The sequence below is a fragment of the Lissotriton helveticus genome, chromosome 4_1, assembly GCF_964261635.1.
Source record: "Lissotriton helveticus chromosome 4_1, aLisHel1.1, whole genome shotgun sequence".
In the NCBI taxonomy this organism is placed as follows: domain Eukaryota; kingdom Metazoa; phylum Chordata; class Amphibia; order Caudata; family Salamandridae; genus Lissotriton; species Lissotriton helveticus.
In genome coordinates, this window is record NC_136063.1 from 1496985762 (window position 1) to 1497129940 (window position 144179).

Consider the following 144179-nt stretch of genomic DNA (forward strand, 5'->3'; position numbering starts at 1 on the left):
ATTATGTGCTGCCAATCCAGTTGGAGCAGTAACAACACACGACAGTGTTGACTGAGTTCTTTGCTGTAAATATGTAGTAGTTCCTTTAATTAGGAAACTTTTACCAGTTCCAGCTTCTCCACTTACATATAATCGAATAGGTTGAAATGACATACATGAGTAATCTTTTCTCTCATGACGAAAGCCATGCTCAATGTGCTCTGTCACTTCATCATATATCTGTCTTTGCTCAACATTAAATTGCATCTTTAATTCTTCTAAGTTGATTGCTTCCTCTTGACCTTTCTGCATTGCTCTTTCCACCTCATCCATGGTGGTGGCTGCTTCATTTTGGATAATTGGTTGTCCCAGTGGATCTTGACTTAATGAAGCAGAACTTTGACTATCTTGTGAACTATCTTTAGCAATCTCCGCTGCAATTGTCGCTTCTTGCTCTATTTCATCATTCAACATTTGTAGATAATTACTAAAAACAGGACATTCAATACTACTTTTAGAAGCGTTGAATGAATCTTCATAACTATCAAACTCCCCAAGTAGTTCCTCTTCTCTACGCCATGGTTTAAAGAGTTGCAAAAGAGCACAATAGTAAAATTCTCTTTTGTCAGGTGTTTGGCAACTCAGTTTCCGATGATTAATCAAGTGTCCTTTTCTTTGTTTCAACAGACATCCTTCTTGTCCAATTACAGCGTATACACCTTTATCAATGTTCTCTGTAACATTCCTTTTAAAAGTGTAGTTTTGAAGTATTTCATACAGACAAATGTTTTCTAGAAGAGTACTTCTATTTGGATAGTATGTATCCAACATTTTTGTTTTCAGAATGTCTGTACTGTTTGGTTCTTTCTGGGCTAAATATTCAATTTCTTGCACAGGTTTTAGAACACGGTTTCGTGTTTCTGCAAGACCCAAACTCACCCAGAGAATAGTCCTTGATTTAGCATAAAGACTTGCTGATGATAATCGGTCACAACATTCATATGCTCCAATTTCTCGATGAGACAACATCTTCAAACTGTACGTATACAATTTCTTGCTTAGGCTCTTTTCATGAGAAATGTCTTCCCACATCTCCTTCAGTTCCATCTTTTCAGATTTTGTGATGTAAGACGTTACATATCAAGCCACAGCAATAGAGTTGTCTGCAACATATTGTATGTCCATGTTAGCATTCCACATGGACAAAATGACTGGGTTATAGTCATTTATATATTTGGATTCTTCACCTCTTCTTAAATTGTACGTATTTTTAGGTGACCTTCTTCTGATGTTATGTCGCAAAGATGACATCAAATTGTTGACTCTTCCTTTTGAAAGTACCGGTCGTGCAAATCCAAAACGACATTTGGTGTAGAATTTACTCTTTGACTTGAATTTTCGCCGACAATATTTTCCACAACGATGACTTTGAAAGCGTAACACTTTTCCTCTTAAGTCCTTATCAGTTGTACTGTTAGGTATGTCACAAGTGGCATACTGTTCAATAAAAGACAGTACAGTCTCATCCGAGTCTCTTCCAAATTTAGGAGCATCCTTGATCCATAACAGCATATGAATATGAGGAGCACCTCTTGCTTGGTATTCTTTTTTCCAAAAGAAATCCAGTACTTCACCAAGAGGCGGATTTTTCTTGTTTGTAAGAAAAGACATCATAGCTTCAAATCTATGATTAAAATATCTTCAAACATTAACCGGATCTAACAAACACAGTTCTCCGGGTGTCTTGTAGTTTATATTTTCTATGTTTGCATTCGCCTCCTGAAGAAATTCAAGTAAATCTTCCCAAGCATACTCTGCACAGCTTAGAGTTAAAAACCATGTTGGTGCTCCTAAGTTTCTAAGCATGCACTTCAAATCTCCATGACGACGGTACCAATACTCATTAGTACCACGCTGACAAGCCATTAAATTAATTAGATGTGAATCCAAAACACTATCTTTCTGTTGCACTTTATTCATAAATTCCTTTGCTGAAATATTATGCAGATGAACTCCACTTTTTAAAATATGGTTTACTGCATAAGAGAGACCAGATAAGTCACTCTCAAACAGAAGATGAAACAAATATGGAATGCATTGGCGAAACCTCGGATCTTCTGCATATCATCTTGTTGTCCGGTATTCAGATGCAGGAATCTGCATAGGTCGATCATCATATCGTGTACCTTCACCTGTAGGGAATAACTGTGGGAAACAACGACCTTCCAAACTTTCTTCCCACACACTAATAGGATTTCCTTTTGCCTTTTTCATCTGAAATAATTCAATAGCATTCCCTATTGATTCTTTGGAATGCAGTGGATGAACACTGTAATGTTCATAAATTTCTTCACTTCTGGATAGGTCAACTTTTTCAATTTGTCCAATAGACAAATCACTCTCCTCTTCTTCACTTACATCTTCTTCTTCTACGTATACATCTTTATAGTACTTATTGTTTTGAACTAAATACAACGTTGCCTTTTTGACTTTTCTAACATCCACTAAATCTTGCCAGATTTTCTTACTCTTTGTAGGTGCACCATTAACTAGAATAACTAGAGGTTCCTCTTCTACATTTTCAACACCAATTGTTTCCATATTTTTTTTAAATCAAGTGGCAAATATACAACTCTACCCTTTAATCCTCTTTGTAAATCTGAAGGATTTAATTTACCAGTCTTAGGCTCCATACGAACAATAGCCTGAAAAGGATGTACACATTGGATCAGAATAGTCTCATAAGTATTTAAATCCATCAATTCTGATGGAATATTTATCAACTCTAAAATATTATGAACAGCTCTAGCAGGCATTTTATTTTCATTTAATTTATTATAACAATATTTACAAATACGTTGCTCAAAACCCAAATCAAAACAGTTTTCCACCAACAAATAAGTTGCAAAATCTTTCCATTGACCATTACTTTCATCTTCACTTTTTAAATATAAATCAACTAACCTAGTTTGACTTTTGTAATGAATGCGTCGACAACAGACACAAGAAAAATTTGGTTTCTCACCTGCAATTACCTTAAACTTTATTATTTCCTGTTCAAAATTTTCAATATTAACATGTCCAACATTTTCTAATACATTTCCTTCTATAATTATATCAGTTTCTGCATTATCTTCCTCTGGACCGAAATAACTTACCTCAATTTCTGCACAAATCTTCTTAACATCTAATTCACATCCATGCAAAAGAGCACTATTTAACTGTTTAAGTTTAAGTGCTGGACTTTTTGCATAATACAACTTTCTCACTAATTTTCTCATTTTAGTATGATGCACTGCTAACATCCTGAAGTGATGAAACACACTCTGGCATATTTTTTTAGAAAGACAAGCCAGAGAATGACCTTGCAGACCTATTTTTTCTCGCACTCTGCAATGATCTAATTCTTGCAACATAACAATTTTTTTTCTAAGACTTTCTTTAGTGTACTTACGTAAGAAATTGCGAAATAAATCAATTGAATCCTGTCGTACACTACAAATGCTACTACAATTCCAACTGTAAACAGGAACATTAGGACGTCCCCCTGAAGCTTCTCCAGCCATCACCTCTTCTGCATTTCTAACCACAATTTTCTCTTTCTCAATTACACATCCCTCCTTCACCTCATATCCTCGACCGCTGGTGTCAACTGCATGCAACAAATCGTTACTTTGAAAGTAACTCTCTTCATTAAAAAATGGTTCAGAAGTAGAAGTATGCATCCACTTCCCAGAAAACACTTCACAAAAATTACTCCTATTTATGTGTCTCTTCCATTTACTTTTAGCTTTTAAAACTCGTATTGCCTTATTTAGCGTATTTATTCTATTAAGTACTAAAATAAATAATTTTCTTTTTGTCTCAAACGCGCGCTCAACAATACCCTCTATATATTGTTTCTTCTTAAGAAAAGCAGATCTTCTTTTAGAAACTTTCTCCTTTTGTAATAAATTCGAAACTACTCTGTTGTAAAACATACGCTTCCTGATTTGGCTAAATTGATTCATCCGAGTTTTACTGTACAGATTTTCCTGTCTGCTGATTCCAGAAACATTTTTATCTTTGGTTCCATGTCTCCTTCTCGATACTGGAATACTTTTTTCCTTGTGCACTTCAATACTAACATTTTTCCTTCCACATATTGCTCTCAAAAACTTTTTGGTTTGCTTACCAGGAGCACTCTTCTTTTTATCCGTCCTATGTTCTTTTGATACTTCTTCAATTCCTTTCTTCTTCAAATTGTAAGTCCGTTTATAGAGCTTTCTTTTTTCAGTTCTGGTCGGCATCTTAATTTAAGATTTTGATGAAATTCTCAATCTGTAAAACACAAACATAACAAATATTATAGTTGACTACTAGCATATAACATACAAATTTAAACCACAGATTCATTTTCTAAGTAGAATAAAGAAAATAACAGAAAGTCTCTGAACAGAGTAGGAAATCCTGTAGTAAATGTTGGTTCTTAATTTTATCACACTCCATATCTGTTTTAACATTATAGACAGTTTTTAATTCTAATTTTTAAAGCATACAAACAATACACTTTTTTCAAGAACTATGGGTCATCGTAGATGTTTTAATCTTTTTTACTACAATCTCTTTTACACTTCATGAGAACATGTCTTATCATTCTCATAAAGCACATCATCGACGAATAGGACAAGAAAACTGTCTTCAAGAATGCTTTACTATCAAAAAAAAATGTATTCATTGAAAAGTTCATAATCTAGTAGAACTTCCAGCATTATATCATCAGGAACTTCTTCAAGTCCAAAGTCCTCATCTCCTTCTACCATCTCTAAGTAAGCTGAGTCAAAAGACATGTCCATAAAATCATTATTTTCATCTATTTCCTCTTCAAATACTGCATCTAAAATTTCCTCCATCACTTCGTTAATGATTTCAAAATGAATTTGTTTCTCTTCTGAGGAATTCTCCATAACTAAACTCAGTTTATTCTTCTGTATCCTTTTAAAAACATTTAGAGACTAAATTATATCTTTTTTCATAAATGTATAACTTAAAAGTATATATTTTAAGATACCACGTTCCGCTTGTTTTGAAAAGAAATTGACAATATAACCCTAAACATTAACACTGATCTTTTTTTCCCATTAAATAATTACTGTTCTTAAAAGACATTTTACGGTAAAATTTCTTTTTAGATTTTCTAGATATCACAAATATTGATTAACTGTAGAATTAATTTTTAGAGACCCATTTTTTCAGTTCACCAGTACAAAGAGCTATGTAAACTATATGCACTCTGAAGAGAAGGCTCACACTATACAAACCATAGCATTCACTTAACAGATTACTACTTTCCACAGAGACAGTTCCTTTTATGTTTCAACAGCATACTCACCATGTAAATCTCATAGCATATATAAAATGTCATACTAAGCATGAAGAACAACCTCATATTAAACCTCTGCATGAATATGTAAAACAATACCTATACATAGTATAATCACAGATATGCAGGAAAGATACCCATCACACCTAGAACCATATCATAATACCTCTCTGTAAATAAAGGAGAAAGACTGCCAAACATAATGCAACAAGATTTAAAAAATCATGAGCACTTCACAAGATTTAAGTAATGGAAACATGAAAGAATTATACCCCAATGATCCGTAAATCTGAACTCCATCAAAAACAACACATGCACCAAGCCCATTAAAAGATAATTTCAACTATCACTGGAGAATATCTCAAAATACATATCTAGTATAAGCAGATACAACCCATGTGAATAATTCAAAATAAAATCATATTTCAAAATGAAATTTTACAAACATTTAAAAAAATCTTCTTCATTATTTTCATGTGCACCCAAAAAAATTGCCTATGCAAAAATACCAACTCACCTGAAAAAAAGAATATAATTCCTCAAATTGTGTAATTCAGAAGGCAGGTTGTTGCTTTTCAGCACCAAACACTGTAAAAAAGAAAATAATAAAATGTAATTAACTTATTACAGACTTATTTCTTACACAACATAGAGCCATTATAGCAAAGAACAAGCATAACAGATAAATTCCCCAAGATTCTCTATCATTACAATAAGATACAAAATGTCTCATTTATGAAACCATTGCGCCACAGATATGTAACTTTTTCCCATGTTAAAACTGTTGCACCAGCGACACAAGGCCTTCATAACTAAAAGCCCATGTGACGGAGAACAAGTGCATAGACAGAAAATACAGGGCCAACCTTGGGCATATGCAAGCAGTACACCTGCACAGGACCACCAAACCCCAGGAGCCACCATATTAATATATATCCTTAATATAATAATCCTCTAAGGATGCATACATATTTGTGTAGCGGCCCATGGCAGGAATTTGGCGTGCTCTGGCTCTGTTCCACTTCCAAACTCCTTGATCCACCCCCCCCCCCTCTTCAGTGGGCTGCACGCTCCGCCCCACCCAAACCCCCTGTTACAGAGCCCCCTACCTACGCTCCCTGCCCAGGGCTGCCATGACCCTATAGCCGCCCCTGGAAAATGTATAAGACACAGCAACAGTAAAAATCAAAGAATAGGCAACATGCAGAAAAATTGCACAGTAGATAAAGAAACATATTTTTAAGATAACCCCATTGAAAAACATGTAGTAATTTTTTTAATCTGCCATGCATCTGGCCCTCCAGGACCGCTTTGGAAAGTCCTGCTTTAAACCTTTACATTTAATTTTCACCACACACACGTTTTGTAAAAACCCATGTAACGGACAACAACTGCATACACAGAAAATGCAGAGCTGGCCTTAGGCATATGCAAGCTGTACACCTGCACTGGAACACCAAACCCCAGGTACCACCATGCCAATATATATCCTTAATATAATAATCCTCTGACAATAGATACATGTTTCTGTGATGGCCCATGCCAGGAATTACGCGTCCTCTGGCTCTGTTCCACTTCCAAACACCCTGACCCCCCCCTCTTCACTGGGCTGCGCACTCCGCCCCGCCCGGACCCCCTGTTACAGGGCCCCCTACCTACGCTCCCTGCCCACGGCCACCATGAGCCTAGATCCGCCCCTTGAAAATGTATAAGACACAGCAATTGTAAAACTCAAACAATAAGCAACATGCTGAAAAACTGCACAGTAGATAATGAAACATATTTTTTAGATAACTCAATTGAAAAACATGTAGTAATTTTTTTAATCTGCCATGCATCTGGCCCTCCACGACCGCTTTGGAAACTCCTGTTTTAAACCTTTACATTTCATTTTTAAACCATACGCACATTTTTTTTCAAAGCTGCATATTAAACGCCTAAACATGTATTTAGTCGTCCACATGCAGGCACTTTCAATTACATGACTTATTTAAGGGGAATCCCTGTAATGTTGCATATCTTTCCAAAAATACACCAGTGCCTATTATTATAACGATTTTTTTTCATTCTTCATCAGTGATATTATTTTTTACATATAATAAAAATCACTATGACTTTTTAAACGACAAAGCTTACGCTGTAAAAATCACTCTGCATTTGCTTCCCTTTAAGAATGTAGTTTATCTACCCCACGCATTTGAACCTTGATGTTTCCATCTGGCAGCGAATTCCGGCCTTGAATCACAAGACATGAACAACAGCCTTATTGTCACAAAAAAAAGTTAGCGTAGCATCTGTTCGCGAACATATCTTTCACTTAGCTAATATTCACAGACAACACCATTCCTTATAAAAGAGTGGCCTTCCTTTACAATTTGCTGAGGTGACTCCCTTAATTTTAAACGCATCCTCCACTTCAAGACAGGCTATTTTTTTTATAACTACTAAGCAATGGTTAAGTGACCGGACTGCCAAAAATTATATCAAGTCATTCTACTACTCTTCACTCCATGCTCTGCGACCTATTTCTGTTGACTTGCTGTTGAACTGACAGTGCTGCGACGTTTGTGTTCCCATCTCGTTTATTTCAAAATGGATGTCCCTCCTGTCTTCGCAAACAAGCCGGAACACTTAGAACTATTTCGCCAGAAGATGCTTGACTACTACGGCATCTTAGCACTCTCGACTCTGAATACTTCATATCGATTATCATTTCGATATTCCTATTTCACCTGTGTGCAGCATGTATTTCATTGCCTGAGCTGTGATTTCATGTGGGCCCTGGACTTATGTCTCTGCAACTTGGTACCTTCTGAAGTGAATTACAATCATCTCATGAATCCGTTAATTGATCATGAACAGTTTTGTTGCAACGGAGGGATTATGTCCTTTGCAGCGATACAAGGAGTTCTGGGTCATTGGGATATATTCGCAGCGGCGCAAGATTTCCTGACAGACAGCTACATTGAAAACCCACCGAGCTGTCCTCTGATGGTACTAGAGGCTCCGGTAATAACAGATCATGAATGCTGCTTTCCTCTTTTCAATTGGATGGCTGACATGTTTTCGGATCATAACAGTGACTTCTTGTTAGAAGCAGTTGCTGCCTACTTCGCCTACACAATCATAGGATGACTGTTATGCAAGCCATTGACGTCCACATTTCGTTTTGCCTCCCTATCTTTTTCACGTTTTCTTGGATATTTTCTTTACATGAACAGACCTATTGGCTTTACTAACAGTGGACATTATGATTTCCTACTGGTTAAATTTTGATCTTTTATGTGGACTACATTTTTTTTCTTCAGCTACTCGATTTTGAACTTTATTTTTTATTAAAGTCTAATCTCAACAATTCTATTGTATATCTTATCTTATGTTATTTCAAACGTACTCGAAGCAAAACTCGCTAATATATGCTACATGTGCCCTAATTAATGTGTAAATATAGAATGAGTTTTTTATAACTGTAAACGCCATTTCGCATTTGAACTGCTTATTTCCGCCTCACACACCTCTGCTCCTTTAATTTTCCATAAACTAAAACATTTTTTAATACATAAGAGAAAAATATGTTCTATCAATAATATTTCCATTGTTTTTCGTACTGTACTTCAAATGCAATACTGCAACCTTCAAAAGATATCTCAATACAGTAGTTCTTCTCAACACTGATTTGCGTACGATCCAACACATTACATACATGCACCTCTCGCCATTTTGTCGGTTTTGGCGCGTTATTTTCCCTTACACAAAAGCATAACAGAAACGTGATAGTCCTTCGCATGCAGACAGCTGATGGATAAAGACATATTGTCTAACCACTAGCATTTTCATGTATCGTTCCTAAACTGAAAGGCCATAGACCTTCTTCCATTTATTAAAATATAATGAGCCTTATTTATGAAGGCCTTGCGCCGCCGGTGCGTCACTTTTTCCCATGTTAAAAGTGACGCACCGGCGCCGCAAGGCCTTCATAAATCTGCCCCAATATACTTCCTCATAAGAGTGTATAATTAATTTTGCTAAACCATATTCATTTTTCATCAACTATACCGTTTGTATTTTATGTACTAGTGGCTATACCGATTACTTTGTTTTTTGCAATGTCTGTACTCGTATTAGATAAGAAACTTGCCTTGAAAACAGTGCATTTCTGAATAAACATTTCAAATATACACGTTCCCTCTTTTAATCCATAATCTCAACTAAAATGATTGTATATTGAAACAGTATTCATGTGTTCCACGTAACTTCAGCTGTACAAACTTAATATTTTCTTTTGTCGACCTGATTTACTCATACTAGAACCCGCAGGCCTATAACAGCCCGTGAACCCTTTCTTAGTAGGTCGCGCACCATGCAGACAGTTGTACCTCTGTAAAAAAATAATTTATTACTCTTACCAAGCACCGCCGCAGTTCCGCTTCACTCAATGTTAATCACTGCTCCCATGCTTCTACAGACCAGACGCTATGTCGTATTTCACTCCTTATCACGCTTTAATCTCCACAATAACAAACACTTCTCCGCCAGCCACCAGAGAACACAGTGCAGATGCAGAGGCACTAAGTAGTGAAATACAACATACCCTCTGCTCCATGAAAGCAACCGAGCGGTAATTGTGAAAGAAAACATTCACTAGCGCTTCAAAAAAGCATTTCAATTATAAAAATATTTTTTTTGAAAACGTTCCATCTACTTTGATGAGACTATCTGTGTGTGCCTCCACAGCAAAGTTCCTCAGCCCGGACTGAAGGCAGACACAGACAGACACACACACAATAAGATAACACAGGGCAACGGAGACGGAAAACAGAAGGGAGATGAAGATGCAGTCAAACAGCAGGAGTGTGAGAGATATTTTTATACTCCGTTTGGTACCTCAATTTACGAACACATTTACTGCACAAATCTGTGTACAACCTCATGGTCAGAACTTTTCATTTTATTTTACTCGACCACCTCCCCCTCTCACCCCACCAGTGCAAGCCTCGGCCACAAACTACAATGTAATTTTGTCGTCTGTCAGAAAGTTTAAGAATTCATTAAGCATTACCACTTTTTCAAAACGGTATCACATGTAATGTACCAACTTTTCATTTTATTTTACTCGACCACCTGCCCTTCTCACCCTACGCCCACCCTCGCAGGCCGCGGCCACAAACCGCACTATAATTTTGTGGTCTGACAGAAACTTTAAGAATTCATTAAGCATTACCACTTTTTCAAGACGGTATCACATGTAATGTACCAACTTTTCATTTTATTTTACTCGACCACCTGCCCTTCTCACCCTACGCCCACCATCGCAGGCCGCGGCCACAAACCGCACTATAATTTTGTTGTCTAACAGAAACTTTAAGAATTCATTAAGCATTACCACTTTTTCAAGACGGTATCACATGTAATGTACCAACTTTTCATTTTATTTCACTCAACCACCTGCCCCTCTCACCCTACACCCACCAATGCAGGCCGCGTCCAGAACCCGCACTCTAATTTTGTCGTGTGACAGAAAGTTTACGAATTCATTAACCATTAGCATTTTTTAACGACGATATCACATATAATTTACCATTTCTCTCTCTATCTGCATTATCTGTCTCTCTGCTAATATCATTTTTTCACTTCATAAACAACTTCTCTCATTATATATAAAAGCTTCAAAATCACACAAATAATTACTCTTTATATTAAACATATTTTATACTTCATATTTCATATTTAATTTAAAAATAGTTTTAGAAATACAATACATTATGACAGCCAAAAATGAGTTTAGTTTCAGACTATGAGGAAAATCAATCATTGTTTGTGAGTAAACCATATTTTACGGTACATGACAAAACAAACAGTTACAGACTTACCTTTACCAATGCTTTGTACGATGTACAACAGTGACAGTCACAAAATAGATATTTGTTTGACGGAAGTCTCAATTATGCTGCTATCACTGCAACCAAAATTCAATGGCACAGATATCCAGTCAATACAGACTCATATATGTCTCTTCAGCCAATCATATTTCCTCCCGCAAAAATTTTTATTCAAATTTACATTGCGCTTGGTTGTCCCTCACAATATTTTCAATGTCACATAAAAGTCACCCATCACCCACTGCCTTCTCTGGCTGTTTCCATGGTAACACCTCATTCTGCACCTGGCTGAAGGTACAGGTCAAAAGTTCATATCTCAACGTTCTACAGCAAACTAACAGCACTGTTTTCCCTCCAGAAACACCTGCCTATCCAGATCTCTGTTATATGTCTGTTTTTTTCATATCCAATATTACTTTTTCTTTTACATAACTTTAACATGCAACGTAGTCTTCAATCTTCACGTATTAGAATCAACCAATCATCTTTTGTTTTTCAACCACACCAAGCCTCATCCATTTTTTTCATCCTGACTTTCAGCTTCTAACTTCCATTCCACTTCCAGAACCCATCGGAGTACGAGTGCATCTGCCTTGAAAATGAAGGTTTGGCTTTTAGGACACAGCTATATTCACTGGAGTGGAAAATATGCAGCAAGCAGACAAATTTCCAACCTTGATTTACCAAATGTGCAGATAACGTGGATTGGTGAAAACTTTTATGCATCTCCCAGAACCACACCTTATAATTGTGCACTGTGGTGGGAACGATCTAGGCACATTGACTGGGGTAGGTCTGGAAATGCTTCTAAAAGACACCTTTCGACAATTGATGACACTTTTTCCTCGAACTGCCTTGTTATATTCCAATATATGCCAAAGACAGAAATGGAATTGGTCCAATCGACATTGTGCACAAATTGAGAAAGCAAGGAGACATGTAAATAAATCTGTTTCTGCTTTCCTCAGAGATTATAGCATGGGTTCTATTTACCACAACAACTTGCGTTACCACATGCAAGACATCTATAGGACAGATGGTGTTCATTTCACGGATGAGGGAAACAGAATCTTCCTCTGCAACATCAGACTCTGCATCGGTACTTACTTATAAATGCAGAAAAAACTCAATTAACACAAGGGCTCTTTTCAGAGCCACCTTATATCAAAGCACTCAAACTTCTGATTTATCTCCATTTTCACACTCTTCTAAATGGGTGTGCGCACCCGAGTGCGCGCACCCCGCAACTTTTAAAAAAAATATATATATATTTTCGCGTTTAAGGGCCTTACTGCACACCCTGAGAAAACCTACGCAGCAAAACAATCTCTACCTTCTCCCCTTTCCATGTTCCAACGCTTTGAAATGACAATATATTTACTCGCAGTGACAAAATGGCGGTCAACACTTCCTGATTTCCTTCGAATCGAACGTTAACAGACGTCACGCAGCAAAAAAAAATTCCACTCGCGCGCAGCCGCTTGAGTGCGCGCACCCGTCCGCACTTCGTTGTCCCTCACAATGTTTTCAATGTCACATAAAAGTCACCCATCACCCACTGCCTTCTCTGGCTGTTTCCATGGTAACACCTCATTCTGCACCTGGCTGAAGGCACAGGTCAAAAGTTCATATCTCAACGTTCTACAGCAAACTAACAGCACTGTTTTCCCTCCAGAAACACCTGCCTATCCACAGCTCTGTTACATGTCATTTTTTTCACACCCAATACTACTTTTTCTTTTACATAACATTAACATGCAACGTAGTCTTCAATCTTCACGAATTAGAATCAACCAATCATCTTTTGTTTTTCAACCACACCAAGCCTCATCCATTTTTTTATCCTGACTTTCAGCTTCTAACTGCCATTCCACTTCCAGAACCCATCGGAGTACGAGTGCATCTGCCTTGAAAATGAAGGTTTGGCTTTTAGGACACAGCTATATTCACTGGAGTGGAAAATATGCAGCAAGCAGACGAATTTCCAACCTTGATTTACCAAATGTGCAGATAACGTGGATTGGGCAAAGAGGATTAAGATGTCACCAATTAATACCATTGGTGAAAACTTTTATGCATCTCCCAGAACCAGACCTTATAATTGTGCACTGTGGTGGGAACGATCTAGGCACATTGACTGGGGTAGGTCTGGAAATGCTTCTAAAAGACACCTTTCGACAATTGATGACACTTTTTCCTCGAACTGCCTTGGTATATTCCAATATATGCCAAAGACAGAAATGGAATTGGTCCAATCAACATTGTGCACAAATTGAGAAAGCAAGGAGACATGTAAATAAATCTGTTTCTGCTTTCCTCAGAGATTATAGCATGGGTTCTATTTACCACAACAACTTGCGTTACCACATGCAAGACATCTATAGGACAGATGGTGTTCATTTCACGGATGAGGGAAACAGAATCTTCCTCTGCAACATCAGACTCTGCATCGGTACTTACTTATAAATGCAGAAAAAACTCAATTAACACAAGGGCTCTTTTCAGAGCCACCTTATATCAAAGCACTCAAACTTCTGATTTATCTCCATTTTCACACTCTTGTAAATGGGTGTGCGCGCCCGAGTGCGCGCACCACGCAACTTAAAAAAATATATATATATATTTTCGCGTTTAAGGGCCTTACTGCACACCCTGAGAAAACCTACGCAGCAAAACAATCTCTACCTTCTCCCCTTTCCATGTTCCAACGCTTTGAAATGACAATATATTTACTCGCAGTGACAAAATGGCGGTCAACACTTCCTGATTTCCTTCGAATCGAACGTTAACAGACGTCACGCAGCAAAAAAAAAATCCGCTCGCGCGCAGCCGCTTGAGTGCGCGCACCCGTCCGCGCCTATAGATATATTATTGACTTTAACTTTAATTTTCTCAGCAACTACTGAACGGATTTACACCATTCCAAAAAAAGCATAATCTGCGAGCCGGACTCTACAGTTTTGCCAAATTTCTTATAAATCCATTCAGCCGTTCGACCTGTAGCCGTGTCTAAACGTCCTATGGAAAATAACATGGAGAAAACACGTTTTGGGACCCCCCTTTTATCTCAGCCCCCACTTCACCAATCCCCCCCAAACATTCAGGGAAGGAGCGCAGCGGACCGAGCCATCTTCTTTGAGAAATTCGCAAAGATTCATCCACCAGGGCCAAAATTAATCCAAATAGAATGTTGAGGATTTCCTATGGAAACTAGGTCCTAACTATAACTACCTACTGGCGACCGCCAGTAGGTAATATATATATATACCGCCAGTAGGTAATATATATCTTTGCGAATTTCTCAAAGAAGATGGCTCGGTCCGCTGCGCTCCTTCCCTTAAAGTTTGGGGGGGATTTGTGAAGTGGGGGCTGAGATAAAAGGGGGGTCCCAAAACTTGTTTTCTCCATGTTATTTTCCATAGGACGTTTAGACACGGCTACAGGTCGAACGGCTGAATGGATTTATAAGAAATTTGGCAAAACTGTAGAGTCCGGCTCGCAGATTACGCTTTTTTTGGAATGGTGTAAATCCGTTCAGTAGTTGCTGAGAAAATTAAAGTTAAAGTCAATTATATATCTATAGGCGCGGACGGGTGCGCGCACTCAAGCGGCTGCGCGCGAGCGGAATTTTTTTTTTGCTGCGTGACATCTGTTAATGTTCGATTCTAAGGAAATCAGGAAGTGTTGACCGCCATTTTGTCACTGCGAGTAAATATATTGTCATTTCAAAGCGTTGGAACATGGAAAGGGGAGAAGGTAGAGATTGTTTTGCTTCGTAGGTTTTCTCAGGGTGTGCAGTAAGGCCCTTAAACGCGAAAATATATATATATATTTTTTAAAAGTTGCGGGGTGCTTTGATATAAGGTGGCTCTGAAAAGAGCCCTTGTGTTAATTGAGTTTTTTCTGAGGTGTTACCATGGAAACAGCCAGAGAAGGCAGTGGGTGATGGGTGACTTTTATGTGACATTGAAAATATTGTGAGGGACAACGAAGTGCGGACAGGTGCGCGCACTCAAGCGGCTGCGCGCGAGCGGAATTTTTTTTTTGCTGCGTGACGTCTGTTAACGTTCGATTCGAAGGAAATCAGGAAGTTTTGACCGCCATTTTGTCACTGCGAGTAAATATATTTTCATTTCAAAGCGTTGGAACATGGAAAGGGGAGAAGGTAGAGATTGTTTTGCTGCGTAGGTTTTCTCAGGGTGTGCAGTAAGGCCCTTAAACGCAAAAATATACATATATATTTTTTTTAAGTTGCGGGGTGCGCGCACTCGGGCGCGCACACCCATTTAGAAGAGTGTGAAAATGGAGATAAATCAGAAGTTTGAGTGCTTTGATATAAGGTGGCACTGAAAAGAGCCCTTGTGTTAATTGAGTTTTTTCTGCATTTATAAGTAAGTACCGATGCAGAGTCTGATGTTGCAGAGGAAGATTCTGTTTCCCTCATCCGTGAAATGAACACCATCTGTCCTATAGATGTCTTGCATGTGGTAACGCAAGTTGTTGTGGTAAATAGAACCCATGCTATAATCTCTGAGGAAAGCAGAAACAGATTTATTTACATGTCTCCTTGCTTTCTCAATTTGTGCACAATGTTGATTGGACCCATTCCATTTCTGTCTTTGGCATATATTGGAATATACCAAGGCAGTTCGAGGAAAAAGTGTCATCAATTGTCGAAAGGTGTCTTTTAGAAGCATTTCCAGACCTACCCCAGTCAATGTGCCTAGATCGTTCCCACCACAGTGCACAATTATAAGGTGTGGTTCTGGGAGATGCATAAAAGTTTTCACCAATGGTATTAATTGGTGACATCTTAATCCTCTTTGCCCAATCCACGTTATCTGCACATTTGGTAAATCAAGGTTGGAAATTCGTCTGCTTGCTGCATATTTTCCACTCCAGTGAATATAGCTGTGTCCTAAAAGCCAAACCTTCATTTTCAAGGCAGATGCACTCGTACTCCGATGGGTTCTGGAAGTGGAATGGAAATTAGAATCTGAAAGTCAGGATAAAAAAATGGATGAGGCTTGGTGTGGTTGAAAAACAAAAGATGATTGGTTGATTCTAATATGTGAAGATTGAAGACTACGTTGCATGTTAATGTTATGTAAAAGAAAAAGTAATATTGGATATGAAAAAAATGACATATAACAGAGATCTGGATAGGCAGGTGTTTCTGGAGGGAAAACAGTGCTGTTAGTTTGCTGTAGAATGTTGAGATATGAACTTTTGACCTGTGCCTTCAGCCAGGTGCAGAATGAGGTGTTACCATGGAAACAGCCAGAGAAGGCAGTGGGTGATGGGTGACTTTTATGTGACATTGAAAATATTGTGAGGGACAACCAAGCGCAATGTAAATTTGAATAAAAAATTTTGCGGGAGGAAATATGATTGGCTGAAGAGACATATATGAGTCTGTATTGACTGGATATCTGTGCCATTGAATTTTGGTTGCAGTGATAGCAGCATAATTGAGACTTCCGTCAAACGAATATCTATTTTGTGACTGTCACTGTTGTACATCGTGCAAAGCATTGGTAAAGGTAAGTCTGTAACTGTTTGTTTTGTCATGTACCGTAAAATATGGTTTACTCACAAACAATGATTGATTTTCCTCATAGTCTGAAACTAAACTCATTTTTGGCTGTCATAATGTGTTGTATTTCTAAAACTATTTTTAAATTAAATATGAAATATGAAGTATAAAATATGTTTAATATAAAGAGTAATTATTTGTGTGATTTTGAAGCTTTTATATATAATGAGAGAAGTTTTTTATGAAGTGAAAAAATGATATTAGCAGAGAGACAGATAATGCAGATAGAGAGAGAAATGGTAAATTACATGTGATATTGTCGTTAAAAAATGCTAATGGTTAATGAATTCATAATCTTTCTGTCACACGACAAAATTAGAGTGCGGGTTCTGGACGCGGCCTGCATTGGTGGGTGTAGGGTGAGAGGGGCAGGTGGTTGAGTGAAATAAAATGAAAAGTTGGTACATTACATGTGATACCGTCTTGAAAAAGTGGTAATGCTTAATGAATTCTTAAAGTTTCTGTTAGATGACAAAATTATAGTGCGGTTTGTGGCCGCGGCCTGCGATGGTGGGCGTAGGGTGACAAGGGCAGGTGGTCGAGTAAAATAAAATGAAAAGTTGGTACATTACATGTGATACCGTCTTGAAAAAGTGGTAATGCTTAATTAATTCTTAAAGTTTCTGTCAGACGACAAAATTATAGTGCGGTTTGTGGCCGCGGCCTGCGATGGTGGGCGTAGGGTGAGAAGGGCAGGTGGTCGAGTAAAATAAAATGAAAAGTTGGTACATTACATGTGATACCGTTTTGAAAAAGTGGTAATGCTTAATGAATTCTTAAACTTTCTGACAGACGACAAAATTACATTGTAGTTTGTGGCCGAGGCTTGCACTGGTGGGGTGAGAGGGGGAGGTGGTCGAGTAAAGTAAAATGAAAAGTTCTGACCATGAGGTTGTACACAGATTTGTGCAGTAAATGTGTTCGTAAATTGAGATACCAAACGGAGTATAAAAATATCTCTCACACTCAAGTCAAGTCAAGTCAAGTCAGAATTTATATAACGCACTACATACCCATAGGGTCTCAAGGCGCTTGAGGGAGGGGGGGAGGTTTACTTATCGAATATCCATGTTTTAAGTTGTTTTCTGAAGGCTAGGTGGTTTTGAGTAAGGCGGAGGTGGATGGGAAGGGAATTCCAGGTCTTAGCCGCTAAGTAGGAGAAGGATCTTCCTCCCATGGTGGCTTTGTGGATGCGCGGAACAGCGGCGAGGGCTTGGTTGGACGAACGCAGCTGGCGGGTGGGGGTGTAAAAGGAAAGGCGCGTGTTGAGACAATCAGGTCCAAGTTCGTATAGGGCTTTGTGTGCGTGGGTGAGGAGAGGGAACGTTATTCTCTTGTTGACAGGGAGCCAGTGAAGGTCTTTCAGGTGAGCGGAAATGTGGTCTGTGCGGGGGATGTCTAGTATGAGTCTGGCTGAAGCATTTTGGATGCGTTGGAGTTTTTTCTGTAGTTTCGCGGTGGAACCAGCGTAAAGGGTGTTTCCGTAGTCCAGGCGGCTTGTAACCAGTGCGTGGGTGACCGTTTTTCTTGTTTCGGTGGGGATCCAGTGAAATGTTTTTTTGAGCATGCGTAGGATGTTGAAGCATGAAGATGAGACGGCGTTGACTTGTCTGGTCATCGAGAGTGTGGAGTCCAGGATGATGCCCAGGTTCCGTGCGTGGTCCGTCGGTATGGGGGCTTTTCCTAGGGCCGTTGGCCACCAAGAGTCGTCCCAGGCGGAAGGGGATGAGCCTAAGATGAGGACTTCCGTTTTGTCCGAGTTCAGTTTCAGACGGCTGTGCTTCATCCACTCGGCTACTTCTTTCATCCCTTCGTGTAGGTTGGTTTTGGCGGTGGTTGGGTCTTTGGTGAGTGAGAGGATCAGCTGAGTGTCATCAGCGTAGGAGATGATGTTGAGGTTGTGTTGACGTGCGATGGTTGCGAGGGGCCTCATGTAGACGTTGAAGAGGGTGGGGCTGAGTGATGATCCTTGCGGGACGCCGCAGATGACTTCGGTGGCCTCTGACTTAAAAGGGGGGAGGCGGACTCTCTGAGTTCTTCCAGCGAGGAACGAAATGATCCAGTCCAGTGCTTTTCCTTGAATTCCGATGTTTCTGAGGCGTTGTATCAGGGTGCTATGGCAGACTGTGTCGAAGGCTGCAGAGAGGTCAAGGAGGATAAGGGCGACTGTGTCTCCGTTGTCTAGTAGTGTTCGAATGTCGTCTGTTGCTGCGATGAGGGCGGTTTCGGTGCTGTGTATGGCTCGGAAGCCAGACTGTGAGGAGTCGCGTGATTTGTTAGTTTCGAGGAAGGTGGCGAGCTGATTGTTAATGGCTTTCTCAATGACTTTGGCAGGGAATGGGAGGAGCGAGATGGGGCGGTAGTTTTTGAGTTTGGTGGGGTCAGCTGTGGGTTTCTTCAGAAGGGCGCTGAGTTCGGCGTGTTTCCAGCTATCTGGGAATGTGGTGGAGTTAAGGGAGTAGTTGATGACATCTCGGAGATGGGGTGCGATAATGGAGTCTGCTTTGTTGAAGATGTGATGGGGACATGGGTCTGTAGGGGATCCTGAGTGGATGGAGTTCATCAGGCGAATGGTCTCTTCTGTGGTGATTGGGTTCCGTTCGAGAAGGATATTCGGAGGAGGTAACCGTTCGGAGGTGAGTGGGGTGGATTGGTTTACAGGTGTGTTGTCAAAGCTGTTATGGATGTCGGCGATTTTGTCATGAAAGAATGAGGCAAGGGAGTCGCAGAGGACTTGTGAGGGGGTGATGTCGTTAGAGTTGGCGGTGGGGTTGGTGAATTCTTTGATGATGTTGAAAAGTTCCTTGCTGTTGTGGGCGTTGTTGTCTAGTCGGTCTTTGAGTGCTGTTTTCTTGGCTGTCCGGATTAATTGGTGGTGTTTGCGGGTGGCGTTTTTGAAGGCGGCTTGGGTGATAGTGTTTGGGTCTGTTTTCCAAGTTTTCTCAAGGGAACGACAGAGCTTCTTGGATTTCTTAAGGTCATCGTTGAACCAGGGGGCGTTCTTGCTACCTTGCTTGGTTTGATGTTTTTTCAAGGGTGCTAATTTGTCGGCGGTTTGGGTTAACCATTGTGTGAGGTTGATGGCGGCTTGGTTAGGGTTCGCTGAATAGGCAGGGGTTTTTTGAAGAAGCGAAGTTGAGATCTGGTCGATGGTGATTTTGTTCCAGTTTCTTCGCAGAGTTGGTTGAGGGTGGTTGTGGGTCGAGGTCTTATTGTAAATAAAGTGGATGCAGCTGTGGTCCGTCCAGTGGGGGGGTGTGGTATGAGTGAAGTAGATATGCTTGCTGGAAGTGAAGATATGGTCGAGTGTGTGTCCTGCATAGTGTGTGGGGGTGTTAACAAGTTGTTTGAGTCCGAGATTGGTGAGATTGTCCAGAAGGGTGGTGGTGTTGCTGTCGTTGCTCTTTTCCAGATGGAAATTGAGGTCTCCCAGTAGAATGTATTCTTCTGAAGGGAGGGCGTGTGGGGTGATAAAGTCAGTGATGTCTTCGCTGAATTTTGTACGGTGTCCTGGTGGCCTGTAGAGGAGGGTGCCCCTAAGTGTTGTCTTGGGGTCGGTGTGGATCTGGAAGTGAAGGTGTTCGGCGATAGCGAGGTTGTCATCTGAGCTCGTTGAGATGCGGATGGTGTTCTTGTGGACGATGGCGATGCCTCCTCCTGTTTGGATGGGGCGGTCCTTACGGATGATCTTGTAGCCGTCCGGGATGGCTATGGTGATGTCTGGAGCTGAAGAGGCATTCATCCAGGTTTCTGTTAGGAAGGCGATGTCCGGAGAAATGGTGTCGAGTAGATTCCAAAGATCGATGGCGTGTTTGTGAACCGAGCGGGTGTTGAGAAGGATGCATTTTAGGTGGTTGGTGTTGGTTCTCTGTTTAGTGTTTGTGGATTTGGTTTGGGACTTGACGCAGGTAAATTTGCAGGAGTGGCTGGTGAAGGGTCCATGGGTGTGTCCTGGTGCCGCTTGGGCGCAGTTAGTGAGTCGGCCGGGGTTGAGTGCAAAGAGGGAGGAGGCGTCGTATGTAATGCGGGGAGGATGGGTGATGCGGGGACCAGGGGGTCTGGCTCTGGGCGCGGTCCAGGCGCGGACGGGCGTAGACGGGCTTACCTTTGGCGCACCTTCGGCGCGGCCGCAGCGCGTGGACGCTGCGCGTTGGGACATCTGTCTTAAATGGATAGTGGAGGGGGCGGAGCGTGGGAGGGGCAGCTGGGAGGCGGGAGTGAGGTGGAGGGAGGGCTCGGGTCAACAAGCAAAATGGCAGCAACAACAACAAACAAGGAGCAATGGGGCGCTATGAGGGAGCGGATTCAAGCGCGGAGTCAAAGCGCTATGCTAATAGTAAACACAATCTAAGGTAATGCACAGCCAAGTACAAGCGCGGAGTTAAAAGCGCTATGCTAATAGTAAATACAATATGAGGTGATGCACAGCCAAGTACACACAGACACAGCGCTATGAAAATTAATGCACAATAATGCACAGAGGTGCGCGCTAGCGGTTCAAAATGCAGAAGCAGAGAACAGAGCTACGATACCAGAAGTATCGGGTGAGGAGGGTGCGAGGGGAGCGACCACTCGTGTTGAAGGCAAGATGGTCACAGCTCTCCGTGAGGGTGAGGACGGCCTGTAGCTCTCGTGGGTGGGAGGGGCAGCTGGGAGGCGGGAGTGAGGTGGAGGGAGGGCTCGGGTCAACAAGCAAAATGGCAGCAACAACAACAAACAAGGAGCAATGGGGCGCTATGAGGGAGCGGATTCAAGCGCGGAGTCAAAGCGCTATGCTAATAGTAAACACAATCTAAGGTAATGCACAGCCAAGTACAAGCGCGGAGTCAAAAGCGCTATGCTAATAGTAAATACAATATGAGGTGATGCACAGCCAAGTACACACAGACACAGCGCTATGAAAATTAATGCACAATAATGCACAGAGGTGCGCGCTAGCGGTTCGAAATGCAGAAGCAGAGAACAGCGCTACGATACCAGAAGTATCGGGTGAGGAGGGTGCGAGGGGAGCGACCACTCGTGTAGAAGGCAAGATGGTCACAGCTCTCCGTGAGGGTGAGGACGGCCTGTAGCTCTCGTGGGTGGGAGGGGCAGCTGGGAGGCGGGAGTGAGGTGGAGGGAGGGCTCGGGTCAACAAGCAAAATGGCAGCAACAACAACAAACAAGGAGCAATGGGGCGCTATGAGGGAGCGGATTCAAGCGCGGAGTCAAAGCGCTATGCTAATAGTAAACACAATCTAAGGTAATGCACAGCCAAGTACAAGCGCGGAGTCAAAAGCGCTATGCTAATAGTAAATACAATATGAGGTGATGCACAGCCAAGTACACACAGACACAGCGCTATGAAAATTAATGCACAATAATGCACAGAGGTGCGCGCTAGCGGTTCGAAATGCAGAAGCAGAGAACAGCGCTACGATACCAGAAGTATCGGGTGAGGAGGGTGCGAGGGGAGCGACCACTCGTGTTGAAGGCAAGATGGTCACAGCTCTCCGTGAGGGTGAGGATGGCCTGTAGCTCTCGTGGGTGGGAGGGGCAGCTGGGAGGCGGGAGTGAGGTGGAGGGAGGGCTCGGGTCAACAAGCAAAATGGCAGCAGCAACAACAAACAAGGAGCAATGGGGCGCTATGAGGGAGCGGATTCAAGCGCGGAGTCAAAGCGCTATGCTAATAGTAAACACAATCTAAGGTAATGCACAGCCAAGTACAAGCGCGGAGTCAAAAGCGCTATGCTAATAGTAAATACAATATGAGGTGATGCACAGCCAAATACACACAGACACAGCGCTATGAAAATTAATGCACAATAATGCACAGAGGTGCGCGCTAGCGGTTCGAAATGCAGAAGCAGAGAACAGCGCTACGATACCAGAAGTATCGGGTGAGGAGGGTGCGAGGGGAGCGACCACTCGTGTTGAAGGCAAGATGGTCACAGCTCTCCGTGAGGGTGAGGATGGCCTGTAGCTCTCGTGGGTGGGAGGGGCAGCTGGGAGGCGGGAGTGAGGTGGAGGGAGGGCTCGGGTCAACAAGCAAAATGGCAGCAACAACAACAAACAAGGAGCAATGGGGCGCTATGAGGGAGCGGATTAAAGCGCGGAGTCAAAGCGCTATGCTAATAGTAAACACAATCTAAGGTAATGCACAGCCAAGTACAAGCGCGGAGTCAAAAGCGCTATGCTAATAGTAAATACAATATGAGGTGATGCACAGCCAAGTACACACAGACACAGCGCTATGAAAATTAATGCACAATAATGCACAGAGGTGCGCGCTAGCGGTTCGAAATGCATAAGCAGAGAACAGCGCTACGATACCAGAAGTATCGGGTGAGGAGGGTGCGAGGGGAGCGACCACTCGTGTTGAAAGCAAGATGGTCACAGCTCTCCGTGAGGGTGAGGACGGCCTGTAGCTCTCGTGGGTGGGAGGGGCAGCTGGGAGGCGGGAGTGAGGTGGAGGGAGGGCTCGGGTCAACAAGCAAAATGGCAGCAACAACAACAAACAAGGAGCAATGGGGCGCTATGAGGGAGCGGATTCAAGCGCGGAGTCAAAGCGCTATGCTAATAGTAAACACAATCTAAGGTAATGCACAGCCAAGTACAAGCGCGGAGTCAAAAGCGCTATGCTAATAGTAAATACAATATGAGGTGATGCACAGCCAAGTACACACAGACACAGCGCTATGAAAATTAATGCACAATAATGCACAGAGGTGCGCGCTAGCGGTTCGAAATGCAGAAGCAGAGAACAGCGCTACGATACCAGAAGTATCGGGTGAGGAGGGTGCGAGGGGAGCAACCACTCGTGTTGAAGGCAAGATGGTCACAGCTCTCCGTGAGGGTGAGGACGGCCTGTAGCTCTCGTGGGTGGGAGGGGCAGCTGGGAGGCGGGAGTGAGGTGGAGGGAGGGCTCGGGTCAACAAGCAAAATGGCAGCAACAACAACAAACAAGGAGCAATGGGGCGCTATGAGGGAGCGGATTCAAGTGCGGAGTCAAAGCGCTATGCTAATAGTAAACACAATCTAAGGTAATGCACAGCCAAGTACAAGCGCGGAGTCAAAAGCGCTATGCTAATAGTAAATACAATATGAGGTGATGCACAGCCAAGTACACACAGACACAGAGCTATGAAAATTAATGCACAATAATGCACAGAGGTGCGCGCTAGCGGTTCGAAATGCAGAAGCAGAGAACAGCGCTACGATACCAGAAGTATCGGGTGAGGAGGGTGCGAGGGGAGTGACCACTCGTGTTGAAGGCAAGATGGTCACAGCTCTCCGTGAGGGTGAGGACAGCCTGTAGCTCTCGTGGGTGGGAGGGGCAGCTGGGAGGCGGGAGTGAGGTGGAGGGAGGGCTCGGGTCAACAAGCAAAATGGCAGCAACAACAGCAAACAAGGAGCAATGGGTCGCTATGAGGGAGCGGATTCAAGCGCGGAGTCAAAGCGCTATGCTAATAGTAAACACAATCTAAGGTAATGCACAGCCAAGTACAAGCGCGGAGTCAAAAGCGCTATGCTAATAGTAAATACAATATGAGGTGATGCACAGCCAAGTACACACAGACACAGCGCTATGAAAATTAATGCACAATAATGCACAGAGGTGCGCGCTCGCGGTTCGAAATGCAGAAGCAGAGAACAGCGCTACGATACCAGAAGTATCGGGTGAGGAGGGTGCGAGGGGAGCGACCACTCGTGTTGAAGGCAAGATGGTCACAGCTCTCCGTGAGGGTGAGGACGGCCTGTAGCTCTCGTGGGTGGGAGGGGCAGCTGGGAGGCGGGAGTGAGGTGGAGGGAGGGCTCGGGTCAACAAGCAAAATGGCAGCAACAACAACAAACAAGGAGCAATGGGGCGCTATGAGGGAGCGGATTAAAGCGCGGAGTCAAAGCGCTATGCTAATAGTAAACACAATCTAAGGTAATGCACAGCCAAGTACAAGCGCGGAGTCAAAAGCGCTATGCTAATAGTAAATACAATATGAGGTGATGCACAGCCAAGTACACACAGACACAGCGCTATGAAAATTAATGCACAATAATGCACAGAGGTGCGCGCTAGCGGTTCGAAATGCATAAGCAGAGAACAGCGCTACGATACCAGAAGTATCGGGTGAGGAGGGTGCGAGGGGAGCGACCACTCGTGTTGAAAGCAAGATGGTCACAGCTCTCCGTGAGGGTGAGGACGGCCTGTAGCTCTCGTGGGTGGGAGGGGCAGCTGGGAGGCGGGAGTGAGGTGGAGGGAGGGCTCGGGTCAACAAGCAAAATGACAGCAACAACAACAAACAAGGAGCAATGGGGCGCTATGAGGGAGCGGATTCAAGCGCGGAGTCAAAGCGCTATGCTAATAGTAAACACAATCTAAGGTAATGCACAGCCAAGTACAAGCGCGGAGTCAAAAGCGCTATGCTAATAGTAAATACAATATGAGGTGATGCACAGCCAAGTACACACAGACACAGCGCTATGAAAATTAATGCACAATAATGCACAGAGGTGCGCGCTAGCGGTTCGAAATGCAGAAGCAGAGAACAGCGCTACGATACCAGAAGTATCGGGTGAGGAGGGTGCGAGGGGAGCAACCACTCGTGTTGAAGGCAAGATGGTCACAGCTCTCCGTGAGGGTGAGGACGGCCTGTAGCTCTCGTGGGTGGGAGGGGCAGCTGGGAGGCGGGAGTGAGGTGGAGGGAGGGCTCGGGTCAACAAGCAAAATGGCAGCAACAACAACAAACAAGGAGCAATGGGGCGCTATGAGGGAGCGGATTCAAGTGCGGAGTCAAAGCGCTATGCTAATAGTAAACACAATCTAAGGTAATGCACAGCCAAGTACAAGCGCGGAGTCAAAAGCGCTATGCTAATAGTAAATACGATATGAGGTGATGCACAGCCAAGTACACACAGACACAGAGCTATGAAAATTAATGCACAATAATGCACAGAGGTGCGCGCTAGCGGTTCGAAATGCCGAAGCAGAGAACAGCGCTACGATACCAGAAGTATCGGGTGAGGAGGGTGCGAGGGGAGTGACCACTCGTGTTGAAGGCAAGATGGTCACAGCTCTCCGTGAGGGTGAGGACAGCCTGTAGCTCTCGTGGGTGGGAGGGGCAGCTGGGAGGCGGGAGTGAGGTGGAGGGAGGGCTCGGGTCAACAAGCAAAATGGCAGCAACAACAGCAAACAAGGAGCAATGGGTCGCTATGAGGGAGCGGATTCAAGCACGGAGTCAAAGCGCTATGCTAATAGTAAACACAATCTAAGGTAATGCACAGCCAAGTACAAGCGCGGAGTCAAAAGCGCTATGCTAATAGTAAATACAATATGAGGTGATGCACAGCCAAGTACACACAGACACAGCGCTATGAAAATTAATGCACAATAATGCACAGAGGTGCGCGCTCGCGGTTCGAAATGCAGAAGCAGAGAACAGCGCTACGATACCAGAAGTATCGGGTGAGGAGGGTGCGAGGGGAGCGACCACTCGTGTTGAAGGCAAGATGGTCACAGCTCTCCGTGAGGGTGAGGACGGCCTGTAGCTCTTGTGGGTGGGAGGGGCAGCTGGGAGGCGGGAGTGAGGTGGAGGGAGGGCTCGGGTCAACAAGCAAAATGGCAGAAACAACAACAAACAAGGAGCAATGGGGCGCTATGAGGGAGCGGATTCAAGCACGGAGTCAAAGCGCTATGCTAATAGTAAATACAATATGAGGTGATGCACAGCCAAGTACACACAGACACAGCGCTATGAAAATTAATGCACAATAATGCACAGAGGTGCGCGCTAGCGGTTCGAAATGCAGAAGCAGAGAACAGCGCTACGATACCAGAAGTATCGGGTGAGGAGGGTGCGAGGGGAGCGACCACTCGTGTTGAAGGCAAGATGGTCACAGCTCTCCGTGAGGGTGAGGACGGCCTGTAGCTCTCGTGGGTGGGAGGGGCAGCTGGGAGGCGGGAGTGAGGTGGAGGGAGGGCTCGGGTCAACAAGCAAAAATGGCAGCAACAAAAACAAACAAGGAGCAATGGGGCGCTATGAGGGAGCGGATTCAAGCGCGGAGTCAAAGCGCTATGCTAATAGTAAACACAATCTAAGGTAATGCACAGCCAAGTACAAGCGCGGAGTCAAAAGCGCTATGCTAATAGTAAATACAATATGAGGTGATGCACAGCCAAGTACACACAGACACAGCGCTATGAAAATTAATGCACAATAATGCACAGAGGTGCGCGCTAGCGGTTCGAAATGCAGAAGCAGAGAACAGCGCTACCATACCAGAAGTATCGGGTGAGGAGGGTGCGAGAGGAGCGACCACTCGTGTTGAAGGCAAGATGGTCACAGCTCTCCGTGAGGGTGAGGACGGCCTGTAGCTCTCGTGGGTGGGAGGGGCAGCTGGGAGGCGGGAGTGAGGTGGAGGGAGGGCTCGGGTCAACAAGCAAAATGGCAGCAACAACAACAAACAAGGAGCAATGGGGCGCTATGAGGGAGCGGATTCAAGCGCGGAGTCAAAGCGCTATGCTAATAGTAAACACAATCTAAGGTAATGCACAGCCAAGTACAAGCGCGGAGTCAAAAGCGCTATGCTAATAGTAAATACAATATGAGGTGATGCACAGCCAAGTACACACAGACACAGCGCTATGAAAATTAATGCACAATAATGCACAGAGGTGCGCGCTAGCGGTTCGAAATGCAGAAGCAGAGAACAGCGCTACGATACCAGAAGTATCGGGTGAGGAGGGTGCGAGGGGAGCGACCACTCGTGTTGAAGGCAAGATGGTCACAGCTCTCTGTGAGGGTGAGGACGGCCTGTAGCTCTCGTGGGTGGGAGGGGCAGCTGGGAGGCGGGAGTGAGGTGGAGGGAGGGCTCGGGTCAACAAGCAAAATGGCAGCAACAACAACAAACAAGGAGCAATGGGGCGCTATGAGGGAGCGGATTCAAGCGCGGAGTCAAAGCGCTATGCTAATAGTAAATACAATATGAGGTGATGCACAGCCAAGTACACACAGACACAGCGCTATGAAAATTAATGCACAATAATGCACAGAGGTGCGCGCTAGCGGTTCGAAATGCAGAAGCAGAGAACAGCGCTACGATACCAGAAGTATCGGGTGAGGAGGGTGCGAGGGGAGCGACCACTCGTGTAGAAGGCAAGATGGTCACAGCTCTCCGTGAGGGTGAGGACGGCCTGTAGCTCTCGTGGGTGGGAGGGGCAGCTGGGAGGCGGGAGTGAGGTGGAGGGAGGGCTCGGGTCAACAAGCAAAATGGCAGCAACAACAACAAACAAGGAGCAATGGGGCGCTATGAGGGAGCGGATTCAAGCGCGGAGTCAAAGCGCTATGCTAATAGTAAACACAATCTAAGGTAATGCACAGCCAAGTACAAGCGCGGAGTCAAAAGCGCTATGCTAATAGTAAATACAATATGAGGTGATGCACAGCCAAATACACACAGACACAGCGCTATGAAAATTAATGCACAATAATGCACAGAGGTGCGCGCTAGCGGTTCGAAATGCAGAAGCAGAGAACAGCGCTACGATACCAGAAGTATCGGGTGAGGAGGGTGCGAGGGGAGCGACCACTCGTGTTGAAGGCAAGATGGTCACAGCTCTCCGTGAGGGTGAGGACGGCCTGTAGCTCTCGTGGGTGGGAGGGGCAGCAGGGAGGCGGGAGTGAGGTGGAGGGAGGGCTCGGGTCAACAAGCAAAATGGCAGCAACAACAACAAACAAGGAGCAATGGGGCGCTATGAGGGAGCGGATTCAAGCGCGGAGTCAAAGCGCTATGCTAATAGTAAACACAATCTAAGGTAATGCACAGCCAAGTACAAGCGCGGAGTCAAAAGCGCTATGCTAATAGTAAATACAATATGAGGTGATGCACAGCCAAGTACACACAGACACAGCGCTATGAAAATTAATGCACAATAATGCACAGAGGTGCGCGCTAGCGGTTCGAAATGCATAAGCAGAGAACAGCGCTACGATACCAGAAGTATCGGGTGAGGAGGGTGCGAGGGGAGTGACCACTCGTGTTGAAGGCAAGATGGTCACAGCTCTCCGTGAGGTTGAGGACGGCCTGTAGCTCTCGTGGGTGGGAGGGGCAGCTGGGAGGCGGGAGTGAGGTGGAGGGAGGGCTCGGGTCAACAAGCAAAATGGCAGCAACAACAACAAACAAGGAGCAATGGGGCGCTATGAGGGAGCGGATTCAAGCGCGGAGTCAAAGCGCTATGCTAATAGTAAACACAATCTAAGGTAATGCACAGCCAAGTACAAGCGCGGAGTCAAAAGCGCTATGCTAATAGTAAATACAATATGAGGTGATGCACAGCCAAGTACACACAGACACAGCGCTATGAAAATTAATGCACAATAATGCACAGAGGTGCGCGCTAGCGGTTCGAAATGCAGAAGCAGAGAACAGCGCTACGATACCAGAAGTATCGGGTGAGGAGGGTGCGAGGGGAGCGACCACTCGTGTTGAAGGCAAGATGGTCACAGCTCTCCGTGAGGGTGAGGACGGCCTGTAGCTCTCGTGGGTGGGAGGGGCAGCTGGGAGGCGGGAGTGAGGTGGAGGGAGGGCTCGGGTCAACAAGCAAGATGGCAGCAACAACAACAAACAAGGAGCAATGGGTCGCTATGAGGGAGCGGATTCAAGCGCGGAGTCAAAGCGCTATGCTAATAGTAAACACAATCTAAGGTAATGCACAGCCAAGTACAAGCGCGGAGTCAAAAGCGCTATGCTAATAGTAAATACAATATGAGGTGATGCACAGCCAAGTACACACAGACACACCGCTATGAAAATTAATGCACAATAATGCACAGAGGTGCGCGCTAGCGGTTCGAAATGCAGAAGCAGAGAACAGCGCTACGATACCAGAAGTATCGGGTGAGGAGGGTGCGAGGGGAGCGACCACTCGTGATGAAGGCGAGATGGTCACAGCTCTCCGTGAGGGTGAGGACGGCCTGTAGCTCTCGTGGGTGGGAGGGGCAGCTGGGAGGCGGGAGTGAGGTGGAGGGAGGGCTCGGGTCAACAAGCAAAATGGCAGAAACAAGAACAAACAAGGAGCAATGGGGCGCTATGAGGGAGCGGATTCAAGCACGGAGTCAAAGCGCTATGCTAATAGTAAACACAATCTAAGGTAATGCACAGCCAAGTACAAGCGCGGAGACAAAAGCGCAATGCTAATAGTAAATACAATATGAGGTGATGCACAGCCAAGTACACGCAGACACAGCGCTATGAAAATTAATGCACAATAATGCACAGAGGTGCGCGCTAGCGGTTCGAAATGCAGAAGCAGAGAACAGCGCTACGATACCAGAAGTATCGGGTGAGGAGGGTGCGAGGGGAGCGACCACTCGTGTTGAAGGCAAGATGGTCACAGCTCTCCGTGAGGGTGAGGACGGCCTGTAGCTCTCGTGGGTGGGAGGGGCAGCTGGGAGGCGGGAGTGAGGTGGAGGGAGGGCTCGGGTCAACAAGCAAAATGGCAGCAACAACAACAAACAAGGAGCAATGGGGCGCTATGAGGGAGCGGATTCAAGCGCGGAGTCAAAGCGCTATGCTAATAGTAAACACAATCTAAGGTAAGGCACAGCCAAGTACAAGCGCGGAGTCAAAAGCGCTATGCTAATAGTAAATACAATATGAGGTGATGCACAGCCAAGTACACACAGACACAGCGCTATGAAAATTAATGCACAATAATGCACAGAGGTGCGCGCTAGCAGTTCGAAATGCAGTAGCAGAGAACAGCGCTACCATACCAGAAGTATCGGGTGAGGAGGGTGCGAGAGGAGCGACCACTCGTGTTGAAGGCAAGATGGTCACAGCTCTCCGTGAGGGTGAGGACGGCCTGTAGCTCTCGTGGGTGGGAGGGGCAGCTGGGAGGCGGGAGTGAGGTGGAGGGAGGGCTCGGGTCAACAAGCAAAATGGCAGCAACAACAACAAACAAGGAGCAATGGGGCGCTATGAGGGAGCGGATTTAAGCGCGGAGTCAAAGCGCTATGCTAATAGTAAACACAATCTAAGGTAATGCACAGCCAAGTACAAGCGCGGAGTCAAAAGCGCTATGCTAATAGTAAATACAATATGAGGTGATGCACAGCCAAGTACACACAGACACAGCGCTATGAAAATTAATGCACAATAATGCACAGAGGTGCGCGCTAGCGGTTCGAAATGCAGAAGCAGAGAACAGCGCTACGATACCAGAAGTATCGGGTGAGGAGGGTGCGAGGGGAGCGACCACTCGTGTTGAAGGCAAGATGGTCACAGCTCTCCGTGAGGGTGAGGACGGCCTGTAGCTCTCGTGGGTGGGAGGGGCAGCTGGGAGGCGGGAGTGAGGTGGAGGGAGGGAGTGAGGTGGAGGGAGGGCTCGGGTCAACAAGCAAAATGGCAGCAACAACAAACAAGGAGCAATGGGGCGCTATGAGGGAGCGGATTCAAGCACGGAGTCAAAGCGCTATGCTAATAGTAAATACAATATGAGGTGATGCACAGCCAAGTACACACAGACACAGCGCTATGAAAATGAATGCACAATAATGCACAGAGGTGCGCGCTAGCGGTTCGAAATGCAGAAGCAGAGAACAGCGCTACGATACCAGAAGTATCGGGTGAGGAGGGTGCGAGGGGAGCGACCACTCGTGTAGAAGGCAAGATGGTCACAGCTCTCCGTGAGGGTGAGGACGGCCTGTAGCTCTCGTGGGTGGGAGGGGCAGCTGGGAGGCGGGAGTGAGGTGGAGGGAGGGCTCGGGTCAACAAGCAAAATGGCAGCAACAACAACAAACAAGGAGCAATGGGGCGCTATGAGGGAGCGGATTCAAGCGCGGAGTCAAAGCGCTATGCTAATAGTAAACACAATCTAAGGTAATGCACAGCCAAGTACAAGCGCGGAGTCAAAAGCGCTATGCTTATAGTAAATACAATATGAGGTGATGCACAGCCAAATACACACAGACACAGCGCTATGAAAATTAATGCACAATAATGCACAGAGGTGCGCGCTAGCGGTTCGAAATGCAGAAGCAGAGAACAGCGCTACGATACCAGAAGTATCGGGTGAGGAGGGTGCGAGGGGAGCGACCACTCGTGTTGAAGGCAAGATGGTCACAGCTCTCCGTGAGGGTGAGGACGGCCTGTAGCTCTCGTGGGTGGGAGGGGCAGCTGGGAGGCGGGAGTGAGGTGGAGGGAGGGCTCAGGTCAACAAGCAAAATGGCAGCAACAACAACAAACAAGGAGCAATGGGGCGCTATGAGGGAGCGGATTCAAGCGCGGAGTCAAAGCGCTATGCTAATAGTAAACACAATCTAAGGTAATGCACAGCCAAGTACAAGCGCGGAGTCAAAAGCGCTATGCTAATAGTAAATACAATATGAGGTGATGCACAGCCAAGTACACACAGACACAGCGCTATGAAAATTAATGCACAATAATGCACAGAGGTGCGCGCTAGCGGTTCGAAATGCAGAAGCAGAGAACAGCGCTACGATACCAGAAGTATCGGGTGAGGAGGGTGCGAGGGGAGCGACCACTCGTGTTGAAGGCAAGATGGTCACAGCTCTCCGTGAGGGTGAGGACGGCCTGTAGCTCTCGTGGGTGGGAGGGGCAGCTGGGAGGCGGGAGTGAGGTGGAGGGAGGGAGTGAGGTGGAGGGAGGGCTCGGGTCAACAAGCAAAATGGCAGCAACAACAAACAAGGAGCAATGGGGCGCTATGAGGGAGCGGATTCAAGCACGGAGTCAAAGCGCTATGCTAATAGTAAATACAATATGAGGTGATGCACAGCCAAGTACACACAGACACAGCGCTATGAAAATGAATGCACAATAATGCACAGAGGTGCGCGCTAGCGGTTCGAAATGCAGAAGCAGAGAACAGCGCTACGATACCAGAAGTATCGGGTGAGGAGGGTGCGAGGGGAGCGACCACTCGTGTAGAAGGCAAGATGGTCACAGCTCTCCGTGAGGGTGAGGACGGCCTGTAGCTCTCGTGGGTGGGAGGGGCAGCTGGGAGGCGGGAGTGAGGTGGAGGGAGGGCTCGGGTCAACAAGCAAAATGGCAGCAACAACAACAAACAAGGAGCAATGGGGCGCTATGAGGGAGCGGATTCAAGCGCGGAGTCAAAGCGCTATGCTAATAGTAAACACAATCTAAGGTAATGCACAGCCAAGTACAAGCGCGGAGTCAAAAGCGCTATGCTTATAGTAAATACAATATGAGGTGATGCACAGCCAAATACACACAGACACAGCGCTATGAAAATTAATGCACAATAATGCACAGAGGTGCGCGCTAGCGGTTCGAAATGCAGAAGCAGAGAACAGCGCTACGATACCAGAAGTATCGGGTGAGGAGGGTGCGAGGGGAGCGACCACTCGTGTTGAAGGCAAGATGGTCACAGCTCTCCGTGAGGGTGAGGACGGCCTGTAGCTCTCGTGGGTGGGAGGGGCAGCTGGGAGGCGGGAGTGAGGTGGAGGGAGGGCTCGGGTCAACAAGCAAAATGGCAGCAACAACAACAAACAAGGAGCAATGGGGCGCTATGAGGGAGCGGATTCAAGCGCGGAGTCAAAGCGCTATGCTAATAGTAAACACAATCTAAGGTAATGCACAGCCAAGTACAAGCGCGGAGTCAAAAGCGCTATGCTAATAGTAAATACAATATGAGGTGATGCACAGCCAAGTACACACAGACACAGCGCTATGAAAATTAATGCACAATAATGCACAGAGGTGCGCGCTCGCGGTTCGAAATGCAGAAGCAGAGAACAGCGCTACGATACCAGAAGTATCGGGTGAGGAGGGTGCGAGGGGAGCGACCACTCGTGTTGAAGGCAAGATGGTCACTGCTCTCCGTGAGGGTGAGGACGGCCTGTAGCTCTCGTGGGTGGGAGGGGCAGCTGGGAGGTGGGAGTGAGGTGGAGGGAGGGCTCGGGTCAACAAGCAAAATGGCAGAAACAACAAAAAACAAGGAGCAATGGGGCGCTATGAGGGAGCGGATTCAATCACGGAGTCAAAGCGCTATGCTAATAGTAAATACAATATGAGGTGATGCACAGCCAAGTACACACAGACACAGCGCTATGAAAATTAATGCACAATAATGCACAGAGGTGCGCGCTAGCGGTTCGAAATGCAGAAGCAGAGAACAGCGCTACGATACCAGAAGTATCGGGTGAGGAGGGTGCGAGGGGAGCGACCACTCGTGTTGAAGGCAAGATGGTCACAGCTCTCTGTGAGGGTGAGGACGGCCTGTAGCTCTCGTGGGTGGGAGGGGCAGCTGGGAGGCGGGAGTGAGGTGGAGGGAGGGCTCGGGTCAACAAGCAAAATGGCAGCAACAACAACAAACAAGGAGCAATGGGGCGCTATGAGGGAGCGGATTCAAGCGCGGAGTCAAAAGCGCTATGCTAATAGTAAATACAATATGAGGTGATGCACAGCCAAGTACACACAGACACAGCGCTATGAAAATTAATGCACAATAATGCACAGAGGTGCGCGCTAGCGGTTCGAAATGCAGAAGCAGAGAACAGCGCTACCATACCAGAAGTATCGGGTGAGGAGGGTGCGAGAGGAGCGACCACTCGTGTTGAAGGCAAGATGGTCACAGCTCTCCGTGAGGGTGAGGACGGCCTGTAGCTCTCGTGGGTGGGAGGGGCAGCTGGGAGGCGGGAGTGAGGTGGAGGGAGGGCTCGGGTCAACAAGCAAAATGGCAGCAACAACAACAAACAAGGAGCAATGGGGCGCTATGAGGGAGCGGATTCAAGCGCGGAGTCAAAGCGCTATGCTAATAGTAAACACAATCTAAGGTAATGCACAGCCAAGTACAAGCGCGGAGTCAAAAGCGCTATGCTAATAGTAAATACAATATGAGGTGATGCACAGCCAAGTACACACAGACACAGCGCTATGAAAATTAATGCACAGTAATGCACAGAGGTGCGCGCTAGCGGTTCGAAATGCAGAAGCAGAGAACAGCGCTACGATACCAGAAGTATCGGGTGAGGAGGGTGCGAGGGGAGCGACCACTCGTGTTGAAGGCAAGATGGTCACAGCTCTCCGTGAGGGTGAGGACGGCCTGTAGCTCTCGTGGGTGGGAGGGGCAGCTGGGAGGCGGGAGTGAGGTGGAGGGAGGGCTCGGGTCAACAAGCAAAATGGCAGCAACAACAACAAACAAGGAGCAATGGGGCGCTATGAGGGAGCGGATTCAAGCGCGGAGTCAAAGCGCTATGCTAATAGTAAATACAATATGAGGTGATGCACAGCCAAGTACACACAGACACAGCGCTATGAAAATTAATGCACAATAATGCACAGAGGTGCGCGCTAGCGGTTCGAAATGCAGAAGCAGAGAACAGCGCTACGATACCAGAAGTATCGGGTGAGGAGGGTGCGCGGGGAGCGACCACTCGTGTAGAAGGCAAGATGGTCACAGCTCTCCGTGAGGGTGAGGACGGCCTGTAGCTCTCGTGGGTGGGAGGGGCAGCTGGGAGGCAGGAGTGAGGTGGAGGGAGGGCTCGGGTCAACAAGCAAAATGGCAGCAACAACAACAAACAAGGAGCAATGGGGCGCTATGAGGGAGCGGATTCAAGCGCGGAGTCAAAGCGCTATGCTAATAGTAAACACAATCTAAGGTAATGCACAGCCAAGTACAAGCGCGGAGTCAAAAGCGCTATGCTAATAGTAAATACAATATGAGGTGATGCACAGCCAAATACACACAGACACAGCGCTATGAAAATTATTGCACAATAATGCACAGAGGTGGGCGCTAGCGGTTCGAAATGCAGAAGCAGAGAACAGCGCTACGATACCAGAAGTATCGGGTGAGGAGGGTGCGAGGGGAGCGACCACTCGTGTTGAAGGCAAGATGGTCACAGCTCTCCGTGAGGGTGAGGACGGCCTGTAGCTCTCGTGGGTGGGAGGGGCAGCTGGGAGGCGGGAGTGAGGTGGAGGGAGGGCTCGGGTCAACAAGCAAAATGGCAGCACCAACAACAAACAAGGAGCAATGGGGCGCTATGAGGGAGCGGATTCAAGCGCGGAGTCAAAGCGCTATGCTAATAGTAAACACAATCTAAGGTAATGCACAGCCAAGTACAAGCGCGGAGTCAAAAGCGCTATGCTAATAGTAAATACAATATGAGGTGATGCACAGCCAAGTACACACAGACACAGCGCTATGAAAATTAATGCACAATAATGCACAGAGGTGCGCGCTAGCGGTTCGAAATGCATAAGCAGAGAACAGCGCTACGATACCAGAAGTATCGGGTGAGGAGGGTGCGAGGGGAGCGACCACTCGTGTTGAAGGCAAGATGGTCACAGCTCTCCGTGAGGGTGAGGACGGCCTGTAGCTCTCGTGGGTGGGAGGGGCAGCTGGGAGGCGGGAGTGAGGTGGAGGGAGGGCTCGGGTCAACAAGCAAAATGGCAGCAACAACAACAAACAAGGAGCAATGGGGCGCTATGAGGGAGCGGATTCAAGTGCGGAGTCAAAGCGCTAGGCTAATAGTAAACACAATCTAAGGTAATGCACAGCCAAGTACAAGCGCGGAGTCAAAAGCGCTATGCTAATAGTAAATACAATATGAGGTGATGCACAGCCAAGTACACACAGACACAGAGCTATGAAAATTAATGCACAATAATGCACAGAGGTGCGCGCTAGCGGTTCGAAATGCAGAAGCAGAGAACAGCGCTACGATACCAGAAGTATCGGGTGAGGAGGGTGCGAGGGGAGTGACCACTCGTGTTGAAGGCAAGATGGTCACAGCTCTCCGTGAGGGTGAGGACGGCCTGTAGCTCTCGTGGGTGGGAGGGGCAGCTGGGAGGCGGGAGTGAGGTGGAGGGAGGGCTCGGGTCAACAAGCAAGATGGCAGCAACAACAACAAACAAGGAGCAATGGGTCGCTATGAGGGAGCGGATTCAAGCGCGGAGTCAAAGCGCTATGCTAATAGTAAACACAATCTAAGGTAATGCACAGCCAAGTACAAGCGCGGAGTCAAAAGCGCTATGCTAATAGTAAATACAATATGAGGTGATGCACAGCCAAGTACACACAGACACAGCGCTATGAAAATTAATGCACAATAATGCACAGAGGTGCGCGCTAGCGGTTCGAAATGCATAAGCAGAGAACAGCGCTACGATACCAGAAGTATCGGGTGAGGAGGGTGCGAGGGGAGCGACCACTCGTGTTGAAGGCAAGATGGTCACAGCTCTCCGTGAGGTTGAGGACGGCCTGTAGCTCTCGTGGGTGGGAGGGGCAGCTGGGAGGCGGGAGTGAGGTGGAGGGAGGGCTCGGGTCAACAAGCAAAATGGCAGCAACAACAACAAACAAGGAGCAATGGGGCGCTATGAGGGAGCGGATTCAAGCGCGGAGTCAAAGCGCTATGCTAATAGTAAACACAATCTAAGGTAATGCACAGCCAAGTACAAGCGCGGAGTCAAAAGCGCTATGCTAATAGTAAATACAATATGAGGTGATGCACAGCCAAGTACACACAGACACAGCGCTATGAAAATTAATGCACAATAATGCACAGAGGTGCGTGCTAGCGGTTCGAAATGCAGAAGCAGAGAACAGCGCTACGATACCAGAAGTATCGGGTGAGGAGGGTGCGAGGGGAGCGACCACTCGTGTTGAAGGCAAGATGGTCACAGCTCTCCGTGAGGGTGAGGACGGCCTGTAGCTCTCGTGGGTGGGAGGGGCAGCTGGGAGGCGGGAGTGAGGTGGAGGGAGGGCTCGGGTCAACAAGCAAAATGGCAGCAACAACAACAAACAAGGAGCAATGGGGCGCTATGAGGGAGCGGATTCAAGTGCGGAGTCAAAGCGCTATGCTAATAGTAAACACAATCTAAGGTAATGCACAGCCAAGTACAAGCGCGGAGTCAAAAGCGCTATGCTAATAGTAAATACAATATGAGGTGATGCACAGCCAAGTACACACAGACACAGAGCTATGAAAATTAATGCACAATAATGCACAGAGGTGCGCGCTAGCGGTTCGAAATGCAGAAGCAGAGAACAGCGCTACGATACCAGAAGTATCGGGTGAGGAGGGTGCGAGGGGAGTGACTACTCGTGTTGAAGGCAAGATGGTCACAGCTCTCCGTGAGGGTGAGGACGGCCTGTAGCTCTCGTGGGTGGGAGGGGCAGCTGGGAGGCGGGAGTGAGGTGGAGGGAGGGCTAGGGTCAACAAGCAAGATGGCAGCAACAACAACAAACAAGGAGCAATGGGTCGCTATGAGGGAGCGGATTCAAGCGCGGAGTCAAAGCGCTATGCTAATAGTAAACACAATCTAAGGTAATGCACAGCCAAGTACAAGCGCGGAGTCAAAAGCGCTATGCTAATAGTAAATACAATATGAGGTGATGCACAGCCAAGTACACACAGACACAGCGCTATGAAAATTAATGCACAATAATGCACAGAGGTGCGCGCTAGCGGTTCGAAATGCAGAAGCAGAGAACAGCGCTACGATACCAGAAGTATCGGGTGAGGAGGGTGCGAGGGGAGCGACCACTCGTGATGAAGGCAAGATGGTCACAGCTCTCCGTGAGGGTGAGGACGGCCTGTAGCTCTCGTGGGTGGGAGGGGCAGCTGGGAGGCGGGAGTGAGGTGGAGGGAGGGCTCGGGTCAACAAGCAAAATGGCAGAAACAACAACAAACAAGGAGCAATGGGGCGCTATGAGGGAGCGGATTCAAGCACGGAGTCAAAGCGCTATGCTAATAGTAAACACAATCTAAGGTAATGCACAGCCAAGTACAAGCGCGGTGACAAAAGCGCAATGCTAATAGTAAATACAATATGAGGTGATGCACAGCCAAGTACACACAGACACAGCGCTATGAAAATTAATGCACAATAATGCACAGAGGTGCGCGCTAGCGGTTCGAAATGCAGAAGCAGAGAACAGCGCTACGATACCAGAAGTATCGGGTGAGGAGGGTGCGAGGGGAGCGACCACTCGTGTTGAAGGCAAGATGGTCACAGCTCTCCGTGAGGGTGAGGACGGCCTGTAGCTCTCGTGGGTGGGAGGGGCAGCTGGGAGGCGGGAGTGAGGTGGAGGGAGGGCTCGGGTCAACAAGCAAAATGGCAGCAACAACAACAAACAAGGAGCAATGGGGCGCTATGAGGGAGCGGATTCAAGCGCGGAGTCAAAGCGCTATGCTAATAGTAAACACAATCTAAGGTAATGCACAGCCAAGTACAAGCGCGGAGTCAAAAGCGCTATGCTAATAGTAAATACAATATGAGGTGATGCACAGCCAAGTACACACAGACACAGCGCTATGAAAATTAATGCACAATAATGCACAGAGGTGCGCGCTAGCGGTTCGAAATGCAGTAGCAGAGAACAGCGCTACCATACCAGAAGTATCGGGTGAGGAGGGTGCGAGAGGAGCGACCACTCGTGTTGAAGGCAAGATGGTCACAGCTCTCCGTGAGGGTGAGGACGGCCTGTAGCTCTCGTGGGTGGGAGGGGCAGCTGGGAGGCGGGAGTGAGGTGGAGGGAGGGCTCGGGTCAACAAGCAAAATGGCAGCAACAACAACAAACAAGGAGCAATGGGGCGCTATGAGGGAGCGGATTCAAGCGCGGAGTCAAAGCGCTATGCTAATAGTAAACACAATCTAAGGTAATGCACAGCCAAGTGCAAGCGCGGAGTCAAAAGCGCTATGCTAATAGTAAATACAATATGAGGTGATGCACAGCCAAGTACACACAGACACAGCGCTATGAAAATTAATGCACAATAATGCACAGAGGTGCGCGCTAGCGGTTCGAAATGCAGAAGCAGAGAACAGCGCTACGATACCAGAAGTATCGGGTGAGGAGGGTGCGAGGGGAGCGACCACTCGTGTTGAAGGCAAGATGGTCACAGCTCTCCGTGAGGGTGAGGACGGCCTGTAGCTCTCGTGGGTGGGAGGGGCAGCTGGGAGGCGGGAGTGAGGTGGAGGGAGGGCTCGGGTCAACAAGCAAAATGGCAGCAACAACAAACAAGGAGCAATGGGGCGCTATGAGGGAGCGGATTCAAGCGCGGAGTCAAAGCGCTATGCTAATAGTAAATACAATATGAGGTGATGCACAGCCAAGTACACACAGACACAGCGCTATGAAAATGAATGCACAGTAATGCACAGAGGTGCGCGCTAGCGGTTCGAAATGCAGAAGCAGAGAACAGCGCTACGATACCAGAAGTATCGGGTGAGGAGGGTGCGAGGGGAGCGACCACTCGTGTAGAAGGCAAGATGGTCACAGCTTTCCGTGAGGGTGAGGACGGCCTGTAGCTCTCGTGGGTGGGAGGGGCAGCTGGGAGGCGGGAGTGAGGTGGAGGGAGGGCTCGGGTCAACAAGCAAAATGGCAGCAACAACAACAAACAAGGAGCAATGGGGCGCTATGAGGGAGCGGATTCAAGCGCGGAGTCAAAGCGCTATGCTAATAGTAAACACAATCTAAGGTAATGCACAGCCAAGTACAAGCGCGGAGTCAAAAGCGCTATGCTAATAGTAAATACAATATGAGGTGATGCACAGCCAAATACACACAGACACAGCGCTATGAAAATTAATGCACAATAATGCACAGAGGTGCGCGCTAGCGGTTCGAAATGCAGAAGCAGAGAACAGCGCTACGATACCAGAAGTATCGGGTGAGGAGGGTGCGAGGTGAGCGACCACTCGTGTTGAAGGCAAGATGGTCACAGCTCTCCGTGAGGGTGAGGACGGCCTGTAGCTCTCGTGGGTGGGAGGGGCAGCTGGGAGGCGGGAGTGAGGTGGAGGGAGGGCTCGGGTCAACAAGCAAAATGGCAGCAACAACAACAAACAAGGAGCAATGGGGCGCTATGAGGGAGCGGATTCAAGCGCGGAGTCAAAGCGCTATGCTAATAGTAAACACAATCTAAGGTAATGCACAGCCAAGTACAAGCGCGGAGTCAAAAGCGCTATGCTAATAGTAAATACAATATGAGGTGATGCACAGCCAAGTACACACAGACACAGCGCTATGAAAATTAATGCACAGTAATGCACAGAGGTGCGCGCTAGCGGTTCGAAATGCAGAAGCAGAGAACAGCGCTACGATACCAGAAGTATCGGGTGAGGAGGGTGCGAGGGGAGCGACCACTCGTGTTGAAGGCAAGATGGTCACAGCTCTCCGTGAGGGTGAGGACGGCCTGTAGCTCTCGTGGGTGGGAGGGGCAGCTGGGAGGCGGGAGTGAGGTGGAGGGAGGGCTCGGGTCAACAAGCAAAATGGCAGCAACAACAACAAACAAGGAGCAATGGGGCGCTATGAGGGAGCGGATTCAAGCGCGGAGTCAAAGCGCTATGCTAATAGTAAATACAATATGAGGTGATGCACAGCCAAGTACACACAGACACAGCGCTATGAAAATTAATGCACAATAATGCACAGAGGTGCGCGCTAGCGGTTCGAAATGCAGAAGCAGAGAACAGCGCTACGATACCAGAAGTATCGGGTGAGGAGGGTGCGAGGGGAGCGACCACTCGTGTAGAAGGCAAGATGGTCACAGCTCTCCGTGAGGGTGAGGACGGCCTGTAGCTCTCGTGGGTGGGAGGGGCAGCTGGGAGGCAGGAGTGAGGTGGAGGGAGGGCTCATGTCAACAAGCAAAATGGCAGCAACAACAACAAACAAGGAGCAATGGGGCGCTATGAGGGAGCGGATTCAAGCGCGGAGTCAAAGCGCTATGCTAATAGTAAACACAATCTAAGGTAATGCACAGCCAAGTACAAGCGCGGAGTCAAAAGCGCTATGCTAATAGTAAATACAATATGAGGTGATGCACAGCCAAATACACACAGACACAGCGCTATGAAAATTATTGCACAATAATGCACAGAGGTGGGCGCTAGCGGTTCGAACTGCAGAAGCAGAGAACAGCGCTACGATACCAGAAGTATCGGGTGAGGAGGGTGCGTGGGGAGCGACCACTCGTGTTGAAGGCAAGATGGTCACAGCTCTCCGTGAGGGTGAGGACGGCCTGTAGCTCTCGTGGGTGGGAGGGGCAGCTGGGAGGCGGGAGTGAGGTGGAGGGAGGGCTCGGGTCAACAAGCAAAATGGCAGCACCAACAACAAACAAGGAGCAATGGGGCGCTATGAGGGAGCGGATTCAAGCGCGGAGTCAAAGCGCTATGCTAATAGTAAACACAATCTAAGGTAATGCACAGCCAAGTACAAGCGCGGAGTCAAAAGCGCTATGCTAATAGTAAATACAATATGAGGTGATGCACAGCCAAGTACACACAGACACAGCGCTATGAAAATTAATGCACAATAATGCACAGAGGTGCGCGCTAGCGGTTCGAAATGCATAAGCAGAGAACAGCGCTACGATACCAGAAGTATCGGGTGAGGAGGGTGCGAGGGGAGCGACCACTCGTGTTGAAGGCAAGATGGTCACAGCTCTCCGTGAGGGTGAGGACGGCCTGTAGCTCTCGTGGGTGGGAGGGGCAGCTGGGAGGCGGGAGTGAGGTGGAGGGAGGGCTCGGGTCAACAAGCAAAATGGCAGCAACAACAACAAACAAGGAGCAATGGGGCGCTATGAGGGAGCGGATTCAAGCGCGGAGTCAAAGCGCTATGCTAATAGTAAACACAATCTAAGGTAATGCACAGCCAAGTACAAGTGCGGAGTCAAAAGCGCTATGCTAATAGTAAATACAATATGAGGTGATGCACAGCCAAGTACACACAGACACAGCGCTATGAAAATTAATGCACAATAATGCACAGAGGTGCGCGCTAGCGGTTCGAAATGCATAAGCAGAGAACAGCGCTACGATACCAGAAGTATCGGGTGAGGAGGGTGCGAGGGGAGCGACCACTCGTGTTGAAGGCAAGATGGTCACAGCTCTCCGTGAGGTTGAGGACGGCCTGTAGCTCTCGTGGGTGGGAGGGGCAGCTGGGAGGCGGGAGTGAGGTGGAGGGAGGGCTCGGGTCAACAAGCAAAATGGCAGCAACAACAACAAACAAGGAGCAATGGGGCGCTATGAGGGAGCGGATTCAAGCGCGGAGTCAAAGCGCTATGCTAATAGTAAACACAATCTAAGGTAATGCACAGCCAAGTACAAGCGCGGAGTCAAAAGCGCTATGCTAATAGTAAATACAATATGAGGTGATGCACAGCCAAGTACACACAGACACAGCGCTATGAAAATTAATGCACAATAATGCACAGAGGTGCGTGCTAGCGGTTCGAAATGCAGAAGCAGAGAACAGCGCTACGATACCAGAAGTATCGGGTGAGGAGGGTGCGAGGGGAGCGACCACTCGTGTTGAAGGCAAGATGGTCACAGCTCTCTGTGAGGGTGAGGACGGCCTGTAGCTCTCGTGGGTGGGAGGGGCAGCTGGGAGGCGGGAGTGAGGTGGAGGGAGGGCTCGGGTCAACAAGCAAAATGGCAGCAACAACAACAAACAAGGAGCAATGGGGCGCTATGAGGGAGCGGATTCAAGTGCGGAGTCAAAGCGCTATGCTAATAGTAAACACAATCTAAGGTAATGCACAGCCAAGTACAAGCGCGGAGTCAAAAGCGCTATGCTAATAGTAAATACAATATGAGGTGATGCACAGCCAAGTACACACAGACACAGAGCTATGAAAATTAATGCACAATAATGCACAGAGGTGCGCGCTAGCGGTTCGAAATGCAGAAGCAGAGAACAGCGCTACGATACCAGAAGTATCGGGTGAGGAGGGTGCGAGGGGAGTGACTACTCGTGTTGAAGGCAAGATGGTCACAGCTCTCCGTGAGGGTGAGGACGGCCTGTAGCTCTCGTGGGTGGGAGGGGCAGCTGGGAGGCGGGAGTGAGGTGGAGGGAGGGCTCGGGTCAACAAGCAAGATGGCAGCAACAACAACAAACAAGGAGCAATGGGTCGCTATGAGGGAGCGGATTCAAGCGCGGAGTCAAAGCGCTATGCTAATAGTAAACACAATCTAAGGTAATGCACAGCCAAGTACAAGCGCGGAGTCAAAAGCGCTATGCTAATAGTAAATACAATATGAGGTGATGCACAGCCAAGTACACACAGACACAGCGCTATGAAAATTAATGCACAATAATGCACAGAGGTGCGCGCTAGCGGTTCGAAATGCAGAAGCAGAGAACAGCGCTACGATACCAGAAGTATCAGGTGAGGAGGGTGCGAGGGGAGCGACCACTCGTGATGAAGGCAAGATGGTCACAGCTCTCCGTGAGGGTGAGGACGGCCTGTAGCTCTTGTGGGTGGGAGGGGCAGCTGGGAGGCGGGAGTGAGGTGGAGGGAGGGCTCGGGTCAACAAGCAAAAAGGCAGAAACAACAACAAACAAGGAGCAATGGGGCGCTATGAGGGAGCGGATTCAAGCACGGAGTCAAAGCGCTATGCTAATAGTAAACACAATCTAAGGTAATGCACAGCCAAGTACAAGCGCGGTGACAAAAGCGCAATGCTAATAGTAAATACAATATGAGGTGATGCACAGCCAAGTACACACAGACACAGCGCTATGAAAATTAATGCACAATAATGCACAGAGGTGCGCGCTAGCGGTTCGAAATGCAGAAGCAGAGAACAGCGCTACGATACCAGAAGTATCGGGTGAGGAGGGTGCGAGGGGAGCGACCACTCGTGTTGAAGGCAAGATGGTCACAGCTCTCCGTGAGGGTGAGGACGGCCTGTAGCTCTCGTGGGTGGGAGGGGCAGCTGGGAGGCGGGAGTGAGGTGGAGGGAGGGCTCGGGTCAACAAGCAAAATGGCAGCAACAACAACAAACAAGGAGCAATGGGGCGCTATGAGGGAGCGGATTCAAGCGCGGAGTCAAAGCGCTATGCTAATAGTAAACACAATCTAAGGTAATGCACAGCCAAGTACAAGCGCGGAGTCAAAAGCGCTATGCTAATAGTAAATACAATATGAGGTGATGCACAGCCAAGTACACACAGACACAGCGCTATGAAAATTAATGCACAATAATGCACAGAGGTGCGCGCTAGCGGTTCGAAATGCAGTAGCAGAGAACAGCGCTACCATACCAGAAGTATCGGGTGAGGAGGGTGCGAGAGGAGCGACCACTCGTGTTGAAGGCAAGATGGTCACAGCTCTCCGTGAGGGTGAGGACGGCCTGTAGCTCTCGTGGGTGGGAGGGGCAGCTGGGAGGCGGGAGTGAGGTGGAGGGAGGGCTCGGGTCAACAAGCAAAATGGCAGCAACAACAACAAACAAGGAGCAATGGGGCGCTATGAGGGAGCGGATTCAAGCGCGGAGTCAAAGCGCTATGCTAATAGTAAACACAATCTAAGGTAATGCACAGCCAAGTGCAAGCGCGGAGTCAAAAGCGCTATGCTAATAGTAAATACAATATGAGGTGATGCACAGCCAAGTACACACAGACACAGCGCTATGAAAATTAATGCACAATAATGCACAGAGGTGCGCGCTAGCGGTTCGAAATGCAGAAGCAGAGAACAGCGCTACGATACCAGAAGTATCGGGTGAGGAGGGTGCGAGTGGAGCGACCACTCGTGTTGAAGGCAAGATGGTCACAGCTCTCCGTGAGGGTGAGGACGGCCTGTAGCTCTCGTGGGTGGGAGGGGCAGCTGGGAGGCGGGAGTGAGGTGGAGGGAGGGCTCGGGTCAACAAGCAAAATGGCAGCAACAACAAACAAGGAGCAATGGGGCGCTATGAGGGAGCGGATTCAAGCGCGGAGTCAAAGCGCTATGCTAATAGTAAATACAATATGAGGTGATGCACAGCCAAGTACACACAGACACAGCGCTATGAAAATGAATGCACAGTAATGCACAGAGGTGCGCGCTAGCGGTTCGAAATGCAGAAGCAGAGAACAGCGCTACGATACCAGAAGTATCGGGTGAGGAGGGTGCAAGGGGAGCGACCACTCGTGTAGAAGGCAAGATGGTCACAGCTTTCCGTGAGGGTGAGGACGGCCTGTAGCTCTCGTGGGTGGGAGGGGCAGCTGGGAGGCGGGAGTGAGGTGGAGGGAGGGCTCGGGTCAACAAGCAAAATGGCAGCAACAACAACAAACAAGGAGCAATGGGGCGCTATGAGGGAGCGGATTCAAGCGCGGAGTCAAAGCGCTATGCTAATAGTAAACACAATCTAAGGTAATGCACAGCCAAGTACAAGCGCGGAGTCAAAAGCGCTATGCTAATAGTAAATACAATATGAGGTGATGCACAGCCAAATACACACAGACACAGCGCTATGAAAATTAATGCACAATAATGCACAGAGGTGCGCGCTAGCGGTTCGAAATGCAGAAGCAGAGAACAGCGCTACGATACCAGAAGTATCGGGTGAGGAGGGTGCGAGGGGAGCGACCACTCGTGTTGAAGGCAAGATGGTCACAGCTCTCCGTGAGGGTGAGGACGGCCTGTAGCTCTCGTGGGTGGGAGGGGCAGCTGGGAGGCGGGAGTGAGGTGGAGGGAGGGCTCGGGTCAACAAGCAAAATGGCAGCAACAACAAACAAGGAGCAATGGGGCGCTATGAGGGAGCGGATTCAAGCGCGGAGTCAAAGCGCTATGCTAATAGTAAATACAATATGAGGTGATGCACAGCCAAGTACACACAGACACAGCGCTATGAAAATTAATGCACAATAATGCACAGAGGTGCGCGCTAGCGGTTCGAAATGCAGAAGCAGAGAACAGCGCTACGATACCAGAAGTATCGGGTGAGGAGGGTGCGAGGGGAGCGACCATTCGTGTTGAAGGCAAGATGGTCACAGCTCTCTGTGAGGGTGAGGACGGCCTGTAGCTCTCGTGGGTGGGAGGGGCAGCTGGGAGGCGGGAGTGAGGTGGAGGGAGGGCTCGGGTCAACAAGCAAAATGGCAGCAACAACAACAAACAAGGAGCAATGGGGCGCTATGAGGGAGCGGATTCAAGCGCGGAGTCAAAGCGCTATGCTAATAGTAAACACAATCTAAGGTAATGCACAGCCAAGTACAAGCGCGGAGTCAAAAGCGCTATGCTAATAGTAAATACAATATGAGGTGATGCACAGCCAAGTACACACAGACACAGCGCTATGAAAATTAATGCACAATAATGCACAGAGGTGCGCGCTAGCAGTTCGAAATGCAGAAGCAGAGAACAGCGCTACCATACCAGAAGTATCGGGTGAGGAGGGTGCGAGAGGAGCGACCACTCGTGTTGAAGGCAAGATGGTCACAGCTCTCCGTGAGGGTGAGGACGGCCTGTAGCTCTCGTGGGTGGGAGGGGCAGCTGGGAGGCGGGAGTGAGGTGGAGGGAGGGCTCAGGTCAACAAGCAAAATGGCAGCAACAACAACAAACAAGGAGCAATGGGGCGCTATGAGGGAGCGGATTCAAGCGCGGAGTCAAAGCGCTATGCTAATAGTAAACACAATCTAAGGTAATGCACAGCCAAGTACAAGCGCGGAGTCAAAAGCGCTATGCTAATAGTAAATACAATATGAGGTGATGCACAGCCAAGTACACACAGACACAGCGCTATGAAAATTAATGCACAATAATGCACAGAGGTGCGCGCTAGCGGTTCGAAATGCAGAAGCAGAGAACAGCGCTACGATACCAGAAGTATCGGGTGAGGAGGGTGCGAGGGGAGCGACCACTCGTGTTGAAGGCAAGATGGTCACAGCTCTCCGTGAGGGTGAGGACGGCCTGTAGCTCTCGTGGGTGGGAGGGGCAGCTGGGAGGCGGGAGTGAGGTGGAGAGAGGGCTCGGGTCAACAAGCAAAATGGCAGCAACAACAACAAACAAGGAGCAATGGGGCGCTATGAGGGAGCGGATTCAAGCGCGGAGTCAAAGCGCTATGCTAATAGTAAATACAATATGAGGTGATGCACAGCCAAATACACACAGACACAGCGCTATGAAAATTAATGCACAATAATGCACAGAGGTGCGCGCTAGCGGTTCGAAATGCAGAAGCAGAGAACAGCGCTACGATACCAGAAGTATCGGGTGAGGAGGGTGCGAGGGGAGCGACCACTCGTGTTGAAGGCAAGATGGTCACAGCTCTCCGTGAGGGTGAGGACGGCCTGTAGCTCTCGTGGGTGGGAGGGGCAGCTGGGAGGGGGGAGTGAGGTGGAGGGAGGGCTCGGGTCAACAAGCAAAATGGCAGCACCAACAACAAACAAGGAGCAATGGGGCGCTATGAGGGAGCGGATTCAAGCGCGGAGTCAAAGCGCTATGCTAATAGTAAACACAATCTAAGGTAATGCACAGCCAAGTACAAGCGCGGAGTCAAAAGCGCTATGCTAATAGTAAATACAATATGAGGTGATGCACAGCCAAGTACACACAGACACAGCGCTATGAAAATTAATGCACAATAATGCACAGAGGTGCGCGCTAGCGGTTCGAAATGCATAAGCAGAGAACAGCGCTACGATACCAGAAGTATCGGGTGAGGAGGGTGCGAGGGGAGCGACCACTCGTGTTGAAGGCAAGATGGTCACAGCTCTCCGTGAGGGTGAGGACGGCCTGTAGCTCTCGTGGGTGGGAGGGGCAGCTGGGAGGCGGGAGTGAGGTGGAGGGAGGGCTCGGGTCAACAAGCAAAATGGCAGCAACAACAACAAACAAGGAGCAATGGGGCGCTATGAGGGAGCGGATTCAAGTGCGGAGTCAAAGCGCTAGGCTAATAGTAAACACAATCTAAGGTAATGCACAGCCAAGTACAAGCGCGGAGTCAAAAGCGCTATGCTAATAGTAAATACAATATGAGGTGATGCACAGCCAAGTACACACAGACACAGAGCTATGAAAATTAATGCACAATAATGCACAGAGGTGCGCGCTAGCGGTTCGAAATGCAGAAGCAGAGAACAGCGCTACGATACCAGAAGTATCGGGTGAGGAGGGTGCGAGGGGAGTGACCACTCGTGTTGAAGGCAAGATGGTCACAGCTCTCCGTGAGGGTGAGGACGGCCTGTAGCTCTCGTGGGTGGGAGGGGCAGCTGGGAGGCGGGAGTGAGGTGGAGGGAGGGCTCGGGTCAACAAGCAAGATGGCAGCAACAACAACAAACAAGGAGCAATGGGTCGCTATGAGGGAGCGGATTCAAGCGCGGAGTCAAAGCGCTATGCTAATAGTAAACACAATCTAAGGTAATGCACAGCCAAGTACAAGCGCGGAGTCAAAAGCGCTATGCTAATAGTAAATACAATATGAGGTGATGCACAGCCAAGTACACACAGACACAGCGCTATGAAAATTAATGCACAATAATGCACAGAGGTGCGCGCTAGCGGTTCGAAATGCAGAAGCAGAGAACAGCGCTACGATACCAGAAGTATCGGGTGAGGAGGGTGCGAGGGGAGCGACCACTCGTGTTGAAGGCAAGATGGTCACAGCTCTCCGTGAGGGTGAGGACGGCCTGTAGCTCTCGTGGGTGGGAGGGGCAGCTGGGAGGCGGGAGTGAGGTGGAGGGAGGGCTCGGGTCAACAAGCAAAATGGCAGAAACAACAACAAACAAGGAGCAATGGGGCGCTATGAGGGAGCGGATTCAAGCACGGAGTCAAAGCGCTATGCTAATAATAAACACAATCTAAGGTAATGCACAGCCAAGTACAAGCGCGGAGACAAAAGCGCAATGCTAATAGTAAATACAATATGAGGTGATGCACAGCCAAGTACACACAGACACAGCGCTATGAAAATTAATGCACAATAATGCACAGAGGTGCGCGCTAGCGGTTCGAAATGCAGAAGCAGAGAACAGCGCTACGATACCAGAAGTATCGGGTGAGGAGGGTGCGAGGGGAGCGACCACTCGTGTTGAAGGCAAGATGGTCACAGCTCTCCGTGAGGGTGAGGACGGCCTGTAGCTCTCGTGGGTGGGAGGGGCAGCTGGGAGGCGGGAGTGAGGTGGAGGGAGGGCTCGGGTCAACAAGCAAAATGGCAGCAACAACAACAAACAAGGAGCAATGGGGCGCTATGAGGGAGCGGATTCAAGCGCGGAGTCAAAGCGCTATGCTAATAGTAAACACAATCTAAGGTAATGCACAGCCAAGTACAAGCGCGAAGTCAAAAGCGCTATGCTAATAGTAATTACAATATGAGGTGATGCACAGCCAAGTACACACAGACACAGCGCTATGAAAATTAATGCACAATAATGCAGAGAGGTGCGCGCTAGCGGTTCGAAATGCAGAAGCAGAGAACAGCGCTACGATACCAGAAGTATCGGGTGAGGAGGGTGCGAGGGGAGCGACCACTCGTGTTGAAGGCAAGATGGTCACAGCTCTCCGTGAGGGTGAGGACGGCCTGTAGCTCTCGTGGGTGGGAGGGGCAGCTGGGAGGCGGGAGTGAGGTGGAGGGAGGGCTCGGGTCAACAAGCAAAATGGCAGCAACAACAACAAACAAGGAGCAATGGGGCGCTATGAGGGAGCGGATTCAAGCGCGGAGTCAAAGTGCTATGCTAATAGTAAACACAATCTAAGGTAATGCACAGCCAAGTACAAGCGCGGAGTCAAAAGCGCTATGCTAATAGTAAATACAATATGAGGTGATGCACAGCCAAGTACACACAGACACAGCGCTATGAAAATTAATGCACAATAATGCACAGAGGTGCGCGCTAGCGGTTCGAAATGCAGAAGCAGAGAACAGCGCTACGATACCAGAAGTATCGGGTGAGGAGGGTGCGAGGGGAGCGACCACTCGTGTTGAAGGCAAGATGGTCACAGCTCTCCGTGAGGGTGAGGACGGCCTGTAGCTCTCGTGGGTGGGAGGGGCAGCTGGGAGGCGGGAGTGAGGTGGAGGGAGGGCTCGGGTCAACAAGCAAAATGGCAGCAACAACAACAAACAAGGAGCAATGGGGCGCTATGAGGGAGCGGATTCAAGCGCGGAGTCAAAGTGCTATGCTAATAGTAAACACAATCTAAGGTAATGCACAGCCAAGTACAAGCGCGGAGTCAAAAGCGCTATGCTAATAGTAAATACAATATGAGGTGATGCACAGCCAAGTACACACAGACACAGCGCTATGAAAATTAATGCACAATAATGCACAGAGGTGCGCGCTAGCGGTTCGAAATGCAGAAGCAGAGAACAGCGCTACGATACCAGAAGTATCGGGTGAGGAGGGTGCGAGGGGAGCGACCACTCGTGTTGAAGGCAAGATGGTCACAGCTCTCCGTGAGGGTGAGGACGGCCTGTAGCTCTCGTGGGTGGGAGGGGCAGCTGGGAGGCGGGAGTGAGGTGGAGGGAGGGCTCGGGTCAACAAGCAAAATGGCAGCAACAACAAACAAGGAGCAATGGGGCGCTATGAGGGAGCGGATTCAAGCGCGGAGTCAAAGCGCTATGCTAATAGTAAATACAATATGAGGTGATGCACAGCCAAGTACACACAGACACAGCGCTATGAAAATTAATGCACAATAATGCACAGAGGTGCGCGCTAGCGGTTCGAAATGCAGAAGCAGAGAACAGCGCTACGATACCAGAGGTATCGGGTGAGGAGGGTGCGAGGGGAGCGACCACTCGTGTTGAAGACAAGATGGTCACAGCTCTCCGTGAGGGTGAGGACGGCCTGTAGCTCTCGTGGGTGGGAGGGGCAGCTGGGAGGCGGGAGTGAGGTGGAGGGAGGGCTCGGGTCAACAAGCAAAATGGCAGCAACAACAACAAACAAGGAGCAATGGGGCGCTATGAGGGAGCGGATTCAAACGCGGAGTCAAAGCGCTATGCTAATAGTAAACACAATCTAAGGTAATGCACAGCCAAGTACAAGCGTGGAGTCAAAAGCGCTATGCTAATAGTAAATACAATATGAGGTGATGCACAGCCAAGTACACACAGACACAGCGCTATGAAAATTAATGCACAATAATGCACAGAGGTGCGCGCTAGCGGTTCGAAATGCAGAAGCAGAGAACAGCGCTACGATACCAGAAGTATCGGGTGAGGAGGGTGCGAGGGGAGCGACCACTCGTGTTGAAGGCAAGATGGTCACTCCTGCTGTTTGACTGCATCTTCATCTCCCTTCTGTTTTCCGTCTCCGTTGCCCTGTGTTATCTTATTGTGTGTGTGTCTGTCTGTGTCTGCCTTCAGTCCGGGCTGAGGAACTTTGCTGTGGAGGCACACACAGATAGTCTCATCAAAGTAGTTGGAACGTTTTCAAAAAAATATTTTTATAATTGAAATGCTTTTTTGAAGCGCTAGTGAATGTTTTCTTTCACAATTACGGCTCGGTTGCTTTCATAGAGCAGAGGGTATGTTGTATTTCACTACTTAGTGCCTCTGCATCTGCACTGTGTTCTCTGGTGGCTGGTGGAGAAGTGTTTGTTATTGTGGAGATTAAAGCGTGATAAGGAGTGAAATACGATATAGCGTCTGGTCTGTAGAAGCGTGGGAGCAGTGATTAACATTGAGTGAAGCGGAACTGCGGCGGTGCTTGGTAAGAGTAATACATTATTTTTTTACAGAGGTACAACTGTCTGCATGGTGCGCGACCTACTAAGAAAGGGTTCACGGGCTGTTATAGGCCTGCGGGTTCTAGTATGAGTAAATCAGGTCGACAAAAGAAAATATTAAGTTAGTACAGCTGAAGTTACGTGGAACACATGAATACTGTTTCAATATACAATCATTTTAGTTGAGATTATGGATTAAAAGAGAGAACGTGTATATTTGAAATGTTTATTCAGAAATGCACTGTTTTCAAGGCAAGTTTCTTATCTAATACGAGTACAGACATTGCAAAAAACAAAGTAATCGGTATAGCCACTAAAACATAAAATACAAACGGTGTAGTTGATGAAAAATGAATATGGTTTAGCAAAATTAATTATACACTCTTAAGAGGAAGTATATTGGGGCAGATTTATGAAGGCCTCACGCCGCCGGTGCTTCATTTTTAACATGGGAAAAAGTGACGCACCGGCGGCGCAAGGCCTTCATAAATAAGGCTCATTATATTTTAATAAATGGAAGAAGGTATATGGCCTTTCAGTTTAGGAACGATACATGAAAATGCTAGTGGTTAGACAATATGTCTTTATCAATCAGCTGTCTGCATGCGAAGCACTATCACATTTCTGTTATGCTATTGTGTAAGGGAAAAAAAAGCGCTAAAACCGACAAAATGGCGAGAGGTGCATGTATGTAATGTGTTGGATCGTACGCAAATCAGTGTTGAGAAGAACTACTGTATTGAGATATCTTTTGAAGGTTGCAGTATTGCATTTGAAGTACAGTACGAAAAACTATGGAAATATTATTGATAGAACATATTTTTCTCTTATGAATTAAAAAATATTTTAGTTTATGGAAAATTAAAGGAGCAGAGGTGTGTGAGGCGGAAATAAGCAGTTCAAATGCGAAATGGCGTTTACAGTTATAAAAAACTCATTCTATATTTACACATTAATTAGGGCACATGTAGCATATATTAGCGAGTTTTGCTTCGAGTACGTTTGAAATAACATAAGATAAGATATACAATAGAATTGTTGAGATTAGACTTTAATAAAAAATAAAGTTCAAACTCGAGTAGCTGAAGAAAAAAAATTTAGTCCACATAAAAGATCAAAATTTAACCAGTAGGAAATCATAATGTCCACTGTTAGTAAAGCCAATAGGTCTGTTCATGTTAAGAAAATATCCAAGAAAACGTGAAAAAGATAGGGAGGCAAAACGAAATGTGGACGTCAATGGCTTGCACAACAGTCATCCTAGGATTGTGTAGGCAAAGTAGGCAGCAACTGCTTCTAACAAGAAGTCACTGTTATGATCCGAAAACATGTCAGCCATCCAATTGAAAAGAGGAAAGCAGCATTCATGATCTGTTATTACCGGAGCCTCTAGTACCATCAGAGGACAGCTCGGTGGGTTTTCAATGTAGCTGTCTGTCAGGAAATCTTGCGCCTCTGCGAATATATCCCAATGACCCAGAACTCCTAGTATCGCTGCAAAGGCCATAATCCCTCCGTTGCAACAAAACTGTTCATGATCAATTAACGGATTCATTAGATGATTGTAATTCACTTCAGGAGGTACCAAGTTGCAGAGACATAAGTCCAGGGCCCACATGAAATCACAGCTCAGGCAATGAAATACAGGCTGCACGCAGGTGAAATAGGAATATCGAAATGATAATCGATATGAAGTATTCAGAGTCGAGAGTGCTAAGATGCCGTAGTAGTCAAGCATCTTCTGGTGATATAGTTCTAAGTGTTCCGGCTTGTTTGCGAAGACAGGAGGGACATCCATTTTGAAATAAACGAGATGGGAACACAAACGTCGCAGCACTGGCAGTTCAACAGCAAGTCCACAGAAATAGGTCGCAGAGCATGGAGTGAAGAGTAGTAGAATGACTTGATATAATTTTTGGCAGTCCGGTCACTAAACCATTGCTTAGTAGTTATAAAAAAAATAGCCTGTCTTGAAGTGGAGGATGCGTTTAAAATTAAGGGAGTCACCTCAGCAAATTGTAAAGGAAGGCCACTCTTTTATAAGGAATGGTGTTGTCTGTGAATATTAGCTAAGTGAAAGATATATTCGCGAACAGATGCTACGCTAACTTTTTTTTGTGACAATAAGGCTGTTGTTCATGTCTTGTGATTCAAGGCCGGAATTCGCTGCCAGATGGAAACATCAAGGTTCAAATGCGTGGGGTAGATAAACTACATTCTTAAAGGGAAGCAAATGCAGAGTGATTTTTACCGCGTAAGCTTTGTCGTTTAAAAAGTCATAGTGATTTTTATTATATGTAAAAAATAATATCACTGATGAAGAATGAAAAAAAATCGATATAATAATAGGCACTGGTGTATTTTTGGAAAGATATGCAACATTACAGGGATTCCACTTAAATAAGTCATGTAATTGAAAGTGCCTGCATGTGGACGACTAAATACATGTTTAGGCGTTTAATATGCAGCTTTGAAAAAAAACGTGCGTATGGTTTAAAAATGAAATGTAAAGGTTTAAAGCAGGAGTTTCCAAAGCGGTCCTGGAGGGCCAGATGCATGGTAGATTAAAAAAATTACTACATGGTTTTCAATGGAGTTATCTTAAAAATATGTTTCATTATCTACTTTGTAGTTTTTCAGCATGTTGCTTATTGTTTGAGTTTTACTATTGCTGTGTCTTATACATTTTCAAGGGGCGGATCTAGGCTCATGGTGGCCGTGGGCAGGGAGCGTAGGTAGGGGGCCCTGTAACAGGGGGTACGGGCGGGGCGGAGTGCGGAGCCCAGTGAAGGGGGGGGGGGTCAAGGTGTTTGGAAGTGGAACAGAGCCAGAGCACGCCAAATTCCTGCCATGGGCCGCTACGCAAATATGTATGCATCCTTAGAGGATTATTATATTAAGGATATATATTAATATGGTGGCTCCTGGGGTTTGGTGGTCCTGTGCAGGTGTACTGCTTGCATATGCCCAAGGTTGGCCCTGTATTTTCTGTCTATGCACTTGTTCTCCGTCACATGGGCTTTTAGTTATGAAGGCCTTGTGTCGCTGGTGCATCAGTTTTAACATGGGAAAAAGTGACATATCTGTGGCGCAATGGTTTCATAAATGAGACATTTTGTATCTTATTGTAATGATAGAGAATCTTGGGGAATTTATCTGTTATGCTTGTTCTTTGCTATAATGGCTCTATGTTGTGTAAGAAATAAGTCTGTAATAAGTTAATTAAATTGTATTATTTTCTTTTTTACAGTGTTTGGTGCTGAAAAGCAACAACCTGCCTTCTGAATTACACAATTTAAGGAATTATATTCTTTTTTTCAGGTGAGTTGGTATTTTTGCATAGGCAATTTTTTTGGGTGCAAGTGAAAATAATGAAGAAGATTTTTTTAAATGTTTGTAAAATTTAATTTTGAAATATGATTTTATTTTGAATTATTCACATGGGTTGTATCTGCTTATACTAGATATGTATTTTGAGATATTCTCCAGTGACAGTTGAAATTATCTTTTAATGGGCTTGGTGCATGTGTTGTTTTTGATGGAGTTCAGATTTACGGATCATTGGGGTATAATTCTTTCATGTTTCCATTACTTAAATCTTGTGAAGTGCTCATGATTTTTGAAATCTTGTTGCATTATGTTTGGCAGTCTTTCTCCTTAATTTACAGAGAGGTATTATGATATGGTTCTAGGTGTGATGGGTATCTTTCCTGCATATCTGTGATTATACTATGTATAGGTATTGTTTTACATATTCATGCAGAGGTTTATTATGAGGTTGTTCTTCATGCTTAGTATGACATTTTATATATGCTATGAGATTTACATGGTGAGTATGCTGTTGAAACATAAAAGGAACTGTCTCTGTGGAAAGTAGTAATCTGTTAAGTGAATGCTATGGTTTGTATAGTGTGAGCCTTCTCTTCAGAGTGCATATAGTTTACATAGCTCTTTGTACTGGTGAACTGAAAAAATGGGTCTCTAAAAATTTATTCTACAGTTAATCAATATTTGTGATATCTAGAAAATCTAAAAAGAAATTTTACCGTAAAATGTCTTTTAAGAACAGTAATTATTTAATGGAAAAAAAAGAACAGTGTTAATGTTTAGGGTTATATTGTCAATTTCTTTTCAAAACAAGCGGAACGTGGTATCTTAAAATATATACAGTTAATAAGTTAGAAATTATAAAAATATATGTAGTTTAAAAATTAGTAAAGGCACTTTTAAGTTATACATTCATGAAAAAAGATATAATTTAGTCTCTATATTTTTTTTAAAGGATACAGAAGAATAAACTGAGTCTAGTTATGGAGAATTCCTCAGAAGAGAAACAAATTCATTTTGAAATCATTAACGAAGTGATGGAGGAAATTTTAGATGCAGTCTTTGAAGAGGAAATAGATGAAAATAATGATTTTATGGAAATGTCTTTAGACTCAGCTTACTTAGAGATGGTAGAAGGAGATGAGGACTTTGGACTTGAAGAAGTTCCTGATGATATAATTCTGGAAGTTCTACTAGATTATGAACTTTTCAATGAATAACATTTTTTTTTATAGTAAAGCATTCTTGAAGACAGTTTTCTTGTCCTATTTGTCGATGATGTGCTTTATGAGAGTGATAAGACATGTTCTCATGAAGTGTAAAAGAGATTGTAGTAAAAAAGATTAAAACATCTACGATGACCCATAGTTCTTGAAAAAAGTGTACTGTTTGTATGCTTTAAAAATTAGAATTAAAAACTGTCCATAATGTTAAAACAGATATGGAGTGTGATAAAATTAAGAACCAACATTTACTACAGGATTTCCTACTCTGTTCAGAGACTTTCTGTTATTTTCTTTATTCTACTTAGAAAATGAATCTGTGGTTTAAATGTGTATGTTATATGCTAGTAGTCAACTATAATATTTGTTATGTTTGTGTTTTACAGATTGAGAATTTCATCAAAATCTTAAATTAAGATGCCGACCAGAACTGAAAAAAGAAAGCTCTATAAACGGACTTACAATTTGAAGAAGAAAGGAATTGAAGAAGTATCAAAAGAACATAGGACGGATAAAAAGAAGAGTGCTCCTGGTAAGCAAACCAAAAAGTTTTTGAGAGCAATATGTGGAAGGAAAAATGTTAGTATTGAAGTGCACAAGGAAAAAAGTATACCAGTATCGAGAAGGAGACATGGAACCAAAGATAAAAATGTTTCTGGAATCAGCAGACAGGAAAATCTGTACAGTAAAACTCGGATGAATCAATTTAGCCAAATCAGGAAGTGTATGTTTTACAACAGAGTAGTTTCGAATTTATTACAAAAGGAGAAAGTTTCTAAAAGAAGATCTGCTTTTCTTAAGAAGAAACAATATATAGAGGGTATTGTTGAGCGCGCGTTTGAGACAAAAAGAAAATTATTTATTTTAGTACTTAATAGAATAAATACGCTAAATAAGGCAATACGAGTTTTAAAAGCTAAAAGTAAATGGAAGAGACACATAAATAGGAGTAATTTTTGTAAAGTGTTTTCTGGGAAGTGGATGCATACTTCTACTTCTGAACCATTTTTTAATGAAGAGAGTTACTTTCAAAGTAATGATTTGTTGCATGCAGTTGACACCAGCGGTCGAGGATATGAGGTGAAGGAGGGATGTGTAATTGAGAAAGAGAAAATTGTGGTTAGAAATGCAGAAGAGGTGATGGCTGGAGAAGCTTCAGGGGGACGTCCTAATGTTCCTGTTTACAGTTGGAATTGTAGTAGCATTTGTAGTGTACGACAGGATTCAATTGATTTCTTTCGCAATTTCTTACGTAAGTACACTAAAGAAAGTCTTAGAAAAAAAATTGTTATGTTGCAAGAATTAGATCATTGCAGAGTGCGAGAAAAAATAGGTCTGCAAGGTCATTCTCTGGCTTGTCTTTCTAAAAAAATATGCCAGAGTGTGTTTCATCACTTCAGGATGTTAGCAGTGCATCATACTAAAATGAGAAAATTAGTGAGAACGTTGTATTATGCAAAAAGTCCAGCACTTAAACTTAAACAGTTAAATAGTGCTCTTTTGCATGGATGTGAATTAGATGTTAAGAAGATTTGTGCAGAAATTGAGGTAAGTTATTTTGGTCCAGAGGAAGATAATGCAGAATCTGATATAATTATAGAAGGAAATGTGTTAGAAAATGTTGGACATGTTAATATTGAACATTTTGAACAGGAAATAATAAAGTTTAAGGTAAATGTAGGTGAGAAACCAAATTTTTCTTGTGTCTGTTGTCGACGCATTCATTACAAAAGTCAAACTAGGTTAGTTGATTTATATTTAAAAAGTGAAGATGAAAGTAATGGTCAATGGAAAGATTTTGCAACTTATTTGTTGGTGGAAAACTGTTTTGATTTGGGTTTTGAGCAACGTATTTGTAAATATTGTTATAATAAATTAAATGAAAATAAAATGCCTGCTAGAGCTGTTCATAATAATCTAGAGTTGATAAATATTCCATCAGAATTGATGGATTTAAATACTTATGAGACTATTCTGATCCAATGTGTACATCCTTTTCAGGCTATTGTTCGTATGGAGCCTAAGACTGGTAAATTAAATCCTTCGGATTTACAAAGTGGATTAAAGGGTAGAGTTGTATATTTGCCACTTGATTTAAAAAAAAATATGGAAACAATTGGTGTTGAAAATGTAGAAGAGGAACCTCTAGTTATTCTAGTTAATGGTGTACCTACAAAGAGTAAGAAAATCTGGCAAGATTTAGTGGATGTTAGAAAAGTCAAAAAGGCAACGTTGTATTTAGTTCAAAACAATAAGTACTATAAAGATGTATACGTAGAAGAAGAAGATGTAAGTGAAGAAGAGGAGAGTGATTTGTCTATTGGACAAATTGAAAAAGTTGACCTATCCAGAAGTGAAGAAATTTATGAACATTACAGTGTTCATCCACTGCATTCCAAAGAAGCAATAGGGAATGCTATTGAATTATTTCAGATGAAAAAGGCGAAAGTAAATCCTATTAGTGTGTGGGAAGAAAGTTTGGAAGGTCGTTGTTTCCCACAGTTATTCCCTACAGGTGAAGGTACACGATATGATGATCGACCTATGCAGATTCCTGCATCTGAATACCGGACAACAAGATTATATGCAGAAGATCCGAGGTTTCGGCAATGCATTCCATATTTGTTTCATCTTCTGTTTGAGAGTGACTTATCTGGTCTCTCTTATGCAGTAAACCATATTTTAAAAAGTGGAGTTCATCTGCATAATATTTCAGCAAAGGAATATATGGATAAAGTGCAACAGAAAGATAGTGTTTTGGATTCACATCTAATTAATTTAATGGCTTGTCAGCGTGGTACTAATGAGTATTGGTACCGTCGTCATGGAGATTTGAAGTGCATGCTTAGAAACTTAGGAGCACCAACATGGTTTTTAACTCTAAGCTGTGCAGAGTATGCTTGGGAAGATTTACTTGAATTTCTTCAGTAGGCGAATGCAAACATAGAAAATATAAACTACAAGACACCCGGAGAACTGTGTTCGTTAGATCCGGTTAATGTTTGCAGATATTTTAATCATAGATTTGAAGCTATGATGTCTTTTCTTACAAACAAGAAAAATCCGCCTCTTGGTGAAGTACTGGATTTCTTTTGGAGAAAAGAATACCAAGCAAGAGGTGCTCCCCATATTCATATGCTGTTATGGATCAAGGATTCTCCTAAATTTGGAAGAGACTCGGATGAGACTGTACTGTCTTTTATTGAACAGTATGCCACTTGTGACATACCTAACAGTACAACTGATAAGGACTTAAGAGGAAAAGTGTTACGCTTTCAAAGTCATCGTTGTGGAAAATATTGTCGGCGAAAATTCAAGTCAAAGAGTAAATTCTACACCAAATGTCGTTTTGGATTTGCATGACCGGTACTTTCAAAAGGAAGAGTCAACAATTTGATGTCATCTTTGCGACATAACATCAGAAGAAGGTCACCTAAAAATACGTACAATTTAAGAAGAGGTGAAGAATCCAAATATATAAATGACTATAACCCAGTCATTTTGTCCATGTGGAATGCTAACATGGACATACAATATGTTGCAGACAACTCTATTGCTGTGGCTCGATATGTAACGTCTTACATCACAAAATCTGAAAAGACGGAACTGAAGGAGATGTGGGAAGACATTTCTCATGAAAAGAGCCTAAGCAAGAAATTGTATACGTACAGTTTGAAGATGTTGTCTCATCGAGAAATTGGAGCATATGAATGTTGTGACCGATTATCATCAGCAAGTCTTTATGCTAAATCAAGGACTATTCTCTGGGTGAGTTTGGGTCTTGCAGAAACACGAAACCGTGTTCTAAAACCTGTGCAAGAAATTGAATATTTAGCCCGGAAAGAACCAAACAGTACAGACATTCTGAAAACAAATATGTTGGATACATACTATCCAAATAGAAGTACTCTTCTAGAAAACATTTGTCTGTATGAAATACTTCAAAACTACACTTTTAAAAGGAATGTTACAGAGAACATTGATAAAGGTGTATACGCTGTAATTGGACAAGAAGGATGTCTGGTGAAACAAAGAAAAGGACACTTGATTAATCATCGGAAACTGAGTTGCGAAACACCTGACAAAAGAGAATTTTACTATTTTGCTCTTTTGCAACTCTTTAAACCATGGCGTAGAGAAGAGGAACTACTTGGGGAGTTTGATAGTTATGAAGATTCATTCAACGCTTCTAAAAGTAGTATTGAATGTCCTGTTTTTAGTAATTATCTCCAAATGTTGAATGATGAAATAGAGCAAGAAGCGACAATTGCAGCGGAGATTGCTAGAGATAGTTCACAAGATAGTCAAAGTTCGGCTTCATTAAGTCAAGATCCACTGGGACAACCAATTATCCAAAATGAAGCAGCCACCGCCATGGATGAGGTGGAAAGAGCAATGCAGCAAGGTCAAGAGGAAGCAATCAACTTAGAAGAATTAAAGAAGCAATTTAATGTTGAGCAAAGACAGATATATGATGAAGTGACAGAGCACATTGAGCATGGCTTTCGTCATGAGAGAAAAGATTGCTCATGTATGTCATTTCAACCTATTCGATTATATGTAAGTGGAGAAGCTGGAACTGGTAAAAGTTTCCTAATTAAAGAAATTACTACATATTTACAGCAAAGAACTCAGTCAACACTGTCGTGTGTTGTTACTGCTCCAACTGGATTGGCAGCACATAATATTAAAGGTATTACTTTACATCGTTTACTGATGCTGCCAGTTGAACATGAAAATAAATTACAATATCACAAGCTATCTGGAGAAGCTTGTTTTGAAGTTTCTAGAGTGCTTAAAAAATGAAACTTCTTATTATTGATGAAGTAAGCATGGTATCTAATTTAATGCTTGCTTTTGTGCATTTAAGAATGCAACAGATACTTAAGACAGAGTATGATGTGTTATTTGGAAGTAAACATGTCATAGTTTTTGGAGATCTACTCCAACTAACTCCAGTGAAAGGACAACCTGTATTTGAAACTGTTACGCATGAGGAGACTAGAAAGTGCCTGGGCAGTATTGGAAATGGTAATATATGGTCACATTTCAAATATACTGAACTGATTCAAAATATGCGACAGGCAAAGGATACTAAATATGGAAATATTCTTCAAGATATAAGGATTGGAAAACTAACTGAAGATGCGAAACACACTCTACGAACACGATTACTTTCCAAGCTGTTTCCTAATGAAGATAATGTACCTGAGAAAATATATAGTAAAGAGGTAGCAGATAAATCAGTGATATGCTTGATGCCAACTGTGAAAGAATGTTCAGTTTTTAATGAGAAAATGTTGAATTTAGAAAATCAAGAAATTAGGAAACTGGAAGCTAAAGATAGAATAGAGCATGAAGGTAGTACTATTGTTTTGTCTGAAAAGTTGAAGTTAAAATTGGATTCTCTTCAAAAAAGTATATCTAAAACTGCTGGTTTAGAGAAAAATCTGTATGTATGTTTAAATTGTCGGATAATTTTAAGGAGAAATTTACATGTAGAAAGAGGATTGGTAAATGGAGCAATGGGTAATGTTGTTGGTTTTGTCAATTATACAAATAGAGATGAGATTGAATTTTTAAGAATAAAATTTGATGGAATTGAGGAAGTTCAGCAAATTAGTCGCTGTTCAAATCGTTTTTTGCTTGTGAAAGACTTATATGTCCGTCAGAAGCAATTTCCAATTTGTTTGGCATATGCAGTGACTATTCACAAATCTCAAGGTTTAAGTGTAGATTGTGCTTTGGTAAATATTGGAAGCACTGTATTCAAAGAGGGTATGGCATATGTTGCTTTATTGCTAGTTAGAACTTTATGTGGACTTTATTTAATTGATTATGATGAGACAAAGATTAGTGCAGATTTAAATTGTGTGAAGGAGTATAATAGGTTAAGAAGAGAATATGCTCCAAGTTTACCTCAATATCCTTTAATTGAAAGGCGTATGGTTGGTCAGAAAAGGAAAAATTAGGAGAAATGTGCTGAAGTAGTTGAGAAACGACGAAAAAAAGATGTAGCTGTTGTTGGTAGGCATAAGAAAACGGTTAGTATTGAAGAGATTGTTGGATTTAAGTTTGAAAACAGGTCTGGTGTCAACTGTTATGCAAATGTAGTAGTTAATGTTGTTTTTTTCTAAAAAATGTTAAGGAACAGATTGTAGAAAATCAGGAGCAAACATTTTGCTATTCCTTAAATTCTATATTTGAAAAATGTAGTAGTGGTGAAAGTGAAGTAGGAAGTGTTTCAGAACTAAGGAATGTTTTAGACATATGTGCAGGAGTAAATCAATTTTCACAGAATATTCAGCAAGATTGTCAGGAATTTATTATGTATATGTTTACAGTTTTGGAAGATGAAGGTGTATATATTGATAATCTTTTTTGGTCTTTCTTATAAATGGGAACATAAGTGTGATAATTGCTCATTTTCAAGTAGTACTGATATACACAGTGAAAGATTTATATATTTAACATTACCAGACTGTAAAGAAGTGTCTTTTAATAAACTAGTTAAAGATGCGCATCAGAACATGGTCTGTTCTCAATGTAAGTCTGAAATGTTATCAACTTTATTTATCCATAGATATGGACAATATGTAATATTAATGTTTCAACGATGCAGAGCTGATGGGAGTAAATTGTCAACTTTAATAAAAAAAATTGTGGCTACTCAAGTATCTATTTCTAGAAGAACATTTGTAACTGTAGCCATTATTTTTCATGAAGGGCCTTCCACATCATCAGGACATTATACAGCTTATTTGAAGTGTGGAAGTGGCTGGACACTTTGCAATGATACCCAATTGACTTTTAAGAAACGTTTGCCTTTTGCCTTAACTAACTCCTATCTGCTATTTTTGGAACCCAAATTTCAGTAGAATCACTTGCTGTAGTTAATTAATACTGTAAAGATATGAAACTTTCTTGTTTACAAATATCATGTGACTGAGGGTCTACAAATCTATAAATGAAATTTGTGTTTGGTATAGTGATAACATCAGGTAGAAATTTAGTTAATGTTAGATGGTATAAAACATGTTACACATTTTTACTGTAAAGGTTCACAAAAGAATAGATAAGATTAAGAAATTTCAGAAAAAAACTACTTAACTCATAGTATTTGGCCATGTGGAAAAATATGAGAGAAGAAAATGAGTACTTTAGATAATTATTTTAGAACATATATGGACGCAAGTTTTTGGGAGAGGTATTTAAAAGATAATGAGTTAACTTATACAATTTGGCCACGTGGAAAGGTATGAGAGAAGAAAATGTATACTTAAGATAGATTTTTATAGGAGATACTTGCACGGTGTTTTTTTTAGATATATTTAAAAATAGGTCGTATAGTTTAATTAGTTTGTAACTGTGGAATATGTAGTGTGCTTACTCAAGAAATTGCGAATTTGAGAAAAACATTTAAGATATGTTTTTTTCAGGTATTTATAATATGTATGGAGATTTTGGATGGGTTTTTTAAACACAATCATTTTGATTGTGTTTTTTTTTCCCCGCTGTTATATGATGATTAATATTGAAATCACTGTTTATAGTGAAAATCAATGTATTCTGAGGACAGCAAAAATAAACCATTTAATATGTTGTTTGAGTTATTTTGTTACATTGAATTTAGAAATATGTATTAAAACATATTTTTTTACTGTCTTCCACAGATATTATATTTATAAGGTAAGTACAACTAATAACATCCGAGAGTTTTCTCTGCCTCTCTCTTATTGACTCCTACTTTTTTTTCATTTTATGAAATGTACATTATAATCTTATTTTTACTTTTCTTCCACAGGTACTACGTTTTTAAAAGAAATCTACTTTACTTTTTTACTATTTTTTAGGTAAGTATAAAAAATAAAGAAACTTTTACATCACTGTGTCATTTCTTTGTCTATCCTGCTTAAAGCAATGTCATGTTTAATATAAGCACTTCCACATAGGATTGGGTGCATTGTTATAAGGTATGCTTCAAAAGTGATTTAATGAAATGAGCGACATTTCACTGAGTGAGTTCAGCAACACTGATATATGAAAACATTGGTGGGAAATGATATTAAATGTTACATGTTGTTCTTTCCAGGAGTTTAAGTCCTTTGCTGCAGTGGCAATTCTGCCTCAGCATTAGGGGGCCGGGGGGCTGAGTGGTACTTCTATGCTCATGATAGAGCTACTCCTTCATGAGCCACGGTTGAGATCTGTTCATGATACAGTGGTTCTGTCATGGCTCTGCTTAGTCAATAGAACGTGTCATGGAGGCGCAATATTAGTGCTGTGCAAGCACAGCGGCAAGCTCATGACAAAACTGGTCCATCCTGAGGACAGCTGAGGCAATGCTCGTAATGGAGCGGCTCTGTCATGAGCATGGAAGGACTTAACAGGTGTTAAAAAAACCTGAGGGGTCTTTTCAAAGAGAGTGTTGGTTGTAATTTAAAGGGCACTTTAAAACACATTGTGGCAGCTTCATGTTGACGTTGCGTCTCTTTGCGCCACCATTTTGTCAGTTTATTTAATACAATGACAGTGGAAATAATGTACCATATTTACAACGTTATGGATCTAGGAGATATGTCACATTCTAAAGCCCTGCACCATAAGGAAGTGTTCCTCTGAAGGAATAAGTCTTGAAAGTGGGTGACTGTAATGCATGATATTTCACTCAGTGACTTTCAGACCTATGCTGTTTCAAAACTGTGCATGTGCTTGAAGCAGGCGTAGTTATTGACGCAGTATTGTGAATATAGTGCATTGGTGAGCCTTGCTGGAGCTGCATCACACTTGCGATGCAACTCTAGCAATGTATTACTTTTTGAGCACAGATGTGTTACGCATGTATGGTGTTTTTGTACCATGGTGCGCCACTTTTCAAATGTGGCACACCATGGGTAACGGAGCACTAGCATACTGTGGTGCACATTAACTAGTGCATATCTGGGTATGAAGTAGTTAACATAAATCTGCCCCATAGGTTACAAATCCGCGTTTAGTAGAGTGTTCGGCCTTTGTAGTGTTATGTTTTTTCTGTTATTCTATGTAGGTATGTAATATTGTAAGATTTTTGTCACGAAAAAGAAGCCATGAGTATTGGGTTTGTGAAAGATTGCAAGATTTTTAAAATTAAAAAGCAAGAACCATGGCATTGTTTAATATAGCATTGTAAATACTTATCTTTAATAATGATGAGAGAGTAAAAAAAGGTTAACCTGATGTTTTAAAGTTATTCACAGGCTTCTTTAGAGGAAGTGTTCTATATGATTGTAGGGTGGGTGTTTGACTTTTTTATAGGTAATAGAATGCATTTTGTATGCTGTAGCAGGAGGAGTACTATATACTTGAATATTCTTCAGTGCCTATTTTCATTTTGTAAGTGGTATTGAGAGCGACACAGAACTTCAATGGATCGGAGGGGCTGTTCCTGTGCATCTGGAGGATTGCCAAGCCATTGCAGCAGTGGGAGTGAGGCCTCTCACAGGGGCGTAGCGCAGCTCCTTTTGATGCTCACAATTGCAGATATAGGGTAGAGATGTCCGTGGAATTTTCCACGGTGTTAGTGCTTCAACATCAATGGGAACACATATCTGTTAGAAAATCCTGTAACAATCTCAGTATTTCACATTATCGCGTGAAAAGAAAATCTTCCGAAAGATGTTGAACGGTGTTCTCTTTTGAGAGTAGAAAAGATAGTGAGGGAAGTGGGTGGAGTGCTCCGTGTAAATTGCAGAATAGAAACTACTAGGAACCAATTGGAAGTGTTGTTTTCAAGTCACATGACTTCACATGCGCGTCTCAGGACGTGTACGCGGTGACAGTATCTGGTCACGTACGTCATTTGGAAGTAGCGGTCTAATTCAGCGAAGTTTCAAAACGTGAAAAGGAGTAAATCTAAACACATCCGGATTTTATATATCTTTTGAGCTCGATTCAAGCATACAATTGTTAAAGTATAAAACCTTTTATATTTTTTAAAAAAATACCAAGGTGTGTACATTCGGTCACGTAGGAAAGTTTAAAAAGACATTGGGCTCCATTTAATGAAAATTTTCATAATAATAAAAAAGAAGCCTAGGTTTAGTCTCTTTGACGTAGTATAAGTTCATTGATGGGTCTATGAAGAAATTTAATAAGTTTTAATTGCAAAGTTTTCACGAAATATATAGGCAGGTGCGCGCACACGGTCGCGCACGAACGAAAGCCAAAAAGGCGGAGATAAACCCACTTTATAATATGCTCCTCGAGCTCTTTTTGGTACAATGAGTTAGTTCTGAAAATAACTTTTTTTTTTTTTTTTTTTTTTTAAATGTGTTATGTTGTTTTGGTTTTTTAAACTTGCAAGAATATTTTCAGTTGTGATACAGGATCAAAATGAAATGAAGAAATTTATCTTTTCTCGGGGCATTTATGACTCTCAATTTTTAGTTTAATAAGAATGAGGTTCTGCTCTCCGTACAGAAGAATTTCTCCACACTCGTTGCATTTCATGTGCACCTTTGCAAGATATGGTCTCAAGTCCATCACAGCACTCAATGGAGATACAGGTCGTCCACCAGAAGATGTGCTGGCCACCTCTGATGGTAATAGCGTGGCCTGGGCTCTTGTCGATGCCTGTGCAAATTCCACAGGGTGCACTTGTTTGACATGCCGCACCATTGTATATATGGAAAAGGAATATTTTTTTGTTGGATTTCCTCTTGAGAGAACCGATTTGCATATCGTGCAGGTAACTTTTGGCGCATTCACTTTCTTTTGTTCTTCAGGATAAGTGAAAAATTGCCAAATAAAAGATTCCTTTTTTCTTTTTAAAGGTAGTCGCTCATTTCCTTCAGATTCGGAAGATGAATGCGGGGCGGCAGCCATTTCAGCAAAGTCTTCCGAAAGATGTTGAACGTTGTTCTCTTTTGAGAGTAGAAAAGATAGTGAGAGAAGTGGGTGGAGTGCTCCGTGTAAATTGCAGAATAGAAACTACTAAGAACCAATTGGAAGTGTTGTTTTCAAGTCACATGACTTCACATGCGCGTCTCAGGACGTGTACGCGGTGATAGTATCTGGTCACGTACGTCATTTGGAAGTAGCGGTCTAATTCAGCGAAGTTTCAAAACGTGAAAAGGAGTAAATCCAAACACATCTGGATTTTATATATCTTCTGAGCTCGATTCAAGCATACAATTGTTAAACTATAAAATCTTTTATATTTTTTAAAAAAATACGAAGGTGTGTACATTTGGTCACGCACGAAAGTTTAAAAAGACATTCAGCTCCATTTAATGAAAATGTTCATAATAATAAAAAAGAAGCCTAGGTTTAGTCTCTTTGACGTAGTATAAGTTCTTTGATGGGTCTATGAAGAAATTCAATAAGTTCAGATTGCAAAGTTTTCACGAAATATATAGGTGGGTGCGCGCACACGGTCGCGCACGAAAGCCTGGAAATGCGATATCCATTTTATTGAGAACTGTTGCCGAGAGTGCGCACACCGGGTCGCGCACGAAAGTTTAGAAAGGCTATTTTTATTTACAGACAAATTTTAATGCGTTCAAAAAAAGGCAAGGTACAGACTTTCTAATTCTGTATCGTTTTACAAGGAGTCTCTATGCAACTTGAACAGTGAAGAAAAAAATATTGCCAGAACTTTATTGACAAAAGTATAGATTGTATACACAAGATATTTCTGAATTAGCATTTTAAAAACCAATGAAATTCACTGAAAAAACCATAGGCTTTACACACGTTATAGTTAGGAAGTAGCATTTACAAAACCTATGAAATTCACTGAAAAAACCATAGGTTTTACACACGTTATAGTTAGGAAGTAGCATTTACAAAACCTATGAAATTCACTGAAAAAAACATTGGTTTGACACCAGTTATAGTTAGCTGGAAATTTTACTGATATAAAACCAATGAAATTCCACGTTATAGTTATTTGTACTCACTATAACTTGCGCGTGTAATGCACTGCTGATGACGTCACATATTACATCACTGATGACATCACTGATGGCACCATCCTTGTGACACAGTGACAGACCTCCTTTCAGTGTAATCTAACCCTTGAAACACATATTCAAAAATAGAAACAAAAAGTTTCAAAAAAATGGAGATACCCATACCAGTTACAACAACCAATTCAATAATTCCACCATCTATATACACATGCACTAATTCACCAACAGTTCTATATAGTCACTCATACATATATTCACTAATCATATGTAGTGATACACCTACACATTCTGTTACACACCGACAGTCATCCAAAAGTTATTCACACACATACTCACACATGCAAATAAACTATTGAACATCCATTTATTTGCATAAACAGCTATACACACACTACCACTTTACTTCTAAGGAAACTTACACATACTCACTCTCTTAAAAAATCACTTTTAGAAACACATACTAATTTAAACAGGAACTCTTTCAATACCTCACTCTCACATATACTCACTTATATACATGAATATTCACATACACTACATTAAAACATATGTAGTTACTGATAAAGACATTAATAAGAGAGTCATTCACTCACTAACACAGACATATACACACTCATCCACACATACAGTCCTGCACATATGCTGTCTTCAAAACACATACAAACAGAGACTCAGACATTCTTGCATCTATGTACTAAGTAATACCCCCACCAAACCATGGAAACACTCATACTGATACTAAGAAAAACATCTAATAACCTATATACATACACATGTACCTACTGATCAACCCATGCAGCCACTTATACACAAAGTGAAACACTAATACATATATTTAAATATTTAAGCATTACTCACTAATATATGTATTCACTAAGATATTCAATAATATACACATATATAACACATATTTATTTTTCAGAAAGACACACATTCACTGGATGGTGTCATCAGTGATGTCATGAGTGATGTAATATGTGACGTCATCAGCAGTGCATTACACGCGCAAGTTATAGTGAGTCCAAATACCTATAACGTGGAATTTCATTGGATTTATATCAGTACCATTTCCAGCTAACTATAACTGGTGTCAAACCAATGGTTTTTTCAGTGAATATATATATATTACCTACTGGCGGTCGCCAGTAGGTATATATAGTTAGGATTTTTTCTCTATGGGATTTTTGAAAATTCTATGTCTAATAACTTTGGCGTTTGTGGACGGAATTGGCTGAAAGTTTCAGGAAAATGGAACATTTTGTTTCTGAGCAGCCCCTGAAAATTTGGGGGGGTTCGTCAAGGGGGGGCCGAGAAAAAAGGGGGGTCCCAAAACGTGTTTTTAACATTGAGTTTTCCATAGGGCGGTTGGCCTCACTTTTAGCCCGAACGGCTGAATGGATTTGCACGAAACTTGGCAAAATTGTAGGGACTGGTAGCCCGATGTGCCTTTTGTAGATCTCAATATATGTGCTACAGTGAATTTTGAGAAATTAACGTTTAAAAAAAGATATATATCTGTAACAGCGGACCGGGCAGCGCTCCAGTACGCGTACTTTTCGCGCAACGGAGCTTTGTGAAGCGAAGCTGATTGGTTCTCCGGCGTCTGTAAACATTCCAAACAGTCCGTAGCGGCCGCCATCTTGTCTCTCGGTAGGATCGAGAGACAAGAGGAGGCCAAAGCGAAGGGGCAAATGATCATAAGGGGGCATAGTAGATTCTCGCTGACCCCCTAGGTTTGATGTGGAGGTTTTAAAAGGGCCCCGCGGGGCAAAAAAAAAATAAAATTATAATAATCGAACGGCTGAATGGATTTGCACGAAACTTGGCAAAATTGTAGGGACTGGTAGCCCGATGTGCCTTTGCTAGGTCTCAATATATGTGCTCCAGTGGATTTTGAGAAATTAACGTTCAAAAAAAGATATATATCTGTAACAGCGCTCCGCTTCGCGTAACGGAGGTTTGCGAAGCTGATTGGTTCTCCGGCGTCTGTAAACATTGCAAACAGTCCGTAGCGGCCTCCATCTTGTCTCTCGGTAGGATCGAGAGACAAGAGGAGGCCAAAGCGAAGGGGCAAATGACCATAAGGGGGCATAGTAGATCCTCCTTGACCTCTTAGGTTTGATGTGGAGGTTTTAAAAGGGCCCCGCGGGGCAAAAAAAAATAATAATAATAATCGAACGGCTGAATGGATTTGCACGAAACTTGGCAAAATTGTAGGGACTGGTAGCTCGATGTGCCTTTGCTAGGTCTCAATATATGTGCTTCAGTGGATTTTGAGAAATTAACGTTCAAAAACAAGATATATATCTGTAACAGCGCTCCGCTTCGCGGAGATAAAATTATATCTGTATTACCTAGCTGTTGCTAACACCAGTTAGCGACGGCTAGTAGGAGATAGCGACCATCTTGGGCCCCACTTTGCATGTGAGTGATATTTATCACTAATGACATGCAAAGTGGGCATGCCAAGATGTTAGCGACTGGAAACAGTCGCTAACATCGCTATCTCCTATTATCAACTTTTGGAAATATTCGAGATAAGCGCGAATATCTCCAAAAGCTAGCACCTGCCCTGAGTAGTTCTTAGCCATGTTATCCAATGGGAGGTGGATAACATGGCTAAGAGCATTAGCTCGGTAATGCATGAATATCGCTGAGTTTTCAGCGATATTAATGCATTGCGGTCGTTTATTATCGTATTTGCGATAAACCTTGATAATAGCAAGGTTTATCTGCGATAATTTCTGACGATGCTTAGCGGGAAAAAAATCGTTGCTAAGCATCGTTAGGGATAAATATCGCTTAACTTTGGTAATATGCCCCAACGTCTGTTAACGTTCGATTTGAAGGAAATCAGGAAGTGTTGAAAAACATTGTCTGCGCCATCTTGTCTTTTTTCAAATGCCACACTTTTGTCGTGCACGGCAGCCATTTTAGATGCCTTGACCAGACCCACTCTGTGCACGCTGTCGATCCTTAGCATGGCTCCCCACCCTCGCAAGCATCTCCCCCAGGCAGTGGTCACCCCCGCTCTCTGTCTTATGCATGGGTAATAAACCTCCCCCCATCTGCGCTGCTCTTCCCTGAGAATCACACCCTGTGCCTGCCCGACACCTCCCTTTCGCCCTATTCACTACCGCACCCTCTGACACTCCTTTTCCTCTGTGTCCGATTGTCCAGGCTGGTCCTACGGTATCAGCTAGCCCTGCAGATGTAGTTTATGGCCCCAGCTGTAAAGAATCACCCCTCTTCAAAGGAGTTATAGTAGATCAAGGCCCACACTCGATGAGATCCGTCACAGCAGAAGCGTTGCTATTATCTGAAAACCATCCTGTATTGTGATTGGGGAGGGGACCGAGCCTGAAGCGGAAGATTCCAGGGATGACTCTTTGTACATCAAAGTTTTTACAATTATGTGTCACATTAAAAATATATAGCACTCCGACAAAGTAGTAAGATTATAAAACTTTAAAAATTTATAAATATATACAAGAAAACAAAAATAGTAATAACATATAAACATTTTTAGGGAAAAACAACGAAGTAGCGGTCGGCTGTGCGAATAGTCCCAACGCAGCACAACGTCCAGATTTCCGGCGTGGGGCGTCGCGGGGGGTGGGTCATCAGTAGCAAACTGTTGTGCGAATAGTTCCAAGGCAGCAGAACGATGGCACCAAGGTGATTTCCAGTAAGTGTCCGCACTGGTTTTGGTATCCTACAATGCTGCTCCGAATAACGGCGTGGGGCGCCCCGGGGGAGGCGGCGTGAACGGGCCTCTCCAGGTGGAGTGTCATTTGTTGTAGTGGGGCGCCCCTTTACCGTTTCAGTTGCCATTCCGTCCGTTTTTGGTCCACTGTGTCAAAAGCCGCAATTCAGCTGAGTTGCGCCCACTCTTGTGGTGCAGCGATAGGCGGCTGTCACAGGACTCTCAAAATGGCGGCAGGCTCTTTCCTTTTTGGGCCTGGTCCACTGAAATGGCCCTGGGACACCTTGGAAATCGGACGCTTGTCTGCTAGGTCTTGGACCCCATTCTCGAAAGCGTCCCCTCCGCCTTGAGAATTCATCAAAAGTTTTGGGGGCGCCCGACTCCTGTAGGCTTCTGGTGGGGAGCGGTTGCCATGATTGCTCGCGGAATGACCACGACGGAGCTACGAGATGGTGGTGCTCTCATGCTGATGCCAGCTTCAGTCTGAAACATCCAGAAACAAGGTGGGGCTTTCATCGTTTGGGAAAAAAAAAAGAGTTTTCATCCAATGAAAAGTGTTGTTTTTAGGTCATATGATCGAGCCTTCCATCATTAGGAAACCAAAAGTAAAATGAACCAATGAAAAGTTTTATAAACAAGTCACATGACCTGTTATGCGGCATAGGGTATAAAATGCGGAGAAAATACGTTGGCACGTGAGGCGGCGTCAGTAGCGGACCGATGTGCGAATAGGCCGAAGGCAATACAACGCACCAAGATCCGGATGGCACCGAGGTGGTGTCCAGCAAGTTGCAGCACTGGTGTGGCCATCCTACAATGCTGAAAGTCGGCGTGGGGTGCCCCGTTGGCCTGTGAGTTTGCGTCAGTAGCGGACCGATGTGCGAATAGGCCGAAGGCAGCACAACGCGCCAAGATCCGGATGGCACCGAGGTGGTGTCTAGTAAGTTGCCGCACTGGTGTGGCCATCCTACAATGTTGAAAGTCGGCGTGGGGCGCCCCGTTGGCCTGTGAGATGGCGGCAGTAGCGGACCGATGTGCGAATGGGGCCAAAGGCAGCGCAACAATATTTTCGGAATAGAAGACACCACAAGGCGCTGAGATGCCAAGATCCGGATGGCACCGAGGTGGTGTCTAGCAAGTTGTGGCACTGGTGTGGCCATCCTACAATGGTAAAAGTCGGCGTGGGGCGCCCTGTTGGCCTGTGAGATGGTGTCAGTAGCGGACTGATGTGCGAATGGGGCCAAAGGCAGCGCAACAATATTTTCTGACTGACACCACAAGGCGCTGAGATGCCAAGATCCGGATGGCACCGAGGTGATGTCTAAGTTGCGGACCGATGTGCGAATGGGGCCAAAGGCAGCGCAACAATATTTTCTGTATGGAAGATACCACTAGGCGTTGAGATGCCAAGATCCGGATGGCACCGAGGTGATGTCTAGCAAGTTGCTGTACTGGTGTGGTCATCCTACAATGCTGAAACTCGGCGTGGGGCGCCCCATTAGCCTGTGAGATGGCGTCAGTAGCGGACCGATGTGCGAATAGGCCGAAGGCAGCACAACGCGCTAAGATCCGGATGTCACCGTGGTGGTTTCATAGTTGAGAGGCACTTCATCTGCAGTGGGGCGCCGAGATCCGGATGGCACCGAGGTGATGTCTAGCAAGTTACTGTACTGGTGTGGTCATCCTACAATGCTGAAAGTCGGCGTGGGGCGCCCCATTAGCCTGTGAGATGGCGTCAGTAGCGGACCGATGTGCGAATGGGGCCAAAGGCAGCGCAACAATATTTTCTGAAGAGAAGACACCAAAAGGCGCTGAGATTCCAAGATCCGGATGGCACCGAGGTGGTGTCTAGCAAGCTATGCAGTTGAGTTGTGTGCGCACTTGCGGCGAATAGGTCGAAGGCAGCATAACAATGTTTTCTGAATAGAAGACACCACAAGGCGTTGAGATTCGGTTACCACCGAGGTGATGTCTAGCAAGTTGCCGCACTGGTGTGGCCATCCTACAATACTGCTCCGAATAACGGCGTGGGGTGCCCGAAGGGGGGGGGGGGAGGCGGCGTGAACGGGCCTTCCTAGGTGGAGGCTCGTCTGCTGTAGTGGGGCGCCCTTTTACCGTTTCAGTTGCCATTCAGCTGAGTTTCGGCTGCTCTTGATGCTACAGCGACAGGCGGCTGCAACAGGACTCTCAAAATGGCGGCCTGTTCTTTGGATTTGGGCCTGGTCCACTAAAATGGCCCTGGGACACCTTAGAACTCGGACGCTCGATTTTTTTTTCCTTTCCTGTACATGCAAAAAAAGGTAAATGCCCGGTACGTTACACGCTTCATCTGCCACGATGAACTCTCCAGAGGAACCGAAAAAAAATATAGTTGTGGTAACTATACCATGCATCGTCATATGGAGAGGTGGCACCAATTAATTATAGTGCTGCATAAAAGAGAGATTTGGAGGAGAACCCCTGACCTGCTAGTACATTCATCAAAGAAGTGGCACTGACAGCATCAGAGGCAAGGGAAACGGTCCCAAATATTTAGAAGAACTTTGGAAAGATTAAAATGACATGTTTAGATTGTGGCAAATTAATTTCATGTGGACAGATGAGTGTTACTCTAATAAATACAGCATATGAACATCATCATAGTCGATGGTTGGTAGAGACATTTTGACTATATCCTGGACCTGCCCGTCCTCGCCCAAAATGGCGCCGGAATAAATGGGACTCGTAACTCCTTGTTGTGTACTGGTTGCAGAACCTTGAAATCACGAGATACGTATGCAGTTTTGAAGCACATGGCGGGCGGGGACGAGAATTGATTGAATATTTCGACATCCCTATTGATATTAAGTTCTGATGTGTTATTGATTACTGTACTATTGAAAGTTCGAATTAACGTCACCCATGGTACTTGCCCGCAAATGTATATCTAGATAATTTTATTGTAACTGGCCCTGTCGTATTTTAATTATAAAATGTACGTCCACCGATTCCGTAACTGTTAGACACCTTCGTTCTTGCAACCTAATGGCCCGCCCGTTACGTTCCTCTACAGTGTAAATGTCTACTCATCATATACGATTACAGTTTGCTCCGTGGCCGGCCCACGTGGTTATAGGCTCGTATTTGTATAATGAAATTTTCACAATAAAGGTTTTTAAAAGAAAACATGGTAGTAGTATATACATTGGTAAAGTTTTTAATAATAGTCACTGTTTTAGAATCAGTAAAAGGCAAGTGAAATAAAGCAGACCAATTACATGAAGGGTAAAAGGTATAATTCGAAGGAACGCAGTAAAGATAAATGGTCAAGGGCTGTTGTGTTTTCTACTCCTGCAACATAAAGTGATCGATAAGAATCTCATATTCAGGCGTATCGGCGACTAAGACAGCAGGTCGACCCTCTTTTGCTCAACGGCTCCGTCATGGGACGAAGAAACGCTCTTTTTCTCGAAAAAAGAATATATTTTACTTGCAGGACAGTTGTAAATTTTCCGGGAAAGTACATTAGCCTGGAACATTATAACATATATTTAAGAAAAAATAATGTTCGGAAGTAATAAAAAGCGTAATTTTTAGGTCATATGACCAAGCCTTTCATCATTAGAATAAGAAAAGTAAAATGAACCAATGAAAAGTTTTATTAACAAGTCACATGACTTGTTATGCTTACGTTACGCGCTGCGCGCCCCGGATGACTTCCGGATGCGCTAACGCGGCGCGTCATATGACGCATTACGCGACAACGCAGGTCCAGAATATAGTCAAAATGTCTCCACCAACCAGCGGTTGGAACACAACCCCTTTCAGCAGGCTAAATAGTTCTGTTAAATGACAACAGAAGGGACAGGCAACAAGAACCATCAGTCAAAGAGGGGAGGGCTAGTTCTTCTCTACCGGGTTACATTGGGGCGCTACCGGAACTGATCGAATTGGTAGTCTACAGTGTTTCTGGATATTCAGACTGAAGCTGGGGTTAGCATGAGAGCAGCACCATTTCGTAGCTCCGTCGTGGCCATTCCGCAACCAATCATGGCAGCCGCTCTTTATCGTTATTTTGGGCGGGGTGGGTGGCGGAGCCAAGCTGTTTTGCAGCCATCATTGTGTGGAGTTCAGTTCATCTCACTAGTTTTGTATTTGTCATGAGGGGTTGTTCCTAATGTTTCTATTTTAGCGAGGTCAAAAAGAGATCCCATTAGTGGCCTACTGATTTTGCTCGATTCCTTTTCTTTTTTTTACACGATTTTTCGTTATCTGCGAAGACTAAACAGAGTATTGCGACTCTGTGTTTGTTTGTAAATAGAGAATGAACCAAAGAGAACCAATTCTAAAACAGTAAATACTTGGATAACAATCAATCAAATGGAGAGAGAAGCAGGCACGACGTATTACAACGGGGGCAAAGGCCTGCGTTAACTACCCTTCACTATGTGCAAAGAGAGAGTACTCCTAATAGAAATGAGGGGGGGGGCACCATTCAAAGCAGATCAGTGTGCATAAACACGAAAATGTTTTCACTTACCACGTACTTGACATTCGACAGCTTATGATATTTGCTATTAAAAAACCATTGAAATTCACTGAAAAAACCATAGGTTATAGACCATATATAGTTAGGAATTAGCATTTACAAAACCTTGAAAATTCACTGAAAAAACCATAGGTTATAGACCATATATAGTTAGGAATTAGCATTTAAAAAACCTTATTTTACTCACACAAAACCATTGAATTTCATATATAGTTAGTTGCACTAACTATATATCGCGCACCCGCAATCCACTGCTGATCATGTCACATATTACATCATTCATGACATGGTCAGTGACATCACTGATGACATCACTGATGACATCTCAAATGACATCACTGATGACATCACTGATGACAACATCCAGTGACTGTATGTTTCTGTAAAGTTAAAATATGTCTTACATATTGAAGAATGAGTGGATGTATAAGTGTCTGGATGAAGGATTTAGTAGGTGCGTGACTGACTGTATGAGTGAGTGATTAAATGTGTCTCACTGAATGCATGGGTTAGTGACTAAACTGTCTTAATTTGTGCATTATTATGTCTGTTGTGATGTAAACTGCTGCATGTGTTGATCATTAGCTATACGAGAGGCTATATGTGTTATTGATTGGTTGCCCAAGTATTTGTATGGGAGATTGAGTTTGTGTAGGGGTGGCTGGGAGGTGTGTGACTCTGTGCATAGATGTGTGAGCAGTTGATTCACTAGGTGTATGAGTTCAAGAGTGCATGTGGAAACAGCTACATGGGCAGTTGACTGTGTGCATGAGTGTATTGATGAGTGAATGGATATCTCAATGCTACATGTCATAGTAAGTACATATGTAAAACACAGTACATGTGAGAGTTGGCATATATAAATAACTGTGCATGAGAGCCACTGAATATGTGAGTGGTTGTATGGATCATTGTGAACTTGTATCAGGGATTGTATAAGAGAGTAAATATGTGTTAGTATATGTTTGAATAAGTAAGGTGTGTATAACTGTATAGTTGAAGAAATGGAGGTAAGATTGTTTCTTTGCATGACTGACTAGGTGTGTGAGTAACTCCATGGATGAGTGACAGTGTGTGAGTGTCTGTATACACTGAGTGTATCTAAGAGGTTTATCGTATTAGCACAAGAATGATGTCAAATGAGATGTCATCATTGATGTCATCAGTGATGTCATTTGAGATGTCATCAGTGATGTCATCAGTGATGTCACTGACCATGTCATGAATGATGTAATATGTGACATGATCAGCAGTGGATTGCGGGTGCGCGATATATAGTTAGTGCAACTAACTATATATGGAATTTCAATGGTTTTGTGTGAGTAAAATAAGGTTTTTTAAATGCTAATTCCTAACTATATATGGTCTATAACCTATGGTTTTTTCAGTGAATTTTCAAGGTTTTGTAAATGCTAATTCCTAACTATATATGGTCTATAACCTATGGTTTTTTCAGTGAATTTCAATGGTTTTTTAATAGCAAATATCATAAACTGTCGAATGTCAAGTACGTGGTAAGTAAAAAAAATTTCGTGTTTATGCACACTGATCTGCTTTGAATGCTGCTCCCCACCCCTCATTTCTATTAGGAGTACTCTCTCTTTGCAGATAGTGAAGGGTAGTTAACGCAGGCCTTTGCCCCCGTTGTAATCCGTCGTGCCTGCTTCTCTCTCCATTTGATTGATTGTTCTCTTTGGTTCATTCTCTATTTACAAACAAGCACAGAGTCGCAATACTCTGTTTAGTCTTTGCAGATAGCGAAAAATCGTGTAAAAAAACAAAAGGAATCGAGCAAAATCAGTAGGCCACTAATGGGATCTCTTTTTGACCTCGCTAAAATAGAAACATTAGGAACAACCTGTTGAAAATAGCAATGTGTATGTACATAAGCGGCGTTCATTTGTGTTCACAGTACCCCTTGTTGATTGTTTGAATCGAGCATTGAATTGTTCGAAGTTGGTTCTCTTAAGGATCTTCTCTGCCTGCAAACGAGGAAGAATAGGAATATTCTCTCTCCCTTTGCAGATAGTGAAGGGTAGGTAACGCAAGCCTTTAACACGTCGTACCTATTTCATTCCTCATTGATTGATTGATTGTCCGAACATTGACTGTTTGGGAATTAGTTCTTTTTGGAGGTATTCCCGGTTTGCAAATAAATGTAGGAAAATCTTTGCAAGTAGTGAAAGGGTACGTAATGCGGACCTTTCTCCCCCGTTGTAATCTGTCATGCCTATCTACTCCCCACTGATTGATGCACCTGTTTTACCCGGACCATTTACTAGAGATAGGTCATCTGGCCCGACCAGAGAGCACCCCTAGTGAAAAGGACATATGCAATAATAACGAAGTGATCACTGTATCCTGTTAACAGAAACTTTAGCATGAAACAACCTGGAAAGAAAAGAATAGGAAAACGAAAATCAGTAGGCCACTGATGAACATGAACTTTTATTAAACAACGAACAAAGAAACGATAACATAACGTAATGATAAAACCTATTAATGTCCTAGAAACAAGAAAACGTTAAAATATGCCAGTGGTGAGAGACCAGAAAAACAGTAAGAGAAACCAAATCACCCCTCGCTGTCCCACCGCCTGCCACGCCAAAAAAATCGATAGACTAGGGAAAATGCAAGTCAGTAGAACATCCGCCCCCACTCTGGAAACTACCAAGGTGGGGCAGGGTTGCGGCTACGCCCAGCCGGGAGCAGCCCATATAAGGCGGGTCCTGCTGCCACGCCTCGGCCAGGAGATCCTAACGTAGGGTGTAGCCGGAGGAGAGGCCGAGGCCAGCGGGACCCGGCCAGGGGATTGCCTTTACAACGCTGAACAGTTGCAGGGGGGGGGAATGTCTCCTCGACCCTCCCCTCTCTCTCCCAGTCTGGCTGCGGTGGCCCTTGAGAGTTGCAGGTAGTCCCGCCACATGCTCTTCCGGTCCGGCCACCAACGGTCGGGGGGCCGAGGCCGACGGGATCCGGCTGCAGCCGATAAACCAAGAAACCCGTTCATGGGGCCAGAGCCAGGGGCGTCCGGCCGACATCTACCGGAAGCCCGGCCCGAAGACGGACGGGACACTTCTTCTTTCTTGAATAATGGCTGCGACAACACTGGGGGGGGGGATGTCTTGCACATGCCTCCGACCCCCCCCCTCGTCCTCATCGCCTGGTCCGGCCATAACAAATGTCAAGCGAGACGCCGTGGGGTGCACTGGGAGGGAGAGACGGTGCGAACAGGCCTCTCCCGCCTCCCCAGGTGGAGGCTTCCCAGCTGCACCCTCAGCGCTCCAGGCGCCCGGAAAAGGGTTCTTCCACTGTAGCCATGCCGCAACGTCTCGCCCGGCAGGGTGGAGCCCGTCCGCTCATTTGACCCCGCGATCGCCAGTAGCTACCGAACTCTCAAAATGGCGGTCGACCTGGCAAGAGCGGGCCCAGCATAAAGAAATGGCCCGGTCACTGGTTGACTCCACCACCGTAGTCCTCCACGACCTTGAAGATTCTAGAGGAGCCGCGGGAGTCTCCGACCCCCGATGGGGAATGACTGCCATGATCGCCCGTGGAGTGACGAAACTGTATCCGCGGGACGTCGGCGCTCCCATGCTGGCGCCAGCCTCACTTTGAATTACTAGAATCCTGCAGACCTCAGTTCCGGTGAAAGCACAGTGTGACCCGGTAGGAAAAATTGTTGCACCCCCTCCCCTTTTTGACTGATAGTTCAAACCACCGATCCTTTCCTTTGCCCTTTTAACGGAACTTTGGACTGCCTCCCCCTCTTTTACATTTTCTAGAGAAAACAAAACATTAACCACTACATTAGCATAGCAGTTGACACCAGAACTGTTTTCAAATTGAAAACCAACAACATCTTCAACAGAATCCTTTTTGTTTCTGCTGTGACCCTGCTACAGCACAGGCATTGTCCCCAGCAGTAATTCTGCAATGCCGGTAAGAATAGCTGTGGTGCCTACTGGACTCACTCACCCCCGCGGCGCCCCACGCCGTTATTTGCTGGGCGGCAACTTACTAGACATCACTTTCGTGCCATCTAGATTTCAGCGCGTTCTGCTGCCTTGGAACTATTCGCACAACAGACTGCTACTGACGACCCACCCCCAGGCAACATCTTCTGAATTTTCATAATTTGAAAGAACTAGTAACATGTCCTCATCAGGAATTCAAAAGAAATTGCCACGGTCTCTTCGTTGTTTAAATGTTTTTACTGTTTTTGTTTTGTTGTATATATTTATATGTTATTAAAGTTTTATATTCCTACTACTTTGTTGGAGTGCTATATATTTTTAATGTGACACATAATTGTAAAAACTTTGATGTACAAAGAGTCATTCCTGGAATCTTCCGCTTCAGGCTCGGTCCCCTCCCCAATCACAATACAGGATGGTTTTCAGATAGTAGGAACACGTGTGGTGTGACGGATCTCATCGGGTGTGGGCCTTGATCTACTATAACTCCTTTGAAGAGGGGTGATTCTTTACAGCTGGGGCCATAAACTACATCTGCAGGGCTAGGTGATAGCCTGGACAATCGGACACAGAGGAAGAGGAGTGTCAGAGGGTGCGGTAGTGAATAGGGCGAAAGGGAGGTGTCGGGCGGGCACAGAGTGTGATTTTCAGGGAAGAGCAGCGCAGATGGGGGGAGGTTTATTGCCGATGCATAAGACAGAGAGCGGGGGTGACCAGTGCCTGGGGAAGATGCTTGCGAGGGTGGGGAGCCATGCTACGAATCGACAGCGTGCAGAGAGTGGGTCTGCTCAAGGCATCTAAGATGGCTGCCGTGCACGACAAAAGTGTGGCATTTCAAAAAAGGCAAGATGGCGCAGACAATGTTTTTCAACACTTCCTCATTTCCTTCCAATCGAACGTTAACAGACGTTGGTGCATATTACCAAAGTTAAGCGATATTTATCGCTAACGATGCTTACCAACGAATTTTTTTACCGCTAAGCATCGTCAGAAATTATCGAAGATAAACCTTGCTATTATCAAGGTTTATCGCAAATGCGATAATAAACGGCCGCAATGCATGAATATCGCTAAAAAGTCAGCGATATTCATGCATTACCGAGCTAATGCTCTTAGCCATGTTATCCACCTCCCATTGGATAACATGGCTAAGAACTGCTCAGGGCAGGTGTTACTTTTTGGAGATATTCGCGCTTAGCGCGAATATCTCCAAAAGTTGGTAATAGGAGATAGATATCTTGCATGTTGTAATGCAAATTATTGTGGTATATGGAACTCATACCATAATCTCTCAGGAAAGCAGAAACTGATCCTTTTGGGACCGCCTAAAAAGGCCTAGGGGGTGAGGGGTACTCTACTTTGCCCCCTTTTCACGTTCCAAACTATTTTATTTTACTCTCTTCTGTAATTACACAAAATAGCAGCGATAAGATGCATCGGAGACACACAGTGAGAGAAAGGAGGCCGGAGATGAAGAAGAGATGTCAAATACACATTGGAGATAATATAGTGGCAGAAGGGAAGTAAATATGAGTAAACTTACCATGTAACATAAAAATGTTGCACTCTATACTATAAGTCTCATTTTATACTACAATCACTTCGCTACAACCTCATAAATTAAAAATAAAAATGAATAATGTCTCAAACAATTTTTGATTTCTAAATATAAATTTATTCTTCAGAATTTTCTAAATTTGAAAGAACTAGTACCATGTCCTCATCAGCAATTTCCTCATGAAAAGTCTGCAATGATAATTCTTCTAACTCTATGGCCTCCAAACATTCGATAAATTCGCCATCAACAGATTGATCAAAAAAATCATTCAAGTCATCTCCTCCTTGTGACAATATTTCATTATTGGTGCTGTCAATTTCAATCAATGTAGTGGAATCATTCAAGTCATCTCCTCGTGACAATATTTCATTATTGGTTCTCTCAATTTCAATCAATGTAGTGGAATCATTCAAGTCATCTCCTCCTTGTGACAATATTTCATTATTGGTGCTGTCCATTTCAATCAATCTAATGGAATCATACAAGTCATCTCCTCCTTGTGACAATATTTCATTATTGGTGCTCTCAATTTCAATCAATGTAGTGGAATCATTCAAGTCATCTCCTTGTGACAATATTTCATTATTGGTGCTGTCCATTTCAATCAATCTAATGGAATCATACAAGTCATCTCCTCCTTGTGACAATATTTCATTATTGGTGCTCTCAATTTCAATCAATGTAGTGGACAATTCAAAAGAAATTGCCACGGTCTCTTCATTGTGAGCCATTTTATTTTGAAATTGCTTGCTGTAAATTGCAGAAAAAAATAATCACTTTCATTTATCGTTTTTAGTAATACATAATATAAAACTAACTTTATCAAGTATTTAGTATAACAGAAGGACTGCAAATAAATAACAGAAAACATTTTTCAAATTATCTTCAAGTGTACAACATAGTTCCCCTTACAAAGAAATTGCCACGGTCTCTTCATTGTGAGCCATTTATTTTGAAATTGCTTGCTGTAAATTGCAGAAAAAAATAATCACTTTCATTTATCGTTTTTAGTAATACATAATATAAAACTAACTTTATCAAGTATTTAGTATAACAGAAGGACTGCAAATAAATAACAGAAAACATTTTTCAAATTATCTTCAAGTGTACAACATAGTTCCCCTTACAAATTAACAACTCACCTTTTTAAAAGTAGGAAAAGTGTTAGTACTGTGTAAATCAAACACCAGAAATTCACCACCAACAATTCCTCACAAATGTACCTCAGACAGTAGTATCACAAAATGGCTGTGGTTTCCTCTCATTTGACATATATACATAACCAATTAACTTTCATCACACACAAATACAAAACCAAAGTAACATTTTAAGTAACATTTTAATTGGTTCTAAATTTCAACACTTTCAAATGTGTTTTCCCCATGCAATTTTCCATAGGACATTTACATACGTCTACAGCCTGAATGGCTGAACGGAATTACACCAAACTTGGCAAAATGGTACATCAAACCTAAGAGGTCAGGAAGAATCTACTATGCCCCCTTATGGTCATTTGCCCCTTCGCTTTGGCCTCCTCTTGTCTCTCAATCCTACCGAGAGACAAGATGGCGGCCGCTACGGACTGTTTGGAATGTTGACAGACGCCGGAGAACCAATCAGCTTCGCAAAGCTCCGTAACACGAAAAGTACGCGAAGCGGAGCGCTGTTACAGATATATATCTTTTTTTGAACGTTAATTTTTCAAAATCCTCTGGAGCACATATATTGAGACCTAGCAAAGGCACATCGGGCTACCAGTCCCTAATATTTTGCCAAGTTTCGTGCAAATCCATTCAGCCGTTCGATTATTATTATAATTTTTTTTTTTTGCCCCGCGGGGCCCTTTTAAAACCTCCACATCAAACCTAGGGGGTCAGCGAGGATCTACTATTCCCCCTTATGGTCATTTGCCCCTTCGCTTTGGCCTCCTCTTGTCTGTCGATCCTACCGAGAGACAAGATGGCGGCCGCTACGGACTGTTTGGAATGTTTACAGACGCCGGAGAACAAATCAGCTTCGCTTCACAAAGCTCCGTTGCGCGAAAAGTCCGCGAACCGGAGCGCTTCCCGGTCCGCTGTTACAGATATATATCTTTTTTTGAACGTTAATTTCTCAAAATCCACTGAAGCACATATATTGAGACCTACAAAAGGCACATCGGGCTACCAGTCCCTACAATTTTGCCAAGTTTCGTGCAAATCCATTCAGCCGTTCGGGCTAAAAGTGAGGCCAACCGCCCTATGGAAAACTCAATGTTAAAAACACGTTTTGGGACCCCCCTTTTTTCTCGGCCCCCCCTTGACGAACCCCCCCCCAAATTTTCAGGGGCTGCTCAGAAACAAAATGTTCCATTTTCCTGAAATTTCAGCCAATTCTGTCCACAAACGCCAAAGTTATTAGACATAGAATTTTCAAAAATCCCATAGAGAAAAAATCCTAACTATATATACCTACTGGCGACCGCCAGTAGGTAATATATATATATATATATATATATATATATATATATATTCTTTTTTATATATATATATATATTAAGGAAAATCACTTTTATACAGTTTATGCCTTCACCACGCATGCCTTTGCGTTGTTAAGGCATGCGTGGTAACTTAATATGCAGAGTGAAAGTTTGCGGGGTAATGGTATTATGTAGTAATTACATTTGCGTTGTGAAAAATGCGGGGTGATGGTATGAGGGATGATTGTATGCAGGATAACAACATTTATTCCAAGCATACACTCCTGCCAGGCTCTGTCCCTCACCATCCAAAGGTGGACAACTCCTACTGTGCATGTACTTTGGCTCTGCGGTTCGTGGATGTGCTGCGGAGCAACCCATCCTCCACAGAAGGACAACCCCTGATGTACACAGTCTGCGGCCTATCCCTGCTATGTGGCTGGGTTTTTATCACTCTTTTAGGTCATTCGGTTGGAAAGTTCTAATCCCATGGCTAATGCAACTGCACTATTCAGGAAGGCCATTAAAACACGCCTGGTCCTGCAGTGTAGCCCTTGCATCTGCTCCATCTGAACCTGTCAGTTGCTCTGCTGTCAGCACCCGGTCACCCCTTTCCTGGGGCAGCTGTTGCACTTTACAAGTTGTGGTAACATTAACATGTGGCAACAACATTAACTAGAGCTATGCTCTGATTACAGATCTGGAAACTAGGTAAACACATAGTTAAAACATACAATATTATAACTAAACACCCTACTGTTTCAATAATCACATTATAAACACCTTTCTTAAAAAATTCGAAATCTTAGATGCTTCTATTGTCCGCATATGTTTTACCGTACCTTTTTCCTTCTCCATGCATTATATAGTACCTATCCCCCAGATTCATCATTGTCCTCTTTTGCGAGTCCTTAATAGCGAGCAAGATTAGGCAGGGTGTGTGTGTGATGACAAGGTTTATGGCAGGCTGTGCCTTGATGCTATCTCGTTCGGCCACTGGGAGAGGAAGTGGCCGGGCAGGTTCGGCCTGGGGCAATGGTTCCAGCTTGCTCAGGTCGCAGAGAAGTCAATTAGGTGTACGTGTCCTTTGGAATCGAATTTGGCTTAATTCATCTGCCTATGTGAGGGCAACTCACAAAAAGGCTGCCGTATTCAAAATGGAACCTAAGGGCGAAATCGTCACTCGAATATGACGAAAATGCTTGTGCATAGTGTACTTGTCATATTCGGTCTTTTGACAATAAAAATCGTCGTGTTACGACGAAGTTTATAACACGAGTCCAAAGTTTTAAGTACTACATTGTCAGTACTCACACAAACACAAGCCAACAAACATCCTCCCTGTGCTTATTTTTCTAGCACTCTCGACCCTGTTGCACAAGGTTTGCCTGCCTGTCTGAAGTCTGTTGCAGCTACAGCTCTAGCAATACGACAAAGTGATTCCATAGTACTAGGACACTCTCTGGAAGTACAAGTCCCCCATGCAGTAGAATTACACTTGAATAGGACACAAACACAACATTTGACCATAGCTCGCCTTACAGGCTATGAAGTCACTCTGTTCCAACCCCACATCATCATCAAAAGATGCAATATCCTCAACACAGTTACACTACTGCCTGCTGTCCCAGTTGACAACTAGATCCATGACTGCCTTGAGGTAGTCGAACTAGTCACAAAACCCCGGTCTGATCTTACAGATGTCCCTCTAAGTACACCAGAACACACACTGTTTGTAGACGGTTCCTGTATGCGCCTCCAATCAGGCGAACTTTCGGCGGCCTATGCTGTCACTACAGAGAACACAGTCCTTTTAGCAGCCAGAATATCCGTACATTCAGCACGAGCAGCAGAACTAATAGCTCTTACCCAAGCATGTGAATGGTCCAAAGGAAAACGAGTCAATATCTACACCGATTCGCAATATGCCTTCGGGGTAGTCCATAATTTTGGCATCCTTTGGAGGGAGAGAGGTTTTCTAACCTCTCATGGAACAAAAATCCATCATGGAGATCTTATTCTCCAGCTACTAGAATCAATACACAGACCTGCAGAAGTAGCCATACTGAAATGTAAAGCACACACTAAGGTCACAGACTCTATCACTAGAGGTAATGCTCTAGCAGATGCCACCGCCAAACATGCTGCTCAGACAGGAACACTAAGCACCGAAACCACCATTAGAACGATCTGTCCAGTTATCGCTCCCACCAAGGATGTAGTGGACATCCAAAACCAAGCCACAGAGACCGAAAAGAGAAAATGGGAGGAGGAGGGAGGTTCACATACAGATCAAGGTTGGGTAACAAAAGACAAGTCCAAATGGTTTCTCCCTGACCTAATGGTTCCCGTAATGATAGACACTGCCCATGGTCCCGCACATCTAGGAGAAAAAGGAATGTTAGACAGTCTGAATATGATATGGCACAACAAGCATCTACGTGCAGCAGCCAAACAAAAAGTACAAACCTGTATGATTTGCTCTCAGTTCAATCCAGGGAAAAGTATCTCAGTTGAACAAGGAGGGTTCCATCCTACTGATCACCCCTTCGAAGTCTTACAAATGGACTACATACAGATGGAGAGATGTCGGGATATAAGTATGTCCTCATAGTAGTCTGTACCTTAACCCGATGGACGGAAGCATACCCTGTCCAAGACTATGGTGCCAAGATGACAGCTAAACAATTGGTGAGGGAATTTTTCCCTCGATATGGGTTGCCAAGAGTCATATACTATGATAACGGACAACCATTCTCCTCTAAATTGATGGAGGCTGTCTCCTTACTGCTAGGATACACCTGGAAGTTCCACTGTGTTAGGCATCCCAAAGCAGCAGGCCTAGTTGAACGACATAACCAGACATTAAAAACGAAGTTGGCAAAAATTTGCGCTGACAAGCAAATAGACTGGGTGACAGCCCTTCCGGTTGCCCTCTTCTATATGAGAATGGTGGCACATTCCCGGACGGGCCTATCTCCCTACGAGGTCACCTTTGGGAGGCCTCCGAATATCTGGGGTGTCCCATCTCCTAAAAAGTTAATTGCCATTGATGCGAATGTACTGACAGATTACTTGGCTTCTTTGATGTCTGCACTACGCTCTTGTCGTTCATAGGTGGCTGCAGCCTTTCCCGACAAAACCACGCCCGACGAGCACCCCCTTCAGCCTGGTCACTGGGTGCTCGTCAGAAATTTGATCGAACCAGCCCTCTGGAGAAAAGGCGGACGTCCCCCAAGCTAGTGCTGCTGACGACGAGGACCGCCATCAAGGTCGAGGGACGAAAAGGCTGGCTCCACGTCTCCCACTGTAAACCCTTCTACGGACCAACTCCTTCGGACACTGTTGCTGATCCTGAGACCAGAGACACTGAAAAATCAGACTTTAAAGACACTGAAACGACAGACTTTGTTTTACCCGCTTTCAGAACTTTTACCCCAAGAAGAGTACAAATCGCGGCTGCGATCCTATCCAAAACAGACCTGAGACAGTGCATCTGAAACTGGCCTGCCAGTGGCTATTTAAGCCCAAGACGGACGCTTGGTGAAGCGGTTGCTGGGAAGAGTCCGGTCACTGGTGCATCTTTTCTTTCTCAAAGACTAAGCAGCCGAAATCATGAAGATAAAGACTCATTGTGCGAACTTGTTTAAGAACAAGATCTCTATTCTCCTTACTATCCTGATTCTCATTTTCTGCATCATGTCTTGTCTATGTTGGTTCCTTATTCTAGCTTTCCCACCATCTTCCCCCACGCCTTTGAACAACACTGCGATGCACTCATACATAGATCTTCCTCCACACCTCAAGAGCAGACAAAGTGAATTCTTCAATAACACGTTCATCTCCACACTCCATCAACATCAACTGGTAATTAACAAGACCAATTGTTGGGTCTGCGGCCTAATGCCACACTCCTTACATGGAGGAATGCCTTTTATTCCTCTCCCTTTCGGCTATGCTGGTTCTACCTATGCATTCTCTATGATATTCTCCGCTTCTGTTAGAAACATTCCCGAGACCCAGATCAAGAACACTAGTACCTGGAATGAGATAAAGACAAAGACAGCACTAGCCGTAGAAAGAATGATAACGCTTACCACTACATGGGGCCGAGCAGACAATAGTGAAAACACCAGTTATTCCCTCTTTAATGACACTATCTCCTTTAGGGAAACATTCTCAGTCCAGAAGAGACAGGCAGACCAGGGTGGATGGGCTGTGTCCCATAAGGGCCTATTCTGCGTAAGAGGAAAGGGCAAGGGTCAGAAAATGGGAGATAGTGAATATAACAAGACGTACACCCTACTTGATCCAAATTTCCCAACAATGACCACTGCCCCCAACACATACTTTATCTGTGGACCTCACGCACGCACTTGGCTACCTCAAGGCTGGTCCGGAAAATGCTACATTGCATTTCTCCTTTCCCCTACCTACACCGCTCCAGCAGATTATCATCTCAGTGACCCTCCGATCGTGATTAATAGACGGCGAAGGGGGGCCATAGATGCTGAAGATACAGCAGACCAAGAGGCCGGCGACTTCTTTAAAGGAGTCATCCCATTCTGGGGGCCTATGATCAATAGCCGCCACATAAGACAACTGACTCCTGTAGTCCAGGGAGCCATAAACGTAACAGCTGGTGCATTAAGTAACATCACCACTGAGATGGCTGCCGACAGACTCATGACGTTACAGAACCGTATGGTCTTAGATATCATAGTGGCTAACCGTGGTGGTGTATGTGAACTGATCGGGTCCGGCTGCTGTGTATTTATCCCAGACAATGCACCCTCAGTGTATTCTGCTATTTCCCGCCTTCATATACTCTCCAGAAAACTTGATGAAGACACTGGTGCCTGGTCCCTGACAGGTTGGCTCTGGGGCCTCCTTTCCTCATGGGGATGGAAGGCGCTTACAGTCATAGGTCTCGCTCTAGCCATTCTCTTCACCTGCTGCCTCTGTATTCAGTGCGGCCCAGCACTCTGTAGTTCCTGTGCCACTACCTGTATTCCAAAAACCCAGTCCAGAAAGAAAGAGAAGGAAAGAATTATGTTACAGGAACAAGTAAATGGCCTAATGAGTATATAGGTGGATTAGAAAAGGCAAAGAATTTTAGAAGTTTATATTATGGGACAAGGGTGGAATGTGGAAAATGATTATTTATCGTAAAGTTATGTCCCGCTGATCATGCACCTCACGAAGTTGCACACGCACTCTCCTTCCCCAAAAAGGTCAACATTACATCCTTATGCTCAGTGCGATTCCGAGAACCAGTTTCCTCACTTAAACCGTACATTTCTGTGGTTAAGCCGATGCCGAGAACAAGACCCCCCCATCTGTAACCATTTCCCTATAATCAGACCAATTCCGAGAAATAGCCCCCGTTCTGTTAAACCACGACAACCAATTCCGAGAAGAAGAGCCCCCGAATGCTGAAACATGCCAAACAGACATCCTGTCACGACTCTCTCTCTCTTATCTAAGGAACCAGCCTAGCGTTATTTCTTCACACCTTTGCCTCTATTGTGCTTCCTCATTCTAAATCATGACTCAGCCTTATTTTATCTACCATGTGCCCCCTTTTCACGACGTTGCCTCCTTTTATGGTCATGACTTCTGTTCTATAGCAACATATGATCCGGGCCTACATGACTTCTGTTTATTTCAACATATGATCCGGGCATGCATTGAAGGGAAGCTCCTTCCTCTTTTTTTCTTTAAATTTCCATGTATTCTGAGAATAAAGTTAGAGATTCTTCCGATCCTCCTCAGGTGACGGAGCTCTCCCTTAACTCGAGTTACTGAATAAAGACCCTGAATTCGAACCACCACAGACTCTGCTCTTCATACTTGAATTTATTATTTATGTCTAGAAATTATGATCAAGGTAAATTACTAAAATATTTACCACAGGATAAAGATGGGGATGACATCCACAAGTGGATAACTGCTTTGGAGAGGGCCTGCATGGTACAGCAGGTTCCCCAGGGTCAGTGGGCAGCAATCTTGTGGCTTTCCTTTTCAGAAAAAGGAAGGGACAAGCTCCTCGCTGTTAGTCATGAGGATGCTAAAAACTACACTGTCCTGAAGAGTGCTCTAATTGTGGGTTTGGCTTAACCACTGAACCGTACAGGTAATGTTCAGTGACACCCAGAAGACACAGACTCAGGACTGGACTGACTTTGTTGATTGTGCCACTAATGCTCTGGAAGGTTGGTTACTGGGAAGTAAAGTTACAGACTATACAGGATTGTACAATCTAATAATGAGAGAACAGATCCTTAATAATTGCCAGAACCAGTTGTTGCACCAACACCTGATTGACTCAGATCTGACCTCTCCCCAAGAATTGGAGAAGAAGGCAGACAAATGGGTCAGAACCAGGGTTAAGCAGAGACCCCAGAACCAAGGTGGTGACCAGAAAAAGGCAGACCAAAAGGGTGGAGATAAAAAACAAAAAGACCAGAAGTCTTCTTCAGCCCCCCAAAATACTTCTAAGGAGGGGGGGGGGGGTCCCAAAACTCTAAAAAGAAGAAAGAAGGTCCAAAGAAACCTTGGTGTAATTATTATAAATCTGCCTCTCACTGGTTTAGTGAGTGCACCAAGAAAGGTACAGCCCCTACCACTGCAGCCCCTAAGGCACCTGCATCCCCTAGTACAGTCAGAAGTGGTAGTACACAACCCAAGGCTATAGTGGGGTTAACCCTGGGTACTGAGGTGGATTCTGGCCTAGTCAGGATCCCCACTCAGGCTGTTCTGATCTGAGATGTGGACATGGCTATGTCCACTACCGTGAGTCCCAATAACTTGGGCAAGTACAGACAGACACCTTTAATAAATGTCAAAGTGGCTCAAGCTTACAGGGACACATGTGCCAGTGTCACGATGGTGACACCTAACTTTGTGGACCCTGGACAGATTGTGCTGGGTGATAATTACCTAGTGACCAATGCTAGCAATGTCACTACTACACATAGTGTGGCAGTTGTTAATTTCTCCTGGGGAGGGGTAACTGGCCTCAAAAGAGTTGTGGTAAGTGCAGACCTCCCAGTTGAATGTCTTTTGGGCAATGATCTTGAGAACTCAGTATGGTCAGAAGTGGAGTATAGGACTCATGAGGAGATGCTAGGTATTTCAGCACATGTCCTTGCTGTAACCAGGTCCCAGGCCAAGAAGTGCTTACCTGAACCTGTGGTGGATCTTGAAACTATAGACCAGACACAACCCAAGAGAAAGAGCAAGAGGGTTAAGGCAGTGCCTTCTCCCTTGCCCCAGGTTGAGGATCAGCCCTCTCAGGAGGATGATTCTGTGATCCAAGAGGAGACTGTCCTGGAAGAGCTTGAACCTGATCAGGTTGAGTTTCTGGGGACAGGGGGACCCTCAAGGGCAGATCTGGGGCAGGTCTCAGTTAACTTGTCCTTTTCTTAAACCCCTCAGACAGCAAGCTGCTGCTGAGGCTGCTGGGAATGCTCAAGGTACCCATAAAGTATATTGGGATGATGGGCTCCTTTATTCAGAGGCTAGAGACCCCAAGCCTGGTGCTTCCAGGAGGTTGGTTATACCTCTGAAATTTAGGGGCTTCCTTCTAACCTTGGCCCATGATATTCCTTTAGCAGGACATCTAGGCCAGAACAAGACTTGGGACAGGCTTGTCCCTCACTTTCACTGGCCCCACATGTCAGAAGATGCCAAGGAGTTTTATCGCTCCTGTGTGACCTGCCAAGCCAGTGCCAAATCAGGTGGCACAACAAAGGCCCCCCTCATACCACTACCTGTGGTGGGGGTACCCTTTGAAAGAGTGGGGATAGACATTGTTGGCCCAATGGACCCCCAAACAGCATCTGGGCACAGATTTATACTGGTGGTAGTGGATCATGCCACCAGGTATCTAGAAGCTATTCCACTGAGGACCACAACAGCTCTTGTTGTGGCAAGGGCCCTACTTGGAGTTTTCTCCAGAGTGGGCTGTCCAAAGGAGGTTGTCTCTGACAGAGGTGCAAACTTCATGTCAGGATATTTGACTGCTATGTGGAAGGAGTGTGGTGTTAATTATAAATTCACTACACCCTACCATCCACCGTGCAATGGGCTTGTTGAAAGGTTCAACAAGACCCTAGAAGGGATGATAAAAGGGTTACCTGAAAAGCTTAGGCGAAGATGGGACATCCTTTTACCCTGCCTTCTGTTTGCTTACAGAGAGGTCCCACAAAAGGGGGTTGGCTACAGCCCTTTTGAGCTTTTGGTTGGGCACCCTGTAAGGGGACCCCTATGTCTTGTGAGGGAAGGATGGGAGTTACCTCTCAAAAAGGCCGCATTTTCGTGTTGACCGCAGCAGCAGGAACAGGAGGACACGGCAGACGCCGTGGCTGAGCAGATGCCGAAAAAGGTTGCTTGCTCCCTTGGACCCGGCACCCGGCACCCGGCCCTGGATTCGGCTCCCCACGGACCTCCCCCCCTGCTGTGGGGGGCGAAAGGTGAGAGGTTGGGAGCAGGCAGGCCAGGGAGACGGGCAGCTGGTAAGTCAGGAAGCAAGGCAGCGGGGCGAGGCAGCGGGGTGCGGACTGCAGTCCTGAGAAGGCACCTTAGCATCTCAGCAGCCCAGCAGCGGATTGCTCAGCGGTGGACAGCTGTGGGCTACAGTGGACACTTGATCATTCGTGGCGAGTGGGTGCTGGTACTGGTTGCCGCTTAGTATCCCTGCACCCTCAGTATTTGTAACTCCGCTGGAACTGTGGGAGCCTCATCGCACCCTGTGGGCAATGTCCCGACTGTCATGACCTGACTGACAACTGACAGCGGGCGGGTGCAAGCAAGCTGAGTAGAACGGTGGGTGTAAGCAGCGCAGTGCCCTGGCCTCCCCCACCTGATCATCTTGCACTCCATGCCCCAACCTTGATTTTGAGCGCTGTAGTTTGAGCGCTAAAGCCAAAGCCAATCCAAAGCCAAGCTAAGACTTCCAGAGACTGACTGCCAAACACTTTACCAGCGAATCCAGGCCAGGTTTTGCGGATTGCTCAGAACACAGAGCAGAGCCGAGCACGGTACTGCCGCCGCCGCCATCGCTCACGCTCCTGTTTCAAAACTGCTATCGCTATCGCTGAAACGAGCCTGCCTTGCCCAGCCTGCCCGCCTGGTGCATCCCGCACGACTTCGGAGTGGGCGGCTGTGCACTCTGTACAGCTTCAGAGCTTCAGAGAAGGCGGCCGGCTAGAGGGCGGCACAGCTTCTGTGGCATGTGTGGTTCTGAAAATGTCTGGACTCGTGTAATTCTGGACTCGAAAATTATACTTCATCGTAACAGGACGAATTTAGTATCAAAAGACCGAGAATGACGAGTACATCATGCACAAGCAGTCTTGTCGCATTCGAGTAACGAGTTCACCTCGAAATCGTTATTTGCGTCTTGAACCCTTGGCTTCCATTTTAGATACGGCAGCCTTTTTATGAGTTGCCCTCACACAGGCAAACTGAATCAAGCCGAATTCGATTCCTGAAGACACGTACACCTTGATTGACTTTTCCCTGACCTGGGCAAGTTGGAACCATTGTGTCCCAGGCCGAACCTGTTTGGTCAGTTCTTCTCCCAGTGGCCGAACAAGATAGCATCAAGGCCCAGCCTACCATAAAACCTCCCATCACACACACACCCTGCCGAATCTTGCTCACACCTGTCTTTACTCTTTTCTCTCACTTGCTTTATGATGGGGGAGGTGACCATTTTTATTAGGGGTCTACCGATATTTGATGAGAATGTTGGGCCTCGCCTGGTAATTTATTATGGGATGAACAAACCGAACTATGGCCTTGTCATCATGACTCTGCTTTCTCTTTGTCATTTAAGTATTTCTAGGGCGTAGTAAAATGTACAGAATGTTTGCCTAAAGCACAATATTATGTATAAAAAGAGAAGCCCGGCTTTGTGAATTGCAGCAGTCTCCTGAGAACATACTTCCCGTGTGTTGTACTTCTAGGACGCTTGTTACCTTGGTTGCAGCCAATAAAATCGATCCTTGACTTCACCTAGAAGACTCTGAGTTTCTGTGGTCTGAATCAGGAAACGACTCGTGGTCTTTGGGTGTGTTTCCCTGACACCACTGGGTTACCGGATCAGTACCGGTTCTGAAAAACCCAGTACCACAGTTGGCGCCCAACGTTTGGGGCGATTCCAGCGGTACCGGTCCAGCCAGAGGTTCGTGAGGAGCTTCGTGTGAAAATTCCAGAGGACGGCCAACCACTTCATCGACCCCTGCATGTCGACGTGGTCCGAAGGTCTTTGCTGCGAGGTTCCCCGCTTCCCGACGGCTACGAAGGACTGCTGCCCTGGCTATCGCCCTGATTTGGACCCTTGAAGTTTGGTAGAGCGAAACGCTGAAACGAGTCTTCTAGTGACGTCATCGATATCTCAGTTAAGTATAAGCGGAGCGTCTCCCAGTCCTTAGTGGTTCTTAGTCTTGGGTATCCTTTGGGATAGTTTTGTGTTGGTACTTGCAAGCACCAAAACAGAGGGACTCGTGCATTCACGAGAAATATCGTAATCGATAAATCCTTCGAAGTTTGAAGCTAGACTAGAGAGCAAAGATGCCTGGTCTTAGCAGACTTGGAAATTTGTTTTGTCTTGGTTGTAGTAAAAAGGACTCCCGATTGGAGGACGCGTGTCCGGTTCCTCCGATTGGAACTCCAACATATGAATTATATGTGAAGCACGGAGTAGGTCCCATCACATATAACGAAGTGTGGATCAAATACACCAGAAAAGACGGTGTTTTAAAATGTCCCCAATATGGTAGCTTTGATACCGAAATCTTAGATAACCTCGAAGTTAAACTTTTTAAGAAGAAAGCCCGGCCGTCGATGTTTGACTCTTTCCGCCTATGGCGTAAGTAAGCCAAACAAAAGGAAATTAAATTAGAAAAGAAAAACAAGAGAGAAAGAGGTTTTTCAATAATGCAAGCTGCTATGCAGTATAAAGATAATGAAGAAGAACAGAAGTATGAGCAGTTGCACAGGCAACGTAAAATGGTAATAGATAAATGTTATCCAGTTTTACCAACTCCTAAGCAAGGTGCAGCGAAAGAACTTGAAAAAGATCCGTTAATGGCGCATTTGTTAAGTTCTCCACCGCCCTATGCGCAAAATGCCACAGCACCTCCGCAGCCTTTAGTTGCACCACCTATAGTTGCTATGCCTCCTGTTCTTCCACAGCACCCACCAGCTACTCTTCAGCTGGCTTCTGCTCCTCCGGTGCAGCCTTCTCAAGGCTCACCGATCACATCTGCTCCACCTGTGCTTACTACGACTTTGCCTGGTACACTCTCTACTTCTCCTAATGTTCCCTTTACTATTGCTTCTGCTTCTGCCTTATCTCACCCAGTGTTTCCGCCCGTTCTACCGTCAGTTTCTCCTTCCGTTCGACAGAGAATGGCCAACACTGTTACTAACCTTTTCTCTCCTTTCCTTGGCTCACCTAATACGACCCCCAAACCGACATGAAGACAGTTGCGGAGTCAACTGCCTGACTATCGAGAGAGAGATTTACCGAATAGTTTAGCGCGTAAATGGGTTATGAACACCGCGAGGTATGATGTAGAGTCTGTCATGGAAGTCTTCCGTCAGTGGGAAGCACTGACACAGAGATACGTGTTTGAACAGATGTGTGTTTTTCTCTGTGAAGATTTAGAAGACAATGATCTAGAATGCAACCCGCCCGAGTTGTGTCGGGTGCGGTTCCATTTTTCAGAAGGCATGATTATAGGTCCCGATGTCGAAAGAGCAGTTGAGGTATTGTTGTCGTATCGGAGTAAGGGGAACACTTCTCAATCACAATCCGAGTGTGGTGAATATGGTAGGAAGAAGGCGCGACAATACCCCATGAGAGAGGTTCCGCCACAATGGAGAGAGGGTGACGCAAATGCTAACCCACCTATTCAGCCTCATTTCCAGCGTGTGTGGGTACATGTCCCATGGAAGCGAGCCGAAGTTCTAGCACTTAAACAGACCTTACCTGATCCCTGTAAAAATCCTGCAGGGTATTAAAAGGAGTTGTCACAGATCGCTGGGTCATGCATTATGAATTTAGCCGATATCGATATGTTGTTTGGGAACGTTGTTCCACAGCCTTTATGGGGAAAGATTCGTCACACGGATCATGATCAGGAATTAGGTGACTCGTGGGCTAATATCACCGCTGCAGACGCCCTACAAATTGGTGGTGCTAAACCTGAACCTTTAATAGCGGAACTAGCTGGTAAAATAACTGATTACATGAAAACGATAATGCCTGCGATACATGTAAATTGGGATAAGTTGTCTGCGTGTAAGCAAAAGAAAGACGAAACAGTGTCTGATTTCTTCACCAGGTTTGAGGAAACATTTGTCGACCACAGTAGTCAAGATATGAGCACAGAAGGTGGTCAAAGATTGTTTGTCGACAAATTTTTGCACAATCTGCTCCCAGAGTTGTGTAAAAAGTTAAAGGATTCTGAGAGTTCTTGGGCAGTTTCATCTTCAGCACAGATTTTAGCTACCGCACAGTACTATGAAAATAGAGATAAAGACGAGAAAGATAGAGCGGAGAAGAAAACTAAAGAGTTGAAAACAAAGGTTTTGTTACAGCAAGCTTATCCGCCACGTGGTGGTAGCGGCCAGAATAATGGTGGTCAGAATAGCTACCAGAATACTTTTCAGCAGCCTCAACAGTATCAGAGGGACTCACAAAGAGTCAAGTATACTAAGCCACGTGCCCCTATAGGCCCCAACCAATGTTCGTATTGCAAGGAAGAAGGTCATTTTAAGTATAGTTGTCCTATTCTGTTACAGCGTGCAAATGGTGGTTCAAGCACAAGAGGTAGAGGTGCTCAACAAGCGCCTAGAGGTAGAGGACACGGAAACGTCCCTCAGGACGCACGTCCCCTTCCTCCTCAAAACTCTATGAACAAATTCGATCAGCAGAATAACGAATCTGGTAGGACAGCTCAGTACTACGCTGACGAGTACAGAAAATGAGAATTGGGAAAGTAACGACTGCTAGGACAGCCATAGACAAAGAGAGGGAGTTGTTTCAGTTCCAGTAGATCAGAAAGGACCATACGTTGAGGTGACTACATCAGGTGTGTCAGAACCTTTTCTGTTGGATACTGGTGCTACAAAGAGTTCAATTATGCACTCCAAACTCCCTGGCGCACCTTTGTCTGGCGAAACGAACGTTTCTGTAGGTTTTTCTGGCGCCCCGGTTAGAAATCCTATTTCTGACCCTTTGTCTCTTTCTGTTGGTCCTTGTGAATTAGAAGCACCCCTTATTCTGACAACAGGTTGTGGTGAGAATTTGTTAGGACTAGATCTGTTAAAAAGGTTATATGCAACTCTGTACTGTTCTCCTTCAGGAGTACAACTTACTTTAGGTAAGAAGGTGGTTTCCTCAATATATTTGTCAAGGGATAAAATTCCAACAGAATTGTCGTCCCTTCCTAATGTTCTTTGGGCTACTGGTTCTAACGATGTGGGTCTTTTGGAAATTCCGCCATATCTCATAACATTGAAAGCCAATGTTAAAATGCCACGGATTCCCCAATACAAAATATCTAGTGAAGGCGAAAAAGCTTTGTTAGCGATCGTTCACGATCTGATAGCGAAAGATGTCATTGAAGAAACAAGGGGAAATGTTTGCAATAGTCCTGTTTTGCCCGTTTTGAAACAAACTGATCCTTCCCAGACACCTGTTTACAGATTTGTGATTGACCTGAGAGAGGTCAATAAAATAGTTGTGCCACAATTTCCGGTTGTTCCCGACATCACTGCCCTATTAACTATGATCCCAGCTTCTGCAACGTGGTTTTCGGTGATTGACTTGAAGAATGCATTCTTCAGCATCCCGATCGCTGAGGAAAGCAGGGATGAATCTTCCGCTTTAAACGCGCTGCCCAGGGTTACTGTGAAAGTCCATCAATATACAATCAAGCTCTAAAGACACAGCTTGATACGATTGTTTTACCCGACGGCGCTACCCTCATTCAGTACGTTGATGCTTTGCTTGTCGCCACAGATACTGAGGAAATATGTAAAGAAGCCACATTGTCATTATTGCGTCATCTATGTGAGTTACGTCACAAGGTGTCACTTTCCAAACTACAGTATTGCCGACAAGAAGTGACCTACTTAGGTCATCTCTTATCGAAGGAGGGAAGGAAACTGACACCAGAGAGAATTCAGGCAATAGCGAAATTAAGTGTGCCAAGAACACAGAGAGAAGTGCGTGCTTTCTTGGGTATTACATCATATTGCAGACAGTGGATACCGAATTTTTCGTTATTGGCCAAACCTTTGGTGGCCTTAACATGTAAAGATACACCCAATCCCGTTCCTTGGTCTGAAGAGTGCCAGAAAAGTTTTTCTGATTTACGCACAGCATTGTGTTCGGCTCCTGTGTTAGGTACTCCTGACTACAGTAACCCCTTCACACTATACGTCCACGAGAAACAAGGTTGTGCATTATCAGTACTGACACAGTTGTTTGGAGACAGACAACGTCCATGTGCATATTTTTCGTCAACTTTGGATCTGGTAGCTCAAGCATTGCCAAGTTGTTTAAGAGCAACAGCGGCAGCAGCTGTTTCTATTCGACAGTCTGCTGGTCTCGTAATGAATAATACGCTAGTCGTTATGGTTCCACATGCAGTAGACACATTATTGAACCGAACAAAGACACAGCACTTAACTAGTGCTCGATTGTCAGGGTACGAATTAACACTAGCAAGTCATGTGCACATAAAAAGATGTAACGTATTAAACTTAGCAACGTTGTTGCCAACCGTAGAGGAATCAGATGCTTCAGAACAGCATGATTGTTTTCTTAGAACAGAAGAGGAAACGAAAGGGAGAGTAGACCTTTACGATACTCCTCTTGCTGAATGTGATGGTACGTTGTGGGTGGATGGTTCATGCTTCAAGCTTCCGAATGGTGATACGACTGCAGCATATGCTGTCACGACTTTGCATACGATTGTTGAAACCGCACGTATTCCACATAACTCAGCTCAAGCAGTAGAATTGATTGCACTCACGAGAGCATGTGTGTTGTCAAAAGGAATGAAAGTGACTGTTTATACCGACAGTCAGTATGCATTTGGAGTGGCTCACAGTTTTGGACGATTGTGGAAGGAACGTGGGTTCCTGACTTCGCATGGAGCTAAGATTCAACATGGTCAGTTGGTGACTGAGCTTCTTGAATCACTGACCTTGCCTTTGCAAGTGGCGATTGTGAAATGCAGTGCTCACAAGAAAGTGACTGATGATGTTGGGAGTGGAAACGCATTTGCTGATGAAACCGCGAAAGAAACTGCAAGGAATGTGATGAGCCGAATGTACGTTGCAGGCCCTGCAAGATGGGTTGGTGATATTGGAATGTGTGAAGACACGATAGAGAGTGTGAAGTCCATTCAAGCTGAGGCTACAGAGAAGGAGTTGAGCACGTGGAGAGAAAGTACGGGTAGAATGGATGCAAATGGTTGTTGGATTGAATTATCAGAGCATCAGAGATGGTTGTTACCCGATGCGTATGTGCTTGCAGTAGTTACGATGGCTCATGGAATGGCTCACATTAGCGTGAAAGGGATTTGCAAGTTGTTGGCTCCAGTATGGCAAAATTCAGGAATTCCAAAGTGTGCAGAGAATGTGGTCAAGAATTGCATGGTGTGTCTGAAACACAATCCTGGTAGGGAAACCCCAACTCCAGCTGGTCATTTTGCACCTCCTACGTATCCGTTTGAGGTTTTGCAGCTAGATTTCATCCACATGGAGAGGTGCAACAATCTAAAATACGTGCTCGTTGTTGTTTGTGCTTTCTCAAGATTGGTAGAAGCATATCCCCTGAAAGACAACACTGCCTTGTCCACAGCGAAAGCCCTTGTGAAAGAGTTCTTCCCTAGATTTGGAATGCCTAGAATGGTCTGGTCTGATAACGGAAGTGAATTTGTGGGTCGTGTGATGAAGAATGTATGTGAAGGGCTAGGCATCCGACAGAAGTTCCACGCTGCAAATCACCCCTAATCAGCTGGATTAGTAGAATGTTACAATGGCACGCTTAAATTAAAATTAGCCAAAATTCAAGCGAGCACAGGTCTTAAATGGCCTGATGCTCTACCCTTAGCACTCTTATCAACCCGAATGACTGTGCATTCGCGAGTGGGACTTAGTCCATACGATTTTGTTTTTGGCCGCCCGGCCAATATATGGGGAGTGCCTAGGCCCACCAAGTTCAGCGAATTAGAACACCCTGTTCTGCTTGATTACCTGTATGAATTGACGGCTAAATGACGTGTTTTGCATCAACAGGTCAACGATACCCTGCCTCCGGTCTCCGAAACTCCAGGACACCCCATTGAACCTGGATCCTGGGTCCTCGTGAGGAACTTCCAGCGGACCAAGAACGAGCAGCCCAGGTGGACCGGACCGCATCTCGTCCTTCTCTCCACAAGATCGGCAGTTCGAGTGGAGGGAAAGAAGCCCTGGATCCACGGGGTCCATTGTAAAAGGATCCCTTTACCTCTGCCGTATGACCAGTGGGTCCAGGAGGGTGTCGGCGACTCAGAGACTGAAACCGTGCCTCGCTTCGTCTCTTTCAGTGATGCACGCGTAAAAGGAACATTGACTGAACAAGAGAGCGACAACATTCTGCAACCCGTATCACCGTCAAAGCAATTAGACACTACAGAACCTGAACTCTTGTTCCGCGACCGAACAGTTCCTGGAAAACGAAGATACAATTTGAGACCAAGAAATACGAACTAAAATGATTCCTTTTTAAAGCAAAGACCTATGGACAAATAAAAAATATTCTTTTCCTTCCAAGTACTATTTTTGAAAAGCGCAGCTCTCCCATCTGAGAAACTTGCTTATTTTTGATTTTCAAACCGCCATCCGGGTTCATGCTGCTAGGGCCGCGATTGTTAAAGTCTTTGGAATGCAGCTGGCGACGTTAGGTCGACGGTTCTGGTTAGTCCAAGGTAGTTGCCCTAGACTGACAGAAGCACTCCTTAGCGGAATCAACCTCCTCATCGCGGGCAGCACTCTAGAGAGGATGGAGTTTTCGGAGATGGAGAGACCTGCCCAACCAACGAACTGTAAACACCAATTATGTAAAGTGATGACAAAGAAACGTTTTATAATATTGTGCATTTTTATGCTATTCAGTGTGATGATATTTTTTGTAAGCTACGTTTTATTCTCTTTTCGTGTAACATTTGCACCCACTGCATTGCCCATACCTCCTCCTACTGTTTCCTCTCATTTTTTCCACCCTCTTCCCGACCACGAATCTAATAGAAGGTTAGAGTTTATCAATAACTCCTTTGTCCAGCTCTTGCACCAACACCAACTAGTAATGAACTCGACTAACTGCTGGATATGTGGCCTCATGCCTCACACAACAGATAAAGGTATCCCTTATCTGGTTCTGCCTTTCAGCCATAATGGATCTGTGTGGGCATACAGAACAATGTTCATATACGCACGTGAAGTCCACCCCCTACATTCCGTAAAGGACAATCCCAAGAATAGTGCTTTGGTTAAGGGTATAGTCGACATGATTAAGGGAGAATTCTCTTATGAAAATACCCCGGACGATGAGATATTTGCATATATAAATTGGAACGTGACCGGATATGAAGCTACTCTGAGTGAAAAATAGCAATCTAAGAGATCGTCCCCGATTTGGATTGTACCCCATCAGGGTCACTTGTGTCTGCAAGGCACTGGCGAGAATCCCAGAGCTCAGTTAGGGAAAAGTGTCTGCACAGAAACTTATGTTTTTGGGTCTCAGACTTCCCCTGCGTTCTTAGCAGCTAAGGGTACTTATTTCATCTGTCATGATAGAGCCTATACCTGGTTGCTCCCTGACTTCTCGGGCTCCTGTTTTGTTTCGTTCCTGTTGCCCCCCACCTACACAGCAGCGGCAGACTACCACAAGACAAGGATAGTTAGAGGTGTCTTGAGTAAAGAAGACACTGCAGGTCAAGAATTTGGGGACTTTGCAAAGGGTTTTCTGCCGGTCTGGGGATCCATGGCTAACAGCAGGAACATAAGACAATTAACAAGGGTGGTTGAGTCCACCGTGATTGAAACTGCTGGTGCCCTTAGTAACTTGACTGCTTAGCTCCAGTCGGATCGCCTCATGACTCTTCAAAACAGGGTCACGTTAGACGTCATACTCGCAGACCGAGGTGGGGTATGTAGATTGATCCAATCTAGTTGCTGTATTTTCATCCCAGATAACGCCCCGACAGTGTATCAGGCCATCTCCAAACTGCACAAGATTTCCAAATCTATACATGTGGATAAAGGAGATTGGTCGTTAATGGGATGGTTCTGGGAACTGGTATCCGGCTGGGGATGGAAAATTCTGATGGTCATTGGGATGGTCTTAGCCATTCTTTTCCTGTTCTGTCTGTGCGTGCAGTGTGCTCCTGCAATATGTGGCCTCTGTGCTACATCATGTTAAGGAAACCTGTATCAAGAGACAAACTAAGTAATAGAATGATGTTACAGCAACATCTCAATGACTTTAGGAATATAGACCTGGACTCAGATTAGCGTGAGATTAGGTTAAATTGCCTATGTAAGGGCAAAAGGAGGGTTTGTGGTTCTGAAAATGTCTGGACTCGTGTAATTCTGGACTCGAAAATTATAGTTCATCGTAACAGGACGAATTTAGTATCAAAAGACCGAGAATGACGAGTACATCATGCACAAGCAGTCTCGTCGCATTCGAGTAACGTGTTCACCTCGAAATCGTTATTTGCGTCTTGAACCCTTGGCTTCCATTTTAGATATGGCAGCCATTTTATGAGTTGCCCTCACACAGGCAAACTGAATCAAGCCAAATTCGATTCCTGAAGACACGTACACCTTGATTGACTTTTCCCTGACCTTGGCAAGTTGAAACCATTGTGCCCCAGGCCGAACCTGTTTGGTCAGTTCTTCTCCCAGTGGCCGAACAAGATAGCATCAAGGCCCAGCCTACCATAAAACCTCCCATCACACACACACCCTGCCGAATCTTGCTCACACCTGTCTTTACTCTTTTCTCTCACTTGCTTTATGATGGGGAGGTGACCATTTTTTATTAGGGGTCTACCGATATCTGATGAGAATGTTGGGCCTCGCCTGGTAATTTATTATGGGATGAACAAACCGAACTATGGCCTTGTCATCATGACTCTGCTTTCTCTTTGTCATTTAAGTATTTCTATGGCGTAGTAAAATGTACAAAACGTTTGCCTAAAGCACAATATTATCTATAAAAAGAGAAGCCCGGCTTTGTGAATTGCGGCAGTCTCCTGAGAACATACTTCCCGGGTGTTGTACTTCTAGGACGCTTGTTACCTTGGTTGCAGCCAATTAAATCGATCCTTGACTTCACCTAGAAGACTCTGAGTTTCTGTGGTCTGAATCAGGAAAGGACTCGTGGTCTTTGGGTGTGTTTCCCTGACACCACTGGGTTACCGGATAAGTACCGGTTCTGAAAAACCCAGTACCACACATGGGAAAAAAAACTAATTCGGCTTGGTCCTGTTTAGTCCTGCAGGCAGAGTAGAGGAGCGCAGGGGGACAGCGGAGCGAGGCAACGCGGAGGTGGAGGCGAAAGGAAAGACAACGACGAAAACAACAGCAGCACTCACCGTGAGTCTTTTTGCCAGTCCTAATACCCTTCAGCTGATCTGCCCTTTTGTTCCACTGTTCTGCTGTTCCAACAGTACAGAAGAGGAACATAAGAGGAAGAGGCCAGACGACAGATGGGGTGAGACTGTTAGACTGCGAAGTTGTTCCTCGAGATACTGACCCGGTAGGGGGGGGGTGCATTTTACTGTGAGCACCGAGGCCAGCTAGCTAGCTTAGACTAGGAAAACTCAGCCGGCCCCCATCGAGGTCCTAATACAGTCCCAATACAGCCCCACATTTCGCCCAGAACTGTCTGACGGCTGGACCATCACCAGATCAGATTCCTGAGCTGTTGAGTTGTTGAGCCTGGTCGGGTGCCGAGAATACGGAGGGCAAATTAAAGATAACCGACCATAACTTTTAGAGCACAGATCCAGGCAGCTTCATTGCTCCCAGGCCTTCAAGCCCTTATGCCACATTATCCAAGGAGGAGGATAAGCCCAAGCACAAGCTACTAACCGGCAACCTGTTGTGAAGTTGGTCGGCTGGTTGTCTCTCTCTTTCCTGGATCACTGATCTTTCTGACTCCTATTACAATCCGACCATCAGTTAGCCATTAACCATCGTTTAACGTTTAACTGTGCCACAATAGCTCGGACTTCCCAAGACTTCCCAAGTCTCCAAGGCCCCAAAGTCTCCGAGGCTCCAAGGCTTTGCTCCTCAAGTCGCGTACATTAGTAAGGTTCGCAGTCCCCAAACCCTACGGGGGTCTACGATATCGGGTACTGCAAAGGGCCCTGGGTGAAGCCCGACTGATCCACCATCCCTATAACATCTCCTTAGCTTCTCAAGCCACCTCTAAGCATGGGGTCAGGCAAGAAAAGGGCCCAGCCCGAGACTAAGTCTAAATCCAAGTCGAAGTCCACGACAACGGCCAAACAAAAGGAGAACAAAAAACAAGTCAGTGGGACCGCGGACTCATCTCTAGACGAAGTCAGGGCATCCAGCGACCAAGCCCTCCAGGCCGTGACTCGTCACCCAAACTTTCACCAACCAAAAATCACATCAAAATTAAAAATTTTAAAGGACCCACTTTCCACCATCTTTTCGTCCAGTTGAAAAATTCTGGCAATTAGGTTAGTGGTATTAAACTAGGTTCTGGCGCCACAAGGGAAAGTTCACCTTTCTATGATTTTTTGATAGGTCTTTTATAATAGGTTACGGTGCTATAAGGAGACGAGAACCACTTCCCTCTTCTAGTACGACAGAGCCTTAGAACAGATAAATACTCCTTAGCACTCGTTTACAGTTAAAGTTTCCACAGTGTACAAGTGATTCCACCATTCATCATTCATTCAGTCATAACAAATTGCATTTCCTCTTAATCAGGGTTGTGGTTGATGTTGTTTATTTCTAGAGACGTCACAGCCGACACGTGTTTCATCGTTAAGGGATTGTAACCCACGACTTTCTCTAGGCTGTCAGATAAAGAAATTTATGTTGTGAATACTGTTCGTAGACATTATAATTTATACATTACTATTTGTTGGTATTGTTAATGTGACCAGGTGGTGTTTACAAAAATACATCTTATAGTTGGATACATTTACCATCACCATTTGCCAGTTGGATATTTGTGGTTAGTTGTCTTTTTGCCATTTGGCGTACATGAGATGGTTTTAGCATCTTAAGTAGTCTATGGACCCATTTAGAGATTATGGAGAAACCGTGAATAATTTTATTTATGTGCATTTTGTTTAGGTCATGCAAAGTGACTAAGGTCTGAGGTTGTGTCTGTGATATAATGCATATCTGTGTGTCATGCATTGAATACCTATTCTCCAAGATGTTTTTCTTTCTGTAGGAGAGATGAGGACGAACGCTTTAGTACAGGTTATTGATTTATCTAGGTTGCATCTATTGTAACATTATAATTATTAGTACATGGTTTGTTTTTTGTTTACTCACGTTATCTGAGGTGATATTTCCAACCCTCAGAGGGGTTCTTTACGGGGACTCAGTATGTGGATTGCAAGTTCTTATATTCTTGTAACCGGAGTTTAGGTTATTTGTTCAGAAAGCTGTGAATTAATTGTTATTGTTGTTACTATTCCATTTATTTCCCTCATATATTTCATATATCCATACAAAGTCTCCACCTATTTCTCAGCTTGGCTTTCGATGTTATTATTTAAATAAACAGTTATTTTAAGTTATAGCGGATTTAGTTGTCTCTATATTTTCAAGCTTATCCATAGTATGTGAATGGGCTTTGGAAAGCGATCTTTTAATTTTCGCTTCTGTCCCCTTTCCCTATTTAGTTACTGGCCCCTTATTGTAAGCAGTCCGACGTTTAATGGCTGCTCGTAATTTCTTTTACCTATCCCCTTTTGACAATTATGGTGTCTTTTCCCTTTATCTCGGACATCGTTCATCTACTGGTATTGCTTGTCACAACGTCTTAAGTTAATTTAAGGTTTAAAAATAGGGTTTGCTAGAGCATGCATTAGTCATGTCGATATCACCCCTCGTTTGCGATAGTCCTTAAGACTACGGGTCAACTTATTTAAACTAACTCCCCCGCTTTGGATAGTCTTCCTTACCTTCCCGCTGGATACTTCATGTTTGAAGTTCCGTCCCCGCTGCCGTTTCCATGTAGCAGTATTGACTCCCCCGTTTTCGTGTATTTTATTTGAAGTGGCAGAGTTCGTAATCATGTGTCCCCATCCACTTCCGGTTTTCGCCGTTGTTAGACTAAGCACTCTTTCTATCGAGTGCCTATTGCTGTTACGGCGGCCATTTTAGTGTGGTTTAGTAGTATTGTTGCCCAATTCTTAGTTTATCCAAAATCCTTCTTTTTGTGATCTCTGTTGCAATTATTTCACATTGAAACCAATAATTGTTAGCTTATTTTGTATTTATTTAATATGGTTTGTGCTCGTCCGATTGTTTGGTAAACCTACGATTATTTTGATAACAATTGGTCGTTACTGTTAAATACTGTCTGAAAAGTATTTATTCAAGAGGTATTGGTGCCTTTGCGTCTGAAAGTCTTTTGTGAGAATCGGGTGCGTCTGTGTTCGTGATTTTCATCTGTTATATGCAAACTCTATAGCTTAAGTGCAGAAGTTATTGGTGATTATGGTGTTTGTGATGGTGTGATATGATCTAATGAAAATTATTTCGAAAATTGTTTGTTTTTGTGACATTATTCGGTGTGGACCAGTTGTGCAGTGGTTCTAAGTTTTCTCCATTTAAAATGGGTTCAGAACATAAAGCATGCCAATATGTGGCCAAACACATTTATGGAAAAATAGTACAGGCATTTAAACATTTCAACATTTTGTCATTTCTTGATTCATGTTATGTTATTTACTTAGTGCATCAAGTTCCTAGAAAGTAGTGTAGTTTATGGTCTATGTTTAGACCTAGCTCTATACTTCTAAGTGTCAATATCCAGATTGCTTCCCTTCTCCGTAGTACAAGTTCTCTATTACCCCCTCTTGGGTTAGTCGGTATATGTTCGAATCCGAAGAATGTGAAAGAGTGATTTGTTGTTTGTGCTGGACATATTGACATATGTGCTGCCACTGGGTAACGCATATCTCCTTGTTTGACAGCCCTAATGTGCTCGTTAATTCTGTCAATTAATGGTCTCTTTGTGCTTCCTATATACCTTTTCCCACATTTGCAGTCTAGAGCATATATTACAAATTTGCTGAGACAGTTTATGGTGGTGTGTATAGGGTATTTCTTTCTGTTTGGTCCTTCAAAGTCTTTCTTCTTTTTGTATGCCCATTTGCAGGCAACACATATACCACAGCTGTAAAAACCTGGGTCTGTTAGCCACGTGGTCTTGGCTATGGTTCGAGGGTAACTGGGGCTTAGTGTGCTCCTCAGTGTTGTTCCTTTCCTGTATGTTAGTGTAGGTTTTTCGGTTATATACTTGTTAAGAGTTGTATCTGTCCTAAGTAAGTGCCAATGCTTATTTAGGCTTTTGCGTAGAATGGTGGCCCAGTTATTATAGCCCGTTACTATTCTGATCTTTTCCTCCTGTCTCTTTTGTTTTGGTTTCTCTCTTAAGGTCTCAGCTCTTGTGACACCATCTATTCTCATTTCTGCTTTTTGTAGTTCTTCTTTCTTGTACCCTCTGTTTGCAAATCTTTTAATCACCCCTTTCTTATGGGCCTCAAATTCAATGTCGTTGCTGCAATTGCGGCGTGTTCTTATTAGTTCTCCATAAGGGATTGCTCTTTTTTGGTGTTCTGGGTGGGCACTTCTTCTGTGCAATAAAGAATTGCACGCTGTGCTTTTTCGGTATAGTCTACTTTGGATTGTTTTGTTCTCAATGTAGAACTCAACGTCCAAGAACGGTATTTCGGTGTTACTGTATTCCATGGTAAATTTAATATTTTGGTCATTGTTGTTTAGGTGTTCATGAAATGAATGTAGTTTCTCGGGTGTTCCTGTCCAAATCATGATACAATCGTCTATGTATCTTCCCCAAAATAATATCTCATTGTTCCATTCTGAGGCAGATGGGCCCCAGACTCTCGTTTCCTCAAACCTACCCATCACTAGGTTGGCATATGAGGGCGAAAATCTGGAACCCATCGCTACTCCTTGTGTTTGCCTGTACCAGTCCTCCTTGTAAAGAAATACATTGTTGTCCAAAATGGTTTCAACCATCTCCAGGAGCATTTCTGTGTGTGACCATGTGTTAGCAGGTCGTTTGTTTAGCATTTTTTTGACAGCTGTTATGCCAATGTCTCTTTTGATGCTTGTATACAAAGAGACCACATCTAGTGTGACCATTAACATGTTGTCCTCCCATGGCAGGTCTGCCATGGTCCCTAGAATGTGTTTTGTATCTCTGATGTATGATGGGAGATTAACTACAAGTGGTTTCAGGAATATGTCGACATATTCTGATAGTCTTTCAGTTGGTCCTCCAATGCCCGATATGATCGGTCTACCTGGAGGGAAAGCATGTGGTTTATGTACTTTGGGTACTGTGTAGATGCATGGGTACCTGGGTCTATCTACTCTTAGATATGTGTGTTCCTTGTCATCAATAAGCCCCATTCCATGCCATAGTTTTAAGAGTGTGTTGATGTACTCTGTCAGTTTCCAAATAGCGTTAGTTCCAATTTTTTCATAGCAATCAGTGTTTTGTAGTTGGCTGAGGATTTCATGGTCGTAGTCGCTACTTCTCAATATTACCATGTTCACTCCCTTGTCTGCCTCCCTGATTGTCAGGTCTTTGTTTCTGCTCAGTTCCATGAGTGCTTTTCTTTCTCCCTTGGATAGATTGTCTCAGTGTGTATGTGTAGCTGTGTTCCTTTGGTTGTGTTTGTCTAGATCAGCAGCAACTGATTTGAAAAACTGATCTATGTTATTACCCGCTGTAAGTATCGGTGTCCATTTGGATTTTTCTTTTAAGCTACTTGTGATATTGTAATCCATATTGATATCTAAATCTCTCATAATTCTATCCGTAAGTATCACTTCATCTTCACATTCAGTTATTGATAGTAACAGTCTAGTGTCAACAATATCTTGGATACAAAAATCATCACTTTCCATCATTCCCAAATTTTGCTGCAATTCTTTATTTGCTGGTTTATTCAGTTCAAAGTGTTTTTTCAGTTTCAGACGTCTTGTAAACTTAAACAAGTCAATCTTAGTATTGCAGAAGTCACCAACATTGTTAGGGCAGAAACTCATGCCTTTCTCAAGTACTGAAATCATATCTTTAGTCAAATCAAAGTCACTCAAATTCATAACTGATACATTTCTTATTTCTTTGCATTCTGGTTCCAGGACCTGGTTCTCACCCCCTGCCTGTCTTGTCCTACAGCCACCTCTTTTGCCTTTCCTTGTTTTCCTGGTTGTCCTGTTTTTCTGCTCTCTCTGTTCCCCTTCTTTATTCTGTGGATCTCTAATAAAAAACTATTATTGGGGTCAACTGTGTTAGTAGCTCCCATCAGTCCTTCATTCTCATTCTCACTTGAGTTAATGGTGTCTAGGGATGTGGTGCTGGAGCTAACCGATATAGTTTCTCCTTGGTTCTGAGTTTTGGGTTTAGGGACTAAGTGATCATATTTCTTGGCGAAAGTGAATATTCTGCCACTTAAGTAATCACGCTCATCTCTTTTGAGCTTTCTACTTTTTCGCAATTTTATGTCTGTGACATGCCGTTGTAAGATGTCATTAAGTATCTGGTAGTTTTTGTTTGTCACTTCCGGTTGGTTTAGTTCCTTAATTTCTAGCTCCAGTTTGTCTATCTCTGAAGCTTGCACCAGTTGAATGGGCCAGTATGCTCTCAGATTCCACACCTGTGCTCTCCACGGACCCGGTGGCGGCCGACGAACAATTCAATTCCTGGATCATATCCTCATTGGATAAACTCCTTCCCAATACCACCACTCTTAAACAAACGAAAAGAGTGACCCCTTCTCCCTGGTACACCCCAGCGCTCAAATCTCTACGACACGAATGTAAGAGAACTGAGCGCTCCTGGAGGAAGGATAAATCCAACGAAGAAAAGGATGCCTACCATACCGCACTACAAAATTATAAAACCGCCCTTCGTAACACCAAAAGTCTGTTCTTTCAAGAAAGAATAGAACACTCTGCTAGCTCCAGTAAGGAATCATTCACCATTTTAAAAGAACTCCTTAAAGTCCCCGACCCCGGACCGAGAGGCCCACCAGATCCCAAGGCAGACGAGGAAAAATGCCACAAGCTAGCCAACTTCTTTAAGGAGAAAATCCAAAAAATCCTCGACTCCATCCCGGCTACAAATCTGAACGTGGAAAAAGAATCCAATAACTTCCCGACCCCCCCATGTCTCACCTCTTGGGGACAAGTGACAACAGAAGAGGTCGAAAATACGCTGAATATTATTAAAAGCGGATCAGCTAGGGACCCTGCCCCCTTACGGATTCTCAAAAAAGTTGCACCCTCGATCGCTCTCCACCTCACCCACCTCATTAACGCCTCTCTTCAACAGGGAGTTTTCCCACCCAGTTGGAAGGCGGCAGTGGTCAAAGCATTATTAAAAAAAAACCTCCCTCGACCCTGCCGACCTGGCAAATTACAGACCAATCTCCCTCCTCCCGGGAACGAGTAAGATCGCGGAAAAACTTGTGAACAGGAAACTTTCACAATTTTTGGAGAGCAATAACCGGCTTAAAAGCTCGCAGACGGGATTCCGCCCTGGACAGGGCACTGACATCGCCCTCCTTATGGCGGTGGAGGAGGCCAGAGCACTTTTGGACGAAGGAGGATCAGTGGCAGTGATCCTTCTCGACCTCAGTGCGGCCTTCGACACCGTCAACCACCAGCTCCTAATTCAACGACTCAGGAGTGTAGGTGTTGAAGGGACCGCGCTTTCCTGGCTATCGTCCTTTTTGAGTCACCGCTCTTTTCAAATTTGGGAGAATAACACCCGCTCCTCCGACACTCCCCTCCAATGTGGCGTGCCTCAGGGCTCCTCCCTGAGCCCCACTTTATTTAATATCTACATGTCCCCATTGGAGGAGGTTGTTATTCCGTTCGGAGTGAGCATCGTCAGCTACGCTGACGACACACAACTAGTGGTGTCCCTTTCTCACCCTAGCCAACAACCTGCGGATCTGTACAACTGTCTCTCGCAGATACAAGGATGGATGAACAAATCATCTTTGAAACTTAACGGTTCAAAGACTGATATTCTCCTCCTTGGCCAGAAGGGGCCCTCCTTACTACAGAACATCTGGCCATCCTCTCTGGGTCCGCTCCCAGACCCGAAACCAGAGGTAAAAAGCCTGGGTGTCTGGCTCGATAAGGACCTTTCATTTGCAACACAAGCAAAAAAGGTAGCCGGGACCTGCTTTGGGCTCCTCAGGTCAATGCGAAAGATTTTGCCCCTACTCCCCCCCAACTCTCAAAAACTGCTGATCCAAGGCCTGATACTCTCTAGGCTCGACTTCAGTAACTCCATCTATCTAGGAGCGCCGGAGGCTACTCTGAACAAATTACAAAGGGTCCAAAATGCAGCTGCCCGGATCCTTACTAACACCTCTGTCAGAGCTTCAGCCAAACCAGCGCTGAAGCGCCTCCATTGGCTCCCGGTAAGAGAGCGTGTGAAATTTAAGGCCCTCTGCCTGGCGCACAGACTGCTCCAAAATAAAGGCCCCCCAAGCCTACAAAAATTCATTAAGCCATATAAAGCCCCCAGATCCCTTCGATCCGACCAGGAACATTTCATCATCATTCCCAGAATCAAGAAAGCCCGAACAGGTGGAAGGCGTTTCTCGGTTCACACTGCATGCCTCTGGAACACCCTTCCTCTTGACTTAAGATCTGAACCCAACTACCTACGGTTCAGGAAGCGATTGAAAACACATCTCTTCCCCTAATCCCGTCCCAGGCCCCCCCCTTGCTGAACCTCAGTTGTATTGATCTTAGCGCTGGGATACTCATGGGTGACTACGCGCTCTATAAATTAAAATAATAATAATAATAATAATTGTAGTTTGGTCACTTTCCTTTCACAATTTTCGATCAATATCATCATCAAGTTATTCGAATTACTTGTGAGTTCCTTTTCCCAGGCCTGTAAAAGATCTGGTTCGAGGTCCTCGTAAGTCGGGATGATCTGTGATCTGAGGCCTCTTGGGACCCTCTTTACTTTAATATATTGCTTTAAAGTAGCTGCATTCCACCACCTGGATGTTTCACTGATTTTGAGCTTTTCTAACTTTACAAATTTTTCTTTTAGACCTTCTTGTCTCGGTGGTTGCCCTCCCTGTCCTGAGGAGGTGCTGGCTTGTTGGGTGCCTATGTTGCTAAATAGGTCTTCAGCTTCTTTGTCTCTATTCATCCTGTCATTATTTACAGTAGTCATGGTGTTCCTATGAGCTGCCCCTAGCTTTTGAATAGTTATGTCAATTAGGCCAGTGGTATTAAACTAGGTTCTGGCACCACAAGGGAAAGTTCACCTTTCTATGATTTTTTGATAGGTCTTTTATAATAGGTTACGGTGCTATAAGGAGAAGAGAACCACTTCCCTCTTCTAGTACGACAGAGCCTTAGAACAGATAAATACTCCTTAGCACTCGTTTACAGTTAAAGTTTCCACAGTGTACAAGTGATTCCACCATTCATCATTCATTCAGTCATAACAAATTGCATTTCCTCTTAATCAGGGTTGTGGTTGATGTTGTTTATTTCTGGAGACGTCACAGCCGACACGTGTTTCGTCGTTAAGGGATTGTAACCCACGACTTTCTCTAGGCTGTCAGATAAAGAAATTTATGTTGTGAATACTGTTCGTAGACATTATAATTTATACATTACTATTTGTTGGTATTGTTAATGTGACCAGGTGGTGTTTACAAAAATACATCTTATAGTTGGATACATTTACAATCACCATTTGCCAGTTGGATATTCGTGGTTAGTTGTCTTTTTGCCATTTGGCGTACATGAGATGGTTTTAGCATCTTAAGTAGTCTATGGACCCATTTAGAGATTATGGAGAAACCGTGAATAATTTTATTTATGTGCATTTTGTTTAGGTCATGCAAAGTGACTAAGGTCTGAGGTTGTGTCTGTGATATCATGCATATCTGTGTGTCATGCATTGAATACCTATTCTCCGAGATGTTTTTCTTTCTGTAGGAGAGATGAGGACGAACGCTTTAGTACAGGTTATTGATTTATCTAGGTTGCATCTATTGTAACATTATAATTATTAGTACATGGTTTGTTTTTTGTTTACTCACGTTATCTGAGGTGATATTTCCAACCCTCAGAGGGGTTCTTTACGGGGACTCAGTATGTGGATTGCAAGTTCTTATATTCTTGTAACCGGAGTTTAGGTTATTTGTTCAGAAAGCTGTGAATTAATTGTTATTGTTGTTACTATTCCATTTATTTCTCTCATATATTTCATATATCCATACAAAGTCTCCACCTATTTCTCAGCTTGGATTTCGATGTTATTATTTAAATAAACAGTTATTTTAAGTTATAGCGGATTTAGTTGTCTCTATATTTTCAAGCTTATCCATAGTATGTGAATGGGCTTTGGAAAGCGATCTTTTAATTTTCGCTTCTGTCCCCTTTCCCTATTTAGTTACTGCCCCCTTATTGTAAGCGGTCCGGCGTTTAATGGCTGCTCGTAATTTCTTTTACCTATCCCCTTTTGACAATTATGGTGTCTTTTCCCTTTATCTCGGACATCTTTCATCTACTGGTATTGCTTGTCACAACATCTTAAGTTAATTTAAGGTTTAAAAATAGGGTTTGCTAGAGCATGCATTAGTCATGTCGATATCACCCCTCGTTTGCGATAGTCCTTAAGACTACGGGTCAACTTATTTAAACTAACTCCCCCGCTTTGGATAGTCTTCCTTACCTTCCCGCTGGATACTTCGTGTTAGAAGTTCCGTCCCCGCTGCCGTTTCCATGTAGCAGTATTGACTCCCCCGTTTTCGTGTATTTTATTTGAAGTGGCAGAGTTCGTAATCACGTGTCACCATCCACTTCCGGTTTTCGACGTTGTTAGACTGAGCACTCTTTCTATCGAGTGCCTATTGCTGTTACGGCGGCCATTTTAGTGTGGTTTAGTAGTATTGTTGCCCAATTCTTAGTTTATCCAAAATCCTTCTTTTTGTGATCTCTGTTGCAACTATTTCACATTGAAACCAATAATTGTTAGCTTATTTTGTATTTATTTAATATGGTTTGTGCTCGTCCGATTCTTTGGTAAACCTACGATTTTTTTAATAACTATTGGTCGTTATTGTTAAATACTGTCTGAGTAGTATTTATTCAAGAGGTATTGGTGCCTTTGCGTCTGAAAGTCTTTTGTGAGAATCGGGTGCGTCTGTGTTCGTGATTTTCATCTGTTATATGCAAACTCTATAGCTTAAGTGCAGAAGCTATTGGTGATTATGGTGTTTGTGATGGTGTGATATGATCTAATGAAAATTATTTCAAAAATTGTTTGTTTTTGTGACATTATTCGGTGTGGACCAGTTGTGCAGTGGTTCTAAGTTTTCTCCATTTAAAATGGGTTCAGAACATAAAGCATGCCATTATGTGGCCAAACACATTTATGGAAAAATAGTACAGGCATTTAAACATTTCAACATTTTGTCATTTCTTGATTCATGTTATGTTATTTACTTAGTGCATCAAGTTCCTAGAAAGTAGTGTAGTTCATGGTCTATGTTTAGACCTAGCTCTATACTTCTAAGTGTCATTATCCAGATTGCTTCCCTTCTCCGTAGTACAAGTTCTCTATTACCCCCTCTTGGGTTAGTCGGTATATGTTCGAATCCGAAGAATGTGAAAGAGTGATTTGTTGTTTGTGCTGGACATATTGACATATGTGCTGCCACTGGGTAACGCATATCTCCTTGTTTGACAGCCCTAATGTGCTAGTTAATTCTGTCCCTTAATGGTCTCTTTGTGCTTCCTATATACCTTTTCCCACATTTGCAGTCTAGAGCATATATTACAAATTTGCTGAGACAGTTTATGGTGGTGTGTATAGGGTATTTGTTTCTGTTTGGTCCTTCAAAGTCTTTCTTCTTTTTGTATGCCCATTTGCAGGCAACACATATACCACAGCTGTAAAAACCTGGGTCTTTTAGCCACGTGGTCTTGGCTATGGTTCGAGGGTAACTGGGGCTTAGTGTGCTCCTCAGTGTTGTTCCTTTCCTGTATGTTAGTGTAGGTTTTTCGGTTATATACTTGTTAAGTGTTGTATCTGTCCTAAGTAAGTGCCAATGCTTATTTAGGCTTTTGCGTAGAATGGTGTCCCAGTTATTATAGCCTGTTACTATTCTGATCTTTTCCTCCTGTCTCTTTTGTTTTGGTTTCTCTCTTAAGGTCTCAGCTCTTGTGACACCATCTATTCTCATTTCTGCTTTTTGTAGTTGTTCTTTCTTGTACCCTCTGTTTGCAAATCTTTTAATATCCCCTTTCTTATGGGCCTCAAATTCAATGTCGTTGCTGCAATTGCGGCGTGTTCTTATTAGTTCTCCATAAGGGATTGCTCTTTTTTGGTGTTCTGGGTGGGCACTTCTCACGTGCAATAAAGAGATGCACGCTGTGATTTTTCGGTATAGTCTACTTTGGATTGTTTTGTTCTCAATGTAGAACTCAACGTCCAAGAACGGTATTTTGGTGTTACTGTATTCCATGGTAAATTTAATATTTTGGTCATTGTTGTTTAGGTGTTCATGAAATGAATGTAGTTTCTCAGGTGTTCCTGTCCAAATCATGATACAATCGTCTATGTATCTTCCCCAAAATAATATCTCATTGTTCCATTCTGAGGCAGATGGGCCCCAGACTCTCATTTCCTCAAACCTACCCATCACTAGGTTGGCATATGAGGGCGGAGGGCGAAAATCTGGAACCCATCGCTACTCCTTGTGTTTGCCTGTACCAGTCCTCCTTGTAAAGAAATACATTGTTGTCCAAAATGGTTTCAACCATCTCCAGGAGCATTTCTGTGTGTGACCATGTGTTAGCAGGTCGTTTGTTTAGCATTTTTTTGACAGCTGTTATGCCAATGTCTCTTTTGATGCTTGTATACAAAGAGACCACATCTAGTGTGACCATTAACATGTTGTCCTCCCATGGCAGGTCTGCCATGGTCCCTAGAATGTGTTTTGTATCTCTGATGTATGATGGGAGATTAACTACAAGTGGTTTCAGGAATATGTCAACATATTCTGATAGTCTTTCAGTTGGTCCTCCAATGCCCGATATGATCGGTCTGCCTGGAGGGAAAGCATGTGGTTTATGTACTTTGGGTAATGTGTAGATGCATGGGTACCTGGGTCTATCTACTCTTAGATATGTGTGTTCCTTGTCATCAATAAGCCCCATTCCATGCCATCGTTTTAAGAGTGTGTTGATGTACTCTGTCAGTTTCCAAATAGGGTTAGTTCCAATTTTTTCATAGCAATCAGTGTTTTGTAGTTGGCTGAGGATTTCACGGTCGTAGTCGCTACTTCTCATTATTACCATGTTCCCTCCCTTGTCTGCCTCCCTGATTGTCAGGTCTTTGTTTCTGCTCAGTTCCATGAGTGCTTTTCTTTCTCCCTTGGATAGATTGTCTTGGTGTGTATGTGTAGCTGTGTTCCTTTGGTTGTGTTTGTCTAGATCAGCAGCAACTGATTTGAAAAACTGATCTATGTTATTACCCGCTGTAAGTGTCGGTGTCCATTTGGATTTTTCTTTTAAGCTACTTGTGATATTGTAATCCATATTGATATCTAAATCTCTCATAATTCTATCAGTAAGTATCACTTCATCTTCACATTCAGTTATTGATAGTAACAGTCTAGTGTCAACAATATCTTGGATACAAAAATCATCACTTTCCATCATTCCCAAATTTTGCTGCAATTCTTTATTTGCTGGTTTATTCAGTTCAAAGTGTTTTTTCAGTTTCAGATGTCTTGTAAACTTAAACAAGTCAATCTTAGTATTACAGAAGTCACCAACATTGTTAGGGCAGAAACACATGCCTTTCTCAAGTACTGAAATCATATCTTTAGTCAAATCAAAGTCACTCAAATTCATAACTGATACATTTCTTATTTATTCGCATTCTGGTTCCAGGACCTGGTTCTCACCCCCTGCCTGTCTTGTCCTACAGCCACTTCTTTTGCCTCTCCTTGTTTTCCTGGTTGTCCTGTTTTTCTGCTCTCTCTGTTCCCCTTCTTTATTCTGTGGATCTCTAATAAAAAACTATTATTGGGGTCAACTGTGTTAGTAGCTCCCATCAGTCCTTCATTCTCATTCTCACTTGAGTTAATGGTGTCTAGGGATGTGGTGCTGGAGCTAACCGATATAGTTTCTCCTTGGTTCTGAGTTTTGGGTTTAGGGACCTAAGTGATCGTATTTCTTGGCGAAAGTGAATATTCTGCCACTTAAGTAATCACGCTCATCTCTTTTGAGCTTTCTACTTTTTCGCAATTTTATGTCTGTGACATGCCGTCATGTACTAATAATTATAATGTTACAATAGATGCAACCTAGATAAATCAATAACCTGTACTAAAGCGTTCGTCCTCATCTCTCCTACAGAAAGAAAAACATCTCGGAGAATAGGTATTCAATGCATGACATACAGATATGCATGATATCACAGACACAACCTCAGACCTTAGTCACTTTGCATGACCTAAACAAAATGCACATAAATAAAATTATTCACGATTTCTCCATAATCTCTAAATGGGTCCATAGACTACTTAAGATGCTAAAACCATCTCATGTACGCCAAATGGCAAAAGACAACTAACCACGAATATCCAACTGGCAAATGGTGATTGTAAATGTATCCAACTATAAGATGTATTTTTGTAAACACCACCTGGTCACATTAACAATACCAACAAATAGTAATGTATAAATTATAATGTCTACGAACAGTATTCACAACATAAATTTCTTTATCTGACAGCCTAGAGAAAGTCGTGGGTTACAATCCCTTAACGACGAAACACATGTCGGCTGTGACGTCTCCAGAAATAAACAACATCAACCACAACCCTGATTAAGAAGAAATGCAATTTGTTATGACTGAATGAATGATGAATGGTGGAATCACTTGTACACTGTGGAAACTCTAACTGTAAACGAGTGCTAAGGAGTATTTATCTGTTCTAAGGCTCTGCCGTAGTAGAAGAAGGAAGTGGTTCTCTTCTCCTTATAGCACCGTAACCTATTATAAAAGACCTATAAAAAAATCATAGAAAGGTGAACTTTCCCTTGTGGCGCCAGAACCTAGTTTAATACCACTAGCCTAATTGACATAACTATTCAAAAGCTAGGGGCAGCTCATAGGAACACCATGACTACTGTAAATATTGACAGGATGAATAGAGACAAAGAAGCTGAAGACCTATTTAGCAACATAGGCACCCAACAAGCCAGCACCTCCTCAGGACAGGGAGGGCAACCACCGAGACAAGAAGGTCTAAAAGAAAAATTTGTAAAGTTAGAAAAGCTAAAAATCAGTGAAACATCCAGGTGGTGGGATGCAGCTACTTTAAAGCAATATATTAAAGTAAAGAGGGTCCCAAGAGGCCTCAGATCACAGATCATCCCGACTTACGAGGACCTCGAACCAGATCTTTTACAGGCCTGGGAAAAGGAACTCATAAGTAATTCGAATAACTTGATGATGATATTGATCGAAAATTGTGAAAGGAAAGTGACCAAACTACAATCAGAGATAGACAAACTGGAGCTAGAAATTAAGGAACTAAACCAACCGGAAGTGACAAACAAAAACTACCAGATACTTAATGACATCTTACAACGGCATGTCACAGACATAAAATTGCGAAAAAGTAGAAAGCTCAAAAGAGATGAGCGTGATTACTTAAGTGGCAGAATATTCACTTTCGCCAAGAAATACGATCACTTAGTCCCTAAACCCAAAACTCAGAACCAAGGAGAAACTATATCGGTTAGCTCCAGCACCACATCCCTAGACACCATTAACTCAAGTGAGAATGAGAATGAAGGACTGATGGGAGCTACCAACACAGTTGACCACATAATAGTTTTTTATTAGAGATCCACAGAATAAAGAAGGGGAACAGAGAGAGCAGAAAAACAGGACAACCAGGAAAACAAGGAGAGGCAAAAGAAGTGGCTGTAGGACAAGACAGGCAGGGGGTGAGAACCAGGTCCTGGAACCAGAATGCGAATAAATAAGAAATGTATCAGTTATGAATTTGAGTGACTTTGATTTGACTGAAGATATGATTTCAGTACTAGAGAAAGGCATGAGTTTCTGCCCTAACAATGTTGGTGACTTCTGTAATACTAAGATTGACTTGTTTAAGTTTACAAGACGTCTGAAACTGAAAAAAACACTTTGAACTGAATAAACCAGCAAATAAAGAATTGCAGCAAAATTTGGGAATGATGGAAAGTGAGGATTTTTGTATCCAAGATATTGTTGACACTAGACTGTTACTATCAATAACTGAATGTGAAGATGAAGTGATACTTACTGATAGAATTATTAGAGATTTAGATATCAATATGGATTACAATATCACAAGTAGCTTAAAAGAAAAATCCAAATGGACACCGACACTTACAGCGGGTAATAACATAGATCAGTTTTTCAAATCAGTTGCTGCTGATCTAGACAAACACAACCAAAGGAACACAGCTACACATACACACCGAGACAATCTATCCAAGGGAGAAAGAAAAGCACTCATGGAACTGAGCAGAAACAAAGACCTGACAATCAGGGAGGCAGACAAGGGAGGGAACATGGTAATAATGAGAATTAGCGACTACGACCATGAAATCCTCAGCCAACTACAAAACACTGATTGCTATGAAAAAATTGGAACTAACCCTATTTGGAAACTGACAGAGTACATCAACACACTCTTAAAACGATGGCAGGGAATGGGGCTTATTGATGACAAGGAACACACATATCTAAGAGTAGATAGACCCTGGTACCCATGCATCTACACTGTACCCAAAGTGCATAAACCACATGCTTTCCCTCCAGGCAGACCGATCATATCGGGCATTGGAGGACCAACTGAAAGGCTATCAGAATATGTCGACATATTCCTGAAACCACTTGTAGTTAATCTCCCATCATACATCAGAGATACAAAACACATTCTAAGGACCATGGCAGACCTGCCATGGGATGACAACATGTTAGTGGTCACACTAGATGTGGTCTCTTTGTATACAAGCATCAAAAGAGACATTGGCATAACAGCTGTCAAAAAAATGCTAAACAAACGTCCTGCTAACACATGGTCACACACAGAAATGCTCCTGGAGATGGTTGAAACCATTTTGGACAACAATGTATTTCTTTACAAGGAGGACTGGTACAGGCAAACACAAGGAGTAGCGATGGGTTCCAGATTTTCGCCCTCATATGCCAACCTAGTGATGGGTAGGTTTGAGGAAACGAGAGTCTGGGGCCCATCTGCCTCAGAATGGAACAATGAGATATTATTTTGGGGAAGATACATAGACGATTGTATCATGATTTGGACAGGAAAACCTGAGAAACTACATTCATTTCATGAACACCTAAACAACAATGACCAAAATATTAAATTTACCATGGAATACAGTGACACCAAAATACCGTTCTTGGACGTTGAGTTCTACATTGAGAACAAAACAATCCAAAGTAGACTATACCGAAAAAGCACAGCGTGCAATTCTTTATTGCACGCGAGAAGTGCCCACCCAGAACACCAAAAAAGAGCAATCCCTTATGGAGAACTAATAAGAACACGCTGCAATTGCAGAAACGACATTGAATTTGTGGCCCATAAGAAAGGGGTGATTAAAAGATTTGCAAACAGAGGGTACAAGAAAGAACAACTACAAAAAGCAGAAATGAGAATAGATGGTGTCACAAGAGCTGAGACCTTAAGAGAGAAACCAAAACAAAAGAGACAGGAGGAAAAGATCAGAATAGTAACGGGCTATAATAACTGGGCCACCATTCTACGCAAAAGCCTAAATCAGCATTGGTACTTACTTAGGACAGATACCACACTTAACAAGTATATAACCGAAAAACCTACACTAACATACAGGAAAGGAACAACACTGAGGAGCACACTAAGCCCCAGTTACCCTCGAACCATAGCCAAGACCACGTGGCTAACAGACCCAGGTTTTTACAGCTGTGGTATATGTGTTGCCTGCAAATGGGCATACAAAAAGAAGAAAGACTTTGAAGGACCAAACAGAAAGAAATACCCTATACACACCACTATAAACTGTCTCAGCAAATTTGTAATATATGCTCTAGACTGCAAATGTGGAAAAAGGTATATAGGAAGCACAAAGAGACCATTAAGGGACAGAATTAACGAGCACATTAGGGCTGTCAAACAAGGAGATATGCGTTACCCAGTGGCAGCACATATGTCAATATGTCCAGCACAAACAACAAACCACTCTTTCACATTCTTCGGATTCGAACATATACCGACTAACCCAAGAGGGAGTAATAGAGAACTTGTACTACGGAGAAGGGAAGCAATCTGGATAATGACACTTAGAAGTATAGAGCTAGGTCTAAACATAGACCATGAACTACACTACTTTCTAGGAACTTGATGCACTAAGTAAATAACATAACATGAATCAAGAAATGACAAAATGTTGAAATGTTTAAATGCCTGTACTATTTTTCCATAAATGTGTTTGGCCACATAATGGCATGCTTTATGTTCTGAACCCATTTTAAATGGAGAAAACTTAGAACCACTGCACAACTGGTCCACACCGAATAATGTCACAAAAACAAACAATTTTTGAAATAATTTTCATTAGATCATATCACACCATCACAAACACCATAATCACCAATAGCTTCTGCACTTAAGCTATAGAGTTTGCATATAACAGATGAAAATCACGAACACAGACGCACCCGATTCTCACAAAAGACTTTCAGACGCAAAGGCACCAATACCTCTTGAATAAATACTTCTCAGACAGTATTTAACAATAACGACCAATTGTTATCAAAAAAATCGTAGGTTTACCAAACAATCGGACGAGCACAAACCATATTAAATAAATTTTAAAATAAGCTAACAATTATTGGTTTCAATGTGAAATAATTGCAACAGAGATCACAAAAAGAAGGATTTTGGATAAACTAAGAATTGGGCAACAATACTACTAAACCACACTAAAATGGCCGCCGTAACAGCAATAGGCACTCGATAGAAAGAGTGCTTAGTCTAACAACGTCGAAAACCGGAAGTGGATGGGGACACGTGATTACAAACTCTGCCACTTCAAATAAAATACACGAAAACTGGGGAGTCAATACTGCTACATGGAAACGTCAGCGGGGACGGAACTTCTAACACAAAGTATGCAGCAGGAAGGTAAGGAAGACTATCCAAAGCGGGGGAGTTAGTTTAAATAAGTTGACCCGTAGTCTTAAGGACTATCGCAAACGAGGGGTGATATCGACATGACTAATGCATGCTCTAGCAAACCCTATTTTTTAAACCTTAAATTAACTTAAGACGTTGTGACAAGCAATACCAGTAGATGAACGATGTCCGAGATAAAGGGAAAAGACACCATAATTGTCAAAAGGGGATAGGTAAAAGAAATTACGAGCAGCCATTAAACGCCGGACTGCTTACAATAAGGGGGCAGTAACTAAATAGGGAAAGGGGACAGAAGCGAAAATTAAAAGATCGCTTTCCAAAGCCCATTCACATACTATGGATAAGCTTGAAAATATAGAGACAACTAAATCCGCTATAACTTAAAATAACTGTTTATTTAAATAATAACATCGAAAGCCAAGCTGAGAAATAGGTGGAGACTTTGTATGCATATATGAAATACATAAGGGAAATAAATGGAATAGTAACAACAATAACAATTAATTCACAGCTTTCTGAACAAATAACCGAAACTCTGGTTACAAGAATATAAGAACGTGCAATCCACATACTGAGTCCCCGTAAAGAACCCCTCTGAGGGTTGGAAATATCACCTCAGATAACGTGAGTAAACAAAAAACAAACCATGTACTAATAATTATAATGTTACAATAGATGCAACCTAGATAAATCAATAACCTGTACTAAAGCGTTCGTCCTCATCTCTCCTACAGAAAGAAAAACATCTCGGAGAATAGGTATTCAATGCATGACACACAGATATGCATGATATCACAGACACAACCTCAGACCTTAGTCACTTTGCATGACCTAAACAAAATGCACATAAATAAAATTATTCACGGTTTCTCCATAATCTCTAAATGGGTCCATAGACTACTTAAGATGCTAAAACCATCTCATGTACGCCAAATGGCAAAAAGACAACTAACCACGAATATCCAACTGGAAAATGGTGATTGTAAATGTATCCAACTATAAGATGTATTTTTGTAAACACCACCTGGTCACATTAACAATACCAACAAATAGTAATGTATAAATTATATGTCTACGAACAGTATTCACAACATAAATTTCTTTATCTGACAGCCTAGAGAAAGTCGTGGGTTACAATCCCTTAACGACGAAACACGTGTCGGCAGTGACGTCTCCAGAAATAAACAACATCAACCACAACCCTGATTAAGAGGAAATCCAATTTGTTATGACTGAATGAAAGATGAATGGTGGAATCACTTGTACACTGTGGAAACTTTAACTGTAAACGAGTGCTAAGGAGTATTTATCTGGAAAAATTCTGGGCCTGCAGGACTCCTTACTCCCACTATCCCCTCTGGAATCGCAAAAAGATCAACCCTCGGGCCAAACCCCAGAAATCATTAACACTCGTTTCTTAACAGACTGCTCATCTGCACAGGGGCCACCTGCTCATGATAAAATAGTGCCAGTGGGAGAAGGGGAGTTCATGAACAGGGCTATTAGCGTCCCACTCACTCCGCACTCAGGCAATAGGGGGGCTGGGCCGGCCCTATGCTCACCCCCCTCTCCCAAGCATACTAACTCCTCACCTACTCCAACTACTTCGCCTTCAACTAGTCAGAAGGCAAGGCATTCCTGGCGCAACCTCACGACCTGCAGTGGTAATGACTCTAACCAATGGCAAGAAGAACTCAGCAGGTTTAATCCAAATAACCCGCCAAAGACTTCCAATATCCTTTCGCACCACCCGGACGGCTCAAAAATCTGCCAACTGCCCATCGAAGTAATTGTAGAAGAACAGAGTTCCGAAGAATTCTGGAAGGAGGTCGTGGAAAACACACAAAACACCGGGTGTGACGGACCTGTCAATTTAACTTATTAGGGATCACAGGAGTGGGCCGATCTGATTGCTTCCTACATCCCAGCTATCCCGGTTAAACTACCTCTGTCCACAGATGAAACAACTAACAAAAACCAGTCGACTAATTAGGCTTAGGATCAGGAGGATATACTCTCGAATTCAATATTTTCACAAAATCTCTCTCTTTCCTCAACACCGAACAAATCCTCAAATCAAAAGAGGCCCAAAATTAGGACTCAAGCATCAACTGTGTCAAACACCTGGGACATTCTCTTAAACACCATGCAATGAACCGTAGACACTCTCCACTTTCAATCTGACAAAATGGACTTACAGTTGACTCTACTTGATACCTTGGCGGTCTATGTGGGACGAATTGACGAGAAACTCGGCCAATTAAACTCTTTAATCGGCAGAGCCCAGCAGGAAGCTAAGTTGTCGTGCAGCTGCGGTCCGATCATCGACAAACTAGCAGCACTTCCAGAAATAGTATCTACTCTGATAGAAGGCCTGCCAAAAGGGCCTTATGCAACGGACCAGTACATCAATCCCCGCGAAACAGCCAATCTCGAACCCTTAAAAGGAAAGGTCATCACAGTTAACAACACAGACAAAACAGTACTGGCACCTCCAGCAGGTCATTAGTCAATACGCTCCCCTTCACTCCCCAAGGACAATGTACCAACCCAGAACGCCAAGGGTCACCACCAGCAAAGAAGGAAAGGTCGTAACAAACGAACAATTTCAAGTACGCCAGAGGTCTACCCACTCTGTCGGTCTGGCATCATACAGGAGTCGCAAGATCTGGGCCCTACCACAGCAAATAACCAAGCATATAACAAATTTCCACTGCGCACACAGGGGGCCGGTAGGGCCCTGCCCAGCTGCGAGACCGGTAATTCAAACATCAAAGTAAATCGTGGTCCCAGAAAAGGGAAGCACGCTAGCCCCCCCATACTACTATTGACATCCGCATCAAGCGGTGCCCCTCAAAAGCACCGCCCTGATTCGGCACGAGAAGCTACTACCTTCGCTCGGTGTGAAAGACCTCCGGCTCAAGAACCGAAGAATGCAGGTCCCCATGTACCCAAATCCATCTATACTCCTCTATAGTGGGCGACCGCACAGCTCCCTCTGATTCTGAATCCTGTAAACTCTCCTCTGGTGATACCATCACAGAAACTTTACCACAGTTCAACACTAACAACAGAGGAATCCAAGTGCGTGTCAACCCCCCAACAGCCCAGTCGGATGATCAAAATAGGAATTGTACTATTATCCTCTTTACCCCAGAATACGAATCAAAGGGTCCATTCGATCTTCTGAACAGAGGTAATCTACTCCGTCTCCTTAGCACTATACCATCTTTAAATGGCTTATGCTCAGCTGACCTTTTATCAGTAGAATTCATAAAAACTGACAGAACACAGGATAAGGAAGCTACAAAAGCGACCTGGACTTCGTCCGAAATTGTAAATAAGATCCTAGATGAGCAAAATATTTTCAAAACCTGGAGGATTAAATCTGCCCTACATCATCACATAGGATATCCACTCCCCCTGCTCGAGAGACCTCAGTACGGTCCATCTACAAAAAACTCTAAGACTACGTCAGTGCTTAGGTGCGCACTGGGTCGATCACCCACAAAAACACAGGGAAAATTCACCCAAAAGAGCTTGATGGTTTTTAATTCGGACAATCTAGATGATCTCCGGCTATTTAGAATAAGGAACACTCTAAGTCACCCACAATGACAGGGGAACTCAAGAGAGGCGGGCTTGCATTTTGCCACACCCCTTCTGAAATGATGCTCGTGGAACCTAAATGGGCTTAACAACAAGGCAGCAGATACCGAATTCTTACAATATCTGAAATCATTTGATATAATCCTCCTTCAGGAAACATGGCTGGAGGATCCTGCACACATAGAAGGCTACACCTGTTACCACTCCCCAGCCAAAAGAAAAAGTAAATTCGGTTGGCTGGCGGGTGGCTTAGCAACCTACATCAAAATCTCATACGTCGGCAGTGCGCAGGAATTTACCACCAACTCTCCTGCCATAAACACAGTTCAGATTAAATTTAATCTTAGGGGGAAAAAAGAAGAGGTGCTGCTGATCAACACTTACATCAATCCAAAAAAGAAGAAACAAGAGTCAAAACTTCTAATGGACCACTTACACCACATAATGACTTCATACACTTCTCCCAATTTAATTCTTTCTGGAGACTTCAACCAATACATCTTGGGCTCATCCTCAAATAATGACATTCATGCCCAGTCCTACTATTGGAATATTCCAACTCAATCCTTTAGAAGACAAGGTAAAACTTCCATGCCGGCGAAGGAGCTGCTGCAGGATCTGGAGCACATCGGCCTGAGAGTTTTAAATGGAAGATTCGCGGAGGACTCTCCATCTGTGGCTTCGTTCAACTCAGGCAACGCAACCTCTACGATAGACTACACGCAAGTCACCCTCCCACTTTTTCATCATATACTGGGTTTTATCCTAGGAGACAAGGGAGACAGCGACCACCGCCCCCAGGAAGTCTCTTTTCTTGCCTTTCTGGACTCAATTCTCGCCAATCCAATAGGACCTCACGCTTGTCATTCCATAAATCTTAAACGAATCAAAACCTCGGTCGCAAACACGATGGAGGTACTTCAATTAGCAAAACTACAATTAAACAGTTTAAACTATCCTATGGGTAATCCAGTAACTCTATGGGAAACCTTTACGGCCGAATTTGCAAACATATATTCAACAACAGTACAGCACTTTCCATCTTCTGGCCCCATGGTCACAGGGAAGATTTCAAGCACCCAGAAACTAGCTTTAAAAAAACCACAAAAAAGCGATTAACAAATCCCTAAGGTCATTAAGAACAAGCCCGGGCAAAAAGGATCTTCTCGAACAGCTTCGCAAGCACCGGGCGGACCTCAAAAAACTTAAATGGGAGGTCAAAAGATCTAATGAAGACGACTTCTGGGCTTAACTTCACTATGACTCTAAGGGAAGTAACAGCGCCCGATTCTGGTCCACACTAAATACATTTTTAAATCCAAAACATGGTGGAATAACATCATATATAACCAAAAGCTCAGGGGAATCCTTCTTAGACACACATTTCAACCAACAGGCCGCTGTAACAAACACGCCCCAGGTTGCCCAGAAGGGCCATCTTTTACCAACAACAAAATTATGTGAAAAATCCGAAATCGAAATCAATGCTGTCACACTCAGGAAATTAATTTCCAAAAGAAGGAGTGATGGTGCACCGGGGCCAAACGGAATTCCTCCAGCCCTCTTCAAACTTGACCCGGACTACTGGGGAAAATCCCTGACACCCCTCTAGACCTCTGTAAGCCACTCTGGGTGACTCCCTGCCTCTTGGAAGGGTTGAGTTATCTCATCGATTTATAAGGCGGGGGACAGAATGTTACCAAAGAATTATCGCCTGATAGCCCTTCTGGACATACAAAATACTTTGCAGGGCTTTTACTGACTCAGCTGGGCGAATGGCCAACTAAGTGCAACATAATTCCATCTAGTCAAACTGGATTTTTTAGAGATATGGGAACTACAACAAACCTTCTGGCACTATCGTTACTTATTGACAAAGCAAAACTGACTAAACAAACTCTTCACTTTTGCTTTGTGGACTTCAAGGCGGCTTTCGAAAAAGTCAACAGAGCCAATCTTTGGAGAAAACTAGCCGCCTGGGGGATCCCTTCTCCTCTCTTAAACCTTTTGATCGAACTGCACTCTAATACTTGGGTTGAGGTAAAGCTTGGGAATGGCACCCACCGCTCCAGGTGTATTCCAACGACAAAAGGCCTCAAGCAGCGGTGCGTCTTAACACCTACCCTATTTAATCAATTTACTGCCGATCTGCCACCTGCTCTGGAAGCCTGCAATGCGCATGCACCCCGACTGGGGGGTAAAGACCTGCCCAGCATTTGCTACGCAGATGACGTGGTCCTGGTTAGTCATACCAAAGTAGGACTCCAGAATCTCATTAACACGCTGCATGGATACGCCGAAGAGAACTTACTTGAAGCAAATATTGACAAAACCAAAGTACTGTCAATATCTGGGAATAAAAAGCCGCACACTTGGGTACTTGTAACACAGGTAGTTACAAACTGCTCTGAATAAAAATACCTGGGAATCATAGTTGATAAAGGAGGTCGCTTCACAAACCACCTTGAGGCCATAAAGAGAAAAGGTATGCTGATCGCGACAACACTAAAACAGCTAAAAACTAAGCTGACTGGCCCTACTCTTCTACCACTGCTTCGCGTCGCCCAAGTAAAAATACAGTCATCCATTACTTACGGCAGCGAGGCATTGAAAGGCACAGACGTGAAACTGCTGGATACAATCATTTCAAAAGCATACAGACTTCTCTTAAATTTGCCATCTTATACCTCACAAGCCCAGATCCGGCTTGAATTTGGACTAACGAGCCAAACGCTTGCAAGGAGAGGATACTATATTAAGTGCTGGCATAAAATAAAGAATTCACCAGAGAATACACTGAACCATCAGCTCTGGCAAGATCTGTGCAGCTGCTCCAAAATGCCGGAGAAAAAATACTTGGAGGAGTCCTTGATTGTTACAGGACAAAAAGAACTATGGGAAATCCCACTATCGCATTCGCAATTCAAACGTGTAGCAAATAATAATATAAAGAGACTCTCGCTTGTAGAGGACAAAGCCACCTTTTCCCATAGGCGTCACACTTGGATGGATCTGTGTACATATAAATCACCCAGGTTATAACCTTATTTCGGACTGGGGTACTGCAGGAAAACAAAAGAAGCCTTTTTAAAAAATAGGCTAGGAATCCTACCAGTTACACCACACTTACAACCATGGTTGAGAAGGAACGGTGGGATAAAATGTAGGTTATGTGGTGCAGGGAATGAAGATATTGAACATTTGCTATGTACCTGCTTGAGGCTGAAAGAGGAAAGAGCTGCTCTGCTAAAAATGTCTTTTAATGAACACAGAATACGCACACGAAGACAAGCAGTTCTTGCATGTTTCGATCCAGGATTTCCGTCACTAAATGGGAAGTTGGTGAAATTCCTGAAGCTAGCGGAGTTGAAATTAACAAGCCATGATGTTGGCCCAGACAAGATATAACGAACTATGGTCCCTTTTAAACCCCACTGTTTTTATTAATACAAATATTAATAATGACGATCTTTCTTTTTAAGACTTTTATTAACGACATGTGCACTCAAATGTATTTTTGTAATGGTTTTAATTAATCAGAAACAATAAATATTTTACTTACTTACCTCTCAAAAAGCCTAAACTTGACATAGTGGACTATGTACTTGGTCTCCGCTCCAGGATGGCTGAATACATGGAGAAGGCTTCCAAAAACCTTGAGGCTAGCCAAGAACTCCAGAAAGCTTGGCATGACCAAAAGACTGTGCTGACTGAGTACCAGCCAGGACAGAGGGTGTGGGTGTTAGAGCCAGTGGCCCCAGCAGCCCTCCAAGACAAATGGTCTGGACCCCACACCATAATTGAGAAAAAGGGAGAGGTCACCTACTTGGTGGACCTCGGCACCCCCAGGAGCCCCCACAGGGTGCTCCATGTCAACAGATTGAAGGCATAGGTGGACAGGGTAGACATGGGTTTGCTCATGGCTACAAATGGAGAACAGGAGGAAGAGAGTGACCCTCTCCCAGACCTGTTATCCCAAAACCCTGAATGATGGTTCAGTTGATGGAGTGGCCTTGGCAGACTGCCTCACTGACCAACAGCAATGGGACTGCAGACAAGTTATACAGGCCCATAGACATATGTTTTCATTAAGACCTAGTCAGCCTAACTGGTGCACCCATGAGGTGGACACTGGTGACAGTCTGCCTGTGAAGAGTAAGATCTTCAGGCAACCTGACCATGTCGGGACTGAATAAAGACTGAGGTGCAGAAAATGCTTGAACTTGGAGTAATTGAGCCATCAGAGAGCCCCTGGGACAGTCCAGTAGTCCTTGTACCAAAACCTCACACCCAAGATGGTAAGAGAGAGATGAGGTTCTGTGTGGACTATAGAGGTCTCAATGCTGTCACTAGGACAGATGCTCACTCAATTCCAAGGGCAGATGAGCTCATTGATAGATTGGCTTCTGCCAAATTTCTGAGCACATTTGATTTGACAGCAGGCTATTGGCAAATCAGGTTAGCTGAGGAGTCCAAGGCCAAAACAGCTTTCTCAACCCCTGGAGGTCATTATCAATTTGTGGTAATGCCCTTTGGTTTGAAGAATGCACCTGACACTTTCCAAAGGTTGGTGAACCAAGTCCTTTCTGAGTTGGATGACTTTTGCGCAGCTTATCTTGATGATGTTGCTGTCTTCAGCTCCACCTGGGAGGATCACCTGATCCACCTGAAGAAGGTTTCAGAGGCCCTGCAAAAGGCAGGCCTAACTATCAAGGCCACAAAGTGCCAGATAGGGCAGAGTAAGGTTGTGTACCTGGGCCACCTTGTAGGTGGGGGTCAGGTTCAACCACTGTAGAGTAAGATCCAGACCATACAGGACTGGGCTCCTCCAACCACCCAGACACAGGTCAGAGCTTTCTTGGGCCTGTCTGGGTACTGCTGAAAATTTGTCAAGAATTATGGGTCCATTGTGACACCACTCAATGATCTGACATCCAAGAAGATGCCAAAAAAGGTTCAGTTGACAGTTAGCTGTCAAAAGGCATTTGATGACCTGAAGAAGGCCATGTGCTCTGCACCTATCTTAAAGAGTCCTGACTACTCCAAAGAGTTCATTGTCAAAACAGATGCTTCTGATTTGGGGGTGGGAGCTGTGCTTTCACAACTTAATGTAGATGGTCAAGACCAGCCCATTGCTTTCATTAACAGAAGGCTGACCCCTAGAGAGAAACGTTGGTCAGCTTTTGAGAGGGAGGCCTTTGCTGTGGTTTGGGCCCTGAAGAAGTTGAGACCATACTTGTTTGGCACTCACTTCAAGATTCAGCCCCTCTTGTGGCTAAATCAGATGAAGGGTGAAAATCCCAAACTGCTCAGGTTGTCCATTTCCCTACAGGGGATGGACTTTACAGTGGAGCACAGACCAGGGACTGACCATGGCAATGCAGATGGTCTCTCCAGGTATTTCCACTTAGAACATGAAGACTTATCTGGTCAAGGTTTAGTTTAATGTCCCTGTGTTTGGGAGGGGTTATGTAGTAGAGTAGGGTCTGCTATCCTATGGTCACCCCATTTCTTTGCTTTTTAATTCACTGGTTTTTGACCTAATGTGGCTGTTGGCCTGCTAATCAGACCCACAGCCCTGCTGTTCTCTCTCTAAATTCACAACCAAGTACTTTAGGTACATCACCAATTGGGATTGGGTCACCTTATGAGCCTCTGTACAGAGTACTATAGGTACCCAGGGCATAGGTGCATCCAAGGCCTACCAGGGGCTGCAGCATATCTTTTGCCACCCCTGGCTGGCCATCCAAACTGACACATCTGGCTGATCACTCAGCTGGGGCAAGGTCGTGTAATCACTCAATTGTGAGATTTATCACTGCACATGCATGCTACACAATTCCTGACACATCTTTCTATATCTTTGTCCATGCCCATCCACCAAAAATCATTCCTAGCTCTCCTTTTCATGCTGGTCATGCCACTATGTCCTTCATGCAATAAATTTAACATCTTTTCTTTTAGGGAAGAAGGCACTACTAACCTGTCACCTCTTCTAAGAATACCATCAACAATTGATAATTCTCCCCATACCATCTTGTAATCAGTTAAATCAGTTTTGTTCAGAACATATGGATCTACTCCTTCATGCAACTTTTTGATCACAAGCTGTAAAACGTCATCCATAGCTACAGCTTCTATCCATTCTTGCTCTTTCACAGCATTGTTGCATGATTCCTCAATGTTGGCAATTAACCACTCATCCCTGTCATCATCTACACTGACAGTATCACTATTTAGTGGAAGACGGGAAAGACATTGAAAAATTTCAACCCGCAGGCTGACATCTACAACAACAAGGTACTTTTGAATATTCCCACCTTTATCGTCTCCGTCTAAAAAAAAAAAAAAAAAAAAAGGATTCTCCTGATATCCTCTTTAACTACTATACTAAACATCCAACTGACTATCTCCACAACTAGATATCGTCTACAACTCTTAAATGAATGAACATTGCGCTTTATACAAAGAGCATTTTTAACTCTCACTCTTTTCATCTTGAAATTGAATTTAAGTTTCAGCATATGTCTTTAAAACTGTAAAAACGAGAACGAAATTGACATTGCCCAAGTTGTAAACGCTTGTGTTTACTTACGAAATTCAATCGCGTGCTGAGTGATTTTTCAAGAGCGCCGCACGCTCATCTCGGCATTCTGTTTCACCGTCATCTTCATCTCAATCATCGCGCATCATCACGCCTCAGCGCATCATCTTACATCATAACGCTGTACACGCAGCAGCGCATCCTCGACGCACGGCGGCCATCTTTGATTACCATGACAACCATACACAAATAGTGTATGTCGGCAAACACGGAAACATCGTTTTCGGCAATTTTGGAGATACAAAAGCGGAACCTTGTCTTTAACATTTATGAGTACAAAAGCGGAGTTATAACATCGAACGATATCAACTAACAACATTACAATTATCTTAACAGCAGGTGAACTACATTAATGATAAAAGAATCGCATAAAACATTGAAGCATTATAATTGAATTCAACACTTTGAAGTATTTAAACTGTTTCATATTAATCAACAAGTTAACTTATTTTTCCTTTTGTGCACAATTATAAATACGTTTATTATTTTCTTTAGATATATTGAAATTAACTAAATTTGGCTATAATGGATGTTAACTCTTCTGTCACTGCTCCTCCCAAATTCCTTCAAAATCCAGGTTCTCCTTCCATGAACTGGGAGGATTGGTCTGAATCGTTTGAAACCTACTTAGAAGCTATAGGTGGTGACGTGTTTTTACCCTCTAGGAAGTTAGCCTTACTTAAACACAATTTAGGTGTAGAAGGAAGAAAAGTTCTGAAAACCCTACCTGTAATAAATCGTGTAGTGTCTACTGTTGTTGACACTGTGGATGAAAGTAGTGAAACCAGTGAAACTAGTTCTAACGATGCATCTATAGATGTTTATTCTGAAGCTTTAAAAGCGTTGGAAGAAAACTATGGAAAAAAAAACCAGCATAGTGGCAGAGAGACATAAGTTTTTCTCCAGGGCACAATTACAAGGAGAAAATGTCCAACAATATGTAGCTTGTTTGAGATCATTAGCTATAACCTGCAAATTCAAAGATTTACACGAAGAAATAATTCGAGATCAATTTATTAATAGAATTAGAAACATAAAAATTCAAGAACGTTTACTTGAACTTAAAAATCCTTCATTGCAGAAAACCTTAGATACTGCTAGAAAAATGGAAAACACATCTCATTATGTTAAAGAATTAAGTTCTTCTCAACAGAAAGATAATGATGAATCCGGCAGTGTTAGTGTTATAAGCAGTAGCAAAACTAAAACTGAACTTAGATCTGATAACAAAGATACAAAAATTAATTTCTTAAAAAATAAAGGTAATTTTAGTAGGCGTATATGTTTCAGATGTGGCAGTCAGAAACATACTGCTGACTTCAATAAATGTCCTGCTATTAAAGTTACTTGTAGCAAATGCAAGAAAATTGGTCATTTTGCTAAGTGGTGCCGCACTGGCGATAATAGTAATTGGAAACGTTCAGTTAACTTTATCGAACCACAAGAGGATAGTGAAGATGATGATAATGTAAATAGTAAAAGTGAAATTGAAGTGATGGTTATACAAGATGAATCTGTGTGTGAAATTTCAGATGATTATCAACCTCCCAAATGTATTGTGAGGATAAATGATGATGACATGGCACTGTGGGCGGATTCATGTTCACCATATACCATCATAGATAGATACATGTGGGAAAATGGAAGTAAGCCAGCTCTAATCTACTCGATTGCGTCTCCAAAAGGGTATTGTGGTATAAAGCTACCTATCTTGGGGTATTATGATGCTCAATTAACATTCAAGGGAAGATCCTGCTTAAGTCCTGTATATGTAGTTGAGCAAGGACGTGCCTTATTAGGGTGGAAAGATGCAAAGAAAATGGGTTTGATATTAGATCCCAACCATCCTGATCAAGTACTACTATCCCAAGATCATATTGATCAAGTCTTATTAACTGAAGACATACATTTCTCAAAATGGGAATCTATATTTCCAAAACTGTTCAGCAAAAATCTTGGATGTTTAGTTAAGTTTGAACACAAAATCATCCTTAAATCAGACAGCAATCCAGTTGTTCACAAAGTGAGGAATGTGCCATTTGCTTTGCGAGAGCCATTGAAGGAAGAATTGAATAGATTATGTGAAGCCAAAGTAATTGAGCCTATCGAAGCCTCTGATTGGCTTAGTCCTATAGTTTTGGCTTGAAAATCTAATGGAAAAATTAGGATGTGTGTGGACCTGAGGGATTTGAATAAAAATATTTGGGTTGACCGTTATCCCCTTCCACACATCAATGAAATGATATCTAGTATAAAGGGTGCTATGTATTTTTCTTCCATTGATTTGTCAAATGCATATCATCAGATTAAGTTACACGAGGATTCTAAACATTTAACATCGTTCATTACTCCCGAAGGTGCCTCCCAGTACTTAAGAATGGCGTTTGGTTTGGCCTCTGCATCTTCAGTGTTTCAAAGGGTTATGTGCAATATCTTGAAAAATAAAAAAAATGTAAGAATTTTTCAAGATGACGTTTTGATTTGGGGTAATGATTCATGTTCACATGAAAACAAAATTACATAGTGTTCTTGGTAAACTTCAGGATGCTGGGTTAACTGTGTGCGGTGAAAAATGTAAGTTTGGAGTGAAACAAATCAACTATCTTGGCCACACATTATCCAATGATGGAGTCAAGCCAAAAATGAAGTTGTTAGATGCCATAGAAAAAGCTCCGCATCCAGTTAATAAAGATCAGCTGCGGTCCTTTTTGGGACTTGCGGAATATTATTCCAAGTTTGTTCCTAACTTTGCTGACAAAGTACATGATTTGAGATTGTTAATGAAGAAGGGTTTGTCATTTAATTGGTCTACATTATGTCAACAGGCTTTCGATAAGATCAAAAAAGATATAACCAATGCAGTCTCTTTGAAACCATATGATCCTTGTCATGCCTCAATTATTGTGGTTGATTCAAGTGCGTATGGTTTAGGTGCTGTTCTAATGCAAAGAGATAATGAAGGTATTGAGAGAATCATCGCTTTTGCTTCTCGCACCCTTAAAGGAGCTGAACCATCATATTCAGTGATTGAAAAGGAAGCCCTAGCGTGTTGGTGGGGGGTAGATCACTTTAAGACATTTATCTGGGGTACAGAGTTTGAGTTATGGACAGATCACAGACCCCTAATTGATATTTTTACTACCAAAGCTGTATGTCCATACTTTCGAACAAACACACGTACTCGCAGACACTAATCCCCATCTACAGTGTCTGCGAGTATGGAAAAGATACATCGACGACATTTTTGTCGTATGGCGGGGAACGGTAGACGATCTTCGTCTCTTTCATACCTGGTTGAATGAAAGGAATCAATTCCTCAAATTCACGATTGAGTTTCATAAACATCAGCTGCCATTTCTGGACTTGCTAATTTCTGCATCAGGAGGAGGCCTGCAGTCCGAACTATATAGGAAACCAATGGCAAGGAATTCCTTGCTCAACTATGAGAGTTTCCACCCAAAATCACTGAGGGATAATTTACCCTTTGGGCAATTTCTTCGTATCCAGAGGAATTGTTCAACCAAGTCAGCTTTTTGTGAACACTCCCAAACTCTTGAAGTTAATCTACGGGAAAAGAAATATCCGAAACACCTCATCAGTCGTGCGAGGAAACGGGCAGCTAACAACAATAGGGAAAGCCTGTTAGAAATACTACCCCAGAAAGTACAACAAGAGAGGATCACCTGTGTGAACACATACAGCACTCTGTCCAACAAAATTAAAAACATTGTTTCCAAACATTGGAAGATCTTAAACACGGGCACGGATTCAATACCTCCCCCCTTGTTTGCCTTCAAGAGAGGCCGTAATTTGAGAGACCAGCTGGTTCATACTAGACCGAAAACTTCAATTCCCCGAGCGGTCGGTACCCTATGGGACTTACCCGCAGTTAATGGACACCATCCTTGTGGTAGCTGTGCGGCTTGTCCACAAACCAAGAAAACACTCACTATTGACATTGGCACTAACAGACCATGGCAACTGAGAAGGTTCACCAATTGCAATAGTTTGAACCTAATCTACCTAATAACATGCCCCTGCAAACTGAACTACGTGGGGATGACCACCAGAAAAATCAAAACCAGAATTTCTGAGCATAAGAGTTCAATTCGTTGTGGTAAACAAGCAACGAAATTGACGAACCACTTCCTACAAGTGGGTCACCAGCCCGCAGACATCTCGTGGACTGTATTGGACCAACCATGGATTCCTCCCTCTGTAACTGACATCTCTAAATTTCTGTTCAAATGTGAACAGAAATGGGTTTACAGACTTCGGAGTGATGTATTTGGGTTAAATGATGACATTCCGTGGATGTCGTTATAAACAGTAGGCATCCTCCCACATACCACAGTTCTTCATGAACTCAATTGTTCAAGATCTGACCCAGCACCTGTATTTAAGCAACAGTTGAGCTTGAGTGCATGTGTCATCTGTAACAATAGTTGAAATACTTCTCTGACATACTATATGAGGCATCCCAATCTGATGTACAAATTTGTAATTAATATCATGTATATAATGGTGGGAATGCCACATAGTGTTTTCACTCACACACTCGCTACAACTATTGCGGTGTAGTGTGAATAGCTATTTCGGAGTGGTTAGCCTGGTGGTGCATCTTGAAGGGTTGACTATTTGGGATTACTTGCCTCTGCTCTTCTTCTTTAATTAAGGATTGAAGATCATCTTTTTTCTGCTAATGAAGTCGATAGTTCTTATAATTGGGCTATCACGACCATGATTTTATAATTTAGGAAGACCCATTCAACAAGGCTGAGATTTGGTGCCCGGCCGGGATTCGAACCTACTCTTGAGCCTGCAAATGCCTGGGAAAACTACATTTCCCTATGGGCAACAGCGCGCCTGTCGCGCTGCGGGTGACATCACCGCGTTTGGTGCACGTCTGTACATGCCCTCTGCCTGACGCGGAAGCTGGCTGTTTACATATACACCTCCCGGTACACCGAGTCGGTTCCTCCCCAAGACAGAGCTTAGAGGGACAACCGGTGTACCGACGGATAGGTGAGCTGCCCTGCATTTTCTTACTACTTCAGAATCTGACAAAAGTTGACTGGGTGTGCAGCGGGAGGTATTGCATTAGAGAGCGTAATTACGCCGTCAGCATACTAAAATAGCTGGGGTCAGAAACGAGTGGCTGTGGAAGCAGAAAGCTCTATAGTTCCCACGTATAGGCGTTTCTGCCTCGAGACCTATGTGGAGTAATGATAACGATTGAGTGTGCAGCAACAGGGACAACATTTGAGAGCCTAACCACGCTGTTAGCACGCTGAATATGCTGTAATCCTGAATGAGTGGTTTGGAAGCTTACAGCTCCAATGAACATACCCTCTGTAACTAGAGATGTAAGCGGCCAGATTGTTGACTGTTTGGCTTGTGTTGGTTGGCGCTAGAGGTGGCGCATGTGAAGACTGGTTTGCCCGGGAATACCAGCAGGTGTTACTTACATCAATGTTTGTGTTATCTTCTTTTTAGTGCGGTGCATCCATCTACCTGAGCTCGCGCCAGGTGAGGTGGGGCTTTCCCTTCCCATCGAGTGGGTGAGTGAACCTTATGTTGTATACTCACATTCTGGTGAGTGGTGACTGACTTAGACGGTCCATGTGCCGGCCATTAATTATACTTGACTGGCATCACATGTTCTTGTATGCATAATATTGCATGCTATTTGTATGTCTCACACTGTACTCAGCTATTCTCTGATAATTTTCAGTGATTCGCATTTACACTTTTTCTTCTTATATTTAGGATGGGAAGATGTTTACACAGTAACCTACACTATTCAGGTGATATGGTTTATTTATTTATCTTTTGATCCTTTAGATCTTATCTAGCAGTAGCACTAATTGGTCCTGAGGAAGCAGCAGGAGATCTCGAGACTCTTATGGACTGCAGAAACATGTCGACCTTATACATCTACCAAGTGGTTATTTGTTACGCCACTTTATTGCACTGTTTTTATTGATTTAGGAGTGTGACGATGGTTATTAAAATTGTTGTCCCTGAACACTACCTAATTTTAGAACCCCTTTTCTTATTCTTTTCACATACACTTTTTCTTTGCACTGCTATTCAGTACTCCACCAGACACGTCTTCTTTCACATCCTATATAATTGCTGTGGTTTTTCCTGGTACATGGTTTGTTAACAGCCAGTGCAGGTTTTTTCACCTTTAACAGCAATAGGCATATGTGTCTAAAGAGATCCCAGATGATGAAGGGCGGTCTCGATGGTGTACTGATGGGAACTCGTTTTTGATAAACTTTTCCTTAGTATTTTGTTTCAGGGTACTTTGTTAGTGTGTGTGGACTCTCTGTTGATTTTTGTTGGTGTCAATTCTGTTCAGGGGATTCAACAGGTAGAGTCTTTAATATACCCCTGGGACCTCCCTTTTGTGATTAGTAGCTTCAAAAGCCACACCTAGGATAGCAAAATGGTCTTACAGACTGCAAGAATACAATTTCAAGATAAAATATGTACCAGGTCACAAAAACATCAATGCTGACTGTCTTTCCCGTCTTCCACTAAATAGTGATACTGTCAGTGTAGATGATGACAGGGATGAGTGGTTATTTGCCAACATTGAGGAATCATGCAACAATGCTGTGAAAGAGCAAGAATGGATAGAAGCTGTAGCTATGAATGACGTTTTACAGCTTGTGATCAAAAAGTTGCATGAAGGAGTAGATCCATATGTTCTGAACAAAACTGATTTAACTGATTACAAGATGGTATGGGGAGAATTATCAATTGTTGATGGTATTCTTAGAAGAGGTGACAGGTTAGTAGTGCCTTCTTCCCTAAAAGAAAAGATGTTAAATTTATTGCATGAAGGACATAGTGGCATGACCAGCATGAAAAGGAGAGCTAGGAATGATTTTTGGTGGATGGGCATGGACAAAGATATAGAAAGATGTGTCAGGAATTGTGTAGCATGCAAGTGCAGTGATAAATCTCACAAATCACAAGAAACCACGGTTGATGCAACATCCTTTCCTGACAAACCGTGAGACAAGCTTGCCATAGATATATGTGGCCCTTTTCATGTGAAAGGAATTGAAGACAAATATGCCATAGTCTTAGTAGATTTCCATTCCAAATGGCCTGAAGTTGCTTTTGTAAAAGACATTAAGGCATCCAACATTATTGATTTTTGCGAGGAAATTTTTTGGAGAGAAGGATATCCAAGTGTAATTCTTTCAGATAATGGTCCGCAATTTATAGCAAATGAATTCGCTAATTATCTTAAAATGGTTGGCATTAAACATAACACTACTTCAGTCTATAACCCAAGAGAAAACGGTTTAGTAGAAAGATTTAACCGAGTTTTGAAGGAAAGTATTCAACTTGCTAACAACAATGGTGATAACTGCAAAAATGCCGTTAAAAACATGTTATGGTCTTATAGGAACACTCCACACACTGCTACTGGGATATCTCCTTTTATTCTTTTAAAGGGACGTGAGGCAGGTTCCAAAGTCAAACCCTCTTGGATGTTTAAGAAAGATGACATTACAGCCAAGGATGGTACAAAAATATTAGATAAAGTACAAAAGTACCAAGAAAAATATGTTCATGACCATAATGTTAGAGTTAAGACGTCATTGAAACCTTTTAAAAGTGGTGATTGGGTACGCACACAACGTATGGAGAACAAGAAACCTGGTTCTTCCAAATGGTCCAAACCTAAACAAATTGTTTATACAGTTGGTAATATAATCAAACTTAATGATGGAAAAAATGGAATGTGAGGAATGTAACAAAATGTAATGATTTGGAGTGTAAGCTCTTTACAAGTCAACGATGTAGCAATTCAGAATCTAATTCTGCAAAATCTTCAGATTTGGTTTCAGATGTGAAGGGGAGATGTGTTCGTCCTAAATCTAAACCAATTTGGATGAAATATTATAAGTGTACTTAATGTTTCCATACGATGCTTCCTCTTAGCAAGCATTCTATCTAATGCAAGTTCAAATTGATGTCAACTTAATTTCATACTCTTCTCAATTTGTTTTCTTTCCTTGTTTGGATATTAATTTTACTCTCTTAGAATAGATTTATTTTGTTTGCTTAGTTTTTGTTTTTAATCAATTAGGAAAGGAGATATGTTATATCTTATTAATGTGCATGTTCCTTTATATGCAAATGCTTCATGACTTGCCTACTGGATTCTGGAATGTAGAATCCATGTGGCAGAGAGATGTTACTTGGTTGCTGATGAAGTTGGTCCTTGATACCTGTGGGGTTGAATTTACTATTAAACCTACTTCATCTCCTCACCCTGCGTACCTCCAGTCTTTTCAGTTACCAATTCTATGCCCCTTTCTCATCATCGGTTGCCATTCCTTTTCCGAAAAGAAATGTGTCCAAAACAAATTGTGCAAACAGATAGGTGCTGAACAAGAAGCTAAATGGATAGCTCCCTGCTGTGACAAACACAGAGAAGTGAGAGTAAAATCAACAGACACACCAATTGTACAACTTTATTACTAACTCTAGTGGGTGCTGGTGAATTAAAAAGGATGGTAGCTTACTGTCGCATACCACTACCTGTAACCAACATGTTTCACTGCACAATAGATTTTATGGCAGATTCATCAGGGTTCACCACTCGGTCACCGCACCAGTGTTGGACATCTTTATATAGGGAACCTCAACCAGCCATGTCCACTCGTACCAGCTGATCAGGAAAATATCACCCCACTGTAGATTGTAGTATTAACCATACAGCTATGGAACCAGGACCTTAAATCATCCCAGGAATGATGATGGGATGATTTAAGGCCCATAATATTTTGACGCCCTCTTTCATATGCACCCCCCTTTTTCAGAAAAAAATATTGGGGTACCATTTTTTCTAGCGAGCAGCACCAGTGATGCATTTTCCCCAAAGGTGTTTTTTTACCCTGGGCGCCCTCCCCCAAACCAAAACACATTGACCTGAAGCCTAAGTGTATTCTGAGTCAAAAATAACTTTATTTGGTGAAAGAATATTGTACGGTCACTTTTTTACACTAAAATGCAGTTTTTTAAACTTTTTTTAGAGAAAAAAAAGTTTGCAGATTTTTTTTAAATCGCCCGATTTTCAAAAAAATGCTCTTGTTAGAAGCCTTTGGACATAAGGCCACATAAACAAAAGGAATTTTTCAAATATCTATTTCTCTTAATTTTGTATTGCTGTTTGAATATTCGGACTTGACTTTTTGCATCATTGGTGATGCATGTTTTTATCATTGAGCTTGGGAAAAATGGAAAAAATAGACTTTGGGAATTGTTTACTAGGGAAAGTGATACATCAAATTAAGACTCATATTAAAATGAACCTCAAGCTGAAAAAAAAAGCAAAATAGCATTTACACTCACTATTTTATAAGCGACTTTCAAAATTGTTTTGTTAGCTATTTTAAAAAAACAAGGTAAAGCCATACATTTTAGGAAAGAGAATTTTTCAAAGTAAAACATAGGTGTGACTTGCCTTCACATTAGGCTTCATAAACAAAAGAAAAAACATCTCTATGTGTTATTTTCACTGCAGCATTGGTGATGCATGTGTATTTCAATGGGGATTTTTAAAGTCTACCAAAATACGCTTTACCAATACATTTTCATTATTTTCTATTTACTATCTCATTATGCACATGTTAAGAAACTGTTTCATTCATTATTAGCTAAATAGCATAAAAACACACTAAATTATTAACAATAATGTTTGGGAATTGGGTGACCAGATGGCCGGAAATCGAAAATCGCCTCGTATGGATTCAACTTCCATTTCATGTACTTTCTATGTGGGGCACATGAATAAGTATTGGTTCAATACTGCGTACATATCTCAGCTACAACCTGCAATTGGAATTAAGTCTTTAACTTATATTCTTCAAGAATTATAGGGCACATTCTGCTATGTATTATATCCTATCTATTTTAATTGGGCAACCAGATGGCCGGAAATTGAAAATCGCCTCATATGGATTCACCTTCCATTTTGTGTGCCTTCTGTGTAGACCACATGCCTTTAAATTATCATATTGTAGTAGGCTATGCTATAGAATGTGTTGCAGATGCAAATTAAGCTCTGTTAGACCTGGCACCTTGGCGTGAGTTTCAGTTCCACTTTTTGCTGATGTGCCTCAGATGTTTTTGCTGGTGTCCGCCGCTCAGGGCACTGCGCCACGGCCAACCCGTGCCGCAGTGCAAGTGCTCTCTATGAAAAGTATAACTGTGATTGATATACCTGATTGGTTTATTGGATTTACTGTCAGTCCCCAGTAAAGTGCACCAGGAGTGCCAGGGCTTGTGAATGCCAATACTGCTAGTGGGCCTGCAGCGCTGGTTGCGCCACCCACAGAAGCAGCCTTAAAATGTGTCTAGGGTCTGCCATTGCAGAACCTGCATGAAGTCTGGTACTGTCATG